The sequence below is a fragment of the Uloborus diversus genome, chromosome 7 (assembly GCF_026930045.1).
Source record: "Uloborus diversus isolate 005 chromosome 7, Udiv.v.3.1, whole genome shotgun sequence".
Classification (NCBI taxonomy): Eukaryota; Metazoa; Arthropoda; class Arachnida; order Araneae; family Uloboridae; genus Uloborus; species Uloborus diversus.
In genome coordinates this window covers 108879381-109023559 of record NC_072737.1, presented here as the reverse complement: position 1 = coordinate 109023559, position 144179 = coordinate 108879381, and the positions used below count along the sequence as shown (strand labels likewise).

The 144179-nt window shown below is 32.9% G+C and overlaps 1 protein-coding gene across 1 annotated transcript; it reads right to left on the bottom strand.

Annotated features, from left to right (window-relative positions):
- Nucleotides 1-26940: 26940 nt before the first annotated feature.
- LOC129225646 (E3 ubiquitin-protein ligase ubr3-like) lies at nucleotides 26941-142979 on the bottom strand. The gene is made up of 36 exons (XM_054860114.1): nucleotides 142659-142979; nucleotides 141386-141599; nucleotides 141102-141238; nucleotides 140870-141016; nucleotides 128201-128340; nucleotides 124847-125066; nucleotides 119270-119473; nucleotides 117906-118039; nucleotides 115320-115412; nucleotides 115021-115176; nucleotides 112241-112422; nucleotides 108909-109042; nucleotides 106855-107000; nucleotides 105278-105444; nucleotides 102827-102974; nucleotides 101972-102064; nucleotides 100565-100862; nucleotides 97985-98092; nucleotides 94371-94584; nucleotides 91034-91330; nucleotides 89245-89333; nucleotides 85908-86045; nucleotides 84970-85106; nucleotides 80311-80421; nucleotides 77070-77276; nucleotides 64185-64318; nucleotides 63067-63143; nucleotides 62862-62967; nucleotides 55642-55739; nucleotides 55382-55551; nucleotides 49680-49784; nucleotides 48814-48942; nucleotides 39036-39209; nucleotides 38665-38874; nucleotides 30620-30759; nucleotides 26941-28486 (listed from the first exon to the last, which is right to left on the bottom strand). The coding sequence occupies exons 1-36, from the start codon at nucleotides 142876-142878 to the stop codon at nucleotides 28369-28371; spliced, it is 5595 nt and encodes a 1864-aa protein (XP_054716089.1). The 5' UTR covers nucleotides 142879-142979; the 3' UTR covers nucleotides 26941-28368.
- Nucleotides 142980-144179: the final 1200 nt, after the last annotated feature.

The following is a 144179-nucleotide window of genomic DNA, read 5'->3' as shown; positions in this document are numbered from 1 at the left end:
CCATTTCATTTCATTCCCTCTCCCCCAAAATTTTAAACTTTTTTAATTCGATCCTATATTTACAGGTTTATTCATTTAAAAAACGTATTACTAGCTTTATATACTTGAAATAAAAATCAACAAAACTAAAGGACTAGCATTTGGCACTGGGGTGCTAAAACCAGATGTTCCGGTGAGCCGAACGCGGAGCCCCCTAGTGTTTAGATTCCAAGCACGCTTGGTACTCGTTTTATCGACCTACTGAAGAAATGAAAGGTTGAGTTACCGTGCCCAACTGTGGCATAGCGAAACGAACAGGGGACTCCTATTCAAGTCATCCTAGTTTATTCTATAAAATAATACAAAAAAAAAAAAAAAAAAAACTGAAACTTTGTCCAAAGCAGTCATCTAAAGGAGTTAGGATGCCTGAGCACAAATGCACTAAACTTCAGTAATGTATATTTTTCGTTTTAAACCATACCTCTGTTTCAACTTATTCCTCATCGGAAATAATTTGGATTTTGTATAACAATATTGAACCCCCCCCCCCCCCCCTGCTCTTCCATGTTCATTGTTTTTTTTTTTTTTTTTTTTTGTCAGCCGTTTTATTTCACGGACTCTTAAAATCTATTGTTCCCCATAAACTTAGCTATTAAATTATCCTATTTATTTATTAAATTTTATTTAATAGCTAAAATAAAAATATAATGGTTGAGTAACTTGATAATCTCATTTTGACAATCGCCACCCACTATTTTAAACTTTAATAATAATATTAACAAGAAATAACCAATGTTTTTTAGTACAAATAAACAGATTTTTACCGGATGTCTTTACAGCCAAAAGTTTACAACTTTGAATTGAAAAGGGGTTCCCGGAAACCCCGAAACACGTGTATTCAACTATCTATTTATTTGTGCTAATAAACGTTAGATATTTCCTGTTATTTCTAGACTCAAAGGAAATAAAATATTTCTTAACAAAAAAATTCGTACATTTTTCATTCTTTTTTCGTTTTCCGTTTTATTTTACAGAGAAACTTAAAACCTATTTTTCCCCACAAAATGTTTCCCTTAAAGAGCTAAAATAAAACATATTTTGGTAAATAACTTGAAAAACTAATCTTGATACCTCCTCCCCCCTCCCATTTTTCGAATAAAATAATCATATCTTTAAGAACGCCAAATTTATATCTTAAAAACAAATAATGTTTTAATTAAATATGAAGTAAAACCGTTAATGCTTTAAAAAATAAACTCCCTTTGTGTCTTGTAACAATAACAAAAAGGAAATAAAGATAAAAAGAGAAATAAATAAATAAAAAAATAAGATCGAAAAGCGAAAAGAAAAAAATATTATCAAGCGCGAAAATCAACTAGCAAAAGAAACGATGTGACGTCAGAAGGTTACGTAGCTCCACCCATTCTTGTGACGTCAGAGGTAGACCGTTGCAGATTTATCCGAACGTAAATTTATTCGGAAACTTATCTCTTGTTTTCTGAAACATTTCATAATTTATTTTAGTGTAAAGTTGATCCAGCAACATCTAGTTTGTCATTAATAACACTTGTTCAGATTTTTTTAGCAAATGAAATCCATTACAGTACCCGAGAGAGAGATTTTAATTAAATTTAAAATATTCGCTGTTCTGAACGAAAATGCATATCGGTGACAATTAATTTCATTCTTAAACTTCGTTGGGGAAAATACTTTTAAGAGCTCTCTTGAGACACTTGTCTTACGTAACTATAGAAACATGCGCTAGGAAACGGTATTTTACTATTTTGAAAAATTTTGTAGTCGAAATCTTAAAATAACTATTTAATTACAGTGCATAACTATATGTGATTTTGATGTTAGAAACAAAAGTGTTAAATATTTAGTAAATTATTTTTTTACACTTCAAGGATGTAAAGAGGCGTACAGTTTTACGAATATAATAATTAATTCATTTCGTAAGAGCCATATTAAAAGTTCTAAACGATTGAATCACCAAACAGTATTTTCAGAAATGCTCGTTTTTGTGTTCATTTGTGTCGAATGGGGTTGTTTCCTTCAGTCAAAAGTACTACTTTTAGTCACTGAAATTGATAAAATAAGCAAAAAAAAAAAACATAGACTGAGGAAAAAAACTTTCATTTTCCCAACGCTTAAGTTTTAATTAATTTTTCAAAATGTCCGATATTGAAAACTAGGCATAATCTTTATAACGTCACAAATGAAGTACTTTGGCGCATCTGTCTACCGCATTTCCACGTTATGATAATCAAGAAGCGAATTAAACATTGCATTCTACACTGTTATCAACCATATCGTTGCCAGTACATGTGAGTAAGGAAGCGAATTAAATATTGTGCTCTGTAAATAGCATCAGTAAATTTGTGATGTCATCGGCAGGAGCGTAAACAATGAAAGAGCACCGATTAAAATATTTTTTAAACATTAAACTTTGTCAAATTATTTTTAAAATGGCCGGATCCTATGTTTTTAAGCGTGCTCTTTGAGAAAAAAAATACTTTTAAAATTTCGGAAACGACCCCATTATGTAGTATTCTTAGCACTGAAAATTCTGAAATACTGGGTAGAACATAGGATGAACTTGAGTACCCTTTAGACATTGTTTGAGGAACAAAAGGTGCACTTCCTTTCTATTTAATAAAATGATCAAACGCCTCACACTATTGTAAAAAAAAGCAGTCGAAAACATCTCTCTTTCTTGGATGTTTCCATCACTCGTTCAAACAATAGTTTTATCACTACTGTTTTCCGTAAACCCTTTGCAGTCACTCTTCCCCCACATAAATTATCTGTTCATCCCCCCTCGACAAAAATTAGCGGCATTCAGAACTTTTGTTTTCCGGGCTTTAACGACTCGTTCGAATTCCAATTTACTCGCTGTTGAATTATTTAAAAAGTGTTGCATTGGATCGGTTGTTTACAATGGACATCATTGACACCATACACAGGAAACTTATCAATTCAACTAATAAAAATCTAGCACTGGCTAAGATGAATTATTCTAATTTGGTTGTTTTACCCTTTTTTTCCAAGAATCAGTCTTCAAATCGCAAGAATTTTTAAAAAGTTTAATTTTTCGGTTGCATTTTCCCCTGTCAACAAACTTAAATTTTCGCAACTTAAAACACCCGGTTCCGGAACTTGACCGATGGGGAATTTATAGTATTTCTTATCAGTGTCAAATGACATACATAGGACAGACCCGACGTTCTCTTAAATTCCGTATTAAGGAGCATGAAAATTATGTCAAGAAGCAAGATTCAAAACGTTCCTCGATTGCACAACACTGTTGGTCTTTCAATCATATTTTTGATTTTTCTTCTGCCAAGGTTATTTATGGGTGTTCTTCGATTTATGATTTAGATTTTTGGGAATCCTATTACATTTGGAAAAATTCTGCTTCAATAGTTAATGATTTGTCGAGTTCTCCCCCTTTCCCTGGTGTTTGGAAATCTTATCTTTAAAAACTTTTTTCAGTTTGTGACGTTTTTCTGCACTATAGGTGTCGTTACTGTTCTGTGACGCATGTGTTTCCGGTTTCCATGTCTATTTGCTTTGCTACCTTCCATTTTTGTTCATTTGTCGTTCGGTCTACATTGTGTGGACTCTTCGTTCTTCTTTTATGCACTGATGAGGAAGCTTGCATTTGACAGCCCCGAAACAGCTGTTTGCTGTGTTTTTAACTATATTTTATTACTTTATTTGTACTTTATGCACGTTGTTGTCGTTTTACTCACCTCACACTACGTTTGTTTTTCCTACTGTGATGATACAGCGCCACCATTAAACATTTTTTTCTTAATGGGACAAGGATTTTTCGGACAACCTGTATTGTATTTTTAATAACTGAAAGGAAGCAAAACAACAACGGGCGCATGCATTTTAAAACTACAGTAGTATTTCATTTAAGGGACATTTTTCTGGTACCAGTCCGTTTGAATAAGAATCTCCATGCATTTGCCCATGACTAAAGGACAGTCACAGAAAAAAATTTACCCAAAATAATGTATCGAAAATGAAGAAAAAAAAAGTAGTACTGAATTCGCTGGAAGACAAGATTTATTTCCAGTCTGTGTAACCAGCTCTTATTCTAACAGCATTATGAAGCACACAGTAATTCAAGGGCAGAGCCGGCGATTGGGACTCATAAGTGTGGGAGGGGGGGAGGGCAAAAAAAAAAGAAAAGAAAAGGACCTAAAGCGGCGGCAAAAATGAAAAAAAGAGAAAACAATCACGAGTGTGTGTGTGTGTACGTAGGCGTGTGTGTTTGTGTGTGGGGGGTTGGTATGTTTCTTTGTTTGTGGGGAGTATGCGTATGTGTAAGTGCAGGCATGTGTGTTTGTGTGTGTGTGTGTGTGGGTAGTTGTCTATATGCGTAGGGTGTGTGTATGTGTTTGTGCGTGAATGTGTTTGTGTGTGTCATGCGTGTGTGTATGTGTGTGTAGGTGTATATGTAAGTGTAGGCATGTGTGTGTTTGTGTGTATGTGTGTGTGGGGTAGTTGTGTGTATGTGTATGTGTGTGTATGTGTTTGTGTGTATGTGTTTGTGTGCATGTGTAGGTGTCTGTATGTATGCGTGTGTGTGTAGGTGTATGTGTAAGTGTAGGCAAGTAAGTAACGCAACCTGGAGACGGTTTTCGCTAGAGGAGCAGCATCGTGAGGCAGCCGGCCGACGGTGGTGGTCCATTCTGAAAAAGGAACCGGACATCAAGGACGGTCAAATGAAAGCAATAAGCAATCGTGATTGCTCAAAAAAAAAGTACAAAATTTTGTAAGTGTTGGTTTTGAGAGCAGATAAGTGGAAATTGATGTAAATCTAACAACTTAACTCACGTTTTTCTTAAGATTTTGATGAATCATGTTCTCAATAACTTCCCTCTTAGACATGAATTAGACTTACATTATTTACTCCGAAGTAATTTGAGATGGCTCAAACACTTGGATATAACTTCGTTAAACAAGTATGGCTTGTTTAAATAAAACAATGGGGTTGTTTCCTTCAGTCAAAAGTAGTACTTTTAGTCACTGAAATTGATAGAATAAGCAAAAAAAAAATAACATGGACCCAGAAAATTCTTTCATTTTCCCAACAGTTATTTTTAAATTAATTTTTTTAAATGTTCGATTTTTCAAACAAGGCGTGGTCTAAATGACGTCATAAATGATGCTTTTTAGCGCATCTTTGTACCGCGTTTCCAAGGTTACGATAAGCAAGAAGCGAATTAAAATTGCGCTCTACGCTTGCTATCAACCCTATCGTTGCCAATACAGGTGAATAAAGATGCGAATTAAATATTTTGCTCTGTAAATGGCAACACAGAATGCATTTCATCATTTGTGATGTCATCGGCAAGAAATGTAAACAATGAAAGATCACCGATTTAAGTAATTTTTTAAAAATATTAAACTTCAACAAATTATTTAAAAAAAGGGTTAGATCCTATGTTTTTAAGCATGTTCTTTCAGAAAAAAATACTTTTAAAATATTGGAAACGACCCCATTGATTTACTTATATCTAAATAATGAATACAACAAACTAAAAAGTTACTGCTTATGCTAAATAATGTTTCATCAACAGATGTACAAAGTAAAACTAATAATCATGTTCTGAAATTTTTTGACATTTCCGGTTTTTTTTCTTTTTTTTTTTTTTTTTTTTTTTGGTTACTTAATTGGAAAATAAATTAAATTTCCCATAAAAAGTGGGCAAGGAGGTGGTTGTCCCTCCCCCAGAATCGCCGCCACCGTTACAATGGATAAATATATTTTTTAAGCACAATATTTCATTTAAATTTAAAGCAAATACGTTTTCTACATTAAAAGTAGTTCACAAGCAGTAATCTCATATGATAATTATTCTGTTTTCTTTTCACTTCACTTTTTGTCATACTTGGTTTCATACTTCAGTTTATCGAATACAAATTTTTTACGTCCCTGTCTACTAAAGACGAACAGCCTCTAACATTTTCCCAGCAAAATTGCCTTTTTTCCCCCTCCAAGTATTATTAATAAACATCGTAGAAACTAGCAACGTATCACGAAATAATTAATTATGGATATTTGGAAGCTCCGGAAATTAATCGCTGGTATGATTTTTTTGTTTCAACGTGGAGCATCTTTAGCCGAGAAGAATATTGCTACAAAAACGAAATTTAAAGAGCCAAATAATTAATTACAAAAGCAACTCAGTTAAGGTAATCTTGTGATAGATTTTAAACGCTTTTTATGAAAAAATATTTTGGAAGCAAGAAGTAAGAAATGATTAACTTGCTGTCTTAATAAATTAGATTAAGGTTTAACTAATTTTGTAGCGAAAAAATTAAAAGCTGTGTGAGTTTTGTAATATATTCCGAAAAGTAATTAATTTTGATTTTTACATGTTGGTGACACTTTTAGCAGAACTTAAAAACGAATTTCGATGCTGCTTACTGTAATAATATCTGTAGTTACTTTTAAGGATCTGGACAGTATTTAAAAAAAATTAATGTACAGGGTTAGCATAAAAAGAATATCTCGGTTTTAAAAATTTATATTTCATAAACTGTACACACTTACCTCTATAAATGATATATAAAAATAAAGATAAATTGTTAAAGTTTTTTTTCACTCACAAATGTTCGATGCGTGCGCCATTCGTAACGCGATACTTACATTTTGCAGTGTTTCACTGTCAGTTTTTCGTAATGCTACACATATGCGATCTTTTGAGTTCTTGCAATGTTGGTTGGTGTGATTAGGTTTTTTGCCGCAAAGTTAGGTTTTTGGCTTGCAATGTTGTATGCAATGGTGCTGTAAAAAGTCTTTGAAGAAATGTCGTAAAAAAAATCACATGTTGTTAGGTTTGGGGATCTGGCTGGCCATCGCATAAAAGGTAAATCATCATCACCTGCACGGACAATCCAGCGTTGCGAAACGTCAGTGCGCAGTGAAGTGTTGAAGGGGGACGTAGTGGCGTAGCCAGTGGCGTAGCTAGTAACCGGGGAGCTAAACGACAAAAATCAATGGAAAACTGCAAATTATGATAAGAAGATGCCACTTAGTAGGAATGTTTTTTATGACTATAAAATGAAATTAAGACCCAGAGGCACTTTCAAAAACCGTTTAAAACCAAGATGGCGGGCGTTTTTCAAAATGGATACCCATATTAGAGTTTTTTTAATATATGTCGTACAAAAGAGGTTTTTACATTGAATTATAGGTTTTTTCAGGTCACAGATTTCATTTTGTATGTTGAAAATAAGCTAAATGTTCATTTTGGTGCTTTTTTTTTAATATAATTTTATTACTTACAAAAGAGATTACGTGCTTTTCAAAGTACCAATATAAAAATAGGAAAAATATTAAATGCAAATATATACAAAAGTATTAGTACTACGTCGTTAGTCAAACAGTGCTTCATTCATCTCATTAATTTTTGCATAATAGTGCGCAGGACAGACCAACACTTCCGCAGCTACACTTGTTCTTGCAGATTTTGCAGGTGCACTTTTTGAACTCAGTGCATGAATCAGAAATATCCGGTAACTCAGACCATTTCAGCTGCCATCACTTAGAGATGGTGCACATATGATACGTTTGAGCTTGTCCCCGAATGTGTCCAGCCTTGAAAGCACTACGCAATACTTGTTGCTGGCAAACTTCCAAGTGGAATGTTTTTTTTTTTTTTTTTTTTGTCATAAACAATTTTTTCCTTACATCATTTACAGTGTCGCTATTACTAGTGGAAAAGTACAGTAGTACTACAATTTACCTTTCAAAAATGTCAAAAATTTCGCTCGGTATAGAACTTTGAGGTTGTGAAATAAATAAAAAAATGCCACAGTTTTCTTCTTTAAATATCACCCTTGCCTCCCAAGTGGATTTTATGAACTTCCCAGTGAATCTAGGAATGCTGTCACAAAACCTATGAAGGCATGAAATCCTGGTAAAGCCTTTCTTTTCCTTTTCTTTTCCAATAGCTTCTTTTTTTTTTTCAAGCACTGCAATGGATTTGCTGTTGATTCCAGTTCCAAAAGCAATCCTAAGTTTGTCTAGACTTAATGTTGACAAGGAAAAAAAGTAAGATATTGCTAAGACTAAGACATCTGTATCAACAATGCACATGACAATCTTCCTGTAACCGTTTTCTACTATGTATTGAAGATGCAGTATCATTCTTGAGCCTGTTTCCTCTGGGCCAGGGCAAGTAACATCAATGAGGGAAGTTTTTGCAGTACTATTTCCTGTAATGTCGTCACCTATAGTCGTTAGAACCTGCACATTTTTTATGGTACTTACAGCTAAACGTACCTAACAGAGCAAAGAACCCTTCTTTGTTATTTGAATTTCTTAAAAATCCTGGCCAAATTTTTAGGTAAAGTACCGAGTTAAAGCACTTGTCTTCTTATTCCTGCTCCCCACTTCTCTCTAGTTTGACACTTTAATCGTCGTCGGTGTTCCATATATGCCCCAAATAAAATCAATTCTCTGGCATTGGAAAGTCTCAATATTTTTACAAACGTAAAGTTTAAATATGTTTTCATAGTAATCAACAAATGTTTTAGAAGTTTGTGGCTTTAAATTACGCACGTCCGTTTTCAATCCATCTTAAAAGATCTTTATGATGCAGAGATTAAACTACCAGAGCTACATCGATCATTTATTTCGGGACAGTTTAAGATAAGAAAATCTAATAGATTATTCTCAGCAATCAGTATTGACCAAGCACACCAACAAAATAATGCAATAGTAAAAGGAGATGGCGGTGCAATAGGATTGACACAGGATCCATCAGCACTTAGGCGTTGGGTGGTTCCTAGACCACAAATAAGCCGATTAATAATAGAAGAGTTTAAGTGTGATATTAAGCTAAAACATGAAGAAAATAGTCGACTCCATCTTGAGCAGAACCACTCATTTCAAGTTAAATACTTTACTGAGGTTCGAGCTCTTTATAGCACGTTGAAAGAACTTGGAAATCCATTTTTGGAAAATGACCAGAACCTTATCGTAATTGATAGCAGGATTATTGTGCACAGTGATGTCAATTCCTTTTTATGTACATTTTTTTTCATCTTTTGCTGCCGCTGAAAATCCCACGGCTTTTAGGGTTTTTTTTTTTTTTGCCCCCCCCCCCCCCCCCCCCACTCCACTTATAAGCCTCAACCGAAACCACTGCTGTTAGGTACGTTAGCTGTAAGTACCATAACAAATGTGCAGGTTCTAACGACTTTCGATGAAGAGATTAAAGGAAATAGTACTGCAAAAACACCCCCCGCCCCCCCCCCCTTTGATGTTACTTGCCCTGGCCCAGAAGAAACAAGATCAAGAATGATAGTGCATCTTCAAGACATGGTAGGAAACCGTTTCAGGAATATTGTCGTGTGCATTGCTGATGCAGATGAGTTAGTTTTTGCAATATCTTACTTGTTTTCCTTGTCAACATTAAGTCTGGATAAACTTTGGATTGCTTTTGTAACAGGAAACAACAGCAAATGCATTACAGTTCATGCCATATATGAAGCTATTGGAAAAGAAAAGGAAAAGAAAAGCTTTACCCGGATTTCATACCTTCATAGGTTTTATGACAGCATTCCTAGCTTTACTGGGAAGTTCAAAAAATCAACTTGGAAGGCATGGATGATATTCAAAGAAGCAACTGTGGCGGTTTTATTTATTTCGCAACCTGAAAGGTACGTAGTAGTACTACTGTACTGTTCTACTAGTAATAGCGTAATTGTAAATGAAGCAAGGAAAGAGTTGAATGTGACAAAAAATCGGCCACTTGAAAGTTTGCCACCAACAAAGTATTGCGTAGTGCATTCCAGGCTGAACACATTTTGGGACAAGCTCACAAACGTATTATACGTGCACCATCTCCAAGTGAATAGGGTTGGATGGCAGCTGAAATGGTCAGAGTTACTGGAAATTTCTGATTCGTGCACTGAGTTCATTAAGTGCACCTGCAAAATCTGCAAAAACAAGTGTAGCTGCAGAAGTGCTGGTCTGCCCTGCACACTGCTATGCAAAAAATAATGCGAAGAATGAAGCAGTGTTTGACTAACGACACAGTACTAATATTTTTGTACATATTTGCATTTAATATTTTTCCTATTTTTAAATTGGCACTTTGAAAAGTACGTAATCTCTTTCGTAAGTAATAAAATTATACTTAAAAAAAAGAACCAAAATGAAGATTTAGCTTATTTTCAACATAAAAAATGAAATCTGTGACCTGAAAAACCTATAATTCGATACAAAAACCTCTTTTGTACGATATATATTAAAAAAACTCTAATATGGGTAGCCATTTTGAAAAACGCCGTCATCTTGAATTTAAACGGTTTTTGAAAATGCCTCTGGGTCTTAATTTAATTTTATAGTCATAAACAACATTCCTACCAAGTGGTATCTTCTTATCATAATTTGCAGTTTTCTATCGGTTAGCTCCCCAGCTACGGGGAAGGGTGGATAGGTGGTCCGCCCTTGGCGGCTCTATTTGGGGGCGGCAATTTAACACATTTGATGTGAAAAAAAATCCAAACAAGGTAATCATACTTTAAATCTATGAAAAGAGGCAAGAAAAAAAAACCTTCGAAATGTAAGGTTTTGATATGATTACGAGATGAAGAGTACTACGACACAAAATATGTGTTGTTCTTATAAACATAAGAGAGCATAATTCCTTATTTTTCTCTTCCCTTACCTAAAGCGACAGATTGAAGGGGCGGCAATGAGAACTGAGGGGACTAAGCTATTTTTAATGAGGAGGTTACCATAGATATCCGAATTGGGTTGTCCATCAGTGCCAGATCTAGAGAGGGTGTCAAAACGGGCCCCGGTCTCGGGTAGAAACTTCTACACGCGTCAAATTTAAGTGTGGATTCAAAGTGGAGATCCAAAAGAGGACTGTCACCAAAGAGAGCAAAATGTTGTGTTTTTTGGCTTTTAATTTCGGAAAACGTCTGGGAGAGAGCCCCCGATCCCCTCACTCTTTCTTGATGTCACCAAAGATAACTAAAAGTTGCAGTTTTAGGACTTCAATTTTTTTTAATTTTAGGGACAGAGAGCTGTTTAACTGGTTCGTATCCTTATCTTGATCAACACGACCTAAAAGGGTAGGTTTTGGGGAGGATAGTTCATATTCAAACGATTTCCCGCTGAGAAGTCCCGTTTCTTTAACCGAAGAAAATATCTAAATGTTTTTAGACGGGAGATCTCTCGAATCTCTCACTTCTATCCCTGTTATCAACGAAGATAGCTTTAAAATTCCTTTTAGATGGCAAAAAAATTCCAGGTGGAGCCCCAAATCTACCTTGTCTTAGCTCCTCCAAACATAGTCTAATTGCAAATTTTTAACCTTCAGTTACCGAAAATTACCGAGAAATAGCAAAACAGTCACATCCTCTTTAAGCGTCTCACTATGTAACTTAAATTGTGCTTTTAAAGCTTTAACATCAAAAGAGTTTTGAGGAGAGTACTCGGACACTAAACCCCATCTCTTCCCTTAAAACATGATCAAAGATAGCCTAAAATGTTTTTAGAACTTCAATTTCGAACATTATCATTTTCGGACAAGATTCTAAAAACACTAACTCATCTAAGCTGTTCAAAGATAGCTGAAATTTTTGCGTTTAAAACTTTAATTATGAAAATTTTCCTTAAAAGATATCCAAAACCTTCATCTCATCTAACGTCTCCAAAGGAAACCTATTATTACGTTTTTAAAACTTCAATTTAAAAACATTTCCGCCAAATAACCCTCCCCCCAAACCCCTATCCCACTCTCAAACGTCACCACAGATAGCTTAAGATGTAGTTTTCAGACCTTTCCACCGAAGTGTCTGGAACCTTCCTTCTGAAATATAGCAAATAGAAATATAACGCATTTCAATTTCAGGAGAGATCCTCCTCCAACCCTTCTTTCTCATAACTTTACCAAACAAATCCTCAAATCGTCTTTCGAGGACGTGACTTTGAAAAGTTCAAGACCTGACTTCACAACGTTTTTGGGGAATTAAATCACCCCACCCCACCTCCTAGTTCCACGAGATGTCCTACAATTACGTTTTTGAGGCCCCTCTCTCCTTCGGCGCTAAAACATATTCAAAGAGAGGCCCGAAGCTTTTCCATTACTTTAACGTAGCCAAGAAAGCCTAAAATTGATTTCAATTTAAAAAATATTTCAAACTAGCCGCCTGCGGCGACCAGCCGGTCCGCTTTCTTACGCCATTCGCCTTTTTATGCAAGCAGCCACCTACGGCGGCTGTTTGGCTAACTTGTCATTTAAATTTTTACTTCAAGTTTGCCGCCTTCGGCGGCTGTTTAAATAAATTTGGTAGCAATATTAATCAATATATCTCTATCTTTTGTTGTGCCATTCACATTTTTACGCCAAAATTGCCGCCTTCGGCGGCTATCTACCTTTACGATCTAACTCTAAATTTTCTTATCCATCTCTATTTATTTTAACCTCCCCGCCCATTTCCTAATAAAAACAAAGATCACTCAAAAAAAAAAAAAACTTTTTTTTTTTTAAATAGAGCAAAAAAAGTTATCTTCAAAATTCCCCATAGTGTGCAAAAAGTAGCGTGTTTGACAAAGAAAAAAAAATCTTGCTGGTTTTTATTGAATTAAATGTGCACAACCAGTGTTGCCAGATTGGGGGAAATTTCCCCATTTTGGGGAAATCGTGTGCTCTCTGGGAAAATTTTGGGGGAAATGGGTTTTGAGGGGAATGCTTTGGGAAAAAAAAATTTCTTGGGGAAAACCTGGGGAAAAAAAAATCTTTAGGAAAAAAACATTTTTTTCGTATTTAAATTTGGTGTATTTCATGTATTAAATTCGCTTATTTACATTTGGTAGTGAAATTGTGGTTGCGTTCGATGAGCGACTGGTAGCTCACCGGTTAAAATAATGACGTCACCTCCAATGCTTTAGCATTAGCTGCCGTCACTAGTTGTCTCGTGACGATCAACCGGTTGCTACCGGTTGAGCTCGTCGAGCGTAAGCTGTTTGTATCAAACAGCGTTGGTTTAGCTTTTCTCAATTTTGTGGAATTCGCATTTCACATTATGTGGAATATTATATAAATATTTGTGTGGTGCGATTGGTTGGGGTTTGTGAGATACCAAGTACTAAAAAGTGCAAAAAAACACATAAAACATTAAATAACTTTTTTTCTTATTAAAATATCAAAAATCGAAGCCCGAGGTGCACATCTTCAGCAAAAACTGCACCTGTGTACCAAATTTCATCTTTCTAGGCTTTACCGTTTTCCCGGGATGCGCGCCACACACACACATACAAACATCTTATTTTATTATATGTATAGATGGGAACCCCGAGCCCTCCTTCCTCCCCTAACACTACCAAAGAGCCTACAACTGTGCTTCCCAGAGTTCAAATGTCGAAATACTTTCGTATCGAGCACCTGAAACTTCCTCATTCCCTTAGTGTCCGCTACTAAAATTGTTATCTTAGAAACTTTAATATTGGAAAATATTCTGGAGAAGCCCTCGACCTCCAACCGTCACCAAAGGCTAAAATTGACATCCGTTTTGAAGAAGATTCGGTCCCAACCCCCCTTTAAGGGGGGGGGGTGTGATTTTTGACATACATTTAGAACATTTCTCCGAAAAAGGGTCCTCCTGTTTTTGTAGGATTTTTTTTTTTTTTTGAGCAATCACATTGCTTATTGTTTTACTTGACTGTTTTGAATTCCTATGATTTTATTCCCCCCCCCCCCCCGCCTTCCTCTGCAGCACCATCGTCGACCGGCCCCTTCCGATGCTGCTCCTCAAGCGAAAACAGTCTCCAGGTTGCGACCATATCCTACACACACACATGGATACATACACGCACCTACACACACACACATACACACTCACACATACACATTCACACACATATACGCCTATACACATACACATACCCACACACAAACACACGCTTACATATATACACACAAACACACACGCCTACACACGCATACACATACCCACACACAAACACACACGCTTACATACAGACACATAAACACACACAAACACACACGTTTACATACACACACACACTCGTGATTGCGAAAAACATAATTTGAATTCAAGATGTCAAAATTCAAATTATTATTATGATTTTTTTTTTTTTTTTTTTTTTTGATAATATTTATTTTGTTCACAGATACGTCAGACTTTTAACCCCCTTCCTTTGGGTGTCGGGGCTTAAAAAGGGATTTTTAACATTTTAAAAAAAAACATATAAAATATTACGTACATATTTATCAGCAGGCAGTGGGAACTTACATTCTATCTAACGAAGTTTCCTGAAAAAGCGTTCTGCAACTTAATAAACTTAAACTTCGAATAAATTACCTAGCAGGTTTGACACATTGCAGCTAATTAATGAGCTACCGACATTTCTTTACCTTAAAATGCATCTTATAAAAACCCGCAAAACATTCTCGAAATGAAAAGAGCAGCAATTAATTAACTAAAATTCGCTGATAAATTGAGGTTTCACTAAGCCTTGTGAAACAATTTGAGCAATAAATGAACAAAATAATACTTTTAAATTTTTAATTCTTGTAAAAAAAGAACACAAATTTTCGCAGTATCTTTTAATATTATTACACTGGTGTGCAAAAATTAAGGACGAGACGGTTTTTTCAATATAACTTTGTACAAAAGCTTTCCAAATCAACACATTTAATACCGTAAGATCCCCAAAACGTAAGGACATGTGTAATGTAAGCAACACTTACTAAAAGTGAAATCAGAGGGATAAAAAGAAGCTTTATTGAAAAAGTAGCATGGAGCGCAATGCGACTGAAGGCCGAAACATCCCTGTGATGGGTGTCCAGCAAGAAACATCCGGTCTTTAGTAGGGGATATGATCTCCCCCGACTGCTAGGCAGGTTTCACAGCGGCTGCCCATGCTGAGAATGAGGGTGTCAATGAGTTGTTGAGGCATTGCTGCCCATTCGTGTTGCAGCGCCAATCGAAACTCCTGAATCGTTACTGGTGGTAAGATATGAGCTGCCAAGCGTCGGCCTAGAAAATCCCATACACGCTCGATGGGATTGAGATCCGGAGATCGGGCCGGCCAATCCATACGTTGAATATCCTCACTCTCTAAGAGCTGTTCGGCAGCTACTGTGCGATGACATGGTGCATTGTCGTCCATGAAAAGGAACTGCGAACCCATAGCGCCTCTAAAAAGACGCAAATATGGAAGAAGAATCTCGTTACAATAACGGGTCCCGTTGACTGAACCTGCGTCAAAGATGTGAAGGTCTGTACGACTACCAAGCATGATGCCTCTACAAACGAGAACACCACGACCTCCATATCTGTCCCTTTCAATGATGTTCGAGGGATGATTGCGGCTTCCCCGCTCTCTCCAGATGAGTATGCGATGAGAATCGCTACTCAGACTGAATCTGCTCTCATCTGTAAAGAGTACTCGTCCCCATTCATTGTCTCTCCAATTCCGGTGTTCCCGGGACCACAGAAAACGCCTTCTCCGATGGGCAGGCGTTTAGAGGTACACACCGTATAGGGCGTCGTGCAAACAGACCACCAACACGCAGTCTTCTGGCCACGGTAAAACGCGATATCGGTCGTCCAGTCGCCTGTGTCGTGTGTCTAGCGATTTCTCCCGCTGTCTGCCGCCTGTTTCTTCTGGCCTGTAAGACAATATACCGGTCATCTGCGGGTGTGGTTCCTCGTGGACGACCACTACTGAACCCCCGGATAGCTATTCCTGTAGTTTGAAATTGTCTCCAAAGTCGTGAAAGGATGTTGTGAGCAATTCCGAACTCTGCAGTCACACTTGTCACACTGCGGCCTTCCTCCAACTTTCCAATGATTCGACCTCGGGTAAAAGCATCCAGATGCCGTCTAACAGATTGATTATTCGCCATTTCTCGCTGAGGCAGCAACTCGGTGTGATTTTAACTGCTATACGGCGTGCAATCTCTTTGCCAGAAATACTGATCTTACACCGACAACATGCTTTATACTACTCAGACACTCTCCAATACGTCTGCCTGCATATCTGCGCATGTGCTACCGTACATCACCTTACTTAATCTCCTGATTGGTCTTTCTGTCCGCTCTGCCTCTTCGTTCAGCTGATATGCTAATTTTTCGACATCGTCCTTAATTTTTGCACACCAGTGTGTTATTAGTTTCCCTGGTTATACAATGAGAGTATAAAAAAAGGAACTTAAAGTGAAAATTTTTCTTAAATGTTTTGGAATTTCATATTGCCTTAAAATATTATGAAAAAAAACGGACAAAAATTCCACAAACAGGTTAATAAACAAAGAACTATTTATCGTTTTTTCTTTTTTTTTTGAATAATAGCCTATGTCACTCAGTAAGAAAGTATCTTTCATATCGTAAAGGAATTTTTCAAATAGGTGCAGTGGTTCCGGAGACCCGCACGGCTTTGCCCGTAATAGAAAATTAAAAGGTCTTTTGGTTCGCCTGTATATTTACAAATAATGTATAGTGAATTCTCACCAATTGGCTTGTGCCCATGTTACGGTTCCACGTTATGATAATTTCGTAATTTACTCGTCCATCTTATGATATTTTTGTTCTTAAAATTGGAATTGAAAAAGAACCACATCGAATTTTCGAAAAATCGCTTCAAGGTGCACACTCCCATCTACAAACTAACTTTGTGCCAAATTTCATGAAAATCGGCCGAACGGTCTAGGTGCTATGCGCGTCACAGAGATCCTGACAGACAGAGGGACTTTCAGCTTTATTGTTAGTAAAGAGTATGGATAATTTTTCAGTTTTGGAACGTTGCCAGACCAAAGTTTTCCGAAACCTCAACCCAAAATTTTCAGAAATGTCAGAAATTTCGGATCACAAACACCCTTGGGTTTCTTACTTTATATTGCAGAGAATTTCATGAGACCATAAAAACATATGGTTGTAGAGGGTCAACAACAGGCTTTGGAAACCTCAATTACCGTGCTTTCAATAAACCATACAGAAACAGAACTAAAAGTTGCTTGACAAATGCAACATCTATACCTTTCAATTACTTACCAGTCAAATTAAATTTATTTGCACAAATTACAATCATTCACAGTGGTGTTCCCATAGGGTAGGCCCAAACTTTTTTGCCTTGCTAACCTTTTCCAAAACCTGTACAAGTTTAGCGAACCCTTTGTGCACTAAGTATTGAGTGACAAGCACCCCCCCCCCCCCTCCCTCCCCCCACACACAATATTTTTTTTTTTAATTTGTTTGAAAAACAAAAATAATAATTGCAAAATATACAAGTACAAACATTGCTACAAGCTAAAATTATAGCTAAAACGCTATTACAAAACAAATACAAAGAAACAAAAAGAATGAATTTATCATTCTTTTTGTTAGTAATAAATTCTTTGAGGTTCAGCTCACTTTGAAAAAATCCTTAATGGAATGATTGTGGAACAAAGAATTTCAAAGTTTGGCTCAAATCTCTTGTCTGACAGTTTCAGTCTTACATTAGGTTCAGCATTTAATTTCCTTCTGCATTTATCTCTACATGGTGAAATTCATTTTTCCCACTCAAACTTTGTCCAAAAGGGATAATAAAATTTAAAATGTCTTTTGCTATCAAAACAGTACATTTATTTGTAACGCTAAATCAGTCCATCAAAAAAATGATATGAAAAATATCTTTTAGAGAAAGTGTCTCAGATTAACAAAATGATCGCTTTTCCTTTTTTCCAGTAAAGTCGAGTTGTTTGATAAGGATACAATGCATACGTTAATCGTTTTAGTGGTGTGAAGAATTTTCTTTTCCTTATGCTAAAATGCATGGTCATTTTTTATTTTGTATAATTTTTGAAAAGTAGTAGAAATGTCTGTAATTATCTCTAATTATTAAATAAACGGCCAATTTTACCAACAAAAATATTTTTATGCTCACTTACTACAAGAGAGATTTTCTGCGCAAACTTCATGAGTTCTTTTTTTCCATTGAGAGATAATTTCCATATATTTTAATTATATAATTTTTTTAAGACGCGACGTACCTCACTGTAGCAACTGACAGTGCACTTTTTGTGTCACTCGCATTTCAGGCAAAACACAAGAGAAGCTCGGTAGCTCTTCGTCGCACTCAAATGGTAAAGAAACTAAACATAGAAAATTAAGTAAAAATAGTTCAAACGCTCGCATATGCTCCATTTAGTGTTTCCATCAAGTTCGATCGAACTCTCCAATCAAACAGAGAAAACTAAAGCATTCGCATCTAAATACATTACGTTCAAAAGTTCGACATTTTCGATCATGCTCAACGAAAACAGTAAAAACCCGTTCCTTGAAATGACAGACTTAATTCTTTAAATTTACGAAATAGAATGTCAGCAAGTGTTCTAACATTTGTATCCAAAAAGTATCGAATGTGCAAGAGACAAATGAACAAATGACGAACAAAAAATGCTTGAACCTTGAGACTTTCATTTCAAACAAATATGTTAATTACCGCCATTACAATATTATTTTCGCGAACCCCCTTCGTACTTCTTGCCAACCCCCATAGGGGTTCGCAAACCACCGGTTGGGAAATGATACCATAGGGCCTCTATATATGCCAATATGCCGTATACTCTCAAACATTTTTTAGGCATACAGCGTATACCCTCAAGCTTAAAATTTTTTCGTAAAATGACATATTAGGGGCCATTCATTAATTACCTAAGGATGATTTTGGCAATTTTTGACCCCCCCCCCCCCTCCCCCTATGTAAGGATACGTAAGATTTTACAGAACCCTTTACCCTCTTCTTAGGTAAGATTTCATTTCGTTTTTCAAAATAACAAAAATAACGAATCTGTCACCACTGGAATCGAAGTTAAATTCACAATTAGTAAATTAAACCTTTTTGTGCAAAGAAATATTCACCAAAAAGTTGGAATCCAGAGTGAGTGTTTTGTATATGATGAGATACTAATTAAAAATAAAACATGCAATACATGGTGCACTTCTTTTATTATATTTTACACTATTCATTCTTTGTAAAGCAAATAAAAAACCAACTCATCCTATGTGTTTTTTACCTTTCAGACGCAAATGAAACAATCCCTGTTATAAACCACTTGACCGCGTGATTTCAAATGTAAAATATAGATTTGGAAAATATTACGTAAGAATGGGTTTGAACTCCCCCCCCCCCTCCAAGTAAGGGTATGTAGAAAATTTTTCCAACCCCCCTCCCCTTTAGGACCCTTACATAGTTAATGAATGGTCCCTTACGTATATGATCGCATACACATATCGTCGTGATGGATTACTGGGAGTATACCCTCAGAAAAATAGATGGGAACATCACTGATCATTGAGCACTAATGTGCACACCATCACTTATCCATTCCAGAAAAAGCAGGAAAATTTGACTGAAATCGTAAGGATCATGTAAAAAGCAACTCAACTACAGTGGACTTGCGCTACAACGTGATTTAACTTACGCAAAATGGCTGTAATGCGAATTTTTCACAAGTAACAAGTTTCAGAGCTGACGCAAATTCCTTACACGCTGCAACACGAACATTTTCGGAAGAGAATCATGGGACGCAAATATCGGCTACTAAACATTAGTTTCGCGAATGCATTACTCATCGGAAGTACTCCCCCTCCCTCCTCACACCTCGGCGGAGAAGTTTTCTCTAATGTGAATTTAGAGGATATCAACGAACTCATGGACTGTCATGTTCAATTGTCGTCAGACACCGACGCTGCAGAATTAGTTGAATCTGCTAATGGGGAAGAAGACAAGGATGAAAAGGAGCTGTCTGTCCTGAATTTTGGAGTTGGAGTCCTTAGCAAAATGAGCATGTAAACAAGAGGAATGCTAAAGGGGTCGGAGACACATCAACAGAACATGATGCATTCCATTGCCTTCACTAATCATATCCCGTCTATGGCGGCTCCTTACATCACTTTGCTTGCCTTATAGAAGGAAAACCTAAGGCAACCAAAAATAAGATCCTTTCTGATAAGGATGCCTGATCCACCCAAATCATCCTACGATGCTCCAAGAGAAAGGGAAGATCAACTCATTACTTGTTCTTCTTCTAACGATTTATTTGATGTGCATGCGCTATCTAGAGAAGTCTGATAATGATCTGATCAGGCAGCATGAATCATCATCTTAATTTTTTAAGTTTTCAATATTATTACTGTATACCACTATCATAGTGCTGCATTTTATTATTACTACATTCTGTAAAAATACTGCACTTTTTTTCTGTCTCTCTCCCCATTTATCGTTGATATTATTCATCATAACAGTATTTTAAGTTGAGTAATACAGCTTTTTGAAAAATACGGTAAAAATTCAGTTCTTCATGCAAAAAACTATAGTAAATAGTTAGGATATGTGTTGAAATAGCTTGAGAGGCATTTACAAATGTCTAAAATAATTGGGTAAGTTTATGACAAAATCACATACATACCCTTTTATATAACGTGAAATTTCGACTTACGCGAGGGGTGCTTGGCGTGTATGTGGAGACTCGACTACATATTTATAAAACAATATGAGTATTGCTCGTAAAGCCATTTGTTATGAAAACATTAAACTGCATCTTATTTCTTAATATTTTGATAATAAATCATAAAGTTGAACTCGCCTATGATAAAACAGAATTCGGGTTTAGCGAGGAAATAGAAGATACTTTAGTTGGTACAATATTAAATTTATGGGAACACGACTTGCCTTTAACGAGCAAATCCCGCTTAAAGCGAGCAATATTCCTGTGATTCAGAAAATTTTTGTTGACTTACAACTAAGTTTATTCTTTTTTGGGAAAATTTTCTTTAACATTTTGAAGTCAACCGAAAGTTAGTAATAAATTATAAATCCTGAGAACAAGCGATGACAGAACTTTTTTTAATCTGTGGAGTAAAGAAGAAAGCATTTAAAAATATATATATGTGTGCGTATATTTATTCTTCAAAAACAATAACACAAGCAGACATTCAGACAAATCAAAGCAAATTAACCAACTTCTTTGGAACTGCACAAAGATTTAAAAAACAAATAAGAAAAGCGACTATGATGAATTTTTATGATTTTTTACGCCAACTCGTTTTTTACGAGCACTCGGTTTTAAGGAGCGAGCATCGTGAACCCTTTGCGCTCGATATAAGCAGTGGGACGAGGGAGCGGCGATCTGCCTCGGGTGCCACCCGTCTGGGGGGTGACACCCTAAGTGAACTTGCAAGTTTTTGAAAAATATGAAGCTAAAATGCATTTTTAAGATTACAAATTTGAAAATTTTCTGGAAGGGAAAACCCCAGACCTCCTCACTTTTGTTTCTTCTCTGTACTTAAGCCCACTTAAAATTTTGACGTGACACAAATGTAGTTTTTGAAAATTGCATGAATTTCATGCAGTCATGTTAACATAAAAAAATTTCTTTTGCGTCTTTAGGGTGGGGGGGGGGGGGGTCGCTCATGCTAGGTACGCCACTGTTATAACAGGGGTCGAAGTGGCGATTTCAAAAATTTTAGGACACAATTTTGATAAAATTTTAGGACAACAAAAATCCAATTTTTTTTAAAACTTAAATGTAATTTTAGGCTTGATTTCCGTATTGGATGATAAAACCCTTCAAATTCAATCTTGAAAACTACAACAAAATGCATTCAATCCTTTGTTCTTCAACACAGTGATACATTATGAACTAGAAGTTTTTTTCCACATACCAGTATGATAAATGTTTGTCCAATTGCTTCTTTACCTACTTTGTTGTTGTTTTATCAATTTTTGTTTGAATTACAAAGAATGATGAAAAAATATCCTTAATAAGGAGGGATTTAAAGTAAGGTGCAAGTCCAAAATTTATTATGTACTTAACTATAATCAAATACAGTCGACGCTCATTATAACGACCACACATTATAAAGACCGTCCCATTATAACGACCAGTGGTAAAAGTCCCAACTTTGTTCCTATGAACACTACGTTAATTTGCCTTCGTTATTACGACCGTTCTGTATCGTCTAATCCAATACAACGACCGAATTCAGCGGACGCTATTTCTAGTGTTCTTTCCAATAAAACAAATTTGTAGCTTGAAATGACCTTTTTTATTGTTTACGGACATCTGCCTGAAGTTTTCAATGTCAAATCCAACTTTGAGAGGGGAGGGGGGGGGGGGAATTACCATTCACCACAACTAGCACAGAAAAAATAATGGTAGGAAAAATCGAGAAATTTCCAGATTCCTAAATGTTTCTTTGAAAAGCAAAAAAAAAAATACAATTCATCACATATATCTGAAACGGAAAGTAATGTTTTGCAAAAATCACGTCTGCTAAAAAGGCAAACGTCTGTTTCTGGTTTTATCTTCAGAAAGTGTAGTGGTAGCAGATTTGTAAGTGTGTAACATTTCCCTTTCTATATTTTCTACTTTAGAAGTTCTTTAATATCCTGTCATAGTATTTTGCACACGATTTTTCTAAAAATTCCTATGATAAAAATAATTTGGGCATTTAACTGGAATGTTTGAAAAGTACCATTTTTTTTAGAGACGTACCGAGTACTCGGTAACTACTCGGTACTTGGCCTACTCGGCCAATTTGCCGAGTACTCGGTACTCGGCCAAATTCTGATCAGATACTCGGCCAATACCGAGTAATTGCAAAAAAATTGAATATTGTCCAAGGCAGATACTAAAATTTAAAGAAAAAAAAGCAAGCATTATATTCTGCAATCATTTACAATTAAAATTTATAAGTCAATTTTTAAATTTTGAGAATAATGAAGTTTGTTATGCTTCAATGGACTAAATCTTTATTTTAATGTCCCCAAAGTTGATAAAACTTATTTATGTAAAATTATGCAAAAAAAAAAGTATAGAAAATATGGAATTTTTATATTAAAAATAGATTTTTGTTACAAACAAAAATTAGTTATAAAAAATTATGAAAATACCTTTGCTTAAAAAATAAAAGGAAATAAAACAACGTTAAAAGCACAGTGCAGGAACACTGCAGACGCGTGTTTTGGCATTACAAGGAATTCCTTTTTCAATGCACAACATGGGAGCTCGTGGCTCGTGGATTTAAAGGCATCCGACAAAAGTCAGATTTTTTTTGTCGAATGTCTTTACATTCTTGAGCTCACATGTTATGCGCTGAAAAAGACGTTCCTTGTAACGGGGGGGGGGGGGGGGGGGTCAGAAACACATGTCTGCAGTGTTCCTGCACATTTGTTGTATTAAAATTATTTATGTTTGGCGGACTAAAACTATAATTGATTGGTATAAATTTGTTTTAATTCCAACTTGATTAATCATATGTTTTATTTATTTATTTATTTTTAATTTAAAAAATAATTTTTTTGTAAAATTTTTGACACACAAAATTGTTTATATAATGCGTAAATTGAATTTCAGCAGGAATTTAGTTTTAAAAACTATTATATGGACAAGGAGGTCTATACTGCTATTCCAATAAGTTCAAAATTCATCACATGTGTGTCGGTGGTTCTTCATAAAACATAATTGGTACTTGGTAACTCGGCCGAGTAGTGAAAGACCGAGTACTCGGTAACTCGGTACTCGGCCGAGTACTCGGTACTCGGCTACTCGGCCAAAGTGCTACTCAGTACGTCTCTAATTTTTTTTATGGAACAACGGGGCATGCATGATGACTGTATATTTTTTAAAATTATACTTCTTATAACGACCACTCGTTATAAAGACCTTTTTCTCTGGGACGGAGATGGTCGTTATATCGAGCGTCGACTGTAATTTGATACTTTTTACTATCTCAGAATCATCAAAGATATTTCTGTAAATTACAGATAAATCATTTAAAGATGCAAATGAATAATTTTTTTATGGCAACTAAAACTAAGAAAAGCTCTGCTTTTGAAATTTTATCTTGGAGTGAAATTGGAACAAAAGCTTTGGATTGCTTCTTTATAATAAACTAGCTGCGTTGCCCGGCTTTGCCCGGTCTACCTTGAAAATAAAAATTGTGTCAAGTGACGTATATTCAACAATCAGGCATAAAAAATAAACTAAAAAAAAACATCATGATTTCCTTTCTAAACAATGACGACAGATATTAAAATACTTTTAAGAAATTATATCCAGAAAGATGGATTTAAAATGCGTAACCATGGAAACACAAAATAAAATAAGTTTAAGTAAGTAGATACGAAAGAAAATGATTCACAATTTGAATGGAATCGAGATTTCTGAAACTTGATTTAAAAAGGCTTGTAACTTTTTTTCCTTTCGAGATAAAAGCTAATTTTTTCGACCATAGGTCGAGTTAGATCTGGAGTAAAAAAGGTCGCTTTTTTCAATGGCATCAAAAAGAAAGCTGTGGGATAATTCCTTCACTTTTTAATGATTTATTTAATGAAGAAAGTAGTACCTAAATTTCAGCTAAGCCTAAAAAAATTCGAGCTAAAAACACAAATAAATCCCGCCGTAATTAAGTTGGAGCATTGAAACAAATTGCGTAAAACGCGAAAAATTCTACCCTTTCTAACGATGTGTAATATTAATACAGTCGAACCTCGTTATCACGACACCTTTGGGACTATCAACAAAGTGTCGTCATAGCCGGAGCGACGTCATAACTGGAATAGTTCAAAAATTCATAATTAAACATTAGTTAACATTAAATTAGATTTAATAAAGAAATTAATAGTATCTATATACATTTTAAATTAGATTTAACTAATGTAAATTTGAATTATTGGTGGATATAACAAACATTATTTTTAAAAAAATCTTCACTTTTTATTATGATTTTTTTGTGTAACTAAAAATTTTCTAACTAAACTTACTTTTCAATAGCATTTTTAACGCTCCACCATTCCACGAAAGTATCAGCAAGAAAGAAACCAATTCAAGACTCTTCACTTTTGTCCTCAATTTGATTAGGTTTTGACGTCTAAGCCCCACAATTCGAATGTGAAAAAACACTTTCTAATTCTTTTATCCACTTTAGAGTTGTGTATCCCTTTTCAATCTAATGAGGAGCTCTTATTCCTGCTTTGAATTATTTTCTATTGTCCCTCTTTTCAAAGTCTGAAACCTGTACCTTTCAGAACTTAACTACTTATCCCTCACAATTCTTGAGGTGTCATGCCTGGTCAAATCTCTTGTCAGACTCCGAAGTTCCTACAACTAACATTTTCAGATGTTTTCATTATTTTAATAAAAATTTAACAATTGCAAAGAAATATTTGATCCAGTCGGCGCAGCTTGAAGTGTCGTCGTAACCGAAAGTGCACCTAAAAGACTGTCGTAAAATCTGGAGCTACTTAACATTAAAATTATATGGCATAAGTTCGGGACTTTGAAAAAGTGACGTGACATCCGGAGTGTCGTGAAATCCGGGTGTCGCGATATCGAGGTTTGACTGTATGTGCAAGTAATTTTTCACCCTCATATGTGAGAATTTATGTGAAAATTGGACGTAAATTGGAATAAAAAAAGAACTATTCATCGAATTTTATTCGAACTGGTCTGCAAACCTTCTCAGGACTTAAAGGAACAAACTGTGAAAATTTCAGCACAACCTTCTCAGGACTTAAAGGAACAAACTGAAAATTTCAGCGCAATCGGTCAGGTAGTTCTTGAGTTTTGCGAGTTCAAACACACAGACGTTTTTTGGGGACTTCATTTTATATGTAGAGATTCGTTTTCAGTAGAAGACAAGGAACAAGGAATTAAAAATGCACCTTGATTTTTCAAGCTGCTTGTCAACCTCTCATGTCTCGCCACATGAGCATGAGACAATACTTGTGTAAATCTTCGATTATCAAGATTGGAAAATAGTGTACAAACAGAACAAAATGCTTTAAATTCATCCTGTTCTGCACGGCACCATGTGCTGATCTTGTATCCATTTCTGTCTACTTTTTCCAATCACAAGGAAGAGAATTTCGTTTTTCGTTGCACTTTATAAAACAAATTACTATTTACTTTCACCTCCCCCCCCCCCTCTGCCACGGAACTGCAATTTGAAAGAAGGAGGCAAGTCCAGATCTATAAATTTTGGGCCCCCAGCAACAAAATCTGTAGGGTCCCTCCCCAAAGGCCAGTAGTGTATATTTGCAACGTAAATGAGTCTTAGTGCTAGATTTTTTCAAAATTAAAAAAAAAATTTTGGGCCACTGGGCCCTTTAAGAACGTGGGCTGCTCCGCATAGCAGGGTCTGCAGATACACAGATCTGGGCCTGGAAGGAGGGAATACTCCCCCCCCCCCACACACACTAGTTCATATATTTTTCATTTATTTTCAAAGGGGAAAAAAATCAAAAACATCAGAATATATTTCTTTACCCCAAAACTCTTTTTCTGCAAAATTTATTGCACAGCTGTTTTTAATTTCTTTATTATTTTATTTTTTAAAATCTTTTGGAATGATTGCAAGAGTTAAAGTATAGATAAAACAAACAGCTTTATATTGAGCATGTGTTTTAATTAACTACAACTTCCCTCCCCTTCTCCAAAAAAAAGAGAGCAGCAGCATAGGTTATTTCTTTTTTCTTTAGAGAGAAAATTTCTTATAGGGTCCACAAAGTTTATTGTATCCTAAAATATAGGCATACCATCATGAAAAGTTTCATTTTTAGGTTAAATTTTATTTTTCTGTGGGAGTAGAGAATAAATAATGAAAATTTTAGGAATTTTAGGGCAAATCTTGAAATTTTAGGACAAAATTTGAAATTTTAGAATTTTTAGGACAAATTTTGAAATTTTAGGACAAAATTTGAAGTTTTAGGATTTTTAGGCCAACTCCTACCCCTGTAAATTATAAGCGAGTTTGGCTGTATAACATAATGATAATGCACCTTCTCGGGGACAAAAATAAAACCTCTTCTAGATGACTGTTTGCTTCTATCCAGTGTATATGTGACGATATTAAAGAATTTGAACTTTCTTGAAACAATACAAAGAAAAAAGAAAGAGTCCAATAGAAGTAAAATTTATTCATTCCTAAAATTTTACTACACATTTTTTCATGCATAGCGATTCATATTTTGGAAGAATCAGTGGCATCATTTTATTCTCCAATCTTCAAAAGCAAAATGGTAGTTTTTTTTTATGAAAGTTGTAAAAACATTAAATTAATAAGTTCATTTCAGGAAAAAATGAAAAATTTAATTATTTTGAGAAAATAATTGCAATAAAATATTAAAAAATTTAACTATTATTACTAGACTATAAAATATGTGAATGAATTAAGCCTTTGCTATTAGAATTTTTAGCTGCATTAGTGATATAAATTACAATTGATATTTTCCATCTACAAAAGATAAATAATATATTTACTACATACGAATATGACAACCTGAACGATTCAACTTAAAACAATGCACGAAGTATCACTTAAAGTAGAATCAATAAATAAAATACACATGTATGTGAACAGCATCCCCATTTTTAATTTACATTTACAACAGTTCAAATCAGTATTTAAAACATTGGTTGTGCAAACAAATATTATGTGGTCTTTATAAAACAATTTCAACAAAATAGTAATGGTTTTTTACACATACAGACACTTACAAATTACATAAATAGTAATGTATGTTATAAAACTAGGCTTTCAATGCAATTTTATTTGTCAGTTAAAAACTCATTCAGCATACATAAGGAATATGATTTCATACTAACCACTAACAAGTTATTGAAATAAAGAGAGATTAACACGGGTGATAGTGAGAATAATTTTATCATTCCCAAGATCTACTTTAAGCCATTGTGTTAATGAAATATTGGATTTATCACATTCTAGATTTTAAAATCACATTCACAGCCTTTTTTATGTAAGAAGAATTCTTGGGTCAGTAATTTTAAATTTACTGACTGTTATAGGATTGGAACAAGGCAAAAAGTATAGTAATTCATGGTTTAATAAGTAAAAAATACAATTCAAAAGTTATAACTGGTAATTTAACACTTATAAACTCTTCCTCACAACAATGTTTGAAATTAGATTCTATCAATAATTTCACAAAATTTGAAATTAATTACACAAATTGTACATCTTGAAAAATGTTTAAGGAAAATGTTACAGGGAGAAGAATCCACACACATACAAATTGGCACTACACTCGACTCATGTATTTCCAGCTTAGTGAGTTGTTGAAATTATATCACATATATCATCTTCATATCTATGTATAATGATGAACTAAAAATATATCTCTTCACAAATTTTGTAGAATAAATTCATGACTTCGCTTAAGAACCCAGAAGAAAACTCCTCTTTGTGCTACCACTGATTAAAAAACTCCCTTCCTGTTACACCAAAGAAGAGACAGTTTTCTTTACAAAGTTCTATTTCAAGAGCCATTAATCTTTGGGCGGTAATTTACATAAATATGTACATTAACTGTTATAAATTGTCTTTATGCCAAACCCATCTCTTGTTGGTGTGGTCGAAACTGTGGTTGATCCACTGCTGCTGCAGGAGATTGTAACGAGCCTCGCTCAAAAACAATGGTTTTCCACGCCTGTAGAAACACATAAATACAAATAAAATGCTTAGTACGATAGGTCAAACCTAACTTAAATATTTACTCAAAGAATATAAAATACAAAAATTCAGTTTTTTATTCATTTATTTTTCTTCCCATTTGCTAGTTCAAAAGAGGGATTTTTCAGGGTAATAACCCAAAAAGCAGGCAGCCATTGCTATAAAGTTACTTATTTATTTATTTTTTTACATTGTTTCAAATAAAGCTCAAGTAGAATCTGAAAAAAAAAAGTATGTTACTATCTATTAAGGTAAAGCACAACTGTTTTTCGTTTTCAACAGTATGGTAACATAAAATTTTCTAAGTAGGACCTTTGCCGAATAAAGTTTATCCCACAAGATTTAAAAAATTTTACATACAACCTAACCCACAAATCATATGTATTTGAGTTTTCTGAAATATTTCAACACACAGTGAAGCACCGTTCTTATGTTTTTGAAGGAACTGTATGAAAAAGCGTACAAACGAAAAAACGTATAATAGGTATAGGTTAATGTGTATTAGACTTTGCAGGGACCAATTTTAAAAACGTATCATTGATAAAAACGTATAAAAGAGAAACATATAAACGGTGCTTCACTGTAGTTTTTCTTTTTGGAAACAAATAATTCCTACATTAGAGAAATGTGTTTTGCATTAACTGGTAAATTTACAGAATGAAACATATAAATGTGACAACCAGCAACAGGCACTGGGCCCAGCTAGGCTGGTCCTAGTCAGTTTATTAGATCCAAATGAAGATCAATAGGCCTCTTAGAGCTATCTGGCCCCTCGTTCATTACATTACCGCCTCTTCCGGTGAGCTGCTCCAAGTGCCCACAACACTACTAAAGTAGTAGTTTTTCCTTATTTTCAGGTTAGCCTGAGATTTGAATAGCTTAAAACAATGACCCCTCGTCCTGCTTTCTGTGCAAAAATTTCACCCATCAGCACCTTTCATTTTGATAAATTTAAACATCTGAATCATGTCCAATCTGACTCTCCTTTGCTCCAAGCTATACATTTTAAGCCTTTTAAGTGAAACGCAAATGTATATCATCAAAAACCAAGGTTTAAAAATATCATGATTTTTCGAAAATATCGAAAATATCCGATATTTTGATATAGATCAGATATTTTGATATACATTCGATATTTTAAATTAGCACAAACTAAAGTCTTCCAAATAGTAAATGCATCCTCCAATCACTCTTTATTTTCTTATTATTATAATTACAATATGTATACTTAAAATTAAGGCTTCTTTCATTATTATTATCTAATATATCATTTTAAATTTCTATTAATTTTAATGAAGTTATTTAGCATTAGATGTTTTATTCATTTTTCTTCTGTTAGCTACTTTTACAGTTATATGATTCAGAAATAAAATATATACATTACTCTGTGCACAGTCCTAAGACATTTTCTTTTTTTCTGAGCAATGTTTAACATTTAACTAGGCACTTTTAATATGAATTAAAATTATTACATTACATATTAATTTTATGAACATAAAAAACAAGTAAAATAGGAGTATTATATTTCTTTATTATATTAATGATGTATTAATACATCATAAAAATTAGTTCATAACTTTTTGGTTATAAATGAACAATTTTACTACGATTAATATACTTTTTATTTTGAAAATACCGCAGTTGAAAAAATAATTATCAATAATATCAAAATATCATGATATTTTTCAAAATAAATATCGGATATATATCATGATATATATCGGTGAACCCTGTCAAAAACAAAATGAAAAACTTGAAGACCCTCTTTTCCATGGGCATGTGTTAAACATTGTTCAGTATAAATACAATAAGCTAAGGAAAGAAGCTGAAAAAAATAATAAAAGAGGAAAAACTGAATTAGTGTCACTCAACAGAAAATTAACATGAAAATAAAATATAAGCTAAACAGCACAAAATTCTTGTAAAAAAATAGAAATTTCTCAAAAAGGAACAATTGATAAAAGCAATCTGAATCAATGAACCTTAGAAGGAAGTAATTACTCGAAACGACAAAAATTCATAACAGTCCCAGATTACTCCAGGGTTTCAAGTTACTTTTCTCCTGTTTATTTGCTGCCCTGTAGCAAAAATGTGTTAGAGAACAACTTACTTCAGATCACGATCTTCTTCGCCATAACTATCCAAATAAACAGAACCCCACAGGCAAGCTCGTTTTCCGCGAATCACAATAACTGTAGATGAATTGACAGCTATATACATTGCTGTTCCTGCACCGCAAGCTACAGAATGCTGTGAAAGAAAAAAAACTATTAACAAAATTGCAAAAATTGAAGGTTAACTCTAATTTTTCCCATAAAAAAATCTAGCATTCATTTGAATTTTGCTGTATTGTATTCAAATTATTTTTTTTTTGCAATCGCGAATTGCGATGAGACCCTACTTATTGGGTTTGATGATGAAAATTTTGCTCTCTAAATAAATATTAAACACAACCGTTGTCATGGTAATCTGAAAAATCAGAGCAATCAGCTTTTTGCTCGGAAGAGCGGAGCTGCTATCAGTCATTTAAGATGACGGTCGCTCTTCAGACGTCCACAGTTTATGAGCAGCGAAATGTTATTCGTTTTCTATGGTGCAAGGGACAAACGCAAATAGCAATTCGCAGGGAAATGCTCCCCACGCACAGGGAAAACTGTTTTTCTTGGAGACTCACTTGAAGAGACACAAGGAGCGTTTGTCTCTTTTGCTCCGTAGAAAATGAATACTACTTAAATCAATATTTTTATTCCTAAAATTGTTGTACCATGTTCTTTAATAATGTAATGTAAAATAACAGCAAAAAAAGTTGAAGTGTTTAAAGGATTTATTGTATTCATTATCCACCTAAGGTGAAAACCTACAATTTTATGACCACTTTACCCCACCAGATCCTACCCTTTTACAGTTACATTCCTGGGTATGATGTATATAAAATTGAATAAAAATCACTTGCAGTGTCACCCTTGCGTTAAATTTTTAGCCTTAAACAAATCAGTTTTGTTTGATGTGGTGGAAGAAACGACAAAAAATATCTGCTTGACATTAACAGAGGGCAGAGTTGGGCAAATTTTAATTGCATTGACAAATAAAGATTAACAATTGATTAATTGGTAAACGTAACCACAACAACTAACAATTGATCAATTGTAATTGTGGAAAATTACAATTAATTGTTAATTGTAGTTTACTACAGTTAACAATTAATTGTTAGTTGTAGTTTACCACAGTTAACAATTAATTGTTAATTGCAAATTTACTACAATTAACAATTGTTAATTGTAGTTTACTACATTTAACAATTGTTGATTGTTCTGTGAATTTTAATTAAAACTAATTCATAAAAAAAATACTGGTTTTGTACAATATACTCTACAGAGGACAGGTCTACATGGAACGTGGACGCTAAACGGGTACCATATTACTATCTAACTATTTAAATACACATGTTAGCAACAAATAAAATATCAAAAAATATCAGTAACTTTCAGTAAATTACCACCCAATAGCCAGGACTGAAACAGAAATATATGAAATACTCGAGTTGAACTGAACCATTGCTTCGGTCACTGGTCTGGTCTGCGCTAATTCTATATTAGCTACCTAGTTTGTTTGGCACTCTTGGCTTCCTTAAGAGGTTTTACATCTCCAGCTTAGGCACTTTCCTATGCCTTGCTGAGGCGTGCTAATCAGCACGAACCTGCAGTCCTCGGCTGCAAATGACTGAGCTGGCGGTGTATACTCGACGTTAAATCCCGGTTATCGCAAATGTGCCATTTCAACTGCGCTTGAGCACGGACTTAGCTGATTTCAAAAATCTTGCTAAAATTAATTACAAACATTTTAAATTTGGTAATAAATATGAGATAGCAACAGATAAAAATTAGAACTCACAAAGTTTTCTATGATTTAGTTTTTAGGCCTCGGTTTGCATCTTAATTATAAATGGATTCGGTGTCTGATTTGTCTGTCCTTTTTCAGGACCAAATTTTTAACCTCAGAAGAGCGTACTAGAATTGCAGCATCACTTCTAATACAAAGCCGAACCCTCAACCTAAATAAAAATATGTAATACTAAGTTGTTTACGCCTAACGTAAAATATCCGCAAAAGACGGATATCAGTACTAATATTCCAATCATTTTTAAAGTACACAACGTGTTTTATATTTATGTTAAATAAATATTTCCAAACTAATAAATGTTGAAATGTCATTTCTCTCTTAAGATTATCAGTTATTCATACCTGTAGTTTCACATAATATATCACGAAATCGTTGTGAAAATATTCGAATCGCATTCATTAATTTGGTGGGACTCTCGCTCAGCCTAAATATAAAGAAGCAACACGAAATCTTAAAACAGAAAGCCCAAAACGCTATGTCCACACGCAAGCGCGGTTGAAATGGCAAATTTGTGATAACCGGGATTTAACGTCTAGTGCGGTGTATTTCATGTATCAGTAACTTTATTACGAGCAATAAATTATTTACTGCAACATATGACTTTTCTCAAAAAAAATTAAGGCTCCAGCAAAATATCCTCAAAAAAAGGTATATTTCAATTAAAAATTTAAAAAAAAATTTCCGTACTAGTAAAAGTCCGAACATGTGAGGGAAATTACAGAAATGCATCTCAATTACACGATTCAAAAAAAAAGATAATTAAACAGAGCGGTCTCTGAGATCTTACGTCCCCTGTTATGTCCTTCTTTCTGATTTCCCCTGTTACAAGTTAAACTATAAAACAATGATTTGCACAATTTTAAAACACTTAATTAAAACACAAGCATTTACGTGTGGAAAAACTTGCCAAGACGAGAATAGTATATGCGGCGAGCGAGCAATCAACACTGAACAAAAATATGAATTTGAATAATACTTTGAACTCTGTATGCTGCGCTGTACCTATTGTTATATTAAGTTAATTGTTAGTTTTAATTGTTTCATAAAACAATTTAAAAAATTAATTGAAATTATTTTAATTGTGAAAACAAATTAACGTACATTAATCTAATTAAATTCATTGCAAAGTGCAACTAATAGTTTAATTGCAATTAATTTAATTGCAATTATTTTTTTAATCAATTAACAAGGCAATTGAAAAAATAATTGATTAATGCCCAACACTGACAGAGGGCGATTAACCTATCCCAATCCAGAAATTGATGATAGGCATATTTTTGCAATTTTTCATAAAATGTTTTAGTTTATTTTGAGAGACCAAGAAGAATAATTGTTTTTGCCAAATGTGAAAGGTATTTTAAAAACTGCAGTTAAACAAAAGTTTCCAGAATTTGACAAAAAAAATGAACAATGAAAGCTGCAATTGACTCATGATAGAACTTGTTTTAAAAGGCATTTCTGCCTTTATAAATATACTTTTGAACATTTACCCAAATGTAAACGGAGGAACAAAACATAAGTGCACGATTGTAAAGTCTAGTGCTGCAGAATAAGTTTTTGATGTTAACTTATGAACAGTGGCAGCTCGTGCCTTGAAAAAGTGAGGGGGCCTGATCATGGGTGTACTCGCCCCTTCCTCCCTCAGGTTTTTTTTTAAAGTTTTTCTTCTTTTTTAATATATTTTTTTTAATTTAAGCTTTCCTAAAATAATTATGTATGTTTAATAAACAAACTTAAAGTTTATTTTAAACACAGGACAACCACAAAATATTTAAACTACTAAGTAAATCACGAAATATATTATCATGTTTATGCCCATAATTGCCCCCAGGGTGGCGCACTTTCACCCCTGACATTAAAAAATAAAATTTAATTAATCAGATAGGGAAAAGCTACAAAATACACAATGGAAATTATTAATCTCATGTTTATATCCAGCACGCTTTGGAGGGCACTTTACACACCGATTTTCAAAATAAATAAATTTTTAAAAGCAATATTAATTGAAGATTTTTATTAGAAACATTATTGTTAATCCTTTAATAACTAATTATTTTGAATGTGTAAAAATAATTTTATTTTAAGCAAACCCAAATTACAAAAGGGCAAAAGTATTGTGGTCAGAGAAATATGTAAAAATTAAATTAATTAACTTTCACAAAGATTTGTGAAAATATATCTGAGTATTCGCTTTAAAAAATAATAATAAAATAAAAATAATAATAATTTAAACTAAATTTTAAAAAAAATAATTAAAAATAAATGAATTAAAAATCAAGTTTAAAAAATTCTTAGCAATTTACATGCGGGTGTAGCCTTTTGCATACGAATCTGCCGACAACCATGGGCCAGATTCAGAATTTTTATTCAGACAAAGAAAAATATATCAAACTTTTTATTTTCTTCAAGTTATTGATAACTTGTCACATTTATACAAGAGCTGTAATTTAAAACAAGTATTAATTTCTGTGTAACAATGGGAAGACATTTTTTGAATAAAAAAATAATCTTATAACGATAAATGCACACATGTGCATACAACACAGCACACAACAGTGGCTCAACAAGAAAATAACTTTTAAGGGGAGGGGGCAGCACAATAGGAAAAAAATCTCATCAATTTGATTGACTTGATTTGCTCATCAAAACTCTCAATTTCGAAACTTATAGTTTTAAAAACGCAATTTTAGATGATGTTAGGAAAAGAACAGTACAGGGGACTTCACGAAATTTTTTAGAAATTGAAGCCTTAAAACGTGGCCCTAGGCCATATTTATTGACGTTAGGGTAAGGGATGGAGCTCCGGGACTCTCCTCGATCTTTTTTTTCCTTCTTTTCTTTTTTTGAAAAGTAAATAAAAATCAATTTCTCCTCCCCCTCCAATTTTTAAGAAATTGCAGTTCCAAAAAACCCAATTGTAGACAAACTTTAAAGATTTTTAAGGGAAGGGGGTTTCTGGAGCTCTCTCCTTGAATTTTTTCCAAAATTGAAGTCCTAAAATTAGCCTGATGAAAAGAAAAAATTCTTCGTATAATCCGCGAATAATATGAAAAAAAATGAAGTTTTGATTTAACATACAATTTTAGCAACTAAATTAAAAATATGAAGAAGTACATAACTTTTAAGGTATAACATTCAAAACTAATATAAAAAATAATGATTTCTTCTCTAAACTGACATTATAGTATGCTAATTACTTGAAGACAAAGAACAAATGGTATTAGCTAGTGCAAATGAAGGCTTCTCCTTTTACTGTATGCTGTTTATTTTACATAACCTTAATCTTGTAAAAAGAACGTTCAAGCTATGTAAAATAAACAACGCACAAGCAGGGTAATGGTCTCGGCAAATCCTGCTGCAAATATTGAGGTTCAATGCGCTGGTGTTGAGGAAAAAATAAATAAACAACACACACAGGTAATCCGCACCTCATTAATTTTACTTTTTCAACAGATACCGTACAATCCATCTCTTAAAATTTCAAGCACATATGCAAAAAAGAAAGATAAAAGGGAAAATAAATAAAATGTAAAAAATTATTGTCTGAAAAAAGTGAGGGGGCCTACTCCCCCCCCCCCCCGTTTCCGGGTCCTCCCACTAGCCGACACTGCTTATGAAGTAAGAAAAAAAATCTAATTACATTAATGAGGGATGAAAATCATTTTTATGCCTAATAAAGTCTCATCGGAATTCATTGAGGGGGGGGGGAGTAAAGACTAAGCATGCCTTCTGGTGGAGCCTCTCAGGAACGCTATTTTTTTTCCAGAAGACAAACACGACTCTGGCAAAAGAAAAAAAAACATAAATAAAAAAAACGCATTGAGAAATGTTAAAGTGGACTAAAAAATGCAGCTTTTCTACTAAAAATAACAGGGCTAAAGTTTTTATCTAATTCTAAGAACATAAAGCTTACAAGAACAACAATTGCTAGTTATTTAACTGAAAAATTTATTCATAGATCAACGAAACGTACAGTTCCATCGCCTAAGGAATCGCCCGTTTTGTGAGGACCAGGTCCACAAGATTTTTTCCAATTCTCTCAAAGATTCGCGGCAGTCCCACTCTTGCAAGTATTAACATAATTTTAAAAACGCTATTCAAAAGGTTAAAGTGGAATAAAAAATGCAGGTTTTCTGTTCAGAATTACAGTCGAACCTGTCTATCTCGAATTTCACGGGATGGAAAAAAAATTCGAGATAAAGAGGTTTCGAGATATGGAGGTTTTGAGAAACTTATTGAAATTTGGAATCTGATGATGAAAATTTTTGAATTTTATAATAATAATTTATCTAAACATAGACGAAATATTAAAGTTCTTCCGTAATAGTTTTGTTAGGTATTTATTCTACTATTTTATACTAAGCACTTTATTGCAAGTTTAAGGAATCATTTTGACAGTAATAAAATTTTAAGCATATCTTTTGCAAGCAAAATATGTAGCCTTTTATTGTTTTTCGGTGCCTGATTTTTTTTAGATTCAAATATCCTCTCTTGAGGTTGGCAATGGCTGAAAACGCATCTTGCCCCATGTACATACTACTTAACTTGGCCGCAATTTCATTTTTCTTCATTAATGGATTGCCGCTCAAAAATTCTAGAAATTTGACTTTTTCATCATTTGAAAAAATCTTTAGCTTTCTTTTCACACCTATCATCTCAGTTTTCTACGCAATCAAAACTTCAAGCAAGAGATCACTCACAGATCAATACCTAAACCAGATAACAGATAATGAAACGGGTTTTAATTTGAGTGACCTTAAACTGCGAACTTGAAAAAGTCACCCCACATGTCAAATCTGTCAAGCCCAGCTCTCTCCTCATTGTCCCATTCTCTGCTCTCTGCTCTGCTTCCGAGAAAGTGCTCAAAATGACTGTCCTTTCGTTAGACTTCCTGGAAAAAATAATACCTAGGTGCATTTCTCCTTTTTTCCCCCCGCCCTTGAGAATAGTGCTACCGTTTCTATGTTTAAAGAAAGTTGTTTGCTGTTTTGAAGATTGCTGGGCTTTGAATTCGAAAATGTCAGCATTGCTGGAATTCGAGATATAGAGGTATTCGGGATTTTTTTTTCGAGATAAACATGAAAAATACATTAAATTTTGGCTGAAAATGCAGGGAAATTAAAAAATTTCGAGATAGACAGGCTTTTGAGATAAGCAGGTTCGAGATAGACAGGTTCGACTGTACATGGTAAAGTTTTGATTTAATTCTAAGAACACAAAGTTTACAATAACAATCATTGCTAAATATTTAACTTCAGAAATTATTAATAAAACAGCAAACTTCATTGAAATGCCGTATAATGAAACGTTCAGTTCCATCGCTTAGTGAATTGCCTGTTTTGTGCGGACCAGGCCCACAACATTTTTCCCCCTTCTCTCTCAGATTTGCAGAGGTCCTAGTTTAATGCTCGGACATTTACACTTGACCGGTGGGAATGGTCTGTCAGCAGAAGCATTGGAGTCTTAAAATCAAGATCTAAGACCCAAATGGGGAGAGTGCAAAAAAGGCTTGCATTTCAAAAAATATTTTTACAAAACACTTTTTCTTTCCATAATGAATTCATTTGTAAAATCAAGCACAAGAAACAAAAAAGTATACAACAGTCTCTTAATCAAATAAAAATTCACGATTAAATGAGAAAGAAATCTTCAGAGAAACTATGTTTATCATTACTAATAATAAAGCTGCAAGTCTGGATCTCTGTCTCTCTGTCTGGATGACAGTTAGTGCATAGCGCCTAGACTGTTCGGCCAATCTTCATGAAGTTGGCACACAGTGAGTTCGTAGCATAGGGGTGAGCAACTAGAAACGATGTTTCGAAAATTCGATTTAGTTCTTTTTCTATTCCAATTTTAAGATCATTTTACCCAGGAAATTATCATAACATGGACAAGTAAATTACCAAATTATCATAATGTGAAACCGTAACATGGGCGAGCAAATTAACATAGCAAACTGGTGAGAAACCTGTCATCCATTATTTGTAAATATACAGGCGAACCAAATGACTTTTTAATTTTCAACTATGGGCAAAACCGTGCGGGTACCACTAGTACAAAAATAAACTGCATGAAGGGTATGATCTTCACGATGATTATTTTACAAAAAATCTCGTCTTGAATTTTGGACTTTTAAAAAGGTTTTAGACAAAGCATTGAGAATGTTAGGAAAGGTTGGATTTTCTACATATGTTAGTCCTTAATCTAATGCTATATATAATGCATTTTCAAAATAAATAAATAAATTATACTGACCATCACAGCTTCAAATAACGACTGCTGACGACAACAGCTTTCTCTCAAACAAACCATAGTTCCACAAACTAAACATAACGACGGATCTTTTGGTTCTTCATTGCAAACCGAACAAGGTTTCTTGTGATAATATTTGAATATATCATCATAGTTATGAGGTAATCTGAGCAACTGTGGAAGATGAAACTTTATTGTCCTCTGTATAAGAGCCTATAAAAAAAGGATCTTTATATAGTAAAAAAGCATTTCAATCTGTTCTCACATCTTATTTTTAAAAAAATATACCGCCAATATTCATTTTTATGAAATATTATTATAGAACTTAGGATTTTCAATAAAATATCAAACTTTTAATAACACAAAAAAGTTACCCTTGAGGCCATTATTGATTTATTGGAAAAATTAACAAAGTCCTGACACCAAGTTTTGATGAGAATTCTGGGATCATGCACAGTCCACTTTAAACAAGAAGTGGCAGTTGGGTCTTTTGATTCTGGAGGTAGCAAGCCAAGATATTGACAAAGGCACTCAAATTCCTCATCATCCTGTAATAGATATAAGATAACATCATTTAGCTGCCAAAAATCTTGAAAGTGTAGATAAACTACAATGACACAAATTAAAAGTTCTTGTTGAATGAAATCTGCATAGATTAATGCTGAATAACTATATGTTTTCAATGCAATTAAATGCCTTTTCAAATTTATGCTAACAAGTTCATTCTTACGACATATATACCTTAATTTATGCATGCTATTTTTTGAAACTGCAATAACACTTTTAGGAGCCATTAACTCCTCTTTTACTCTTTCAACTCCATAAAGGCCAAATCAAATGGCAGTATGAAAATACAGTCGGACCCAATTTAATGAAAATCCATTTGACAAATTTTGCGATTTAGCGAATTTTCCGTTTTTTCCAACTAAAATAAAGGCAAAAACCCCTATTTACGAATAATGAACCTCGAAGTAATGAATTATTTCAACAGTCAAAAAATTTTTTTTTATTAATTTGAGTTAGGAAATATTGAATTGTTTTCCAAATGTTGCATTCATATTGTCCAAAGCAGAATAACTTTTCTTGGAATCAGCAGTTTTGGACGGGCGAGGCGGCAACCTACGAATAGTGATTCTGATGCAGAAAGCAATAGTGAAACTCCGATTAAAGCTTACTTTTTCAAATGCTTTACATGGCCTGAAAACTGTAAAAACATATCTCATGCAGCAGCCTGGAAAAGAAACAGTATTTCCTTCTCTCCGAAAAGTCGAAAGAGAATTATTTCAAGTCAAATACCAAGGAAATTGTCAAGCAAATATTACTCAGTAGTTTAAAATTTCAAATTAGCGTGTAATAAGTGATGGAATGCTGAATAAAAAGTGTACATTTTCTAATTGTGGATATTTTTGCACAGTTGCTTATTAGGTGTCTTAGGATAGGTAAGTGAATTTTTATTTAAAAAAATTTTACACCCCGATATTAAGAATAACCCTGATTTAACGTATAAAAGTTTCAGTCTAGTGAATTCGTTAAATCGGGGTCTGACAGTACTTTCAATTTTGAGAGACATTTATGAGAGAAATATCTAAGAGGTATTTTTAAGAATTTACTTGTTGACAGACACACTATCATTGGCCTTAAGAGGGGTTAGTGAAGTTCAGAAAAATGTCAACTTGAAACAGAAAAGTTTTTCTGACAACTGAAAATATAAGGTGTCTTGTTAATTAAAAGAGTTATATTAATCATATTTATTGTTTATAGCTTACATTGTTGACTGAACTAGTATCTAATCAATTATGATTTGATGAAGTGGTACCATAATTCATTAAATACTATGATTAAGTTCAAATTTCAAAAATATACTTCAAAGGCAAAATTAAACTAAGATCTTTACTTCAGCAAAAAACAGAAACATGATCTCTGAAATCAGTTCACATCTATGATGGTTGGGTAAAAATCACAAGAATTAGAGTTTTAAAAAGACTTCCAAGACAAAAAAAAAAAACACACACACACACACACACACAGGGTCGTCGGTAAGGGGGGGGGTGGGGGGGGTGACACCCCTCCACTTTTTTTGGAGAAAGGGGCCGCCGATTCTTTGTTATTATTAATTTGAAGTGTAAGGAATAAAACCGCAAGTAGGAAAAAATGCGGAGGGTTCTTGAATGCAACTTAGAAGAAAAACAAAATAATTAAAACATAACTAGCAACATCAGTAAACCTAAAATCTAAAACATCCGGTACTTTTCAGCTATCGCAGCCCCTTAAAAAAAAAAAAAAAAAAAAAAAAACACACACACACACACACACACACACAATAAATGGGGCCGCGAAAAACAGCTAAAAATCGTTGAGAAAAATACGGATATTAATCGCCAAGTGGGGCCGCATGAACGATTACATATCGGTCATCCCTTATTAGAAAAAAAAAAGTACAGTGTAAACATGTGCGAAAACCTTAAAAGCTACGCCAACATTTTCAGTAAAATCTGTTAAGTGGAGAAGGCATGAATCAATTCTATATGTAGAAGTTTTACATTAATCTGTTTCAAACTGCTGCAGGGTTATTTGAAATTTAAAAGAAAAATAAAATAACTGAAGCATATATAACTAGCAATATCAGTAAACCTAAAATCTAAAGCATCCGGTACGATTTAGATACAGGGTTCATACTCTATTTGGATGAAAAAATTCCATGACTTTTCCAAGACTTTTTCATGACTTCAATAAAAATTTTCATGACCTTGTTATAGCACCATTTAATATCTAACTTGCCAACTTTTAGAAATGAGCATTAGCAAAAACTTCTACATGACTGCCACTACTTTATTGAAGCACTTACTACTAATGGGAAAAAAATATCAGTGTACACTTAAAAAACTAAACTATTTTTATTTGGCTTCATCATATAAGTTTAAGTAAAGTAAAATTGCAGTAAATGGAATATAATGATGTGTAATTGTCTAATTTTTTTTTATAAACAGCCAGAATGATAACCAATGGGACAAAGGTTAATGAGTCATCACTAAGTTTCAATAAATTTGCTTCAGAAGTTGTTTTTTAGTGTCAACAATGGCCTTTAATCATCCACATAACCTCACAGTATTTTCGTTTTTTAAAGTAAAGCCACATAGTTTAGTTTTTTTTTTTTTTTTTTTTTTTGTGTGTTTCTAAACCAGGTAATTATATTAAAAAAACCCATTCAGTAGTGAATAAATCTTCTGATTCAAAAGTACTTGTTTTGCTTACTTATTTGTACATTTTCAAATGCATATAAATTAACAAGTTCAGAAATTTCAACACATAATGTGTGATTCCCTTCATCGTACGTAGCATTTGGCTGCATTGATTAGTTTCTTGTACCGTTTGTTTGGCACTACTGTTTTAATGTATTTGAATTCCCCCTTTTTCTTTATTTTATCACCTGACTAAAGATCTTTATTTTCTAAAACCTTCAACTAATTAATATAAACTCGAATAAATTTTTCGCTTATGTTTTTACGTGTGAAGGAAACTAACTCGGATGCAATTGAATTGCGTCTTGAGAATGGGCGTGGCCAAACCAAGAACTTGCAAGTTTGCTACTACAGAATATAAACGTAAAAATTGTTGAAAATAATAGTTAATTCAAAATGAGTGATGCCCAAGCAGTAAAATCACATCACTAAAAAAGACGAGTGGTTACGACAGGAGTGGATGCAATGAAATTTCAAAATTCAGACCCGATTTTTGGATTTTTCAATTTTTGACTTTTAATAACTTTTATGTGCTATACTATTAAGGGGTCTAAGGACCCTTAACCTTCAAAATTTTCAATTTTCTGGAAAAAATATATATTATGCATAGTTTAATTCTGAACAATTTGATACCTTATTTATTACCATATGCCAAAAACTTTTCAAATAATTGCAAAAATGCGTAAACTTTCCCCATAGAGATTTATGTTAACAGCAGCTATTGAAGCCTCTTTTTCTCAGGTGCCGGTTTCTTTGGTTTTCTCGTTTTGCGCGCATGATATCTCAAAAAGTTTCTTATATATTTCCGTGAAACTTTTCATGCAATAGTATATATTTATGATCTGAACCTAAATTTCAAATAAGAATGAAAGTTAATATTTAAAAAATATTTTTTTTTTCCGAAAATTTTGGAAATTTTCGATATTAACTTATTAAATTTCAAAAAAAAAAATAATAAATAAATAAATGATCTTAAAAAAATAAATACATTTAGGTTCAGCTCATAAATATAAACCAGATAAACATACATTAAAAGATTTACGGAAATATATAAGAAACTTTCACAGATATCATGCGCGCAAAACCGGCACCTGAGAAAAAGAGGCTTAAACAGCTGCTGTTAACATATATCTCTATGGGGAAAGTTTACGCATTTTTACGATAACTTGAAAAGTTTTTGGCGTATGGTAATAAATAAGGTATCAAATTGTTCAGAATTAAACTATGCATAACATATATTTTTTTCAGAAAATCGAAAATTTTGAAGGTTAAGGGTCCTTAGACCCCTTAAATCACTTAAGATTTCTAACACTCTTTTAGTTACTGTTACTTTCTCTTTGTCAAAGATATTTTTCCATGACTTGAGATAAATTTTAATGACTTTGAATGAAAATTTCAATTTTCCATGACTTTTCCAGGTCTGAAATTTGCTTATTTTTTTCCATGACTTTCCAGGATTTCCATGACCCGTACGAACCCTGTAGATATCAAAAAACTATAAACGGGGCCGCGAAAAACAGCTAAGATTCTTTTCGTGCGGTATTCGATGCGGAAAATACGAATATTAATCGCTAAGTGGGGACGCGTGAACGGGATATTACAAATCGGTCATTCCGTGCTTGAAAAAAGAAGTACTGCATAAATAAGTGAAACATTTTCAGATTTTCAGTGCACTGCCACAGTGGTGCTTCAAGAAACTTTCCTCGGGAGAGAAGGGAAGGGGGGGGGGGTCATATAAAATGTTTCAAAATTAAAGGTCGGATAGTGCAATTTTAGGCACTTGCAGTGTGTTCATACAAATCATTCTGTTGCTATATGCGGGGAGGGGGGATGAACTCCCGATTCTACCCCTTGGCTGCACCACTGCACTCCCGCACGGAATACAAGTCACCAATGAAGAAGACTTTTCCCTATTTTTTTTTTTTTTGATGGAAAACAGAAACAAGTGATACAACTGGATACAACTGTCTGTGTACTTTGTGTCGAAAATCGAAGGGACTAATTGCTTTATAGCCCACGGATCTGTAGTCCTCGCCACGTCCGGTTGTCATTTGATAGTACATCGGACGGCTCAAGCAGTGTTTGTAGCCTTGTGTCCCTGTTTGGTACGGGCACTTTGTTCTCATCACGTGTTTTAGTAGAATTCTGTCTGATGTGTCCAGTCTGCAAGAGGGGTTTTTGTCGAGTGTGACCTTGAGAGCCCGAGGATATACATTTCCGAGAAAACCTCTGATTCTATTTTCTTATTATTACTCCTCCGCTGTCAGTTGAGTGTTGACGGATATTTTTTCCTATTATTAATTAGAGCTCATGCTCAAAGCCAAAGACTACTGGAGGAGCTGCATAGAAAAGCTGCTTTATTCAGCAACATTAAGTAAGTAGTTATAAGTTTTTTGAACGAACTGATTTAGTCCATAATGCAGTTGAAAGCAGCGCTCCGCTTTTTCCATTTCATGTTTTTAACATTTATTATTTACTAGTGGTACCCGTACGGCTTTGCCCGTAGCAGAAAATGAAAAGATCATTTGGTTAGCCTGTATATTAACAAATAATGGATGATGAATTTCTCGCCAATTGGTTATATTCATTGGCTTGCCCATGCTGTTTTTCCACGTTATGATGATTTCGTAATGTATTCATCCACGTTGTGATAATTTCCTCGGGAAAATGTTCTTAAAATTGGAATATAAAAAGAACATAATCGAATTTTCGAAAAATCGCTTCGAGGTGCACATTTCCATGCTATAAACTAATTCTGTGCCAAATTTCATGAAAATCGGCCGAACGGTCTACACGCTATGCGCGTCACAGAGATCCTGATAGACTGGGATCCTGACAGACAGAAATACTTTCAGCTTTATTATTAGTAAAGATATTTGCTCCTCATAAAAGCACTCTTATACTCCCTCGCACCTGTCCAACCTTTTCGTGTAACTGCACTTTTTACATCCTTTTTCTTTTATTCTTTCAATTAGGAAAAAAAAACAAAAAAACAACTTCTACAACTATAATCTATAATTGCCTTAACTAATTTTGCAACCACTAAATGAAAATCTTGTGTATGAGGTCATTGCAATGCTTTTATAGGTAAGATTTGTTTTACATAGTGACTGGTGCTTACCTAGGGGTTATCGTGGCGCACACTGCGCCATTAAGTTTTTAGAGGGGTGTTTTAAGGGGTATGTTTCTCTTTTTAAGGGCCACCCGAGTTGGGGGGTGTTTTAAGGGGTATGTTTCTCTTTTTAAGGGCCACCCGAGTTGGGGGGTTCTTTGTGATATTGGGGGAGGAGCAGATGTGCTCTTGCTCTTGGGGGGGGGGATGGGCACCCCTGTTTTACAAGGGAAAAGTCATTCCATTGAAGATATTTCAATTTAATTTTAAATTACTACTGGCTACAACTCCTGCTCGCTGATGCTCAACAACCTCCAAAGATTCTTGCGCAATTTTATTTGGATCGCGAAGATTTATGTCTTTTTAGGAAGAATCAGATTAAAATAATTGCTACAATTAGAAAAAAAATTAAAATTTTGTTCCCCCCCTCCCCTAAAAAAATCGAATTTAAGTAACGAGCTTAAATTATTTCGAGCAATTTTAAAATCCCGCTCCCTCATAAAGAAAAAAAAAAATCTTGATGAAAATATATTTAGCAAAACTATTAATAAACTATTTAAAAACCCTTTAAAACCCAAATACTTAATGTATCGTCTTTACTAATAATAAAGCTGAAAGTTTCTCTGTCCGGAGGATGTCTGGATGTCTGTAGGATGTCCGTGACGCGCATAGCGCCTAGACCGTTCGGCCGATTTTCATGAAATTTGGCACAAAATTAGTATGTAGCATGGGGGTGTGCACCTCGAAGCGATTTTTTCGAAAATTCGATGTAGTTCTTTTTCTATTCCAATTTTAAGAAAAAAAATATCGCAAGATGGACGAGTAAATTATGAAATTATCATAACGTGGAAATGTAACATGGCACAAGCCAATTGGCGAGATACGAAATTATCATAACGTGGAACCATAAGATGGGTACAAGCCAACTGGCGAGAAAATTCACCATACATTATTTGGAAATATACAGGCGAACCAAAAGACCTTATGATTTTTCTATTACGGGCAAAGCCGTGCGGGTATCACTAGTATCATATAAATTGTTTGAGGTGCTTGATATCAGATGTTTTGGATTTCTCATTGTAATCTTAGACGTTATCATTTTTTCCGAATCCTTACAAAAATGTAAATGGAGAGCACCCTATGCTTTTTTACATTAAAGTTAATTGTTTGGTCAATTATTTTATTCTCTTTGTTTTAAGCTAATTTATATTTAGCTGTGGCACTGTGGGACATGATATCCTCTCCCTGTTGAATGTACTTTACATTAAAAGATTATTTTTTAATCTTTAGTTCATTCCTGTACAAGAGCATGTTTATTAGTTTTTTAAACTATTGTTTTATTAATATTTTGCTTAGCGGTTTGTAAGAATCATTGCTTTAAATGTGGTTAAAAATATAGATATTTAAGCATGGCCGACGAGAAGCCATGCCAGCCTAATTGAAAACTAAAGAGCCGGCCCTTGGAGGGGGGGGGGGAGGGTCGGAGTCACAGTAGTATAAATCCTAAGGGTTTTAAACGGAGGGAGAGCTGGCAAGGGGCCGTTGGCTCTCGGTGGTCCTGTATTTAAGGCTGGAAGATCTGACTTTTTAACCTATGTCCCTCTTGCAGGCAAGCCCGCGTCACCTCTCCAGATATTTCCTAGCGCAGTTTCTGTACTGTTTAAAAACTAAAAAAACGTTGTGCAACAGAATATCCGGGGAGGGGGGGAGGGCATAATGAAGCGCTTAGCTCTTTTTTTTTTTAACTTTTCTGGTGGAAAATTTAACTTTTACGATTTAAATTTTCAATTTAAAAAAATCATGTGTAGAGACAATTTCACGAGTTAGTACTTTTTCTCCAACAACTCCCGACTGTACCTACCTTTCAGGACGAATTCTTAGAATTGTCATATATCACAAGAGAAGTAGTAAACTATTGCCATGATCCATGCCCAAGTTCGAGCTCAAATCGTCTCGGTGAAAAACAGCTGCCTAGTCCATTAGAATTCGATCACTTGTGACACAATGACTGTCCCTGGTAGACATTTTGGCTGTTAACTAGTGACTGTTCTGGCAGAAGTTTGTTGTGCATTAAAATATGTTGTATTCAGTTGGTAATTAATGGATACGTTTGAATTGAGGGATGATCAAAAATTAACTCTACCAATGGCCGATGTGAGCAAGTGACGATACGTTGTCCATTCTCGTCTCTCTCGATCAGTGTTGACGATTTGCCGAACCAAAAAAAAATTTTTTTTGCATTTTCTTAATTTGCAAAAAAGTGTGAAACTTGTAAAAAGTTTTGGTTTGCCTATTTTTACTTTCTTTTACAAAAAAAGGAAGTATTGTATTCGCGAAAAAATTTCCACTCAAAAATCGGTCTTAATTTTAATTTAACTCACCCCCGAATAAATGTTGAGTTTTTTTTTTTTTTTCGACTCGATTACACGTGGATAAATGTCTAAGAACGTATAGACACGCGAAATATCCATTTTGACAATTGCCGAGTTAATTACAACAAGTTTTCTCGTTACATCTGTATGTGCGGATGTAATAGTTACACAACTCAAGAACGATATGTCCTAGAAAGTTGAAATTTGGTACCTAGATTCCTAGTGGGGTCTAGTTGTGCACCTCTCCTTTTGGTTGCATTCGGGTGTTTCTAAAGGGGTCTTTTGTCCCTTTGGGGGGGGGGGGGAATCATTGTTAATTTCGATGTAAACTCAAGTGGTGTTATAATTTGGCGGACACTTGGCGATAGATCGCCAGTATTTTAGTCGCCAAGTTTTGTTGCCAACTTGGCCACAAATTTAGCGATTTTTTTTTTTTAAATCTGATTTTAATTTGGCCACTGTTGGTGATATTTAGAGAGTAAACTATTGAATTACATTAAAAATGCCAATAATTGGGAAATGACATTAAATTGGAGTAAAAGGAAGTCATGTGATGCACATATCAGCTCATTTACCGAAATTTTTCTCGTTCGAATAATGCTGGATCTTACATCTATTCTTCCAAATTTTTTGGGCTCCCGGACCCCCTCAAAATGAGTATTTTATACCCCATTTATGGTCATCCTTCAAACCCTCTCCTGATACTTCCCTCCCTCCAAATCCAATCGTAAAAAAGTATGTATGTATGTCCGGGACTTTGTATCGAAAAAAATGCTGTGATAATCTTAATTAGGTATAATTAGAGTTAAATTATTATTAATACAGATTTGTTCTATTTATAAATTAACAGGGGGGGGGGCAATAATAATAAGATCTATGTTTCCAAAACATTTTCAACGATTGCACTCTTATTTGCATTTCCTCTAAAGGCTTTCACTCCTTTATGGTATGTACACCAAAGGGTAAGACTTTAACAAACTAATTTTTGAACTTCTTGCATTTATATGATATTCGTACCAACGGTTCTTGTTCTTCATTTCACTTGAAATGTTTTAGCATATACTTGAAAACAGTAGAGCTGTTTGTTGCCGCCCAGCCCATCAGTTTAAATTTTTCTAGGAGTTGGGGACAAAAGGTGTATACTCAATGCAAATTTTATCAGAAAACAACGAAAACGACACCCACTTATATGTAAAAACATTAATTTTTCAATACCCGGGGGAAGGGGGGAGGCAATAGACCCTTTTAAATGATCGACGGGGGCCACCAATTGTCAACACACACCCCAGATATTTTAGCTAGCGACGGCCCTGCACACACACACACATGCACAACAATGATTCAAAAAGATATAAACAAATGAAAACTGAACTTTTGACAGCGCAAGAAAATAAAATTTTAAATATAACTATATTTTTGTACAACTTACTTTGCAGTAAAATGGTAAGGAACTTTCTTCATATAAATGGCTTTGGAGCAATGCTGCTATCCGCAAAAAATGTAAACAGTATCCAGAAATATTACTTTCTAATTCCTTCTCATTCCATACTGTTGATCTCTAAAATTCAAATTAAAAATAAATTAATCATTGTAGTACAAGGTACAAAAATAAAGCATTCTTGAAAACTAAGAATTGTCAAAAACTTTCTCAAGGAATAATTCCATTTTGTGCCAAGTTTTATTCCGATCAGTCAAAACAAGCTCTTTTAAATATTTCTACTAAAAAAAATTAAAAAAGGCAATGTCTATGTTTCTGTTTGATGTTTAGATGAATCTCTAACACTTGTAAACTTGAACTTTGTTACACAGACAGTTTGGAATGTAGGCTAATGCACCTCAAAATGTTTTTTTTTTAGCTATTAGTATTATTATTAAACATAATATGGTCTAGAAATTTTTAAAGGAGTTTTTAAATTCATTGTTATCTCGAATTTCTATTCAATTCTTGAGCTGTCCATCTCGTGAAGCAAACATACACAGAAGGCTTGAAACACAAGTTCTAACTTGAGAACAGAAAAGCAGCATGACCTATTCAGCACAGATAACCAAGGTCGTCGTCAACTTTCAAAAGCCTAACAACTTTCGAAAAATGAAGCAGGGTGAGTGGTTTTTGGTTATGTGTCCACATTTTTGTTTTGCAAATAAAAAGAATTGCTAAAATTAATTCAGGACATTTTAGTTTGCAGAAATCCACAAGTGCTGTCTGACCCAAAAATATACTTCTAGTTCTTTTCATGAATGTATATGTGCGTGTCTACATTTGCTTTGAAAGAATTCAATGTGAAAAATTATTACCTGCTCAGGATCCATTTCATCATCTTCAATGTAAAGATAGCCATGCTCAAGATTTTCAATAACAGAACCCAGAATTACAGCTAAGTCATTCATTCTAGGATCCTCCTAACAACACAGTAATTTTCATTAAAACATTTTTTAAATAAATGCAACAGAAAAGATTTTTTACAGAGGAGGTATTTCTTGAGAAAAGTAAATTTTATTAGAAATACAGCCACAAACAAAAACCTTCTTAACCAGAATATCTGAAAAAGTTAATTTTTATGAAGTTGCTTAAATAGCCATTAGAGAACGTCATCAAAGAAGCAAAGGACTTTCCGTTGTCAAGCTTTGCAGGAAAGCAAAGACAGTTAAGGGAGAAACATAGATACAAAACACAAAATAATAAATTAATGGTTGCACTCTATGTTACCCAACTTTAATCCGCTCCGCACAAATGTATTTATTTATTTATTTTTTTAAGCTGTCTTAGATTGATTGGATTATTACGGGACGCGGAAGCATCCCGGTCGCCAAAAAAACCAAATGCCTACTACCAAGAAAACCAAATGTCAGCCACGAACAAAGCCAAATATCCACTGCCAAGAGAGACGAAAGAAATTAAACACGTGACTAAGGACAACAGAACAAGTTAGAGTTTTAACCCCTCTGTATCTCAGCCCCATGAAGACCCCCAGAGTTGATTTTTGGTATACTCTATCTCTAGTGGCCCCTGGCGACATATACCAAAATACAATCCCCAGGACCATCAGGGGAGGAGGAAGTTAAGTTAGAAAACCGCTATTTAAAAACCTTTTCGTGTTCTTTGACAGGGCTACAGCTCAGACAAAAAGGAGGATCGAGCTGAAATTTCGCCTACACATTCCTTGTGCTCTACTGATGTGTCTTTTGTGCCATTTGATCCCCCCCCCCCTCTCCCAAATCATACCTTCCCAGGGGTCTGTAACAGCCCCTCGGGGATCTTTGTTAATGATTTTTGTATAAATATTTTTGAGGGGTCATAGAGGCCATGTACAAAAATTCAGTCCCCGGGAACATCATGGGCCAAAGTAATTAAAGTTTGAAAATCACTAATTTCCCCTAAATTCTTTTTACTTATAGCTCATAGGGTTTGTTAATCTCTGACTGAAATTGCAAGGCTGAAATATATCTAACATTTATTCAAAAGTTGTCTTAGATAAAGGAAATTCAATCAAGACTCAAACAGATCCAACAGTTGCATAGATCTTCTGACGCATCCAAGTTTAATATATTTTTTGGCGATACCATACGTTATTTTGTTTTTTTAAATGAACTTTTAAACAAAACAAGGTATTGAACAAGACAAAAAGTTCTATTAAAATGAAAAATAATTCGCCAAATAATTAATATGAGCAGTTTAAATTTAAAATAATCGACCATGTAAGAAAAGAAGCCATTAAGTGAAGTGAAAAGCTCGATTAAAGTAACCCCCGCCAGCATGAAGACTGCTTTGTACTTTTCCGCTACAGGTTCGTGGTTTGGTTTATTTTTAACCTTTTAGTTATTATATTTATATTTTATTTATTGCTGCCATTAATTGTTTAGCGATAACATATGTTATTTTGTCTGGAACTAAGGATTTAAAAAAAAAAACATGTTAAACAAGACTGAGAGCTACATTAAAAAGAAAGCTCAATCACCAAACAATTGAAATTAGCCCATAAAATGTAAAATAATCCGTCATTTAAGAAAAGAAGTCATTAAATAAAGTAAAACAGCTAGATTAAAATAGCCCGCAAGCTGTAAAACATAAAAAAAAACCTTCATGAAAATAACCCGTCAAATCAAGAAACTGTAAAAGAATTTATTGCCAAGTTGTAAAACAATAGAAAACAAAATTATTTAAAACATTGTATTTTATTATCCAAGCAGTTTTCTTTGCTACAGAGAGGATACAAAGATTGCAATAAAATTTAAATGGCACAATTCTTGCCAAACAAACATAGAATCTTACTGGTCCAAAGATATCATGACATAAAATTAAGCTTGCCGTTATTGTTCCTTAAAAACACAAAATACGTTGTTTCAATTGAAAATTTATGACTTAAAACTCTCAATTCTTAAAACACAGACAAAGTAACAATATCTATGCAAAAAGATGTATCTCTTAAAAAACAACCGTGTTGTAAAAATTTCCTCGCCCAGAAAACCTGTAACTCTTCTCTACAAAAAAAGGCCTTCACATCCTAAACACAAAAACCCTAAGCCTTAAAAAGGTTTGATATCTAGTTTTCCCCGCCAAGTATCTGCCAAACTACCATCCTGCCTGTTTTCCTCTTTCATCACAACTATTTTCGCTATAACCTGCCCCCATCACGAACTCCTTACCAGTGAAGATAGATCCTTCAAATTGTTTTCAAAGCTGTTCGGCAGGAAGCTTTGTTAACTCAGGTAGTTTCCTTTGAGAGCAATAGGCTACCCATTAAACAGGATTGAAAACAATTTGAAGGATCTACCCTCACAGGCAAGGAGTTCCTGGTGGGGGCAGGTTATAGCGAAAATAGTTGTGACGAAAGAAGAAAACAGGCAAGATGGTAGATTGGCAGATACTTGGCGGGAAAACTAGATATCATGACTTTTTAAGGCTGAGGGTTTTGGGGTTTAGGATAAAGGCCTTTTTTTTTTTGTAGGGAAAAGTTACAGGTTTTCTTGGCGGGGAAATTTTTACAACAAGGTTGTTTTTAATGAAATTTATATGTTCCGACTTACTACTTTTTTTCATCACTATTTCATTCAAATTCCTAAGTAAAATTCAAAATGAAAGCACCAACATAGTCTGAAATTCATAAATCACTAACAAAAATATGCACTTTAAACACTAACAAAGCAACAAAAATAGAACAAAATAATCATAAATAATTAGTTCTATCCCTTCTAGAGTGAACAATTCTGGTATGCAATTGGTTCAAAGTGTCGTCCACATGCTAACAAGTGAAAAAAAGCATATCTTCCATACAAAATATGAGAAAACTTTATTGCCCTTACAACGGTATGATTACAGTGAAAGTCTGTGTAGTGTCGTTATATGTTTATAGTGAAAAAACGACACTACACAGAGCTTACAGAGCCATCATTACACACATAGTACAAACTACATATGCATCATAAGTAGCTGTAGTCCAGTGATACATAAATATGAAGTGAATGAAGCTAGGCAGTCACTGGTACTAAAGATAGGTTTAAAATTATGAAGACTAATTGAGAACGGCCGTAACTAGAAAATAATTTCGGGCAGGGTTTAAAAACTTTCATGCGGAGCTTTGAGCTATTTGTGCTAAATTTCAAGTCATCGGGTTATCTATACTAATATTATAAAGAGAGAGCGGGTTTTTGAGTATTTATATGTTCGAGGTGATCTCCGGAACCACTTAAACTATTTGAAAAATTCTTTCAGTATATGAAAGGTGCATTTGTACTGAGTGACATAGGCTATAACTTACGCGTATAAGTATTCACACTATTTTTTTAAACAAATAGTTTGTCTTCGCTACCAGTTTCTTTTTTGTACTGTTTTGTTCTTATATGCATAAAAATGAACCCCAAATGCCATGCATCCGCAATAACAGAATAGTTAACTGTTCTCTTTGAACTGAAAGATGACGGAAAAAAACATGACGATGACAGCAAAAGAACCACTAAAAGATTTAAATGCATTTGAGGCTGCAGAAGATAGGGTGTATAGCATTACACTAGCGTAGGACATTGAGAACCTTTTAGTGTCACAGAATGTTAACGCCTAAAAATTTAATTAAATGTAATATAACTGAGATTCACTTCGGGAAAATTTAGCTTTTGAATTCAAGTAGCGTAGATAGACAATAATAATTCGTGTTTCTAAAAGTTGTAATTTTGCATGCATTTCAAATCTTTTAAAGTTTTTGTTTCACACTAAAATCAAAATCTGATAATGAATTCAATTAAGTACATTTAGTTAAAAAAATTCTCGAATGAAAGAGTAATTGCACACAATCACCGTACTGTCAAAGTCAAGAGTTAAAACAACAACAAACAAAAAACATTGGATAGGAAAGAATCAAAAAAATAAATAAAACTTATTTGCAGAACTATTCTTCATGATGACCATATTTTAGCATTTAAAAACGGTATAATAAACTTCTATAGTTCACAAATATCCTACCAGAAAGAAATTGCTGGAAAAAAAAGAAGGCATGAGAAAAAAGCAAGTTTCCTGAAGAAAAGGAGTACAAGAGGTTGAAAGGCATCGTGGGATTGATAAAGACAATATATATATTAGAGTGTACGATATTCATCCAAATAGCTAATCTGAATATTGTCACATAAGAATTCACTTGGAACATTTTCGCGGTCCCACATATTTCCAAAAATGTTTAACAGTTAAAGTTTCTGCCAACCTATCAAGCAGCACATAAAGAACTCGGCCTAAAAGACGACGACAAACCTTGAAAACTTATCTTAGTTGATGCATGTAGCTTACTGACTCCGCTCCTAAACTCAGAGAATTGTTTACAGCTATTTGAACTTTTATGTCAACTTTTAGAACCTATAGCTTTATGACAAACATTCAAAAAAGATCTCCGTTACAACAAGCAAGGGAGAGCGTTGCAAGGAGAGCGTCAGCAGAAATACTATGATTGTCGTCCAATGTCAAGCGATATAAAAATTAAAGGCAACATTTGTGATTGAAGCGGACAATCAATAGGGGATTCTTGTTTGCCACTGCTGCAGAGAATCAACGAAAAAAAAATCTATTAAAACATGATTGGTACATGAAAGCCAAGAACGGAAATTAATGTTGATTGGGCATACCTGGTGGAATTGGGGAAAAAAATATATTAATTTAACACTTTCCAAAAATCAATCAACAGGCTTTTGCGATATTTTTTTATGGAACAGCCGGGACTTTACTTAGAGGTATAAAAACTTACCATTCCAAATTTGAACTACTTTGAATATCTCCTCCAGAAAGACTCCGTTTGTTTAACAAGAAAAATAGGGCAATTGGGAAAATCTCTTCAATAGTGTACTCATCAGGACTTCTCTTCATACTTTTAAAATTAAGACAGTATCCCAATAATTTTATTGCACAGCTTCAATTTGTCTGATATTTTCAATGAAATTCAATCCCAAATAAGTTCACTATGGATTATATGATTTCGAGTACTGTTCTTACAGCACCAGCAGCATATCAGTTAGTTCATAATCCTTGCAACCCCATAGTCTCTGTATGTTTCCTCTTTCCAATTTGAGAGCAATGTTACATACAGGAAGATTGTATTGTTCTGGTGGGAATTATATGATGATCTCTCTTGATTAGGAAATGAGGTAAATCAATTTATTTCAAATCTCATAAAAACGAAACACAAAAATGTTGCTTACTATTAATTTTCAAGTAAAAGTACCTTTGTAATATTTATTTAAGATAGATAGTTTTTAAAATCGAACTAGGTTGGGATGGGCCTCTAGTCTATTATGAAAGCGTTTTATGCAATTAATATACATATAAAAGACATTTGAGTTTTTTAACAATATTTTTTGGAAACTTTTAAATATAAATGGACATTTAAATGCCAAACCGAACTTTTCGGGGGACGGGGTTGAACCCTAAGAACCCCCCCCCCCTCTTGTATACGGCCCTGAATTGAGTATAATTTATAGCAGGTTTAGAGAAATTTATAAAAGAACAATTTTTAGAATCTTACATTATTTTGCAACTCTTCTGAATCATTAGCTTGATCAACAGGGCCTACTTTTTCTATAGCTGTTTTCTTCCATGAAGCTCTTTGAGATTGGTTCAACATGGTGCTGACTTGAACAAGTGCTTGCACGTATAAAAAGTTGTATAAAATTTGTATAATACTACTATAATATGCTGAAAATAAAAAAAAAAAATGATGGTGAATAGTGAAAAGTGCTTAAAAAATCTCAAAAATCTACTATAATACTTAAATCAAAAATTTACCTTTGCCGATATTCAAGGGTAGTGTTAAAATAATTTCAAAGAATAAAGCTAAAACATCTCGCAACAACAGAGGAACTTCAACATCATACACTGAAAGACTGGAAAATATATATACAGTTGATTAATAAAAATTCATAACATGATACATCATGTTATGTGAAACTAGTACATTCATCTAGAAACAACAAAATAATAATAATAATAATAACAATTAGTAAATTTAATTCATTAAAAAGAATCCCCTTCTGTGCACAAACTATTATTGTGCACAGAATGCAACAATTTAGTATTAACAAAAACAATGCTGTTTTGCTATTAGTCAAAGCTTTTGAACGAATTGATTTGCCATACAGCTTTATACTGACAAGCTGAAGGGAATTCCCTGTTTTGCAAATATTTGTCACAAAGTTTTTGAATTTGTCTTTTTGTCATACAGCTGTATTTTTACCAACAGAAGAAAATTCACCCAACTTATCTTCAAAATTTACTTACAGCAAAAATTCAGCATTACTTACAGCAAAAATTCAGCATTACTTACAGCAAAAATTCAACTGACTAGTTTTCAAGTACGGTTTCAGGAAAGGTAAATCTTGTGCAACTAATTTATTACATTTCTATGACAAAGTTACCGTGGCTTTGGACAATAAGAAGCCTGTAGATGTTGTTTACATTGATTTTCAAAAAACTTTCGATAAGGTACCGCATGTTGCTTTACTTAGCAAATTAGCTGATATAGGAATAGGAGGGAAAACTTTCATTTGGGTAAAAAACTGGCTGACTGGAAGGAAACAAAGGGTAGTTGTATGGGGAAATTATTCTAATTGGAGTGAGGTTTTAAGCGGGGTTCCTCAAGGATCAGTGTTAGGGCCTGTTTTGTTCATTGTTTTTATGAACAATATTCACAAAAATATTTCTGGGAACATGAATTGTTTTGCTGATGATGTCAAAGTTATGGTAACTGTAGAAAATGAAGAACAAGCAAAACAGCTGCAAGAGGATCTTGATCATATTACAGAGTGGGCTGATAAATGGGGTATCGCTGTTAATGTTGGGAAATGTCAAGTGCTACATTTAGGGCATGGAAATAAGTGTACAAGTTATTATTTGCAAGGTTCAGTCATTAGTCAGGCAGACAAAGTTACTGATCTGGGGGTCTTAATAAGTCAGGATTTAAAGTTTAGCCAACAGTGCAGCATTGCTAGTAACAAGGCCAATAAGATGCTTGGGTTTATCAATAGATCTATTTCAAACAAATCTAAAGAAGTTCTTCTGCCCTTATATAGAAGTTTGGTAAGACCTCATTTGGAGTATGCTGTTCAGTTTTGGTCTCCTTATCTTAAGAAAGACATTAATGTATTGGAAAGGGTTCAAAGGCGAGCTACAAGGCTAATAAATGGACTTTCTCACTTAGACTATCATTCCAGGCTTAGAAGGCTAAAAATGTACAGACTTGAGCAAAGAAGAGACCGAGGGGACATGATTCAGTTGTTTAAATTTATTAAAATGAAAGATGTTACGGGGCTGAAGTTTAGCACTGAAAACATGACAAGGGGTCATTGTTTTAAGCTATTTAAATCTCAGGCTAACATGGATGTTAGGAAAAATTATTATTTTAGCAGGGTAGTGGAACCTTGGAACAGTTTACCGGAAGAGGTGGTAATGAGCAAGGGAGTAGATAGTTTTAAGAGGGCCATTGATCTTCACTGGGGATTGTAAATTGACTAGGACCAGTCTAGCTGGGCCCAGAGCCTGTTGCTGATCGTCACTTTTGTATTTGTATTTGTATATCAATCATCAACAATACGACTGGAAAATAGCTAAACTCAAAAACTAATTTCAGTACAATACAAATATGAAAGATCAAGTACATAAGAGCACCAATAAATTAATTTATTAAAGTAAAAACAATTGTAAGGCAAATCATCAAAAATCAGCCTCAGTGCTTCAATACTATTTTAACAAGTAAGTGAATGATGAATTTGTAATTGCTTTGATTATGCATGCTTTGATTTTACAGATTGTGAACTTCTTCCAAGCTCTCAAGTCCTACTAGTAACCTGCAAAGCTTTTGCATATTATTTTTGATATAGTATACTTTTAATTTTTCCAAAATCAAACTAGATATTGTGGCCATCATGAAACTTTCTTCTATATCTTTCTTATAATTTTGATCCCTCCCCATGCTTGACGAGGAAGCAATATTCCCAACAAAAACCAAATTACACATGTAAAATCTTGACGACCATCACAATGTCTGAATTATCGCAAAATCAAAGCAAAGAGCGAAAATTGAAAGTTATTTTAAAAGACTTGCTTGAATTAATTACAAATATTTTATTTGTTAACAAACATAAAAAGACAACAGTTAAAATTTTTAAATCATTTTGAGATAATATTTCCGATCATTTCCATACAATTAAAATCACGAGAAATACACAGACGACAGTTTATTACGATTTATCTTTCTTATTGTTGCATTAATAAAGTTATTTTTACTCACAAAACAAAAAGAAAAAATTAGCACCTCTTGGAGCGATTGGTGCCAAACTTGAACCAACGCCTGTTTACATATGGATTCACATTTATTCCAAATTTCATCCAGAACGTTGCATTACTTCTTGAGATATGGCACTCACAATGGAAAAAAAGAATGTTCGATTGTGCCATCCCCTTTTTAGCTGTTGACACCAAAATAAAATCAGCTCTTATACCCTCTAAGGGCTACTTGTCGATTAATTTTTGTTTGATTCTGTTCGTTGTTTCTTGAGATACAGTAGTCACAATTGACAACAAAAAACGTTCTATAACTCAACCCCCGTTTGAGCTATTTGACACCAAAATTGAATCAGCACCTACTCCTGTTAGGAGCAACATGTGGACTAAATTTTGTTCGATTCTGCCAGTTACTTCTTGGGAAATAGCAGGCATGCATAACTCAAGAAACGTCCCATTGCTCCACCCCCCTTTGAGGAAATTCGTGACAAAAACCAATGGGCACAAGTTCATATAGGTACACATGTGTACTGAATTCCGTTTGATTTCATGTGGTAGTTTTTGCTGTAGAGCGGCCACAAAAATTTGGTCACACACATATGTGACACACACAGGCAGACATTTTCCAAAAATGGTCGAAATGGACTCAGTACACCTCAAAACGTTCGAATCCCTCAAAATTCAAAATTTGAAAATTTGCACAAATCTAATACTTTTTTCTATATATTAGATATAGCAGAAAGTAAAAAAACTCAAACCCCAAATAAAAAGTGACACAACTTTTCAAAAAGAAAATAGCTTTTATACAGCATAAAGCTTCTTTTGCATTAAGATAAAGAGCCTCAGATTTCAACCATCATTTTAAGCAGAATCCCAATTTCAATCACAAAGAAGGCAGTTTTCCAAAAACTGCTGGCACTTTTTAAGCAAAAACACACATATGGATGCCTCAATCGCCAAATCGACTAACTCCAGAAAACAAAAAGTAGAGAAAAGTGATGAAGAAGATGGTGTTGTTCATAGATGTTCAATAGGTCCTCGTGTTACATTTTCTGTCATCACATGATCAGAAATGTACTGAACCAAAACTTTATATAAATTCACATGCTACGCATTGATAAAGCACTATTAAAGCAGAAATGAGGATTTTTTTTAAAAAGTGGAGTTAATCGATTTGGCAGTTGAAGCATCCATATGTCTCACTTTGTTTATAACAAAATGCAAACCTACTTTATATGCTATACTTGCTAGAGTTCGACTGATGGCATTTTTTGGTCGATGGGATGATGCCGATTGTTCAAAGATGGTGGATGGCCGATTGTTTTTCTCAAGTTTTTGTTTTATTAAGAGGGTTTGAGGAACCTCTCTTATAATCAAGTGTTAACTTTTTCTTTATAACGAAATTTAGGAAAACCTCATTGTTTTCTTCCTCCTCGAGTTAACCTCTACAGTAGAAAAAACATTGGTTCCATGATTTTCCTCTGCCATCCCCTCAGAGAAAAACAAGGAGTTGTACTGATATGCTATCAAAAAAACTCTTGTTTGGTATCAAACTAATTTTATTCTGGTAGTAGTATGAAAGACTTACATTTTGAAGAAATTTTCTTTTTGCCTGCAAATATAGATTTAAAATATACTATCCTTTTGGGGAAAATATGTTTGTTTTCCCCACATATTGAGGGCAAATTTGGCGCCCCTAGCAAACTACTGCGGGGGTGAACCGCCCCCTCCGCCCCACCCTAGCTAAGCCACCGGTCTCATGTATCCCCTCTCCCTCCCCCCCTATCACTGTAACTATATTTGGTCAATACAAGTATGGAGCAAACGGAAAAGCAGACTTCGAAACTGAAGCAAGCTATTAAGTGAAAGTATAGTAAGTTTGTATGCAAAATGTATATTACTTTATAACAAACGCAAAAATGTATACATAAAATGTATAATAATTTTATTTTGAGCGTGTTATTATTAGAACCAGGGGTGATTGTGACTCCATGAAAAAATACCTGAACTTTTTTTTTTCCCCAAGAAGAAAAAGTGTTTTGATGGGCCTATATATACACATTACGTGTATGTACACATTATATTATGTATATAAATAATTTATAAACAATTATTTGTTGGGGCTAAAACTCGAAGTTTTAATTGGACATAATACGTCCATGTGCATGGTGGGAATTAAATTCTTTTAATTTTGCTCATTTCTTAAAATTTTTCAAAGAATGTTTTCCTCCTTTGTGTCTGAATCTTTAACCATTAATTATTCATTTACTAATACACTAAAGCCTAATACACCAGCATTTTTTTTAATGATTCCCGGTTTCTTTTATGAGTATTTATAGAAGAATGTTGCAATAATGCCTTCACACCATCATTAGCATATGTAAAGGGCTTGTTGCAAGAAACACAAAAACAAAATCCAGATCTATCAATTTTTTTACCCCATATTTCCATCTTTTCATTGTAGGAATCCACTCTGTTTAACCATTCCCAATTAAACTTGTTCTTCTTTCCTGCATCGATGGAGCCAATATCTTCAGATTTATCCAGATATCTCATTTTTTAAATGAGAACATGCAAAGTTCAAATGAATAAATGTATCAAACAAAAAAAAGTAGCGAAATGAAAAGTAAGAGTTAACAATTAAAATTTAATCAAACAAATTTATATTTCAAGGAGCATATTAATGAGGTAGGCATTAAAGTTCACTAGGCACTTTTCGATGGTTGCCACCATTTCCTTCAGAATGCCAAATGTATTGGCGATAACTTAATTGGGACTTTTGGCTGTTCATTAAACATCGCCCTAAATTTTACAGAAGTGGGTTTTTCTGAAAATATAGAAGTTCCGGTATTTTCAAAGATGAAGATACCGGAATGCAGGTGAAAATACCGGAAATCCGGTAAAATACCGGAACACAATCACCTCTGTAGAACTCATGAAATAAAAGAAGCAAAGAACTAATACACATTAATATGAGGAAATCTATGATTTAAGTGAGATTGGAATATAAGACCAGCTACATTGGTGGGAGGGTGCTATTGTTTGTGATTGATAAATTTCTGAATGTTAGGTTGTAATTAACGCAGTGCTTCAGATTATTTTCAATACCTTCTTCGATGCTTTGACTTTGTATGTGGTGCTCTAATGCTGAAAATTCAGAGTCTCTCATATGAGAATGAAAACTACACCAACAACCTGAAAATGGCGATAATGACGAAAATCTTCACATGTGACCACAAAATTGAGCAAATTATAGTTAGTTTTACTTTTTCATTTTATTTTTCTAAACATGTACGTCTCTTAGGACACTCTTCATTGCCCACTTGGGAGGTGTGCATCTCCCCTGCCTCAGTTTGAGAACCCCTGCCTTAGAATGAGCAGAAAACCCCTTTTAAAACTTGAACTCCAGTTTGTTTTTGATGTGCAGGAGCAGATTTAAACTATCACAAATATTGCAATTGCGCGAGAGGTCCCATGATCATAGGGGCCTGTAGGAGTTACAAAAATGCTTATGATAAATGTTTTAAAAGTTCCATGACAGAGAAAGAGGGCCCCAAAATGTATTTTGATAGGCTCCAAACTTGTAACTATGCAAAAGCAATGCAGAGATAAGACTGCATTACTGTAATTCATATAACAAATATCGAAAAATTAAAAATTACCATCGGTTCACGGGAATATAACAAAATGTCACAAAAAAACGGTTTCGCCATCTCGTATTTGTTTCCAAGTTAGTCTCTAATTCGGCAATATATCACCAAATGATTGTCAGTCTAAGTCGCTATATTTATTCTGCATTGAAATAAGTAGTTAATAGCCACAAAAAAATTCGTAAATAGGCCTTTTAGAGCATTCGATTGAAAACAAATAGGAAAGTGCACAACTGGAATGTACGCAGACCCACACACGCGAAATTTTAACCTTCTTCAGCTTACCATTTTAGAGTTATGACTTATGAGAGATACATACGTACATCCAGGGGCAAAAAAAAAAAACGCAATAACGAATTTGTTTGTACCTGAATGCAGTATTAAAAATTCCTTCAGGGGTGACTAAAATAGAAATTCAAACTGAAATTCAAATAAAAAATTTTATATGAAAACAATAACTCCCTTTACTTTGTATTAAAAAGTAAAAGAGCAAAAGTCCTGTTTTTTTCGAAAACATCAGCCAATTCCATTGGCTTTTCGATGTTTTTTAAGGTTGATGGGCCGACGTTTCCTCCAAGTTAGCATTGGTCGCTGATGGCTAAATTGTTGAACCATTGGCGTCAATGCATCGGTCGAGTCCTAATACTTGCTTTTAATATCTTGTATTTTGAAGTGTATATAATAATATTAGAAAGTCGCTCATCAAGGTATGACTGGTGAAAATTGCTTCTACTCTTCTGCATTTGAATGAAGCAATTGCCTGTTTGGTGATATTTTGATGGTTGAAATTTTAACACTAACTCCAGTGGATTAACCCTAAACTCCAGTAGATAGCATTCATAGTTCACCATTTTTTTGTTTCTTCATTCGCCTAAAATGACTGTCACAATAAAGCCTTTCCCTGCATGTTAAACATTACCAAAACATATTATCAAATTATCATGCCGTGGCCCGAGTTTCATTGTTGAAACACGTGGGTTACTCGATCATCGGGTATTATTTATATGAGGACAAACCAGAGGCAGAAAAAAAGCCAGTAATCAGAGACAAATAAACGTATGAAAATTATGCACATACCAATAGTGATCAGACGGCATTTGACCAGTCAACCGTGTGAGTACATTGTAGGGAACTGCCTGGGAAAGAAACCGGGAATTCATAGACAACACATGTAGCAGAGGAACTAAAACAAAAGATTGGGCATACTTTATCACTGAACTACTGATCAAGGCGTTTTTCGTAAATGAAAGTTTTACAACAATTATTTCAAACATATATTTACCAAGACAAGACTTTTTCTTCAATGGAGCACACACTGTAGTACCCCCTCTTTGAATAAGTTCAATTTCTAAATTTGTTCTAAAATAATAAGAATTCAAATTATTAGAGAATCATAAAGGAGAAAGTTATTCATATTTTAAAGAAAAAAATCTTTACAAAAAATAGATTTCAACCCTAGTTACAATTTAGATTATTAATAAGATAATAAACACAAAATTAAAAGGCAAAACTGTGCACTAGTTAAATTCTAAGCACATACCTGTGTAAGTTGACCACTTGCGGTGCACTACTTAAGTGGTCAACTGATAGAGGTTGAATTATATAAGATCTAATTCTGTGCCTGAAAATAGCGGTCAACTTAAACAAGTGGTCAACTTACAAGCGTGATCAACTTAACAGGTTTTACTGTACCACTTTTATTTCAATAGCAGTTGTTAAAATTTTCTAACATTCAGTTTAACATAGAGCTAAATACATGATTAAACAAAAGAGAAAAGTACACAAAAAACTGCCAGGTAGAACATCGTTTAATGAAGCAACTTCGCTGCCTGAAATGCCATTGTTACTTTTATTCACTGCAAACCAAGTTTGAGAAATTAAAAAAGTTGAACAGCATTATACAAAATACACAAAACTGAAAACTAGTAACAAAGTTCCAGAAGAAAAACATTCACCTACATTTTAAAATTAAAAAAAATATATATAAATAAAACTTACTAATTCAGTATTATAAATCTAACATTATGAGCACAGAACAGGGTTGGGTTTTGGACTGTCTGAAACTGGTTTAGAACAGGACAGGTGGTCTTTACCCTCCAAAACTGTCTGAAACTATCTTAAACTGTCCAAAATTATGCTAAAGCTAAAGGAATGCAGTCTAATCAATTCAATATTTACTGCAATATTCGTAATGCATAAATATAGATATTGATGAGGCTTAATTAATGAGTATTTTATAATATTTTTCTCCAAAATGTTTCCTTAAAAATATCTTTTAAAAAATTGCCAATGACTCTATTTATATAAAAACTTCCTTAGGTAACAGTAAGTTATACTTCAAGACGTTATTAGTTTGAATTTGCCATAAATAATTTTTATTAAGTGATATAAAATAGTTACCTAGCTATTGAGCATACGAATGAAAAGAGGCTACTGGAATTTGGAGCACCAACCGAGCGATACTGAGCGTATGTTGCATTCATGATGTCTTCCATTATTGCACCCATGTATTTCTTCAATAGATTTGATTCTCGCTGAAATAAAGTCACAATATAAAAACCATACAGTTTTAAAACAAACATTAAATAAACATAATTGCTATTTAAACTGCTTTTTTTCTGTTACTTTCAAATTTTTACGTTGAGAATAACCAATCAATCTACAAAATAGTTTAAGATGGAATGCAGCAGCATAAGAAATTCCTCAAAAATATTATTTGTTACAGGCCGTTTAAAGAATTTATATAAAATTTAGAAGCAAATTGAGACATAACTGGCAAAAAAGATAAACAATTTTTTATTCCTCCAAAACTGAAATCACAGCTTAATTTAAGATCAGAAAAACGGATTCTTCAATAGTAACTATTTTAAATTTACATGTTTTTTTAAATTATAGCAGCAAACAATTGATAAGTAAAATTATGCTTTCCAGGTTTAATGCACATATAGTTGCCTCAAAGCAACAGTAGGATAGCTTACTCTTATTCCTGGGAATAAATATCTTACTGTTCCACTGAGGTAACGATATTATTTCAACTTGGTTTTACTCAATGTCTAACTCAATTATAAAAAATTGTGAATGATAATTTTAACACTATACACATTTGAAAATGCTTTTGTAACTTTTCATCATATCATATGAGAAAACAAAAATTTGTAATTTAACTTGAATACACTTAATAAGAAACAAAGTGATATACTTGCCAAAACCTGTAAAAAATGCTTAAAAATACCAAGTTATACTAAAATTCAATCAACTGTACACAATTTAAAAGTCATGATTGATAAACCTATTTTCCAAATCTCAAGCCACCCTAAGCAAGTTACTAACTGAAAAATCAACTACAAATATAAAAAATGTATTTGATTGAAATTAATACTTAAAGATTTTTTTTTCTTTGTAAGGTGCTTTTTGCCTTGATGAATAACTAGTTAAGGTAGTAAGGTTACAAGCAATTTCAAAACCAGACAACAGGAAATATCTAATGTAAATAAACAGACATTTCATATACTTGCCCCCTCCAGTCACTTGTTTGTTCCTTCTTTCTATACATAATAGCTAGAACAGCCAGCATAGAATGGCCAGTGACGTGAAACTAATTGTAATCAATTTTGAGTTGCAACATCAAAAATGAGTAAAACAAAACAGCAGCCTTAATAAGTTTCAAAAATTAAAACTATCTCGAAAGGAAAACAGAAGTTATTCCGACTATTATTGCTTCAAGTAAAGACAGGAAGTTTAAATTATTATCTTAAAAAATGCAGAATAATTGTTTAATCTTGTATGCAAAATTTTCTAGGTTAAGTAATTTAATTATTTATTTTTTGCGATTTGGTAAATCACATTGGAGGATCAAAACAAGTTAAGAATTATTTTGAAACAACTGCTTTGTTCGTTCTTTCTTTTTCTTTTTTTTTTTTTACAAACTAATCTATTTACAAAGTAAAATCTACCATCTCACAACTCATAACCTGTTGTAAGTTTTCCTCATAGGATCAGAACTTTAAATGACTACAGTAGAATTTCAATTTCAGTACAACAGGGATGTGCCAGCTGAAACTCACTTTTGGAGCAGCTTGGCTCAGGAAAATAGTGAACTAGGAGCAGTTAGGCTCACCAAAAAGTTTGTTTTGTAGAAACTTGGAGCACGAAAATAGTGCAGGGATGTACCGACCAAAACTCGCTTTTGGAACAATCTTGGGAGCAGGAAAATGGTGAGTTTGGAGCAGCAAAACGTTGAATTTGATGCAGTCTGGAGCAGTTTAACTGCAAATTTGGAGCAGCCTTGAGCAGTTAAATTGCAAATTTGGAGCAGCTTGCAGTAGCAAAAATTTAAATGTTGCATCAATTTAGAGCAACTATGTATAATTCACACACAGAAACAAGTGTGACATGATAAAATAATAAAAAAAGGAGATTAAGGATGCAAAAACACCATAATGAGAACTACAAATTGTAGCTCTCCTTATTTTATTTTATTTTTTTTTTTTTAATATTTTTTACAAAAGACAAGTCCTGTCCTGCTCTACTTTTTTCTTGCACTTCTTTTTATTTAAATTTAGTGCACACATTTACTTTGCTTAATACATTACTGTTTTAGTGCACATTTAAGTTAGTGCTTTGATACCTATTTTTAAAATTTGTTTGCTTTTATGTAACATATTCAAAAATTCTTTTAAAAAAAGAAAAGAATGGTTGAATTTAAAAACTTTACCTCAACAAGTTACAAGTGAGTTTTAACGAGGGATTAGATTTTTTTTTCCTTTCTTTTTTTTATTTTTTATTTATTTATTTATTTATTATTTTTTGGTATGTTTAAGTTATTCACTTATATTTGACTTTATTATTATTATTATTTCTTGGCATATATGTTTACATACTGAACTACTTGATTAACAAATCTGAAGATCAAGCAAAGGCAAAATTAAAACCTTTTATTTTTAACTGTTTGATATTTAATCACAAAATTAATAATGAAATTACAATGAAAAAAAATAATTTTGAGAAATGATGTCACAGAAAAGGAATTTTTAAACACACGTGAAAAAATATGAAAAATGTGGAAAATGAAATAATAAATAAATAAATAAATAAACATTTTAAGACAGACATCAATAAGGGGAAAAAATGCCTGAGTCTGAGAAACTTAAAATGTCTGCATATTCATTAGCAGAGCATTACAATTCCCAGATTTTTGCTATCTTAAGTGTCTCCAACCAAAACTACAGATCAATTTTTTGTCCTAAAATCTTAAGAAACCCAAGATTAAAAACTGGTGAACAATATTAATTTTTTCAGATGGCATTCGCTTAAATCACTTTGGATGCAACTGGATTAACATTTTCGAGTGGGCTTTACTAATGTATAAAAGTTGTATCTAGATAATTACTAAGGGGAAAAAAGGGTAACTGCTCAGATACCACTTTGAAGGCTTGGTATTTGTCACTTACATTCAAATTGCTTTAGCAAAATATGCAGATACCACCTTTTTGCTATAGCTTTTTTTAATACTTTGCATTCACAAATCACTAAAAAACTCGAGATTGACTGAGGTAAACTAAATTACTAATGACCACCCAGTGACAATAACTCAATTTTGATAAAATGTGCAGATACCACATCTGTGCCACAGTCTATTGCTTTCACCTCACTTTGGAGTTTGCTCATTGAGCTTTGATTCACTTGTTATTATCCCATAGATGTTATTACTCTAGAATGCCATTAAAATACATTTTATACAATAAAACCAAGCACACTTAAATTTTCGTTTTAAAATTTAACTAAACAACAAGTATGTCTCTTAAAACTAAATTAATAATTGCTAGATTTTTAAAAAGAATAAATAAAAACTAAAATGTTCACTTTTATGCAAAAAAATCCAATAATATCAACTGAATTATAGCATAAAATTTAAAAATTAGATTGCACACAAATGTTTTGGGGTCACAATGAACTTTTTTTTTCATTGCAGAGAAAAATTTGAACTTACCCTAAGTATTCACCATGAAGTATAAAATTAATGGTATTCAAAAAAAACAAATCCTATCAAGAGATTTAAGGAAGATGGGAGGGGGGAGGGAGAGAGAGATATTTCATGAAATTTCACATTCAATGCAAATGTTGACTAGTTTAAAGAACGGAAAGGTGTCATTGGTATAATAGTACAGTAAAAATGGGGGTCGGACCCAAACATCCAAAAAAAAAATTTAACCAGTCGCAAGTTGTTTATTACCCTCCCAATAAGATCAGGTAAAAATTCCCACCTCATTGTGCGTCGGGTTTCAGAATGGGGGGATCTAAAATTTGCTATTTTGGATATTTTTTCAGAATTTTTAGAGTGCATTCCAAGTGGGAATATCATGTCATAGTAAATTTAAAACCATTAAAGTAAAGGTGTTTACACTCCAAGAGGGATGACACTTAACCCAACAATGCTACAGAGCCCCCCTCTCCCCATAAAACGAAGCAGTACACCTGAGCCCCCCTCCAAACACTTCAAGTAGAAATATTATTTCATGCAAAGTTAAAGTTAGAAAGAAATAATGTGTGTCCATCCTTCAAGAGCCATGGTGCCCCTCCTCCCAAAGCTACAGCCTCGCCCCCAAAAAAATAACACCCCAATCCTCCCCCCTCCTTTCCATTTCAAGTAGAAGTATTATTTTCATGCAAATTTAAAATGCATTAAACCAGGACTGTCCATCCCACAAGAATAATGGCTCACCTCCAAAACAAAATAATATACCTAAAGATTGCCCCCCCCCCCCCTCTCTCCTGTGACATTTGATTAAATAATCAGAAAAATTGCTCTGAACTGTTTTTTTAGCTTATACTATATTGCTTTTTTGCAGTATTTAAAATAAAATTTTTAGTTTATGTTACATAATACATGCATGTCTCAAATACGTCATCAGATTGAGATTAACTTTCTGTCAGAACTGGAGTTTTCTAATGATTTCTCCTAAGCCTGGAACAAAAAGTCTCCAAAATTTGTCACTGCGTTGAATCGTTGGGTAGCCTGATGTAACACCTTCATAAAATTCTTTTATCGCATTATGTACTCAAAAGTTTCGGACAGTGTTGCAAGTATATGTAGGTATGCATATTTAGCATAATTCACATAACTGGCTGCGCAAAAGAGAGGCAGCTTGGTGTTCACAAACGAGAACACCCACCGACTTAGAGGGTGCAGAATTGCAGCATCCCGTCTTTCTATTGGTGATTTCGGTTTATCTCTCTTTACGGTGATGGCAAAAATGTAGAAAAGTTGAAGTGAATTAATTAAGAAGGAGGGAAACTTCAGTCAATTTGGACTTTTTTGGGGGGCTGCACAGGGATTTAGTTTTAGATATCACTCCAGCGCTCTAAAACAGTTAAATAACCCTAGACACAACTAAATTCAGGGCTCTCAGCAGACTTTTTCAAAATTTTAGGGGAATGTTAGGAACTTTTCTGCAAAATGTTAGGAAAATTTTAGATTTTGTTCGAATACAAACAGGTAGCCTGACCATACTTAATTATATAACAACTGATAAACCAAAGTGAAAATCCGTTTTAATCCCTAATAGTATAAACTCAAGTAGTTTCACAAAGAAAGTCAAAACAAAAGAGAAATAATAGATTTTTAAACTAATATATATTAAGTAGCCAGAAAGCACTTGAATTTGTAGTCATCTTTTCAAAATTCATTCTTTTCACTTCCAAAGATACGCATTGTGCAATTTCAAGTTTTTGCAATTGACCAGCTCTTGCAGATATTAAATTCTCTTCAAAAGTCATTTCCGTTGTGTCTTGTCTAAAGCGGCTTTCTAGTTGTTTGTTTTTTTTTTTTTTGGTATCCTCCTTTAATTGATCTAGAGCAGCAGTTCCCAAACTTTTTAGGCCACAGAACACTTAGTAATTTGTTTTTACTTAAAGGAACTCCACTTTTGTTGATGACTAAAAAACAAAATATTAATGATCGATCTAGGAGTCAAATAATAAAGATGAAAAATGATCATCATTCGGTTACTTTCTTCTGCATTGAAGAAACTATTGATTATGCGAGATTTTTCATACTTCGACAGATTAACACGTTTTAAGACGCACTGAAACTTCCTTTACTATTTTTGGAAACCATCTGTCTGCCTGTTTGTGTTTAGCATGTATTTGACAGATCTAACTCGAAACGTAACACTTGAAATTGAAGCAAACTTGGTATACAGGGTGCAATTGAAAAGTAACCGAACTTTTTGCCGCCACGCGGTTTCCAGGTGTCAAAAAAGAATGAGTTTTTGAGAAAAATGCGCGTCTGATCTTGCTCTTTCAGGCCCAACATGAGTCAATGCGCTGCGTGCAGCGGTTGAGAAAATATCGCTCTACGTGCGAAGGTTGTTTCTGCAGTCGGTTACATTTTCCGAGTGCTGAAAATACAACGAATTCTTGAACATCGACAGTAGGGCAAGCATCCAGGAGAAGAGTGAAAGGTTTAATCTAACTTACTACAGCATTCAAAAAATTGTGACCAAAGAATTGAGCATGCGATGGTGTGCGCAAAACTGCTTATCAAGGTCTTGACCTCCGAGCAAAAGGAAACACGTGTGCAAAAGGGTCGTGAAGTGCTGGAATCCTAGACATGTCTCTTCCGGACTATTAATACAGTGGTGCAGAACCTACGGATTGCTAAGTTGACTTGTGTGTTCTGTTATGTTCAATGTTACGATTCTCTTATAAGCGAAAACAATTATCAGTTTCTATCTTTTTCTCTTCCATAGTTTCAAATGTTATTTAGAAAATATAAAAATTATACATATATTCAGACTACTGAGATTCTTTTTTATATTAACTGTAGGCCTAAGATTTAAAAAAAATTGGCCCTATTGAATTAATGTACTTTTGTGTGATTTATGAAAACCTTCACTGCTTTAGTTATCAACAATACCGTGACAAAGAGATGATGGCGCACCCCTCAAGTGTTACCGAACACTCATCCAGAATAAAAGCCCTCAAAAAGGAAAGAAATAATCCTTAAAAAAACTGCCTCAACAATTCCAATAATGCAATATGCGGAATGCCCCCCCCCCCCCTCCACCCATCCCCCGTGCACCCTGGTTAATTAGCATTTTTTCTATTAGATTTTATTATTTTACTATTATAAACTGTGGTTGCTACAATTTTTGAGCAATTTTTTAAGTTTTTTTTTTTTAAGATAAATTCCCCCCCCCCCCCCCCCCCCCGTTTCCCCTCAAACCCAATGCGCAAAATGCGGGACTGTTTACCCCCTTCTTGCTGGTAGAGTAAGAAGTAATTATCAACAGGGTTTTTTTTTTATGTTTGGGTTTGGCTATTTTTTGGCCTAATTTTACTTTACTATAATTGAAAAACAAGGCTGCATTTGAATATCAGAAAAACAACAGTGGGCACAGTGCCTTTCAGCTTTCAAAACTGCTAAAGGGAAATGCTACATATAACTGCTGAACTACTGTGACATATTTACAAGAAGGCACTGTTATCCTCTTTCTTAAGAGGCAAGATAATAATGCTGAGAGAAAAAAATTACTGTTGGCAGAAGTCTAAAAAATATGCTCTGTGATCAAAACATTTTTAAGTTTCAAAAGTCTCATCTGAAATTCAACTGAGATTAATAAGGTCTATTTGTTGTTGGGCCTATTTATTTCAAAGATCATTTTAAGCCAAAATCAAAACTAGATTTTCTAAAAGATTGAGATTTTCAAAAGATCCCCTTTGACATTTGTAAATTTATAGCTGCAAATTAATTTCTTTCATTTGGTTGTGAGGTTTTAATATATCTGTAAAACAGTTTCAGATAATCTTTAAAAATGTGATTATTAAACAACTTACTTAATTACATCACTGAGCTAATTAAACACTTAAAAAATGATTACCGTATGGCAGTCCATATTTCATTAAAAGTAAACAAATACACATTAGTAGACAATGAAACAATTCATATTAAAAAATAACGACAGATTATTTCATTGATAATTGAATTTGATTTGATATTTTTTCTGCTATAAAGAGAATTATTTGTGGAAAGTTTTTAGCAAAGCCAAACAATGCAATATTCAAATATTTTTAAGGTACCAAACAAATAACAATGAGCAAAAATAAGCAAAGTTCAAATCTTTTCCTTTTAACAACTTCAAAAAATTGAAAACATGATTCATAATTGCTCTTATCCTTCAAATATAGTCATAAAATTCTCAAATTTATTCAATGAAAATGCATTCATTTCATGACCCTACTAACCATGAGATTTCCAACTAATTGTCTCTCCTGAGATCTAATTACAGTTGTCATTCTTAAAAAAATCTGTTATATTTTTTTCACAAACATACAAAATTATCTTACCAAAAAAAAAAAAAAAATACTATTTATATTTTAGTAATGTGGAGCTAGTTAAAAAAGAAATATGGAATTAAATAGGTCTGGTTTCTTTGTTTGAAGCCTAAATTTCTTTGAAATACATTCTATGCTGTCATTGATGCAAATTGTATTAATAAAACTATATCATATTCTGGAACTTTTGATTGCATATTGTACTAGTGGCACTCGCACGGCTTTGCCCGTAGCAGAAAATTAAAAGGTCTTTTGTTTCGCCTGTATATTTACAAATAATGTATGATGATTTTCTCGCCAATTGGCTTGCCCATGTTACGGTTCCACATTATGATGACTTTGTAATTTACCTGTCCTTCGGAAAAATGTTCTTAAAATTGGAAAAGAAAAAGAACAAAATCGAATTTTCGAAAAATGCACACCCCCATGCTACAAACTAATTCTGTGCCAAATTTTATGAAAATCGGTCGAACGGTCTAGGCGCTATACGCGTCACGGAGATCCTGACAGACAGAGAGACTTTCAGTTTTATTTTTAGTAAAGATAAAGACAAATAGTGCAATAGAGAGCTGCTGAAAAAAAAAATTCTGACATTCTCATTCTCAAAACTTTTTTTTCTTGAAAAAAATCAGTTTTAAGTCAAATCCTGAAACAAATTTTTACATCTATACAGTAACCAATATTAAGTAATAGATTACATTGTTAAATGCATGTTCTGGCAATCATTTAAAAATAAAAATTAACACTACCTGTGACATTGTCGAACTTAACAAGAAAATCCTTACTTCTAGAAAGTAATTGCAAAAAACCCTTCATAATCTGATTTTGAAAACGATATTATGTTCATCCCTGAAGGTTTTACATCTTATTTACACAAAAAAATTCTTTTTTTAAACAATCTAAAATTACAGGAAACCTGACAAATCCATTAATATAAGTTTTTAAAACAGAGTTATCATTTTACATACTTTTGAAATATAGAATGCTGTAAAGGACTATAAAATTATCTAAAATATAAATATTACATTTGAAAGCTTGAAAAGAAAGTGCAGCTTAAAATTCCAGTTGAGTTTAACATTAAATGCGTGCACCACTTTATAATGATATAATCACATGTATTCTACTTAATAATAAGTGCAGGGTGAGACATCCTACACGATTTATATTTTATTGTATGAAAGCTATGATCTCTAGATGAAGGATTGTGACTGAAAATTTTTCAAAAGGGCAAGACAAGTTTTCTTTGTAAAAAACTAAAAGAGTAGCTAGCACCTTGTGTTTGTCTGATGTACCAGTCTATTTCCAGAACAGGATGTTTTTTCTGTTTCTATCATATTTAATGTAAAAAATAACTTTTTAAAAGAGCAAAACTATTTCTGACTAATAACAGTTGCAAAATCACTTATACACCGGATTCAATGGCAATCACCATTCTTTAATCAATTTAGACCGAGATTTTCTTGTAAACGACAAATAGTATTTCAAGCTCATGTTTTCATGCTTATCTGAAAGAACACCATCGGAAAGAAAATTTATTTTTATAGGAAAAAATGTGTTCTTTCTAATGGTATAAAGGAAAACAAGATGCAAGGTGACAAACTTGAGCTACAGCGCGTTGAAAATAGAATATTTTTCATGTAAGCCTATTTGATAGTCACTTTGGATGTCAAACTCTTTTAGAACATCAATATTTAGGCTCTGTAACTTCTTCCCACTTAAAACCATGTATATTGGCACTAGAATTACCAAGTATGAGCTTTTGAATTATTTTTGTTCTTAATTTATGACACTCTAAAATCCAGAAAAAAGTTTCTCCACTGCATTTTGTTAAGACTTTGCATACATGCCACACATGTTAATGAAATCAAACTCACAAAAATACTAGAACGTATTGACAACCAAAAATACTTTAAGTTCCTAAAATTTCAGACTTCCAGTGTACTAAAATTTTCAACAACCTGACCTTAAACGTGGCAAATCGTTACGACAGACAGAATTTCACAAGATCTTTTTTTTCCTTATTCAAAAGAACACCATTGAAGACAAAACTTATTTTGATACGAAAAAAATGTGTTCTTTGTAATGGTACAAACGAAAAGAAGATGCGAGGTGACGAACTTGAGCTACAGTGCTTTGAAAATGGGCTATTTTTCACTTGAACGGTTTTGATAGCCTCTTTGGATGACAATATCTTTTCAAAAATACATATTTAAGATCTGCACTTGTAACCCATTAAAAACAAGTGTTTTACAATATAATCAAGAAGTACGAGCCTTTGAATTACTTTTGTTCATATTTTATGACAACCTAAAATCCAGGAAAAAATTTCCCAGCTTTTTCACGAGTTTACACACGTGCTATAAAAAATATAATGAGCTCAAATTCACAAAAATAAATGAGTGTATTAACAGCCAATTGTACTTTATGCTCCAAAATTTTCAGGATTCCAGGGTGATAAATTTTTCTGCAAACATTGGCTAAAGATGGCAATTCATCACAAAAAGCTCATCCGCCATTTTGAGTCTTTTTTTTGGGGGAGATTCTAGATCCTCAAGATTTGGATCTCGGAAACTGAAAATTTGCATAGGATAATTTCAAAGGCATCTCTACACCTCTATAAATTTTCATTAAATTCTGAGACGGTCGAGTGGGGACAATTTGAAGAATTAGGTCAGTTGATGTGGAATGACTCAAGTACTAATTTTCACATATGTAGGTGCATCTTAATAGGGACTACTTTAAACAATTAGAATTTTAAACTGCACTTTTCTTCCCACATCAATATCAGTTTGAATTCTTACCTTTCCCTGAAAAACTGACTGAGGATAAAGATTATTAGTATCATTAACAAATATAGAAGAAAACTTGTTGTGCAGATTAGAACAAAGTTTTTCCAATTGGCATTTATACCTTTCCAATGTCCATTGCAACTTAGGGACAATGCCTGCAGCTTCGTTATGGGCCTCTCTTTCGAACAAATAACTGGGGCCACATTTTTTCTGTAATGATCAGCATTTAAGCAAGTGATCCCTGGCAAAAAAAAAACTAGGCAACTGGGACAAAACTACAGTCGAACTTACTTAATATGACAAAAGCCAAATAGACATTCATTCTTTAAAAAAATAATAAAATATGCTTGAACACAAATTTGGATTAAAATTAAAAACTGGAGAGAGAATAGGGATATTTCAACTAAAATGTGTGTTGGATCAAATAATATTTGATGCATTTTGAATGTGTATGTTTTTAATGATGGGGTAAAATTTGATGAAAGCTTTTTCCTGTGACAAACGAACACTAATAGAAAAACATTTGTTGAAAATTCAAAAAAGTGGTATTTTTAAAGTATAATTACATTTTTCCTTTCTGTAAACTGAAAATGTGATAGTATTTTTTATTATTATTATTTTTTTTTTATAAGCTTAATTTTTTTACAAACGGTTATTTCCAACTTCAGTTCATCCGACTAAACAAGTCCATTAGTCCATTATTCTCAATAGAGGAACTTATATTTTTATCATGAAGTAGACTAGACATTACATCTGCTAAACCAACAAAACACAAGAAGCACTAAACTATTTCAATGCCACACTCAAGCATTATGCTTTGCATATTTCTTGGTCATGAACATAGAATGCAATCCAAACCTAGTGTAGATTTTTACAGAAAAAGAAGGGGTGCCCACCTAGGAAGGGTTATGGCACAGTCTGCACCATTAAAATTTTTAGGAGGGCGTGTTCTGAGGTGTATTTTTCACTTTTGGGTGTCTTTGCCATATTATTTATTGCGTCCTTGCACTTAGAGGGCCGTGGGCTCCCCTGGAAAAGGGAAGTGGTAATTTCAATTTCTAACCGTGAATTTTTTTATGTACAGTAGAGCAAAAATTAGCTGAATTAATTTTGCATTGCAGCAATATCAATGTGAAAATGAAAAACTGAATTAATCAAAAAAAAAGGCTTTCTTTTAAAAATTTTCTCACCTTAAGAATGTAAAGAATTTTTACGAGTACTTATTTTTTCTTTTGATAGAACACATTGCCCTCATCTCCCCCAGTTATTTGGCATTTTTCTGGTGTTCTTCAAACTTTAACTGCAAACCTGTCTGTATTGTTTGTAGAAAAGGAATATAAATGATTTTATGGCACTCTAAAACTTAAACATTTATCAAGGTTTCGCTCTTTCATTTAAAAAAAAAAACTGGTCAAGAGTAAAATTATTTCATAATTACAAGCTTTTGCATGATTACATATGAGCAAGTTCGACTGCAAAAAGGAATTTCTAGTCACATGTAATCTCAAAAAGAGAATGAAAAAATAATTACATTCCACAGCAAAACAATCTACTAAAAACTTCTAGTATGATGCTCTAAAATTGATAAATTATAATGCATGCTTACAGTCGAGCATTCATTAAAACAGTCAGGGTAGAGGAATGTATATTTTTTAGCTAAGAAACGTTTTTTAAAGTTTTCAGCACAATTTTTTAAAAAATACAAAATATACAGCTAATACAAAAAATGAAAAATATCTAACCATTATAATTAATCATTTGTAAAACAATTAGATAAACAAAAAAAAAACTTTCTTTCAACAAATATAAAATAGGAATAGAATAAAATACTGTTTAAAGTAATTTAAGCATTCTTAAAATCAACTAAGAATCCAGATAAATTCTTAATTTCGTTTTAAACGAAACAACTCTGGTACTAAATTTTGTACCTAAAATAAGTTTCCTGTGTGCCTAAAATAATATTGATTCATTCAAACATAATTTAAATAACTTAACAAAAATTTCATAATTAATTAAAACAAATCCGTTTTTCTGATGAATAGCTAAATAGAAAACAAAACTGAGATAGAAAAAAAAGAGAGGAAGGGGGGAAAAAACGCATAACAAATACTAAAAATATATTTTACAGCAAAACACTATAAAAAAAATCAATCCAACTCACTTCTGATAAAGGTGAAGCTATAAGCTCGCTCAATTCTGAGGACATTTCTTTCAAGGATTTTTGATGACTATGTACAATAGCAGCACTATTTTCAATGCTAGAACACATTGGTATAACAGAATTTGCTAGTTGACGACATAAGGGACAAGAATATTCTCCACGATCAACAGCTAAATTCTGTAGTCGTGAAGACAATTGATTTTGATTCTGAAACAAAACACTTTATGAAATACATTGCATGTAATAATGAAAAAAAAAAAACACACATAAAACTTTATTTGTATTTTTAACTGACTTCAAAAAGGAGGCGGTTATCAGTTCATGCCGTATGTACGGTTTTTTTTTTTTTTTTTTTTTTTTTTTTTTTTTGTCCACTCACAGCGTCTCACCTAGTGAACTGGTTTTGATGATTCTTTTTTTAAAGGATAGGAGATGGTTCAACTTAGGTCCCATTACTTTGTTTGACCATATTTGTTCTTTAGAAAAAAAGTTATGGGCAAAAAACAGTAAATTTTATGCAATTTCCCTATTAAATGATTAAAATGATATGAAACCCATTGTTATAAAAGTTTGGTGCCATATAACAGTAACATTAATAGTAATTGTGATGATAAATTTGAACAAAGGCTTCTCTGAAGCAAGCATCAAGTTTCTTCAGTGTCATTGCTCCATAGTGGTGGTAAAGCTAATCTGGAAGCCAGGTGATGCAGTGATCAGGATCTGCTTAGCCTTCACAATACTACCAGGTTATGTTTTCCTCAACTATACAAGATTGCATCACAAGCAACTGGTATGCTGTGAAATGCAAATTAGTTAGGGATATTTAAATGGTTATAATTAAATCAACACATAAATGAATTCCAGAGAGGAACAAAGATAAATTTTTAGTGCCAATAGCTTAAAGTTTAAGGCGTGCTTATAGTTTTTTTTTTAGTATGGAGCATCTTTATGAAAACAAATAAGGTAAAGTTTCGAGATGGTAATTTCTTACCTTTACTGAAATATCAACATTTACACTAAAAAGAATGAAATAAAAAAACTTTGAAAAAAAAAGAACAGACTTCAAAATTGCTCTAAAAAGTGAAAAATAATTTTATTCTTTAAACACCATTGATAATACTTTTAAATATAATTTTTGAAGTTGGTGCAAAAACGATAGATAAGATCATTCACAGCCATAACTCGGCTACAACTATAAATTTAACCAGGCCCAGTTTCTTCACTACCACATGCACTGATAACAGCATATTTGAGTAACGATATAAATGTTTCGTCCCTAACTTTGGATGATTTTCTGAAAAAATATGAACGAAGCATGGTTACACTGGATTTTACTTTTTGTTTTTGCGGCAACTTCAAATATTATGTTTAAAAGTATTATCGATGGTGTTTAAAGAATAAAATTATTTTTCACTTTTTAGAGCAATTTTGAAGTCAGTTTTTTTTTTTTTTTTCAAAATTTTTTTATATTCATTTGTTTTGAATTCAATTTTCCTAAGAATCTTAAGCAAATCTTTGAGATTTCAGTACATTCCAGTGTTTCCTGTACCAAGCTACAGTGGAAAAAAATCAACTGCGAAAAGGAAAGTCGTGTTTCTCCTAGAATTATATAATTTACAAGGTAACCTTGAAGGGTTTTGACTAGTGAATAGATTCAGTAGGAAAAAATGCAAATTGAGCAGCAGACAGTAAAGACGACACCAAAATATTTTTGCCAGCAAAATTGTTAACAATAATAATTTAACTTCTCAAACCACTCCCTTTCCTTATTTTTCTTTCAAATGGATTTTTTTTTTTTTTTTAATGTAATCCAATTTTATGACAATTTTGGTTTTTACATAGCCAAAAGAGGATTCTAATACTGCAAGAAAAAAATTTTGCCATAAAAAAAATTGGCATAACATTTTAAAATCTGATGTGGATACCACAACTTCCTTGTGCGCTCACAAACATACATACTTTTTAACTAAATAAGAAAGCCAGCTCTGCTTTTTGTAATGAAACTTCCTACTGTGATATGTCAATTGAGAATAGATAAAACGTAGAGAGAGAGACTGAAGCCTTCATTTCTTGAAAGCAAGGATTTCAGGTCCCCTGATATATTTTAAAGTAAAGTACTGCAAGGTTCACGCAAAACGTGTGTTCTGTCGTCGTAGTTGAACCATGTAACCGAACCGGTGCTTTAGGTTTTCCTAACCAAATGAACAGAAAAAAACATACCTAGCAACATTTGTTTCTCGGTTCAAATCCATCTGAGTTTTGGCACCAATGCCAAGAATACTTTAAGGATTATCAAACTAATTAGTACATTATTAAAGGACAAGATGATGGAATTTTAAAGAAGAAACAAATTTTATTTTTATCCAGATAAATTACAACAGGGTAGCTCTGTGCACAAAAGATCAGTGCAGTGGAAGATCTTTATCTTTGGTGGAAAGAACAAATTAGGCAATATATGAAGTTTTAAAGTTTTTGTTCAAAAGATCGGACTGCAAATTGATCGGAGTTAGCTTCGCTTACTGATCGGCTGGATTACAGTAACGTCGTGGCTTGGCGACTTTGGCTATAAACAATAGAGTTGCATGATCATTTGTTTACATTTTAAAGCTATTGTTAATGTAATTAATTGTATTTTTTATTTATTTGGGGAAATATTTCAAACTGCAAAGAATTGTTTTTTGTTTTTAAAGAGTGTTTAGTCATTTTAGCTGAAGAATGTTTATTTTACATCGGGAGGGGGGAAGAGTGATTTTCGCTTATTCAGAGAACTGTTTTTACCTTTATCATTTTTTTAAATGATATCCTTTCCACTGTTTTATTCTTTTTCAAATGGGGGATGTCACAATGGGATTTTCCATTTGTTCTTGATGAGTCTAGTTTTTTTACACTTAATATCTGTGGACGCTTTTTATCCTTTGATATGGGATTATGGCTGATGGAACAAACCATCAAGTACGGGAGAAAAAATAGTTAATAAAACAACCGTTCAGTGGGCATTTGATCAAGTTGTAATAAATACACGCATTCTGACACCAAGCACAGCTTAAATCATTTTTTTTCTACTAATTTTTTTCAACAAAACGGTTCCAACACTTGATAGTTTATTGAAAATTTTTAACATTCCAATTTTCAAAGTTTGAACAAAACAACGTCTGTCGGGTCCTCTAGTACAGTATATTTTCTCCAAAATACTACAACAGTAACTTGGAACTAGAATGAACATTAATGAAAAAAGACTCACCTTTAGTGATTGCACATATGATTTATGGCAATCAATATGTAAGAAATGACCACAAGACTGTACATAAACTCCTCCTTCCCAACCTATACTTATTGCTAAAGGCCAGTGTTTCTAAAAGATAAAATATTGCACACTTTTAAAACCAACACTTCACAAAAACAATGCAGCAATTGTCTTCAGCTTAATGTATTATACAAGAAATTCATCAGCTTATTACAAAGACGAGTTAGAAACTTGATGTACACAAATGGTTAAAAAGATGATTAAGGAATAATTAAACATTAAAACCTTAACTTAACTGGAATATATCCTTTCCAAAACTTTAGCATCATAACAAAGCAAACTTATATACAAAAATAAATTAATACACATCTTAAATACGTTAAAACATATGACGGGATCATAATTGCTCAGTTTTCAGATTTTTCCACTAGAAAACAGCAATGACTAAAAATTCTTTTAAAAAATAATAATAATAAAACAAAAACCTCCAAGTTAAGCCTATTAACCAACAACAAATGAATGAGGATTAGGCAAAATCTAAATTTTTATTTCTCAACCACAGGAATATTACGGGGGAAAATCGTGTTTTTCCGTTTTACATTAAAGCTTCCTATTTCAAAGGTAAATTTTATTTCAATTAGAATAATACATTTCCATTTAAAACATGTATTTTTCTTTGCGGGAGTGCTTGAAAAAATATAGCATAACCCAATAGACTTAGTAATGTTCTGTTTATAGCACAAGAAATAATTAAAGGGGGAGGGGACAAAAGCAGACACAACAAAATTTCGTGCAATTATCCACAATGCACTAAAATTGCATAAGCCTACCTTCCACATACAGAAAAGAGAAAAAAAAGGGCAAAAATTTAGTTGAAATCCTTCAAAAAATTTGTACTTATGTGATGGTTGTGTTAACCAGTTTAGTGATATATTTCACTAATAAATTTGTATAATATTAAGCATCCATTTTGAATGCACTTGGATGGCATCCCTTTTTCTGTTCGATTTTCTGTAAGTTTAGAAGTATTGTATAGTGATATGCTTATCAGAAGCCAACATTGAAGAAAAGTGTTTTTAAAAAATTCTTTATTTTCATGAAGAAGTTCAATTTAAAATTTTGTTCATAATTTATTGACAGACATAATTCTTTTTTTCTATTTGCATAGTTGATGACCAATAAGAACTTTAAATCTATCAATATGGTGTGATTAGAGGTGTAAAATTTCCAGAAAAAAAAATGGTTTTTTACCAGGTTTTTTTGGGAAAATTTGGAAAAAATGGAAAAATTGATTTTTTTTATGAATAAAAATAGGGTTTCTCAATAGCTCTGTGTTTCTTAGAACATATAAAGGGTTAAGCATTAAAAAATATATGCAATCCACACATCTTTTTCTGCTTGACAAAACTACACATAAAAGTAAGTTTAATTAGAAAAAGAAACAAAAAAAACCTTTTTGTTTTATAACTGAGAGCTTTCTTGGTCAAACACCAGAAATAAGTCAAGTCGTCGTTCTACCAATAATATTGAGTAACATGTGTCTAATCATAACAATTAAATTTTCTATTTTAGATTGCCTTTGAAACTTGAAATAATAATTGTAATTTTTGACTTTCAGACATGATTCATATTGTTTGAAAGAAAAATAAGTATTATTTCTCTTCCTTATAATGTAACTTTACTGTCTGAAAATGAAAGCTATTGAGTTTTGATTTTTTTTCCAATCCAGTCTAAGTCCAAATCAAAACAAAATTGCTTTTTATTTTCTTTTTTAACAGAAGCCGCAAACCAAAACTGCATAATGATTTCTAACCCCTTGAGGACCAGCGCATGGAAAACGAAGCGCAGCTAAGGGACCGAACGTTCCGAAATGGAACGCCGCCATCGGCCCGAGCATTTACAGCAGTTAAGCCTAACTGAACAAAAATATTCATATAAAATCAGCATATCAAAATAATGACTTGAAATTTTAAATTTGCTGTAACAATGTACTACTGATTACTAATTATTAATATAAAGACTATTACATTATTAGAAGGGAGTGAAATAAGTAGAATACTAAAACTTCAACTATGTGCACAAAGTTAAATAATATGTGCACAAAAACAAAGTTAGAGTTAGACATCTTTAGTGTGCAATCAAAGAAAAAGAAATGTAGCAAAAAAATATGTAAATTTAATTAAAACAACTTAGGTCAACGAATTTAAAATAGTTCAATTCCCACGCAACAAATCTCAAAATTGCTTCATAATTCTCTCGAAAACATTCCCTTTCACTCACTTCGCTAACCATTTTTATTGCAATGTTCCAGTCTCCAAATGAAAAAGAATAAATAAAGAAGAAGAATATAAGAAAGGATTCAAAAATAACCATAAACTTCAGAGCCGCTTGAAATCATTCCTGTACTCTCATCGAACGGGGAATCCCAAAAGTCTGGAACACATACGCAAAAATATTTTAACCATCCTCCCCTCCCCCATAATTTATTCAGCTAGATGTATATCTCTTTCAATTACTCGTAACAAAAAAAGAGAAGCAAAGATATAAACAAGAGCAATTGAGACCTCATAAATCATTCCCGCAGAGCAGTGATTCACTGATGTTTACATTAAAAAAAATCTATCCCATTGAGAGGCCCAAATAAAAAACTAAAGCCTATACATGAAGGTCAAATACCATGTGACTCGAATAAGATCAAAGTTATAGCCATTTAGCGCCATCTATTATTGTTTAAATATTCATTTAATTCGTTCCATTTCGAGAAAGCGTATATGTGACGCTGGGACGTCAGCGTCGATCAGAGCACGTAGCGGTTACGTGCCGCTGGAATGATAAGAGAGGAATTGTTGCGTAGCGTCCGCGTGACGCTGGGTGCGAACGGGTTAAAGCTGAACAAGAACTTAAACTGGAGTTTCAGTTACGGTCGTGCTAAGCACAGTAGTAAAAGAAGTCATACCTATACTTAAGAACAAAACTGAGTTACTGTAACTAAGTTTTTCTCTGTTTTGTATTTTACTTAATAAATAAAATGTTTTTGTGTCATTGTTTGCATCAGGAACTATTTTTTAATAAATTCTGGAAAAAAAAAAGAAAAAAGAAAAGACATCTGAATCAACTATATGGCAGAGCCAAACTAAAACACAATCTCCCTGCTCGAGCTCAAATGTAGATTCCACTTTTGTGCTTAGCAGGGCAGTATACAGGGTGCAGCAAAAAAAAAACCTTGGACAAAGATCGCATCATTGAATGGAATTTATTTTAATGAGTGTCTTATTTATTTTTGTCTCTCACTTTATTAGAAAATAATTTACAATATTTGTCCTAGTTTATGTATTGTTTTTCGGTTTTCTTATAATTTTAAGCAAAAGATCTGCTATTTTAAAGTTGTTTAACCAAGTAGAACAACATTTCATTTGTTTGGGCAAAAAATATTTGATGTGGTATGCCGCTTCAAGTGGCTTAGAAATTATAGTGGATGTCTGGAAAGTTTTTGTTCAGGTACAAAAACGAACAGCAAATGTTTCAGGAAGACATCGCCAAAATCCAAAGTCAAGCTTTGTATGTGATGGAATCAGCCCAAGTGACAAAACATTCTGGTTTTTTGTGGATGAGGGCCATACAATGAATTAAAAAGTGTACCAAAAGGACATTTTAGAAGCTGTTGTACTTCTGCGGACCTAAGAGCACTTCAGTACAGCAATGTAGACCGGACGTTTCAATTTGACTCCACACCAGTTCATACGGCCAAAAAGACAAGAGTGGTGTAAAGGCGCATTGTTTTTGACTTGATATCATCTTTAGAGTGGACGCTCTACTCGCTATACCTCCATCACATTGGCTGTTTTAGAGTCAAAAATCTACCCTAAACTACACATAAGTTTGGCCTCTCTAAACCAATTACTTTATAGGGAATAAGATTAATTAAAGGACTTGCGGCCCTTGAATGAAAATTTTCAATCAGTTGCACTTTTGTTTTACTTCAAAAGGCGGCCAGTTAATTTATTCATTGCTAAAGGTCTTCTCATATTACATTTTGTGTTTTGTTAATTTATTTATTTTTAATAAAGTTATATGGAAAATTGCTTGCCCAGGTTTTTTTTTTTTTTTTTTTTGCTGCACTTTGTACATTTGATTCTCACAGTCAGCAGAAACAAAGTTCTGTGATTAAAGTTATGCTTGTTTGCTTTATGAAGAAGGAAAATAAATTCTTCACTAAGGATGCTGGTTTAATTTTTTTTTGCGAAAAGTATTAAATGTTTTTTGATCTATATGCAAATTATATTATCATACAACAACTTGCATTATCAAAGTCAAACAGTATTTTAATATACAAGGTGGGGGGGGGGGAATTGCATCAGAATTTAAGTATGAGAAATTTCTGATCACTTTTTGCTGAACAGTTCAATTACAACTTCCCAAAAGGTTGAAAAAATTCATTTTTTCAATTTTCCGAAGAGGAAATAAACCCCTAACGAAAAAAACCTTTTTTTTTCAGAAATTTTCTGTTTTTTCCGACTGTTTCCATCTCTAGTTGTGATATGCATCAGCTATTTAAATATCATGACATATAATCACTTTACTTCTCATAATATACGTCATGTGATATATATCTGCACGTGCTGATAAAATTATTGACAATTTTACAAAAATGCTTACATTATCAAAATATCTGGTCATAAGGTCAATTTTGCTTTCTTCTGCAGCAGCCCAAGTTTTGCCTCTTTGCAGTTGCAATTGTTCTTCTTCATTGCATGGAAGCTTTCGATTTTCTATTTGATGACGGTGTCCAACAACTATAATGAAAAGAAATAAATTTAATAATTTGTGCCCATTTATAATGATCAACATAAGCAGTATAACATCACAATTGCATTCATTGTATATACGTTTTGAAAAATAATCAAAGCTATAAACAGTAAACATTCATATCTATCCGGCATTCAACTAACTTGAAAGCTCAATCAACTAAAATTCCGTGAATGGTTTTAATTTCCCACTAACACCAAAAAAAAAAAAGAGTTTCTGGCTGATAAATGCACAACTCCAGTTTCATCTTTTCTTGTACATTTATCTCTAAAAACACAAATTAAGAGTTCAAACAAAAAGAAATAATAAAGAAACAAAACATCACACGAAGCGAACAATTAGCTAAGTTAATTACACATTGAATGTTATATGACTCTCAAGAATATTGTGCAACAAAGTATTTTATCTTAAACATTTCTGCAACCCATTTGGCAGCGAATAATAATCAAAATTGCAGGAAAAAGTACACACATATACTGAAAAAATCCTCAACTTTGAGTAATTTGCAACAATTCCTGGCTTTTAAAACATTTATAATAAAAATTAAATGATTTTCATATTCTATTGTCATCCTAAACGTTCTAATTAACTTGCCCAAAACTTTATAAATGTAAGATACATTGTTGAAACTAAACAATATTTTTACTAGTGGTATTGGCTAGAATCAACTTGGATGAAAATCAATTAAAATTTTTGAGTGGACGTGGCAAAAGGATGAGCGTTAAGTCTACAACTAAACAATAAATAATGAAAAGATACAAATAAAACATTTTTTTATATATACTTACCACTTGTCGCTTGTAACAAAACCACCATTCCTACTGGTCGTTCTTCAGCTGATGATGACATTTGACCACATATTACGCACTCATACTCTTTCTCCTTAGTAATCAATGTCTCATCAGAAATAGGATTGTCATCTTTTTCTGAAATACTAGTTGTTTAGCTATTTGTAATAAGAAAACAGTATGCACAAACAAAGCAAAAAAAAAATTCTTAAAAATACATTTTAAAGCAGACAAACATACTATGCACTCAATAATTTTTTAACCATGTTGCGACTAGGGATGCGGCGATTATTCGGCCTTAATTGGCTACTCTGCCAATTATTCATAATCGTCCGAATTTTGCCGATTAATCAGTGGAAAAAATGTATTTCAAAAAGTTATTTTACATAGTATACCTTTAACAAGAAACTATGATGAATTTATTTATTAGCAACTAGTGATGTGGATCGGGTAAATACCCAGCGGGTAGGTAAATATTATTCGGGTATTTACCCGGGTATTTACCCAAGGCCTGGGTAAATACCCAAACACTGGGTATTTTACAAAAAAATGTAAAAAGTGAATAGGAATTTTTTTTTTAATTTAAATATGAAATAATTGGTAAAACTGATACATAGATATGTATTACACAGTTTAGAATATTTTTTATTGAAAGACTTGATGAAATTATGAAAGAAACATATCGTGTGAACCAAAAAATCTTTCTTTTCAATGTCATAATTGGAGAAGATGTTTGTGTTTTTCTGTAACCACTTAAGCTTTTCACTTTTTGAAGAATGGCTTTTTATATCTGAAATTTGGCTATCAACATTGATTAGGCATATCCAACACATTTAATGTGAATATCATATTAGATTGCTAAGTTGTTTCACACAATATTCTTTAAATATGTGAACAAAATACAATTTTTGGGCAAAAATTTATTGTTTTGTATATGGTTGTTTATACAAGGTGTACTCTGAAAGTAATGCAATGGTTTTTTCCAGGCCGCTTTTATTGGTTGGAGTATATTCAAACTACTTGGTTTAGGTGAGGGGGACCCTAAGGTTTTCCTGGAAAATCAGTCTCAGGGTTCTCCGAGCTGTGGAAGTGGCTGGACGTTAGTTAATGTTAACCTCTGCGAATCAACCGTGTCAGGGGAAAAATGGTACGCGATTAAGTTTTGTTGCTAAACCAACAAAATCTGTTGAGGAGACAAACAAAATGATTCGTTAAGCTTACGGGGACTCTTCTCTGTCCTATTCACAAGTTTTGAGGTGGTTAAAGACCTCTAAAGAGGACCGGGAAGAGGTTCAAAGTGAACAACACTCTGGGCGGCCGTCAACCAGCAATACCAACAATGTGGCTCGTGTTCCTCAACTGTTAGACTTTGACCCTCGATTGACTATCAAGATGGTTGCAAATGAACTGAACATGTTGTCTACTGCCGTATTTCGCATTACTCAAGATTTAGCGATGAGAAAAGTGTGAGGCAAGTTCAGGGTTCGCCGAAATATATCAGTCGATATACATCATGACATATGTTACAATATATACCCAATATTTATTTCGAAAATATCATGATATTTTTTATATTTATTTTTTCAACTACGGTATTTTCAATTTAAAAAGTATATTAATCATAGAAATATTGTTCATTTATTATTAAAAATAACCAAAAAGTTATGTACTATATACTAACTGTGCACTACAGTGTACTATAATATTTTTATGATGTATCAATGCATGATTAATATGACAAAGTAATATAAAATTCCTTTTTTACTTGTATTTTATATTCATAAAATTATTAGTAATGTAACAATTTTAAATATTAAAAGTGCCTAATTAAATGTTAAACGTTCCTCAGAAAAAAGGAGAATGTCTTATGACTGTGCACCGACCAATGCATATTATTTATTTCTGAACCATATAACTGTAAAAGTTGCTAACAGAAGAAAAATGAGTAAAATAGCTATTGCTAAATTAACTCCATCATAATTGATAGAAATGTAAAATGAAATATTAGATATAAATAATGAAAGAAATCTTAATTTAAGTCTACATATTGTAATTATAATACAAGAAAAAAAAGTGGATGCATTTACTATTCTGAAGACTTTAGTTTGTGCTAATTGAAAATGTCGGATATCTATATCAAACTATCCAATATATATCAAAATATCGCATTTTTCGAAAATATCACATTTTCGAACCCTGGGCAAGTTTGTGCCCAAGCACCTTGCCATAACGCGCTGCGAATCTGAGAGTTGCTGGCTAAACACCAGGTGAAAACTCGGTCCCAGCATCCTATAGTCCTGACATGGCTACCGACAGACTTATTTTTGTTCTCTCGGATTAAGGCAGACCTGAAATGAACCCATTTTTCATCCCTAGAAGATATCCAATCAGCCGTGACGAAGATTTTAGTATAGGTCCCAAAAAACACCTTTCAGTGCACTTACCAGTCATGGCAGAAACAATGGAAGAAATGTGCAGAAGCCCAAGGACATTACTTTGAAAAATTTTAAGTGTTTGTGGAAATTTGTTCAATAAATTACTTTAAAAAAAATTGCATTACTTTTGGAATAGACCCTGTATATATACATAGTGAATACATACCGAAAAGTATTTTAGTTGAATATAAATTTTTAAAATAAATACCCGGGTAAATACCCATTTTGGGTATTTACCCGGGTATATACCCTGGGTATTTACCCCTAAAAATAAATACCCAGGTATTTTACATCACTATTAGCAACAAATAAATATAATTTTCTACAAACATTAACATGACATGTAGTATGAAAGTGTGCAGAGTAAAAACAAAACAAATAGTTTTGAAACTGCAAAACTGAATGCAATAATAAAAAATAACCCTCAAAAATGATATTCATATGACACTGATATGAATAATTAAAGCTCCAGGGTGTTTTAGTTGTAATGCAAAAACCATAAGCAAGAAAATCCTTTCCGCCATCCAACCACATATATCCATATGAAGTCAATATTCATCCCAGAGCAACCCCCCCCCCCCCCCACTCTTTTCACATCACCTGCTTTGCAGCTACTTTTTGTTTTTAATGTTATTAATATATATTTTTTGAAGGGTAGAAGCGTAACAGAAAAACATCCACTATACACATATATATTGTTTTCCCCAAAAGCTGTTTCTGGTCTGCGGGTCAAAGAAGGTTGAGAAATGATGCTCTAGATCACTCATTGTTGGCAGTTTCAATATGAATATTTTTAAAAAATACATAAACAGTAATCAAAGCTTCTTTACTAATTACTGCTTTTTTAGAGTAACATCAATCATTCCAAGAGCATTCATGCAAAAAATACTTTCATTGCATACCAGTTTCCATAGTTTTCTGCATAAAAGCTTTTTGTTTAGAAGCAAATTCAGCCATTAACTTCTGCTGCCTTTCTTTTGCTCTTCTTCTCCTAAAACACAAATCACAATAAAATCTGCAGATTAGAGACTTTCACAGTACAATGGATTAAAACATCACATTAATAACATGACTGCTGATTTTGAAAAGAATTATTTTTGTTTTGTTTCTGATTCAACAAAATCTTTGTGCAAGTGCAAGGATGCTACTCAATTCCAAAGGGGAAAATCCCTGTGTTTTCTCTGTACGAATAAGCAGCATTACAAACAAGCGAGTACTGATATTTGTATTAGAACATTACTATTCAGGTATTTTCATCCCAGGAGGGGGGGGGGGGAATTAATAAATCAATAAATAAAAGTAAGAGGGGGAAAAACTCATTAAAACTGAAATATTTGCATGGCGAATGAATATATTTAACTTTTTATTAAAAAACAAAAAAAAAAGGCTTCTCAACCATTTATTACTTAGAAATTAAACGGTAAAACAGACAAGCAGAAAAATGAATATTCATGTCTAATTTCATGCTCTTTAAATTAAATTAGCACAAAGTTCAAGATGCATGTCAAGTAAAAAAAAAAGTATTTTCTACTTTTATATAATAAACACCTTTTTTTTTTAATAACAAATAAAATTCCCTGTACTTTCCAAGTTTTTAAGGAAGTTTTCAAAATTCCCGGTTTTTTGTTGATTTTTTAACTTCCTGTGTTTTTCCTGTTTTATCCAGTTTCCCTGTGGTGTAGCAAGCCTGAAGTGTTAATGAAATTATAGGGTCAGTACATGAAACACACCGCCAACTCAGTCATTCCAGCCGAGGACTCCAGTTTCGTGCTTATTAGCACTCATCAGCCTGGCTTCGGAAGTGACTGAGCTGGAGGTGCAAAACCTCTTAAGGAACCCAAGAGTGCCAAACAAACTGATAGCTAATATAGGATTAGCACAGATCAGGCAAGTGAACGAAGCAATGGTTCAGTTCAACCCGAAGATTGAAGGCAAGACCAGGGCCAGATTACTAAATAGGCAATGTAGGCAGTTGTCTAGGGGCCCCAAGGTTCTAAGGGGCCCCGGAGAAATCTTAAAGTTGAAAATATGTAAGAAACAAGTTCATTTCGACGGAAAAAAAAAAGGAAAGAAAGGAAAAAGTAAAAAAAAATAGAGCTCCCTTTTAGTTACTGTATTGATTGTTAATAAACATTATTGGTAATACTTAAAATTGTAGTCAGAACCTAAAAGTATAAGTTTTAAAATGAGGGGTAAGCTATATGAAATTTGATGAAGGATTTGCATGGTGACAGAAATACAGACTAGAGAAATAATATATGAGATTATGTATAAAATACACGTGTGAGGGGGCCCCAACACTTCTAATGCCTATGGGTCCCGAAATCCTTAATCCGGCCCTGGGCAAGATGTGGTATTTTCAGTAAGTTACCGCCCTATAGCCAGGGCTAAAGCAGAAATACATGAAATACACCGCCAACTCAGTTATTCCAGCCAAGGACACCACGCCTTGCCTTCAATCTTGAAGTTGAACCGAACCATTGCTTTGGTTATTCCTCTGGTCTGTGCTAATCCTACATTAGCTGTATTTCTGCCTTAGCCCTGGCTATAGGGCGGTAACTTACTGAAAATATAAGGTCAGCAGTTTACAAACCCTTACTTTACTTAATTAAATTAGCATTTACAATCACCTAGTTCCCAGCAACATTCTTACAAAAATTTGGAATATGCAATTATAATTTTAAATCATACCTTTCTTCTTTGTCCATTTTCTCAGAAGCAGGAGAACCAGAACATTCAGCAACTTGAGGCCAAATCTTCTGTCTAAGGTTTTGAATCACTGCTATTTTATCTGCACCAGAAGAAGCTATCTTATCAATCACTCTTTCCACAAACACTGCTCCATCTCCAATTCTCTGATCTTGCATTGCTGTAGAAAGTTCAGCCTTAAGCTGGTAAGAATCTGATTTCTCAGACAGTTTTGAATGTAGTTTCAATAAAAGTGACAATATACTCTCACTCACAGTCTTCTGATCCTTAAGATTTAGGCTGAAAGATAAGATAGCGAAAAATAAATTAGAACTGTAACACAAATTTTATTCGACTGGAAAAAAATTTCATTTAAAGAATGTCAATAGTAATTAGAAAAAATATCTTGATTTGAAAGTATTTTAATCCGTGACAGAAAACTAAAATAATTAGAGCAATTCATATAAAGAAATATTGTTCCGTTTAACAAAAAACAGGTAATTTTTATACCTAAATTTCCTTAAAGCAAAATTTTTGCTTACGTTTTGGATGGAATATACAAAAATGAAGAAATAAAGTCAAAAGTGCAGTGAAATGCTTTCTAAATGTTTTTCAACAAAAGTGGCATAACTGTTGCAGAAAAAACCTTTACCTGGCAGTGAATACTATGGTTGCGTTCACATACCTCAACTGGTCGACCAGTGACTAACCGTAGCATTCTACGAGTTACCGGTTGACTGGTTGATGCTGATGTTGTTCTTTCAGCCTCACAGGTTGAGCTACCGGTCAACCACAATTTAAGCAAGTTGATTGGCTGATTGAACCACGTGACACTTTTGACCTATTATAAGTATTTTTCACCTGCGTGTTATTCGTCTGCGCTACATGTCTGCAAGTAGCCGTGATCAACTGAAAGTGTTTGATGAAGCATTGGTTGGTGAACAACCGGTTAGTAAATAGTAACGGCTGACATCATTAAGCTGTCATGTGATCAACGTACCGGGCCAGGTATGCAAACACAACCTATGATGCAGTTGGTGTTAAAGTTAATGGTTAAACGGTAATATTAGAAATGCTGGAAATAACAGAAGCTACAATTGTAGAATTGATAGAAGCAGGGCCTCATTACCACACAGGTAGACTAGGTTTGGGCCTAGGGTCCCATCTTCTTACGGAGTCCCAAAACTTTAAAAATTCCAAACTTTAAAAATTCCAAACTTTAAAAATTATACATAATAGCATTACAACTATACGAAAAATACATGTATATCTTTATAGTAAATAAAAGTAAGGTTTTAAAGAAATTCTGGAAGGAAGTCTGTGGCGGACCTGCATCCAGGAGGCCCCATAGCACCTACAGCTTTGAAATTTTGTACAAAATTCTTTGAGCCCTGGGGGTGTGCACCTGGGGTTTTATTTTTTGAAATTCGAATTAGTTTTTTTGTAATTATTTTTTTAAGCTCAAATTTCACGCAAATTGCCTATTAATGCCTATTAAAGGGGTGAAAGATTATTTGCACATATTAATATTATATATCGTTGGAAAGGGTAGAATTTTTTGTGTTCAATGCAATTTGTTTCAATGCTCTAACTTAAATACGGCGGGAGTTATTCGCGTTTTTAGCTCGAACTTTTTAAGGCTTAGCTTAAATTTAGGCACTACTTTCTTCATTAAATCTATAAGTAAAAAGCAAAGGAATTGTCCCACAGTTTGTTTGTTTGTTTTTTTTTTGACACTACTGAAAAGAGTTGCTTTTTTTTACTTCAGATCTAACTCGACCTGTATTCGAAAAACTTAGCTTCTATCTCCAAAGGAAAAAAGTTACAAGCCGTTAATTTTGAATAATTTTATCTCCATTAAAATTATGTTTTATTTGGCGTTGGCATAGTTCCGTCTTTTCGATTCGCATGTTTCTTCTTTCTTATTCAGAAACTTCAAAGGTTTTGAGTTTAACGAAAAATCTTAGGCTCAACTCAATTCAAGCCCTGAGGTCAAGAGCAAAATATATTACTAGAGACCACGAATATGAAAGCGTCTTTGCCAGCGTACAAAACTGCAGTTTTGCTATGCTCAGGAGCCCCTTAGCCCTTACGGCTCTGCAAGTTCGTACAAGTTATTTTGAAATCCGGGGAAGGGGTGCTTTCTGATCCAAAGGGAGCTTATAACGAGTTTTTAATCTGTTTCTTTTTAATTGACGATTCAAATTTTTGCGAATCAAATAAGATAGCGAAGCAATCTTCAAGGGTTGGTGAGGGTCAGCGAGCAGGGGGTAGAGTCCCCTAGTTTTTTAAATAATAATAAAAAACTAGCTGTGCCGTCCGGCTTTGCACAGTCTACCTCGAAAATAAAAGTTATATCAAGTGAAGCATGTTCAACCATCAGTCTTGAACAAAAAAAAAACAGTAACATTTTGCTGCAGACTGCGGAAAAATAAACAAAAAGTAAACATTTTAAATCCCCCCGATTACAGGAAAAACCTCATTTGTTCATATGAGAAAAAAAAATGGCAACAGATCTTTTTCTCAGTGATTTTCTTCACATTACAAATTTTAATAAAACATTGTTACGGAAAGTTGAGATGAAGCACTGAATAATAATCTGAATGGAGGAAAGCCTTCGAAAAATAGTGATTTTATGTCGAAATCTAAGCTTCATTATCAATATTTTTTAGTTGATATCTTCGCTAATTTTTATCAGAGGATTATGTTAAATAGCCAAACATGAAGACGGGAAAATTACAAATCCATCGATACCTGGTTCGATGGTCAGTTTACTGGTGTTCGGGAGAAGTAACTCGGACATAGATACATAAATACATACGCTCAGTTTTTAATTATAGAAGATAATGACTTGTTAATTGGAGAAAGACTTCCTTAAAGCGGAACTTTAATTCATTCTGCCAGGAGTGTTACTCATGTAATAGTGCTTATCATGTTACAATTATGAGGAGACCCGAAAAGGATTCAAAAATGCACATGACAAATGGTTACATAGTTCTGTGATGGACAAAGAGGCTCCCAAAAATGCATTTGACTGGCCCTAAATCGGTAAATGAACCACTGCATTCCACTATCGAGTCTTCACTCCTCAGGGACTTTCATGCTTAGGGCATCACTTTTAGTTAATCAGGTCCTGGATAGAAGATAGATTCCAGTCCTGTTTTATTATTTTAAAAAAAAAAGCTTCATTTTGATGAAATCCGCAATTTATTACTCTCATCTATTTAATGAAAAGCACTCAAAAATAGTAGTTTTACGTAATTTTTTGCACATCAGTACATTGCACTAATGCTTTAAAGAAAGTGGCGCAAAAAGCTGTTATTCTGTAAGCAAAAATTACCTTCGTTCCGAAACACGGTCCGTGAAGTATAATCCACGAGCTCCAGGAATTTGTTTAAGTCTCAAGGCTTTAGGAATCAGTTGTGCAAGATGAGATGGAGCAGGTATTATATCAACAGAGCCATAAAAATGACTATTACCAACTGATGTAGACACAGAACTAGTTGAAGCTATTGAAGCACTTGCAACTGCTGGAGTCACTGAGACTAGCTCACCTAGAAGAATTATATCTATATATTTTTCTATAACTATACACGTAGGCATGCCTTATATAACATAGTACTTGTAAAACAAGGTTTTAACATTACAAAGTGCAAAATTTGAGATAAATTTAAACACGGATTCGATATTACACGGTACAAAACTTGAATTTAGTATTTCGATATGATTTTTTCAAATTAGGATTCAATTTTTGTTCAATACACTGTTAAAAAAAATGTATGCTATTTAACTCGAAAAAGATTTTTTTTTTTTTTTTTTTTAAGAAATTGATACGAAAAACTAAGTCTAGCTCAAAAGTTTCGTTTTCCAGTATAGTAAAACCCCTCTAATGCGGACACTAACGGGATAAAAAAATTTGTCCGCAATCGAGGGGTGTCCGCAGGACAGGGGTTTATTAATGTTATTTGCCTTGGAATCGGGGAATTAAAAACTGTCTGCATAAGAGGGGTGTCCGCCTTTGAGGGGTGACCGTTAGGAGGGGTTTTACTGTAAATAACACTAACTCTTAACTTTTAAAAGCAAGTTTTCTAAAAACAAATGCATGGAACTAATTCATTCCTAATACATACCAGCAAGAAAATAACATTATCATCAAACATAAACAAATTTGACAAATGATAAATTTAAAAAAATGTAGCAATAGAATAATTCTATTTATTTTATTTTTTCCTTGGTGTTGATCAGACGAACTTTGAACTAAATATGTTTTTTGTCATATTTTTTATTTTTGTGTTTCAACATAATGCTGTGTTCATATTTTTGTTTGCGTTGAAGAACATGAAATTAATTTCAAAATTCAGCTATCATGATATTTTTACCTTAAGAATTGGTTTTGATATAACAGTACACATTGCTTTATTTCATATCATTTCAAAGATTTGTACAAAATGGTTTCAATAAAGCACAGTACATACTGTCCTGATTTCTAATAAGTACATTCATAATTAGCTTCCAAGAAAAGTAAAATAATAATTTGAATAAATTAATAAAAGGGTCTCGTATATCACGGTTTTGATAAAACATGGTATGAATTAATCTTGTTATACAAAGGACATGTGTACAGTGCCAGCAAAAAAAAATTCTTGATGTTTGGTTGACAATTAAAAACTTTACATGAAAACTTCTTGTCGTGATTTGGGAAAATCAGGAAAGTACATAAAAATAAATCATCTCTCAAAAACTATCAACATTTCTAAAATAGAAATTATAAAAGAAAGAAATGATGGAGTCATTGAAAATAAATCATTATAATCATTAATCCATTCTGCTGATTAACCGGTAATCATTCGATTTGCTTATCAAAGCGTCACTACTTAACACTCTTAGTTTCTTCCAATTTTCCTTAATTTTGAGAGGAAATTTCTATGAACCATCAATACTGGGGCAAAGCAAACCAGTCTACCATTTATGTTTTAAAGAAATTTTATAATTAACTGTAAATAAAATCATTGTTAAAAATAAAGACTATCATTTTTAAATAGGATTTTTGTTTATAATGCAGGATCCTCTGACAGTGAAACATTGTGTTTATATACGTTGCTTTAATAGTACTGCTTGACAGAGAACCAACACTAACAGCTTTACCTGTTGAAAATCTTTCGAAGAAAATTCATAAAAAATTATAGAAAATTAGAATTTTTCTAAGTAGCATTTCTGCACTCAGACTACATTTAAAGCACCTTGAAGCAAAAAGGTGTAAGTGCCAAAATATAAAAATTGGAGATACCAGTACAAATGGTAAGAGAAACTCATACCTGTTCAGGGATAGGAGTTAATAATTGCATGAAAGGTACTGTTCTACAGCATAATTTAGAAAAACATTTCAATAAAAGCCTACCTATGGCTTGAACATTTCACCTGTTTCGCTCAAAACTTTAAAAAGTCCACTTATATCCTTTTTGCTTCTCACTATCTCCTCTCATATGCCAACAAGAAAAAAACTCGGGAAATACTTAGGGGAGGGTGTCCCAAAGCGGGAAGGCTTTTGGATGCCACACATGGTGTGTAAGCAGCGATGCATCTATATGCCTGTCTCGTGTTTACCCGAACACCCCTCCCCCCCCCCCCCCCCCCCCCCCGCCCATTTTAATCAGTCCCAGCGAAACAGCATTGAAGCGGCATAGCACAACCAGGCTTAAAATTAAAATAAAGATACATTTCTTTAAAAAAATTAAGTTTTGTAACTTGTGATTAGTCGAACACATGCTTTTTTTTTTAATTGTCAATAATGGTACATTTTTCTGACACTATCCACCTATAAACTATGATAGTCATTTCGCTTATTTTTAATTATTAATTTAAAGTTATGATTATTGAAATAAAAAACATGCTTTTGGGCAAAGCTGGTATAGGATTTAATCATGTATTTATTTATAATTTCTTGACACATGTGCTGACATAGATTTCCTATTTCAATAGGATAAGTATAACTTTAAAAAGTTATTTTTTATGATGGCAATTAGTCTATTAATTTAATCAGTTATTTCTTTGTGTTTTATAAACAAATGTATTGACCTTAAATTGGATCAGTATAACGTTTTTATGTGTAGTTTTTATAATGGCAGGTAGCTAGTCAACTAAATTAATCATTTATAACTTCATATTTGATCGGCAAATGTACCAAATCAGTTAGTTAAGCTTATGCGTTTTGGGTCCCCTGGTAGAGCAAATGTTTGATAAAAAATAAATATTGGGTTTGAAATAATACTAAATCACTTTTCATTTTGAAGTTCAAGAGAACCCTGTTAGGAAATAAAACCGAAATTGTTGCAAAAAAAATTCAAAAACTACAACTTTCGAGCGTTTTTCGAAAATTTACTCGCTTTGGGCCACCCTTCCCTATATGAGACAGTGAGAAGCAAAGGGATGCAAGTAGCAAAATTAAAAATTTGGAGATAACTGGTACAAATGGTAGGTGATCCTCTCCTCTATAGAGAGTACTAGTAGCCCTGAGCAAAAGATAGTACTAGTAGCTGTGGGAGATGCTGTTACACAGCATGATTTAGAAAAACTTTTCAATGAAAACCTACCTGGACTTTATCTTTAAACATGTTTTACTCAAAATTTGAAAATGTTCACTAACATCCCTTTGTTTCTCACTACCTCATATGTGAAGTTTTTAGTATCAAAACCAACTCAACTTTTGAAGGCGAATTTTACTACAGTAATTTAAAAAAAAAAACATTCATGGACTGAGCAATTTCTCATAGAAAATTTTGGAAGGCAGTTTTTGCCCTGACCGAGTAAGTACGATATATTCCAACTCGCTTTGTAGCATGATTATTCATCACATCTACCAAGAAGAATCAAATTACAGGAAAATATAACTTTAAAAAATTCATGGATTGAGCTAGTTTGGATTCTAAATGCCTGATATAATAATAATTGCTTTACCACTTGTAACAGGAACAACTGCTGTGTTGTCATTAGAAGATGACACACTGGGTGGTAAAGCCAGCTGTGTATTTGTAGCAGGTAGTTCTGGCTGATGATTGGCAGCTTCTGCAAATTGAAAAAGGAAGTATAGTAATGACATGTGATGTAGTATCATCCTATCACCTCAGAAAAATATAATCCAATAAGAGCTACTTATCAAGTTTGTTTCTGAAATTTTCTACTTCCACATTGCGTTTTCAAAAGAGTTTTTTTTTCTTTTGGCAAAATATTAGTTTATTTAAAAGATAAAAACAAATTCACTCCGAAAAATAAAGATATAGGGCAATTCCACGAAACTGCCAGCTAAACACTCCTACATATCTTCTGTAACTCCAATAGAAATTATTAAGAGATATTTAAAAAATATCATATTGGTTTTTATTGTTTTTTGCAAAGAAATGGTGTCAAAAAGTCACACACGTAACGGTGGAATGGCTCTATAGAGCATTTAATTTATTTTTTTTAATTATTCTTGAATCTTGTGTCCACTAATTCTTGGAATGATCTCTAACATTTTGTTAAATAAGTTTTGTCTTTTTGCAAAAGGATGTACAGTAGTAAACATAATTTCAGAACATTTATAAAAGCTCACAAAGTACTTCTTGTAACATTTGCATAAAAACGGAGTTTCAGTTTCTATTGACAAGATAAATAAAACACTTGAAAATATTTATTCTCAAAATATGTTTGCACATTTAAGATAGAAAACTTCCTGTTATTCTTGGTGCAAATTATCTGCAGTCTTTCATATTTTATTTTTCCGCAATAATCTACTGTGTGTAGATAAATGTAATTATTTTAACTTGACAAGTGCTAATTCTATTTTTAGATACTCATGCTTCTTTCTTCCAACCTCTTTTATTGACATCAAACCTTCCAAGGTTATGAAAATCTAACTAATCGAAACCTAATTTTTTGAACTACATAACCTTCAGCTTAAGACCTACAGTCAAGGGCGCCCATATAGGGGGGCAAGGAGGGGCTCGAGCCCCCCCCCCTTAGAAATTAGAACTTCCTTGCTTTTAGTACTTTTTTCTTTGCAAAAATGTAAAAATATTTCTTCTCCAGCCATTAATGAATATGTTATTTAAAATTTCCAATTTTAATGACTCTAATCTGTTCTGAAATTGGTTTTCATGGGGAAAATATCATGCTAAACAATAGTTAAAATATCTGAGCCTCCCCCCCCCCTTACAATTTTGCATATGGGCGCCTTGCCTACAGTGCTTACTGATTTTTAAATCTATACTTTTATAGGGCACAAGCCTAATCTGACAGTCTTGTGAAGGCTAGCCAGCTCTTAATTGCAATATTATAATGCATCTGGGTTATGTTTGCTCCAACTATAATTGAAACGTGATCTATATCTAATTTTCATATCTATTTTTTTCTATTTACTTCTAGTACCTGGAGGACCGAGCCTCGCTCGGCTTTAAAAGAATTATTTTTTGTCAACTCGTGTTTTTTTTAAGGTTCAATACTTTTCCAAATATACTTGAAAAGTTTCACGTTAACGAAATATTAAGCACTACCTTCTTCTAACACTAAAGTACCAAGCAAAGAAGATTCTAAATGTAATTAAATCAACATTTTGCTTTAAAATATCTGATACATTTGTGTCCACTATACAATTTGCTTGTCAGTAATTAAAATATTTTGACCTTGGAGTCAGTTTTGCTATGGTGAAATTGGTTTTTAACCTAATACTTCCTTTCATACTATGATGCGTTTCACGATTTTATCCCAATCGAGATTTTCTTTTTGAATAAGTACTTTTCGTGTAGTTGGTCACTTTACGCCGGAAAATGCTACATACAGCATGATATCCATCAAAACTGATGATCCACAAACCATTCCAACAAACTATAACAACTGTCTCAACAAAACATAAACAGTCTCAAGACATACGTTTCTTCGAAAGAAAATTTAGATGCGTGATTTAAAAAACATGTTAAACTATTTGAAGTGTAAAAAGAAAATAAATAAATAAAATAAAATAGGACGGTCAAGCAATAGTTTCACTTAAAAAAGAAAAAAACCTTACATCGACTTACATAATGCTTTTGAATTTGTTTTCAGCCAAGTGTATTTGAAATTAGCCAAAATGGCCAATATCAGCCAAACCTGGCAACCCTAAGCAAGTTTGAAATTTTAAAGCAAGAAGAGACAAATTTTCATTGTTATGGTTGCAAATCGTCTGCCTGATGCGTCAATTCACAATTTACTTCAAGGCTTAACTCAATTAGACTTTGTTTTAAAAAACGTTTATTTTTTTGTAAAAAATCGCGTTTTTACAGAAAAAACACTGATGTGGATGAATTTAGAATGCTAAACTACAATTAAATCCAAAATTTCATCCAAATCGTTAGAGCCGTTTCCGAGATAAGAAATATATATATACCCACAAGAATTGCTCATTTAAAGATATAAGATTTGGGGTGCAGCAAAACGGCTTTTAGAGGTTAAACGTCCCAACCCTCAACAACCCTTGATTTTAAGCAGTGTTGCCAGCCTTAGTAAGTAAGAGCACATACTTACCATCTTCAACTATTGGACTTTGTACATCATATGCATCAACTCCTACTTCCATTTCTGCACTTTCAATAGTCTCACTGACCTCATCTACATCCATTTCTTCAACCATTTCAGTACCCAATACTAAATCAGTTGCCATTTGATCTACCATATGAGGAGAAAATACTACCGGGTGTGGCTCATAAAGAACAATTTTTTCTACAACTTGAGTCACGTTTTCCAAAATATCAGTACTATTAAACCAGTCTTTATAGATTACATCTTCCACTTCTGTCCATTCTTTCCGATTTACGGTTTCAACCTGCAAAAATAATAATAATAATAATAACAACAATAATAAATGCTAACAATTAATAAATACTGCATCATTATTAGAAAACTCAGTAGAATAAATATCAAGTACACAAAGTAAATTATTGTTAAAAGCTTTTACTGCAACATCATTTTATTACAGAATAAACTGCTGTTAAAATATCTTAAAGACAATATATATAGACTTTAACAAGAGTGGTGAGTGTTCAAAAATGTGAGCACAAAGGGCATTATTAACTGTCCATTAAATGTACAAATTTTACCAAATAAACTAAGATATAAAAAAACCATAGTTTCAATAAAACTTTTAAATAATCTGCAAAATATGTTTTTGAAAGTAGCTAAATTAGGTAAAAACTTTAGTTAAAAATTGACAAACAAGTAGCCAACTTTATTACATATCAGCAATCTAGCCAAGTGACTACAGTATCTTAACACAGCCATTTCCAAAACATATGTTTCCTATCCAACTCCAACTCAAAGAAAAAAAGAAAAAAAAAACTTTTAAACTGATTGAGTGGAGGAATTCCTTGAAAATCTGTCATTTAAAAGTTTCAAAAGCTTAAAATCCACAACTCCATGCTTATTGGTGTTAATCATTGCAATTGAATTTTTAACTTTATTGACAGTTAACATCATAAATAATATTATTTAGTTTTGTTTAATGCAAGAATTAAAAAGCAGACATTTGTTGCCCCTTCTGATTGTTGTTTAGTGGATCTAATTATAACCTCATTCATAAATGGCTATGGCTATCTATGCACTATCATTTTGTATTTATTATTTATAGAAACAGGAAATATTCAAATGCAAGAATAACTAAATTTCAATTTTTTTCAGCACTTTGATAGAATTATCTTCGACAGTTTGAAATTGTTTTGAATACTAAAAAATCTATGTGGATCAACATACTCCCAAGGACGATTCTCGAAAAAATGTCCCATGTGTAATGCTAAGTTTTTCATTTTATTCAAGTAATTTTTAATTAAATATGGGATTACCTGTTATGCTTTGATAGTATATTTACACATGTATTATTCCCTAACAACGATATTTTTTGAAGGCGTTGGTTAGCTGGAAAAAAATAAATGTATTTACCTTTTGGGATGTTGAAGGAAAACGAACTGCCATGTCTAGAAGATAAATGCATAAGCTCAGAACTTGCTCTGGAATGTCAGGATCATTTACAGCCTACAAATATGCAAAATAAGAAAATACTGTTAAATAATATTATTATGACGAGCAGTGAAAAATACGAATCAGATTCACAATACATTAAGTATATACGCAGAAATTATAAATAGAGATATGTTGAACTATTGCAGTTGATTAATGAAGTTTTGAATATATTCCCCATACAAATTGAGATAAAGCTGAGAAAACAATTTTTTAAATGGCATATAAGCTAAAACATTTCAAAAAATACCTCTATTTTTATGCACAGTAAATCAGGTTATACCCTGACTCCAAACAAGACAAAAATACATAAAAGAAGGAAACTAATGCAAGATGCAAAAAAATTAACTTTCTGTTTGTTTTATAAAACACCCATAACTGTGCAGTAAATTAGTTAAAATAAACAAAATTTTATGGTCCTAAACGAATTGTATATAGAATAGAATCTTATATAGAATAGAATTGCATAAAATCTTCTGATTAATCATCCAAAATATTTAACTGGCAATATCATTTTTAGTTCTAAAATTATATCAAGTTTTAACAGGTAGACAGAAGAAAAAAAAACTAGCAATGTTTTTTTCTGAAAGTTTTCCCAAACAAAAATGTTGAAGTTATAATGCAACACCACACTTGAAGATGAACAGTCTCCAGGAATATAGTTATGACTATATATATATATATATATATATATATATATATATATACACATACACAAATATGTCTATGTAAGTTAGGAAGAAAAACATATTTCCAAAAATACATTTAAAATCTTACTCTGTACAGTATTGTGAAAATAATTCCATGCATTGTTTTACAATGCAAGATTCGGCGAGGATCAATAAATTCTTTATGAACAGGTCCTGGAATTCTATATGGAGGCCAAGGAGGATGAGAGCTTGTATATTTGTTAGATTGTCTAAGGCTGTAAAAAAAATGAGCAGAGTTAAATAAATGCAAAACATTTTTTTAAAAAATTGCCCAACAGGATATACATCACATTACACAGTTTTTATAATTAAAATAGTATTGTGATCTCATCATGAAACTTTCCTCTATATCAATCTTATGAACTCTTGATCTAACTTATAATCGCTTATGTAATCGCCACTACAAAATTCAGTCGAGTCTCGAGAATCCAAGGTAATTGGGGCTCATGCCACCTCGGATTACTGAAAACTCAGATTATCTGGAAAATTCTTCCAGATTAATTTTTTACACTTTTCCAATGACATAAGAAGTAGCCCCTTTTACTTCCTTATACAAAAAAAAAAGCAGTATTGTTGTCATGAAAAATTATCACTGAAATTTCAACATAAATTTTGTTTTTAATTACCTCTAAACAAATTTGAACTTTTTTCCACAAAGTCTGTATGTACATATTTACCCGTGCAAATCTGTAGGCAATCAAATATATATTTTGATTGAATTGTTGCTCGAATCCATTTCAATCAGTTTTGTCATAACCTTTGTATTTGTGTGCTTGTGAGCATATGTATCTTGCATACCACAAAAAGTTAGTTGTAGAAGGTTTCTGTTTAGTCTTTTGTATACATTACTCGCGAGGCGTCAAGTTTGGAACCTTCCTTTTTGACTATCATCAGGTATTCCAATATTCCAAAAGACATCTTTACACGTTCTCTGCGGCAAATCAATGTTACTTTCACGCATCAACTTATCATCTTCAACGCATTTTGAAATTCACATTGTGCATGCAGTCTACGACTACATGTATATCATGCCACTTAAGGGTGTTGACAACAACCTTGCAATTCCTTTTTTATTAATTACTGTATCTAGTTAAATAAGTGTAATAGCAAGGAAAAAAATATTTTCACTTTTATGAAAAAAAATTTTTTGGAACTAAAAAATGTAAATGAAAATATAAAGTAAGAACCTCGAATTAAGCGTAACCTCGAACTTTCGAGACTCGGATTATCAAGACTCTACGGCTGTTCGCAAAAGCGGGATGATTTTGAAAATTGGAAAATTGGTGCTTCTAAATCACTGCCGTTAAATTTTTGGCCTCAGTACTTGCGCCAGGAATGTTTTTTCCTTTGGAAACCTAAGCAAAGAATACGGAAATATCTATTTGCAGAGTTACCATCAAACAACAAGGTAACCAAACTAAAATTACTCAAGCAAAAATTTCACGAGCGTGCCAATTTCTGTATTATTGAAATACACCTGCAAAGTCAGAATCAAAGAGGGAAAACTGAAAAATCGATTCAAAAGCCTTGCTTATTTTAGTTACAAACATTTTATTTGCTAACAAATAGAAGATGGCAACAGATAAAAATTTTTAAGCATTGTGATGTTTCCGATTATTTTCCAACAGTTATATGGTGTAAAAGGATTTCTCAAGCAGATGACATTTTAAAATCATTTATCTTTCACATTGCTGTATTAATTTAGCTATTTTATTCAAGGAAATGATGGAATTATCAGAGGTTCCCGAATCCTCTCACTATCACAGGTATTTTAGTATTTTAGAGAGTAGTTCCTCTCAATGATATGAATAAAGGGTTACTACTTATGAACCTAAACCAGGGGTTATAATAAATGACACAAACATATAAATTCAAGCATGTTACTTGTCACATGTAAATAATTTTGTAAGCTACTAACTCCTTATAAGAATATGCGAAAAATACTTCCCACAACTTTGTTAACTTTTAAATGTCCAGGGTAAGAAATTTTCCCACCAATGAGCAATGCTGCCATTTGCTGAATATTCGGGGGGGGGGGAGAAGAATAGCGTTCTTTACATAAATGTGGGACTGCTCATTTTCAAAACCCATGCCTATCATTTGTGAACAATTCTATCCTATTTAATTAATACGTATGAAATTAGATGACATTCTTAAAAATGGTGGCATCAAATCCTATATTTCCTAATTGATCTGGCAATTGTCAAATTATTTCCTTCATTTTCTGGAAAGTAACACTTTTTCGGTCATCTAGAATCAAATTTAATTTTTAACGGGACATGAAGTGAACTGGCTGATACACTGGGATTTTGTCTGAAAACTGGGACTGTCCTGGTAGAACCATGACATCAGGGAAGATAAGCAGAACATGATCCTTCCTCTTCCTCCCCTACACACAGAAACTTTGAGTTAATGTGGGTTTCTTTTTTTTTCTTTTTTTGTTATACTGAATAGTTTTTACTTTTTTCACAATTATTGAGACACACCCACACATAATAAGATGAAGTTGTATACTTACAACTGTGTGTATCTATCTAAAGATGATTGATATTCCCTTCGATGAACAGCTCGTAGAAGCACATGAATTGGATCATATTCTTGTTCCCAAACCTCAGGCTTCGGTACATACATGCCTTGCAACATTGCACCGCCAGCTTCAAATATTGGAGCCTTATAATCTGCCAACTACAAAAGGAAATCATAACAACTAAATTTGAGACTAAGTAATAAAAAAAGTGAAAGAAATTCAATGAAATCGATTTTTATAGCTTTAGAAAAATATAGTCAATTCTCGATAACTCGAAGTCTGATAACTGCAATATTACTATAACTTGAAGTTTTTATCAAGTCCCGACCACTTTGTCTTTAATGCCAGGCTAATTATTCTCAATATCTCAAAGTTAACTTCCTTTAAATTGAAGTTTTTTTAAAGATGACTCGAAATTTATTTTGAAACAATGAAAAAAAAAAAAAAAAAAACAAGTGACTATGAGAGAAAAATTAATTCACCTTCACTTGCAATTAATGCACAATAGACCTCTAAAGCAAGAAGAGCACCTGTTGAGCCAATGTGCAATAAAGGAGTTAGTATCTGTGTGGAAATAAGTTAGCTTGTTTTCTTTTATTGTTCTGTACTGTTTACCCTTTGACATGTTGCTGGATAACGAATTTGCTTTTAAGCTGTCATGTTGCCAACTGATTGTATTTTTATTCAAAGGATGACCTAAGTTAAGATGCGTTCCCCTTTATTCTTTAGTTCGATCATTTGCTGACAAGTTCCTGAGAGACAGATTGAGTTTTCTTTACTATTAAAGATATCTAAGCAAGTACTCTGTCACTGATATTAAAAGAAAAAGAGAAACTTCTAAAGTGGTAGAATCCATGAATACGAATTTGAAACAAATGAAGAAGAGCACTTTTCCTGATTTAGATAGAATCAGCTCCATTCAAGTGGTTCCAGCAGTATCGAAATTAAAACCATGCTTTTGATTTTTTTCTCTCAACATTTTTGAATTAACTCAGCATATTGTGCTTAAAAACTACCAAGTTCTGTAATTTTGTCTGTTATATGAACATATTAATTAAAATATTCAATGGTTTTTAATATTAAAATGTCGAAAACCAAAACTAGCGGTAAGTCGAACTTCAGATAAGTCGAAGTTTTTCTCCAGTCCCTTTAGATTCGAATTATTCCAAATTGACCGAATTCAATTTTATCAAAAGGGATTGATACTGAAGATAAAATATAGAAAAATATCAATTCAGACATGAGACACAAGACACATCCTCCCCTCCCCCCTTTCTCCTACTGATATTTCATTCTCAATCAAAGGGAGAGCGGGGTATTCATATGTAAACTACTATCATTACAAAAATCTAGTCTATTTGGTGAAAAAATACAATAAAAAATACTATTTTCATATAAAAAAATTAAAAATTTAAAGCTACTCGGTTTTTTTTTTTTTTTTTTTTTGAAAACCATGAATTGGTAAACATTTTTTTAATGAGCATTTTGTAACAGGCAGCAGCAGATGATCCATTTCACAAGAAAATTAATAATAGCTAATGCATGAATCAAAAAGCACTTGCTTTTACCTTATTAAGTATACTCTCAAAATCCTTATTTTGAGAAATAGCTCCACATTTATCAGGCAACAAATCCATTAATTGTGAATGTGTTCTATCACTCATGCAAAGAAGAGAAATCATTTCTTGTCTGGTAACTTCCTCTTCAGTCTGACCTATAAAAAATTATAATTATTTAGTTTTAAGAGGCCATAAAAAGAGACTTACTTAAACATAATAAAAATTCAAAGGAAATCAGTACATTTTATGTGAAGTTAGCAAATACATTATATGAATAGTGAAAAAAAAAATCCAAAGAAGCAATAACTGTCTCTATGAAGAAACATAAGTAACAATTTTAGGACATACATGAAATACATCGCCAGCTCAGTCAATTCCAGCCGAGGATTGCAGTTTCATGCTTATTAGCACTCATTAGCTCGGCATAGGAAGTGACTGAGCTGGAGGTGGAAAACCTCTTAAGGAAGCCAAGAGTTTCAAACAATCTGGTAGCTAATGCAGAATTAGAACTGACCAGACGTGTGACCAAAGCAATTGTTTGGTTCAACTCGAAGATTGAAAGCAAGGCTGGTATGCCGGGCTGATGAGTGCTAATAAGCACGAAACTGCAGTCCTCGGCAGGAATTGACTGAGCTGGTGGTGTATTTCATATTATTTCTGCCTTAGCCCTGGCTATAGGGTGGTAACTTACTGAATTTTAGGACATGTTCAATTAGTCTTAGTTTATCACAAGGATATTTTTAATTTTTTTACATGTCCATATGAAGGCTACTAAGATGACAAATAGACACATTAGAATAATACGATAGATTTAAAAGAATACGAATATGTGATGTATCAGGGATGAGTGTCCAAAACTTAAATTTTTGAGAGACAAGGACATTCTCAGCTGACCAAATACAACTCCAAATATTACCGAATGATAAAATATGAGCAAGCTCACATACCTACATCTGATGAGAAGAGACATTAGGCACACTTAGTAAAAAATTAGTAAAATATTGCAACACTGTCCCCACATTAGCTGGATTGTCAAACAAAACATGCCGATTAAAGAAATGTTTTGAGATGTCTCAATGACCACATATCAAGACTCCCCCGACTGAAATACAAGAGTTCAGAAAGAAATTATGCAATTATTTAAGTTGATTAGAATTGATAATATTAAAGATATTGATTCCAATGTTTAAAAAAAAAAACATAGGTAAATTTAAATAAATTTTACAAATTTCATAGAAAAATTGTAATTGAAAAGAAATAACTTCAATAAATTATAAATTAGTAGATATTTTACAAAATGAAAAAATGACTAAAAACACATTATGATTTTCATTGAGTGCTAAAATCAATATGCTCACTTAATATTTGATAACAGTAACAGAAGATATCCATGAATTTGTCAGCAATCAATAGACAATAAAATAAGAAAAATGATGGTGTAAATTAAATGTTAAAAAAGTCAAACTATAAAAGACTGCAACGTAACAAACACACATCTCAATTTGTACTGTATAACATTTTGCAAAAAATAAAAAATAAAAAAATTATATTTTTTATTCATGGTACGCTATATTTTCCCTAGCATATATTAATAATTTTATCCATACAATTTATCTTTGTAGAACAATAAAGTAATTTGTATATTTCTTTTGATTAAAACTTGACAATAGTTTTGCTCACATAACTAAGATTTTTTATCTTGATAAAACTATACTCCAAAAAAAAAATGCTACTTCCTTTTATTAAAGCTTTTCATTGCATAATTTTGAGCACAATATAGTAATAAGAGCAGCAAAATTAACTAGATAATAGTACTAAGCCACTATGCATTGTGATTAAAATTAAAGGTTTAAGAATTCAATCACACAAAATCCATCTCTAATAATAAAAAATATTACATTTTCAAGTATTAATATTCATTTCACATTAACTTTACTTATGTTGTCAACATAGACCTTTTCCTCGACATAGCTAATTGTTATTAAATCAACACGGCTTTGAAAGAAAACAAAAACATTAATAAATTTTAAAGATACTAATTTCAAGGAATACGTTTTTTATACCTATATTAGTGTGTATTGATAATAATGTGCAGAGAAATGAAAGAGCTCCTTCAAGCATTGGTAGAACTTTGTCAGATTCCAAGAAATTGTTACGTGTATCAGGATCAAATGAAAACCAAGACCATACATGAAACCTGAAAACAAATATAAAAACATTAAAACATATTTTAATAAATATTATGTTCCATTCAAATCAAAATGTGAGTTACAATTAAAAATAGGAATACGTGATATTATTGCAAATAGGCTAATTAAGCTAAATATTAATATTTATTTTTAAAATAGTTGAATGTGAGGCAAAGGGAAGTAGTTAAGAAAACTTACCTTTCTCAAAATGAATAAATTGGAAGTTTGTTTTGAAAATTACAGTAATGAAGATTGGCAAAGAGAAAAATTAAATATTTTAGGGGTTTTTTTTTTTTTTTTTTTTGAAAATAAAAAAAAAGTTTCATCAAAAGATTGAATGAATAATTAAAAGAATGAATGGATAAATTAATGAACAAGTGATTTATTGATTTAACAAAGAAATAAATTAGCAAATGTAATGAGCCCTTCCAAATTTTCTCCGTAGGCACTTGACAAATTGTATTAAACATTTTTAAATTAAAATAAGTGCATTAAAAACAAATACGAAGTGCACTGGACATCAATAGATAGGATTAAATATTTAAAACATTAATTTTATAATTTTATTTTTAAAAAATTAGTTTTGATAAACTACAAAACATTTCAATATGCATGTCAAATTTTGAAAATGACTACAGTTGGGGCAAACCAAACCTGGCAGTGTCGTAATAGTGTGGTTAGGATCTAAATAGCCTTCACAATGTCACCAGCTTAGGTTTGCCTCAACTATAGTATTATTATACATCTTGATCCTTCAAGCTATTTATTTTTGACTGAAATCAAATATATGTTTAAGAACATACTTGAAATATTGCTAGATAGGTTAGCAATAAACTGAAAATATTTTTCCAATTCACTTTGCTCCACTATTTCAGTTTACCGCACATTACCCTACTTAAGTTTTCCCCATAATAAAGTGGTTTTGTACGGATTCCTTGAAAATTGTTCGCTGTATAAGTCATACAGAAGCCAATAAAGTAAGTCAAAAAATAAAAAGAGAGAACATTGATGCCTTTACTACATATTTATTACAAAGCATATCCAAAAATTATAGAAAAGGGAGTCAAACATTTAAAAAAAACATGAAGTAACAAGTAAATCCCTTGTCAAGGTTTTTTGCCGACCTTAACATTTTTTAAAATTAGACAATTTGAACATTCAAAAACAAAAAATCTATTTATTAACTACTAGCAGTACCCACACAGGGATGCCCGTTCATTTTTTAAGTGAAAAAACGAACGGATCTGTTCCTTTTAAGGATTCGTTCTTTTTGACCCGTTCGTTTATGAATGACACATCCTTAATATCTTTCAAACATAGAAATAGTTCCGCACAAAGGCGCCCATATAGGGGGGCAAGGGAGGGCTCCTGCCCCCCTTTGAGATTAGAACTTCCTTGGTTTTAGTACTTTTCTTTGAAAAAATATAAAAACATTTCTTTTCCAGCCATTAATGACTAAGTTATTAAAAATGTTAAATTTTAATAACTCTAATTTGTGCTGAAATCGGTTTCCAAGGGGAAAATATCCTGCTAAACCATGGGGAAAATATCTGAGAACCCCCTTAAAATTTTGCATATGGGCACCCATGGTTCCGCAACTCTATCGTTTATCGCCAACTTGCCTAGTAACCACGCTATCATAATCCATCCTCAAACAAAAAAAAACATCCAGTGGAACTTTTAAAAATCGCCAGAAAAAAATAAGAAAATGTCGTACATTTCATTTGGATAAAAACAAATCGCCAAAACAATGAATTACATTTACGGTTGCTTTAAAACAATAAACCCAGGCTAAACTGCTCAGCGCGCCTAACGTGCCAAGCGACCACGCTACCGAAACCCAGCCCTTTTGCGAATGACGCAGATGTTTTTTCTTTGGCAATAATAAATGCTTTGCCAAGCAAACAAAAAAGTATAAACTCCACACTAACAGTAGCTTTTAAATCTTTATGTATAAAAGGCTGCTTTGCCCGGTCTACCTTGAGAATAAAAATTGTGTCAAGTGGCATATATTCAATAATCAGGCTTAAATAAAAGAAAAAAAACACCATGCAAAATTACCCTTCCAAACAATGACGACAGATATTAAAATATTTATTAAGAAATTAAAATGCAAAAGATGTATTTTAAAAGAGTAACCATGGAAACACTAAATAAAATAAGTTTAAGAAATTAAATGCAAAATAAGGAAAGAAACAATGGATTCAAAAAGCGTAACCGTGGAAACACGAAAATAAAATGGTTGACAACCTGAATCAAAATGACCTTTTTCGGATTTGATTTAAAAACACTTGTAACATTTTCCTTTGAAGATAGAAGCTAAGTTTTTTGACCATAGGTCGAGAGAGATCTGGAGTAAAAAATGTTGCTTTTTTCAGTGGTGTCAAAAAGAAAACTGTAGGACAATTCCTTCACTTTTTATTGATAGATTTAAAGAAGAAAGTAGAGCCTAAATTTCATCTAAGCCTAAAAAAGTTTGAGCTAAAAATGCAAATTACTCCCGCCGTAATTAAATTAGAGCATTGAAACAAAGTGTTTAGAACGCGGAAAATTCTAACCTTCTCAACGATATATAATATTAATATGTGTAAGTAATTTTTTACTCCCATATTCAGGAATTTATATGAAATTTGGGCCTAAATTGGAATTAAAAAACAATATTTATCGGATTTTTTTGAATTATAGCCTATGTCACTCAGTAAGAAAGCACCTTTCATATAGTGAAGGAATTTTTCGAATAGGTGCAGTGGTTCCAGAGATTACCTCGAACATATACACACACAAAAATCCGCCCTCTTTCTTTATAACATTAGTATAGATATACAAAACAAAACAAACTTAAAGACTAAAAGCGCCGTACTGCAGTTGTCAGCAGATAAGCAAGAAAAATGGTATTCAATCCCCTTTTTTATAAACAATATATTCCCATTGCCACACACATTGCTGAATAACTTCTCAGAAAATAAAAAATGTATACAAATTTGACACTGGAAATACATGGGCATTTAATAGAAAGAAAACTGACACCGAGACAACAGCTTTAAATTATAGAATTATAATAAGTGGTCTCTTAATAGTGGTAGTATTTCTGAAAAGTTTCACCATGTGTGTGTATGCATGTGTGTCTTTCTTGGCATTACAAAAAATTTAAATATAGATGAAGATACATAGATATAATATTGCCAATTTATAATTGAAATTAATACCTTTCCATCACAGTTTTCAAGAACCAATCAGGATCAAGTTTCATGGCACATAGTTGTAAAAGAAAGAGGTCAGCATCAACAATTGAATTACAGAAATGACACTGAATGTAAGTCATGGCTTGGCCTTTTATCTGGAGACCACTACGAACCCACATGTTGCATAAAATCTCATGAAAAGCAACCTATGGAAAAGAAAACAAACTATAAGATATGTGTATTTATACATCCATATGCTAGCTGAATACTTTATCGCCTATATGGATGAAAATCTGGTGTAATGAAAATCAGACCCCGAAGTGGTTTTTTGGGGGGGAAAAGTAGGAAATAAGGAATCAAAAATTTAAAAAGTAGGAAAAGTAGGAAAAAAATCACATAAAAAAGTAGGAAAAAATAGGAAGAGATAGGCCTACACACACGTCGAGACGACTGACAATCATTAGTACGAAAAATAAACTGGTGGAAACAAAGATATTAATTACAAAAATATGAAAATAAAATCTAAACAAAGAAACACCTTTCACCAATACAGTAATAAAATTTTTAAGTGTGAAAGAATAAAATGCAATATAGCGATTGCAAAAAAAAAGCAATAATAATAATAATAAAACTCCTTTTTTGGTTCAATAAAACCATTTTTGTTAAAGATTTGTTTTGTCAAAAACGAAAACATTCCTTCGACAGCATCCATTTATCATTTAAAAATACTATCACTTTCAGCTCCTGTTATCATAAACTATGATACAAAAGCAAATATTAAGTTTTAGCTAAAATTAATCAGCAGCTGACATGCATTTTTGCATAAACAGAGGCAGATGTTTGAATTTGGAAAAAAAAAAAAAAAAAAAAGGAAGACGACCGAAAATGCAGAACTAAAATAAATTCAGTATCCATTCAGTATCCATCCTTCGCTAGCCACCTCCGGGGGGGGGGAGGGGGGGATCAAAGTGACGGGCCAATTCTAATTTTAATCAAGCAATAAAAACGAATACTGTTTTAATGGTTTGATGATTTTTACCTCCTTCTTGTTCCAAAATGTTTGTCACGAAAAAAAAAAGGAAACATCCATGCATGGAAAACATAACATTTTTATCAAAGACAAATATCACTTACTAATGTTTTTCTGTGAATAAAAGGGAAGGCATATAGTTTATCTTAATCCTCACCATACAACAAAAATATTCATTCGGAAATTATTCACGAAATTGAGTGAGGGGGAGCACCTGGCATCAAATGCCTGCATATATCTCTTTCTCCCCCTTCCCCTTTTATCAGGCCCACTAAGTACAATAACTTACAGTAGATACGCCGCATCGGTATAATTGCCGCACCCCGGAAAGAGTAAGAGTCTGTCGAAAAAATTTTAAATGCTCAGAAATGTCGCATTGCCATAAACACAGCACATAAAAATGATGAACAACTCCTCGATATTGATGTTATATCAGAGTAGAGAATACCCATTAAATAGAAAAAAATACATATTAGTTTGTGGCTCTATCCCCCAACTTTTAAAAATGGGAAGAAATAAAAGCAAAATATCGCATTTAAAATGATTTCCGATTTTTCTCCAAAAATCGGGAACGTTTTGCCCATCCAGGTTTTGCCGCTTTTTTTTTTTTTTTTTTTTTTTTTTTTTTTTTTTTTTTGCAAATACACTTTTTACAAAGAAAGAAAATAAAATTTTATAAATTTTGTAATCATGTTTACGATTTAGAATGAACAATAATCATATGTATGTACGAAAAAAGTTAGTTTCCGCAATTATTTTTGAAGTGGTCCGTTTTTGAGAATTTCTGTTATCTGTCACTTTTATGTTGTACCAACATCAATAAAATATGTACAGTGTACAAGTTTTCATTTTTTGCTTTCTTATGTTCCTTTTAAGGTTTTACATTGCCTTTCTGTTTAAATAGAACTCTATTTCCCTTGTAATCATATAATAAATTGGCGAATAGGAAATTCGGTTTTTCCCGCATTTTTTGAACCGCCGGCCATTTACTTTAATTAAAGCTTCTAATTAACGAGCAAATAATATATAATTGCATCAGAATGTGCCAGTATCTATTTTTTTTTAGTTTCGTTAAAACAGTGGGACTGAAGTCGGGGCGATAAAAAGAAAAGTCGATTATAAACGCCGCAACGGCAAAAAAGTCACTTACGAAAATTTAACTTTTAAACACGCAAACGCCGCTGCCGCGGCGTTCCTTCCAGAAATTAATGTAGTCAGTCAATGAAAAGCTCAGGATCTGCTTGCTTCTTTTGCTTTTTAAAATTGAAACATGAAGAAAATTATCAGAGCTTGATTGTAAAATTAAGAATCAATGAACAATTAGAAGTGCTATACTAAAGAAAGAAAAAGTAGGAAAAAAAAGGAAAAAGTAGGAAAATAAGGAGAGGGCTCTAAAAAGTAGGAAAAAGTAGGAAAAATAGGAACTCTTCGGGGTCTGTGAAAATACACAACCAGTTTTTACCTATAACTTAATTCAGACCAATGCAAGCAGAGTAAAAATACTCTATCAGTTTATTAAATGTTCTTAAAAAAAATACCAATTCGAGACTTTCCTGCAAAGCGCAAATCATTTTCCTTCCAGCACAAGAGAGAGAAAAATTAGTATTTTTTCTTGAAGATATAACTGTTATAAGATTTTCATTACGTTAATTTTAGTAGATTCATAAGCCTAATTTTTAAGCAATTTAGCACTTTCAATTAAAGAGTGCAAGGTTGGCAAATATATGCAAGTGCATGTTTTTATATAAAAATAATAATAGCAATCTAATTTTACCTGTGCTTGCAAAGGATGCATTATGAGCAACTTAAGCACATTTTCATCTGGTAATAAATCATCTAATGATCCTCCTTGATGGCGAACTGCTTGGCCCAAAAAAGATACAAAGCAACGATGAAGAGGCAAATGAAAGGATACTTGGAAAGGATTTATCTGTTAAAGATGAAATAAATTTTCAATACAATGAACCTGAAAATTTTTGACTAAAAGTTATAAACAATACATCAGTAAAAATACAGTCACTGTATAAAAAAAAAAAATATTGAGCCAGTTTTGGTGAATAAAAAAATACTTACACTGCTAGGCTTTGTGAAAGAAATTGAATCAAACCATTCCAGAATAGTTTCCAAGCAAACTTCTAACAGTAGCTTAGTTTTTTCTAAGGTATCCTGTAAAAATAAGTTTACTTTAAATTGCTCACATAAAAGTAAATCAATACGTCATTAAAAAGAAATTAATATAAAACAAAAAATACATAACACTCAGCTTTGTAAAACTATCAGATTTAATTTTGAGCAGCATATCCCAAATTGTGAGCCTCCTGATATCTCTAACAAACCATTCATTACATGATAAGATCTCAAATCAGCCAAACAGAAAAAGTAACAATAGCAAAATAACTTATGTGAGTTATCTGGTACATAAATGCAATTTACTCAAGGAAAGTAAATAAATATGTTACTTTTCCTACATAGTTTCAAAATCTTATTGTGCAAAAAAGATATGCTATTTTGACAATAAATACCTAAATGAGGTCTTATAAATTCAATTAACAACAAGTAACACATCTTGCATGTTGAATTTTCAAAGACTTTTCTTTAACAAGTTTTATTCACTATTTGTTTGTTATTAATACAGCTATTTTTTACAATTACAGAAAAACCATTGCCCGAAAAGACTTTTTAACAAAACATTTTTTTAACTACTATTACAGAGGAACCTTAGAAATCCAAAATAATTGGGACTGAGCCCTGTTCAGATTCCAGAAATATCGGATTTACCAAGTGGTCTATTTAAACTTTTGTAATTAGCTGCAAGATGAGTATGCAAGTTACCAGAAAAAATTTTAAATATAGAATGGGTTGAAAATAATTGTCAACACAAAGTTAGTTATGCCCAAGAGGTAAATCTGCATAGTCAACAAAAATGAGTGTGTGTTACAGGAGCAGATGTAATTGAATTTTGAAATGAGTAAAAACTCGGATCTGGAACATAAAAGCAAAATAATAATTAAAATAAAAGAAAATGTTACAACATTATATCACCCAAAAACCCCTTTTGTCGGACGTCTTTTCATTCTTAAAATCAATTCTTTTGCATTGAAAAAGGGGTTTCCTGAAACCCTGAATAACGTGCATGCAATTTTCTGCAAATTTGTGTGATTTAACATTGAAATTATTTATTTTACTTTTCTGCAAAAAAGATATTTCTGTACTTCTTAATAATAAAAATGCATAGAAGTTGCCAAGTAGGGGAGACCGGGGCAGATATTCTATAGGGGCACATATTCCAACGCGCCATAGTTTAAGTGTTTCTCGCTTGGTAGCGACGATTACCAGACAGTGTGAAACTGCAGCACTGCGCACGCCTTCCACGTGATCCTCAGTTCATCAGCTGGTTTTGTCTTGATGAGACGACAACTTTTGTGGCTTTTCTTCTGGTAAGTAACTTTGCAAGAATTTACTTTTCATTAAAAAAACATGTATGATACTGTTTTTGTTTTATTGTCAGGACATAACTTTAAACTATATTTCATTACGGTTCTGATGGTGTGAATGCTTTGGCATATATTTTTTATTTTCATAGGTTAATATTACAAAAAAAATCAAATATGGCGTTGGGGCACGTATTCCAATTCAATACGGGGCACATTTTCTAATTGGAAAATGTGCCCTGGGCTCTCCATGAATGTTTTTCATGTTTTTTTTTACCATTTAACTTTATAGTTTTAGCCAATACAGTTTATAATTACTGCATAAAACCACAATTATAATTATTGATAATTAAATTTTGGATAACTACTTAAATGATCTGATTTTTTTTTTTTTTTTAATAGTATCAAGTTATATCTGAAACTGAATTTCATTCTCCAATGTGTTATATCAGATGGACTGAAAATGGTGCGCAATTACCGTAAGAAGTCAGACCGAGGGTACTAACTACACGCATTCGCAAATAATGCAGCGCTTGCAGCAATAAGAAATGGATGCAGTGTTAGGAAAGCTTCTATAGACTTTAATATAAATACGATAACAATAAATAACTGCTGCCACAAGTTCATTAATGTTCAGTTGGCTCCAACTGAAGTACCTCAAGTCGAGGTGCCTCAGGCCAAAGTTCCACAAGCCGAAGTGCCTCAAACCGAATTACCACAAGCCAAAGTGCCTCAAGCTGATGGCCCTCAAGTCGGAATCCCACAGGCCGAAGTACATCAAGCCGAAGTTTCTACAACCCAAATGTCACAAGTTGATGTAATGTCAGCACGAGTTCCTGCAGTTGAAATGGTCTCAACTGAAGGCTGGTCCCCTACTGTTTGTTCACAGACAGATCGGCTCCAGACGAAGTAAACAATGTAGGCCCAACTACTAACACTTCATGTTAGAAAACGTGCCCCGGCTACGGGGTTGGTTTTCCAGCGTGACATGGTAGCAAATATATATTAATTTCTTTGAAATTTTATTATTTTTTTATGTTTTAGTAATGTTAATACTTAGCCTTAAGTACAAGAATTCAAAGAGTAATCAAAACTTAACAAAATGATTGAATAAAAAATTTCAAAAAAAATAAAACAAAAAAGTTGGAAAACCTGCCCCGGTCTCCCCTATATTCCTACAATTAAAAATATAAGAAATTAATGCAAATAAAAAGGCAATCAAACTTACAGGACTTTTAAGATGAGATATTAAAGCCCACATAGGAGTTGCAGATGCCTCCAATTCTGCAGAAAAGGCAGCATAATAGGTATTTGATTCAAATTCAACATGAGTTTTCAACTCTCTTTGATTTAAATTCATGCCTGAAATTAAAATATTAATATAATTCCTGCTCTTAAAACTTCAATTTTAAGATGCAACAAAGATATTATGGCTAATGTACGAGGGTAGATCAAATATAAACCGGAATTTTTAAAAAATAATTGTTTGCATCAACCAAAAAAAATTGACATAAGCCATCCTTTTTCTACATAGTATTATTCCTCTGATGCACTTTTTCTTTATCACATTGCTAAGTTTTTTGATGTCATCATGATAGAAAGAAGAGGGACATGTACAGCATCAGTGGCATACGATCCTCTCTACACTTGCATCACCATCAAATTGTTGTCCTCCTAGGTCTTTTTAGAGTAGTTCAAACAAATGGTAGTCACTAGGCACTAAATCTGGATTGTATGGAGAGGTCTCTAGAGATGTCTGATGAAATTTTTCTAAATTTTTTCCGCTTCAAACTGGCAGTGTGAGGCCTTACAATTTCATGAAGAATTACATTATGCATCCTTGCTGGGTTTTCTTTTGTGATATGCAGCTTGTGCTTCATCCAAAAGGCAACAGAAATACCCTGCATTAGTTATCCTTCTTGAAAAATGTCACAAACCACAACAATGTTGTCTAAAGTGATGCTTGTATATGGTCTATTTCATCAGGTTTTTAACAGCTTCTTTTCATGCCATATTTTTTTTTAGCCCATTCATACAGTCGAGGGTGTAAAGTATTTCTGAACTGAGCGTGAATCTGTCTCAAAATTTCAGAGTGTTTGGTGTAGTCTTTTGCAAGAAATTTTATGATGTTAAGTTGCCCAACAATCGTGTGCACCTCTTCCTCATTCATAACGTACTGAAGCAGCACTGATCTCTAATGTATGTGTAAACACAAAAACCCTTCTCCTGATACCCCACCAACACAATGGCAAGGCACCACCTAAGATAAATAACTAAGAGCAGTGTTAGAGTCAAATTCAGTTTATATTTGATTTACCCCTGTATATAATATGTGTGAGGCCAATAATAGGTGTGTATAAGCATACTTATACTTACATAAACATATGTATAAAAATAAGTTACATTTCAGTTTTCATTTAATAGATACTCATACAATTAATATTCAACTGTCTTTTTCTCTGTAATTTCAAACTTTTAGCCACACATTAATTTTCTTTAAATTTGATCAATGTAAAACTCAGAATAACAGTGCAAGGAATAAAAGTAAAAGCTGCAATTTCAAAATTAAGACATCAAAATAAAAATACTTACTTTGAAATTTTGTGAGAAAACAAAACCATCGTAGCAAAAGATCATGGTCACTAAGAAATTCAAATGCTACTGCTTCATGGGTAAGAACATTGTTAAGATCACTAACCAAAGGCCAGTAACAATGATCCTTCATGATGCGATGACTACAGTCCACTACTGAATGTCCTAGTCTATTATATTCACCAGGTTTAATATATTTATAATCTGAAAGAAAAAAAAAAAGGAACAATGAATGATTTCTAAAAATTCATGTAACAATGCACTAAACAAGCAATTTGACTTTCTATTATGTTTCTTTATATAAAAGGTTTTACCACAACTCTGCCAAAATTTTCAGTTTTAAGTACTATTTCCCATTGGTTTGTCTTCTGCTTTATCTAGAATCTAAATATCCAGTGTATCCAATAATTTTATTTTATCACTTTCTCATTTTTGATGCCTAGTTTTTTGTGAAAATATGAATTGAGGACTATAATTTTACACCCAATTAAATTTTAATTTTATTAATTCTTATTTTGTCATTTCAAATGACTGACTTTATATATTAAGCTTTTACATTCACTATTTTTATTACTAAACTCAAATGTTTGACATTGGCTTGGGACAATGGTCATCAGAATACGATCCACGGAGAGCTACTAAAACCTTTTTGGAAGACAACACAGAATTCAGTTTCCAAATTTGTGCTGTAATAACTTATTAAACTTCAAATTGTTGCATTGTGAATTTTTCTTTGTGTGTGGAATACTTTTTTAAATGATTATCCAGCATTTTATTTTGCTGAACACTAGTGAAAATAGCCATCTGTGCATATGCATACAATTAAACAACCTTATCAATGTCAAAAGTTTTTAGCAAAAACGTTTTTATAAGTTGTTCACTTGCTTATCCATAATTTTTTTAGCAAGGTTACAATGTTTTGAGATGTTTTTGACTCTAGAATTATGCTAGGGGTCATTCTGCAATCAAGGAAACTTTTTTTACCAACTGCTCCTCTGTATTTTTGTAACTAGCTTTATCCTTCCTTAACTTTTTTTCCTAAATCATTGTGCTGTGTAATGATACAAAGTTTTCAAGAAAATGGCTTTTTTTCCCCTAAACCCAAACTAATGGTCTATACCTGGAAGTGTAGGCAGCTGCCGTTTTGACCCCTTTGAGAAAAAAAAGAAATACAAATACAGTTACTGATGATGAAACAGAACATAAACTCAAAAATGCTTGTTAGAACATATTATTGCAAGAATGTGAAGCACTCATAATGTGTTTGTACATAAAAAGGCAGCATTAACCACTAGTTTCTGAAATGTAACTTAGACAGCGCTGGTAAGGGTACTTTAAAAATTTTTTGAATATTTCACTACATGTCCTCGGGGCCGTCGCAAGATCAAAAAACTGGGGGGGTGGGTAAGTATTTGGCCGCCCCTTAATTGTTTCAAACGCATGTTCCAATATGCAGAGGGAGAGAGAGAAAATTTAGCTGCTGATTTAGCAGTCATATTACTAGACCTTAGTACAAGCAATATAAACTTAATGGTAAGGATAATATTTAGTAAGAAATAGGGGTGTCGGAGGGCTTCCTTCTGGCATCTTTTCAAAATTGAAGGTGTAAAAACGCAGTTTTAGATGACATTTTAAGTTGGGGATAAAGAGGAGGAGGTCTGATAGCCCCCCCCCCCCAACCCAATTTAAGTTCCCAAAACCCAATGCACATTATATTTAATAATGTTCAGGAGAGGGGGTCTGGGGGTTTTCCCCATGGAAATTTTCAAGACTGTTAGTTGAAAAACACAGATTTAGAAGATTTAAGGTGATGTTAAAGAAGGAAGTGACTCGGGGCCATCCCCAGATAAATTTTCAAACTTCAAACTCCAAGAACGCAATTGTGAATTATCTCTGATTGTAAGAGGTAAAGGGGGTCTGGGAGCTCTCCACTGGGAAAATTTTGAAAATTGTAGTTTGAAAAATGCAGTTTTAGATGATCTATGGAGATTTTAAGGAAAAGAGAGATGTGGGTGCTATTCTCCTGAAATTTTTTGAAACTGAAGCCTTAAAAATGCAGTTGTAGACTTTTTTTGTTAAAATTGAGTGCACTGCACTTTCAGTTTCTTGAAATTAAAGTTCTGAAAAAGTAATTTAAACCAACCTTCACTGAAGGGGGAGGGAGGATGGAGTTTTGAACAGGCTTGAGCACAGAAATGTTTTGCAATAGAAGCACTAAAAACAAGATTGAAGACATTTTTCGATGATGTTGGCGAGAAAGAGCATTCTTTAGAAAAATTTCTGATCCGTAGAAAATGCAGTTTTGGAAGATTTTTGGTAATGTTAATGTGTGGAGAGATGCGGAATCCTTTCCTGGCAAATTTTCAAATTGAAATTCAATTAATACAATCGTAGGCCGTTTTCAATACTGTTAGAGGGGTAGGGGGTTTGGGAGGTCTACACCTAAAAATTTTCTGAAGCCTTAACAATGAAATTTTTGAGGATCTTCGGTAATGCAATGAAACCTGTGTATTACGATACTGTCTATAACGATAACCTGTCTATAACAATTTTTTTTTTTCGGCCCGAGCAAAATATCAGCATGAATAATCAAACAGTCTATAACGATACCCTGTTTATTACGATATTTTTTTAGGTCCCAATAGTATCGTTGTAGACAGGTTTTACTGTATTAGGAAGAGGACAAGTTAGGGAGACCTCATGGAGTTTTTTCTTAATTAAAGACCAAAAGACGATATTCTTTTTGACCGTGAACGATGATGAATGATTAATCAAGAGGGCGTTTCTCGGGGGGTTATGTTGGAAGCACTCTCATGGTTTTTGAAACTGCAGTCCTAAATACTCTGTGAGCCATCTTTAATAATGTTAGGGCAAGGGATGGGATTTGATAACGTTTTCCTGGAATTTTCTTCAAAACCTAAGTTTTAAAAACTCAATTCCAGACCAGCATCGGAGACGTAAAGAGAAGGAATTGAAGTTCTCTACTTTACCCTCAGTTTGGCTACGCCCCTATCTTCATTTTAAATTTTAATTATTGATAAAGATATTGTGGTAATACTTTCTTCCAATTTTCCTTTGCCAATACACACGATTATTTGCTTGGATTTTTCATAGTAAAATTCTAAACTTCCAGTCAAATATTTTTGTTTTCTTGAAATACAAACCGCTGCTGCTCCAGAAAAAGAACTTATAACATTTTGAACAGATGAGGTAGTTAACTGTGATACCTTAAGTCTTATTTACTCGTATTCCCCTTTATTTTATTTTAAATTGTCCCCCAGCATCTCTTTATTGAGCTTTGAATTACTTACGATTTTTACATTCAAACATTTAGAACTTCTGGTGTGAGTATGCATCACAATACTTAGAATCTCTCTTTGTATTAAACTGTTTATCTCTCTCTATTTCAAATATATTTCGGCGACATATGCATTTTTCGCCACTTAGCAACGATTTTCAGGACAATATTTTTCATCAAATAAATTACACATGGGAATGTTTCGGCGGCCCCTATAAAGCCATCCTATTTATTTATCTAATTTTTTTAAACTGCAGAACCACGAAGTATGGTTTTGTGCAATCAAAGTCGCCAAGAGACAAGGCGTGCACGTTTTATCGCTGGTCCTGCATCCCATTATGCTAATTTTACTCTATGCACAATACTTTAACTTGAGCCAGGCCCATAGTTTCCGACTAGGCAGACATACCAACTCCGTGGCCTAGATCTGAATAGTGCACTGAATACTTTTTTTTTTTGCGTTAAAAATTTCCGCGGTCCTTACTTAGACAATCTTAACAAAAGAAAATCATGGACGTTTCTAAGTTGTATTTCAAAGTTAGATTTTTCATTAAAATTTTACAGAAAAAAATACTTTTTGTCCGTTACAGTAGTAAATGTTATTATTTCAATTATTCATTTATATTTACTATTTAATTTTTTAAAACAATAAAGAGTTTCCCCTTTTCTTTGTTGCATTGCTTAAAGGAAATTGGCAGCCCCACTTCTAAAAAACTGGGCGGGGTTGCATCCTCTCCCCTGGTTTTTGCCCTGCATGTCCTTAAATTCTCTTCATCCTTTAAATAAACTGCATTTATTATAAATATGAGTTCTTTTAACTATTTTTTACAAATATATAATTCGGGATAGCAGGCCTCCTCATGGTGCACCCTGGATAATAAATCTGCTACAGCGTCTGCCGCTTTCCTTGTGATTTCACTTTAATGATTGTCTAAATGCCTACCATATATACTCACGTATAAGTCGAGAAATTTTGTCCAAAAAATGAGATCAAAGGAAGGGGGGTCGACTTATACGCGGGTCAAATTTTCCGGAAATTTTTTTTCCGATCAACGAGAGCTGGGAAGCTACGAGAAATGCCGATGTGCGGTTACAGGTAGTTGCTGATAAGTTGATCGTGTGAAAAAGTAAACTTATTCAAAAATAATAACTAAAAAAACCTAAATAATACACATAAATAAAGATAATTTTATTCCTCTTTATTAAGGATCAAATCAGCAATTAACAAATATCGTGAAACGTATGAAAATATTTATCGTCAACAGTCACGCCATTCAGACTGAGAGTGCGTTCGACGAGCACGACCGGGAGCGACCGGTTAGTTAATCACGGGACAGCTAATGATCACGTGCTCAAATCAACCAATCAACTGCTTAGGGTGGTAACCGCTGCGGTAACCGGTTGATCATAGAACGCCGCGGTTAGTAACTGGTTACTTACCGGTTGACCGGTGAGGTTCGTCGAAAGCATCCTCTGATATCATTGACGATTCTGCAGCCGCCGATGTATACGATGACGCGGTGATGACAGAAGCGGACTTTAATGAACTTTTTTTTTTGCTTCCGACTCGGAATCCGAGTTTGAAGGCTTTTAGAAATGTTTTCCTATTTAATTCCTATATTATTTGTAAATAAATGTGTTCATTATTTTGAAATTTCTTTGAAAATAATTCGCGATGTTTTTGGAAAGTATGGGGGTCGACTTATACGAGGGTTTTAGATTTTTTCTGGATTTTTTCTCTGAAAAAGGGGGGGTCGACTTATACGCGAGATCGACCTATACGCGAGTATATATGGTATTTGTACCGTTTTCACCTGAGTGATTCTTCGAACTGTACTTTATGTAACTTTGGACAAGTCATGGACACTGCGCATCTGGACGATTGCTCTGCACTAACTAATTTTATTAGTGTTGCTGAGAGATATTGGAGAGCTCGTGGTTTAATGACCTAATGGCCAATTGACCCGGCATTTGTGAAATAAAATAAAACAAATATATAATATGACATTGGGAATTTTACAGATTTCTTTTCTGAGGGGAAAACGACCAATGCCATAGTTCTAGATATACAAAGACCACTGTGATTATAGTGTTAAATAAATACTACATAATTATCCTAGGTATAGCAGTTGGCAGCTCTGCTTAAGCACTTTAACTTACTTAAAATTTAAGCCAAAAAAGAATATTTGGTGATTAAGTAAAAAAAAAGAATAGGTGCCAATAACAATTAACTTTTAAGGCTTAATTTCAAATACTGTTTTGCAACTTCATATGCTTACTTTGTGAGATAAGGACTTTCGACATCATGGAATTTAAGCAGTTAACCATGATTCTCAAAAGATCATTATTTTTTGTCATTTCATATGCAAGATCCTCATTGCTGAAAATCTGAACACTGACATGGACAACTCGATTGGATAAAGTATCAGTATCTATTGCTTCAGCCAACATTTTGCTGATTTCCCCATAGTGCTTAACAAATGTTCTGGTAAAAGCTTCCTGCAAGTAATAAAAGTAATTATACACACGCACACATATCTATAAATATACATGCATATACATAGAAAGATATACAGAGAGAGAAAGAAAAACTAACTTAAATATGTGCTAAAGCAGCAATATGAGTAGTAAAGTAAGTGAAGAAATATTTAATACAAGTTAGAAAGCTCAAGTATATCTCAATAAAAATTGAATAATGAAATACAGTAAAACCTATAAAGTTGACCACCCTTGTAAGTTGACTGCTTTTTTCAGGCACGGAATTAGCTCTTATCATATAGAATTAGTTCTTATCATATACAGTAGATCCTTGTTTTACGTGGGGGTTGTGTTCCTCAGAAATGCCGCATAAACCGAAACCGCGTAAATTGAGATCTAATAGTAGTGTTAAAATAGGGGTTAGGTCCGTAGATAAAAAAATACTTCATTCTAGTAATGATTAATTGTATAATAAGTTTAATGTGTACTTATATCGATTTCTATGCACAACATGTATAAAGAAAGCATAAACTAATTTCACGTCCTTTTATAAAGAAGAGCTGGCTATGATAATAATAAAGAATTTTTCTCTAATACTTTGCAGAGCATTAACACATCCATAATCACTTGTGTCAATTTCCATGATTGAATCTTCCTTCACTAACAAATCAGAAAGATCATTTCTATTGTCTAGGAATGGCACCAAATTTTGAATGTGAATGTTTTTGGCTGTGTGTCACCGATTTCGGTATCCTCGATGGTTTTGGCCTTCTTTGTCACTCCTAAAAGCTATTCTTCCTGTGAGCTCTGAACTGTGTGAGTTTAATAACTTTACTTCTGGAAAGAGCTCTGGAACAAATCTCATAAAATGCCTCCAGGGGCCCAAGTTCGGTTATTAGCACATCAAAATGCAGTTGATTACGCGTATCTTTAGGAGTTTGGATTTTGGAAAAGGGGAAATTTTTAACTGCTTGCATTGCCGCATCCGCGTAAAACCGAAACTCATCCGCGTAAAATAAAATAAAGGCGTCAAATCTTAAACCGCATATAGTCAAAACTGTGTAAAATAAACTCGCGTAAAACGAGGGTCTACTGTAAATAAACCTCTGTAAGTTGATCAGCTGTTTAAGTTGACCACTAAAGATGAGGCAATTCAGACCATTTCCCCAAATCTGCCAACATACTTAACTAAAATATTACCTAAGAAAAGGTCCATCAGGAAATATGCAGTTAAGAAAAATGTTTCCTGTTTGAAAAAAATAAAACTTGATCTTTCTGCAGATGAAACTGAAATAACCATGTATAAATCTATTGTAAATGAAAGCGTTCATATTAATTTGCTTAACGATTTATTGGGTCTGTATGAAATTTTAAAAATCTCCAAATGTTATAGTTTTTGTATATTGTGAAAATTATGTGGAAAATAATATTGACGATAAAAAGATCATTATTGAAGTAGGAGAAAATTTACAAATCAATGCTACTATTTTAGTCAATGGTGTTAAAGTAGATTATCTTCTCATTAAATCAGTAATGGATGTCAGAAAACTTTTTATTGACATTGAAGCTAGTATTGTGTGCAATGGGATGGGAACATCAGAAGAATTTAAATTTGTGTCTGTACTGAAACCAACTGAACATTTTGTTGATGGTTCATATTTAAGACACTGTAAATGTCAAGGTTTTGTATTGAGTGAAAAATTAAATAGCAGTTTTTGCAAAAAGAAACATAAATATTTGTTGTCACAACTGGTAATCGATTGCAGTTACAGTGAAACCTGTGTAAGTTGACCACTTGCGGTGCACTACTTTAGTGGTCAACTTAAACAGGTGGTCAACTTACAAAGGTTGATTTATATGAGAAAGGCTAATTCCGTGCCTAAAAAAAGCGGTCAATTTAAACAGGTGGTCAACTTCACAGGTTTTACTGTATTTGCAAATTAGTATGCAGTTATAGATGTGATTTAAGCAAGTGGTCCCTTTTTTTTCTAATGTAAGGAAAGTCCTTGAAAATTAAAGAAAAATAGGTCAGAGTCGGTATGTTTTCAAGCGACTCCGACTCTTCGACTCAGACTGCGAAGCCATGATATTTTAAAAAGCTTCAAGGATTTAGAAGCAGTTTTATTTTGAAAAAGGAGATGTGCAGTTATTAAAAGCTTATAGTCTACTAGTTTCATTGAAGATAAATTAGCATTAGGTAATTTTGTATGACTTCGAAAAATAAAATGTGTAACAAATGTGTAACACTCGTGTAACAAATAGAACTCAGTAGATAATTTGTCTTTTGCTCTGAAATAAGTTCAATCCGAGAAATGGGGCTTTTAAACGGCGAAATTAGCATGTAATCCCTGATTTAAAACGAGTCTGATTGAAGAGCATAGCGTGCTCCCTGCGCGCAGCGCCATCTGGATTTTCCTCACATTTCACCACACTTTTTATCCTTCGATCACCACACACTTTTTCTAGGCACTATAATGGTAGTTAGGGAGCGACTAAAAAGAAGTAGCAACTAAAATACTAATATAATTTCTGTCAGGTCCTTGCACCCCCCCCCCCCCACACACACACACACAATCTCACCGGTGTTATCAAAAATTTTAAGTTGACAGAAAAGATTCCCTTCAAAATTAAATAATTTCCTGCTCACATAATTTACACTCGATTCTACAATTTATGTTAATGCCACTCATTAGTCATATTATTAGTTACTTAAACAGATAATTTTCTGCTTTAGTAGCAGTTTAAAGCTAATTTGTTGCTTAGTTACTTTTTTATTTTACAAAAATATGCCTTGTACTAGGAAAAATAGGCTCAACCAATTATTTTGCTTCTAATGGCTATTAGCGACCAGAAAAATTTCTTAATCTTGATTTTTACCCACTCCTGCAAGCAAAAGAAATATTGAGCAATGCACTAAATATTTCCCATGCCAGCAAGAAAAAGGTTTCATCATTTTTCTTTTTTTTTCTCCCCGCCATGCCAGAGACAATAACAGCAAAAAAAATATCAATACACAAAAATTTGTTTGAATTGAAAAAAAAAAATGTCTAAACAAAATTTTATCAACCTATTGTATATTAATATTACAAAAAGAATGGATTTAGCTAAAATATTTCTGTTTTATTATGAGTTTCAAATACAAAAAAAAATCTTACCTTATATTTTACATTCGGCATCATATTTAAGAGTAAAAACACTAATTTTTGAGGAAATTCATACTGGATAGTCCAAAAAACCAATTCTTCTAACAAAGAACAGTTCTTTTTGTGTTCGTCATTAAAAAAATGATTTTCCACTAGAATAAAAAAGGAAATCAGAATTTTGGTAAACATGCTTTACTGATAAAAATAAAATCATTATTTTCCACTATATATGCAACACATTTAAAAACATTATGTTTAAATTTAACTTACAATTCAAACCATAAACAAAATTTATCACTGCTTTATTTCATAAATTTTTAGTTGAAAATATTTTCACAAAATTCAAAAAAGTCTGATTGCTAGGCAAACTATTGGAGGAAAAAAAAACATCACATTTTTCCAGAGAAGAAATATCATTAACAGCATAGAAAACAGGTAATGATGCAAAACCTGGATTAAGTTAACGCTATTCATAATTTAGATACTACACATATGTTAGCAATTAGTTTTCCAATAAAAATATTTCATAAAAAAGTTCTATATTTGCTCATACCTTTTTAAGAACATTGGCAAAATCTTTTATGAGATTAATTTTTTATTGGGTGGGTGAGGCAGGTTTTGAAATTTGCTTTTCTTTTATTTTCGAAGTTTTCCTACTGCATAGCAACCCTAAGTTATTGTTAAACTATTTTATTAATGAAAGGAGTGGGGAAAAAAACACATTAACTGCTTATGTCAATAATTTATCACTTCATCACCGAACTTTGGGGACTGCCCAAAAAAGTTGTATGCAAATTAAGTAGCAAGTAAGAAGTAAAGTGAAGTATTTGTTTTCAGAAATAGGTATGGTATAAACACAATGCAGAACAAAAAATAACATACAAATAATGCCACTGAGTATATTAACAAATGCCAGGAAGAAATTTTGAAAACTATAAACAATACATTTAAAATTTAAAAGAGTTAATACCTAAATGAAATAAAGATTAAAAGATTTCCAATGAGTTTGAATTTTAAACCTAGTTCTTGAACTTTCTAATAGCAAGTTAGTTAATTAACAGACAGCTTACTTTGCAAACACATTATGAACCGAAAAGATAGTTCCCTCCCCTCCCCCTCAATTTGTCCAAAATAAATGTAAAATTGGAACGATTATCATATTATAGTCACATCAAAGAATATAACCAAATAAAGAACTAATTTTGACAATTATGCTGCTGCGGGAAGGTAAAGGGATGACCAAATAAGCGACCTTATGCAATAAAGCTGAAATACAACAGATGGTTTTAAAAAAAATTAAAAATTTGCTAATGCAGTGAAAAGCAATAGAAAATATATATGTTTCAGGCAGTAAGCAATAACTTTTTTTTAGGGGGGGATGGAGGGGGTTGAAAAATTATAATGAAAAGAAAACACAAATAAGGGGGTTTTCAGAAATTTTTTCAATGTATTTCATTAAATAAATGATTATAAACTAGGGATATCTAAAATGCAACAAGACACTACACCATTTCAAATATTCAAAATCACCTCTACTACAATTTATATTAATTGGCAGCCTGTTACATAAAACTCAATTCTTCAATTAATTTTTAGTGACTGGTTTAAATAAACTCAACTACCTTTCCAATGACCAGGAAAAACCGGCAAAAGATGTTTAATGACAAATTTTATACAACTATCAATTAAAGGGCCATTATATGTAATTGCCCTTATGTCAGGACTAAGGCAAACTACATGCAATATACAAAGCATGTAGCATTGCCTTGGCCCTGGCTAAAGGCAATAATTTACTGCTTAAACAGGGTTCACACTAAGGAAAGGTAAGGTAGGATCTCCCACTCTGCTCAAAATTTTAAGTGGGATTTTTAAAAGTGAGTGGAGTAGTCTTTTTTTTTTTTTTTTTTTTTTATTGCTTGAATATTTTAGACAAATACTTATTTAAACAAAGTATTTCCATATCATGTAGCACAAAACTTATTTAATGATCATAACCAGGGGTCTGGCCAGAAGATATTTGGGTCCGTTAACGGACCCTTCACAAAAATCCGATTAACCAAAACGGACCTTTCACAAAATCCCGATCAAACAAAACGGACCCTTCACAAAATTCTGATAAACAAGATCGGATCAGTCACAAATTGTTTATTGAAAGAGCAAATCTGAAAGCAAAATATAGCATATTTCTGTGTATAAACCGATAATTTTTGGAACCTTTTTTTAAGTCAAATTAGAGGGATCAGCTTTTACAAAATCGGCTAATTTTGAAAAGAAAAAAAAAAACCCGGCACTTTTGGGATGCTCCTGCAAGCGATAAATAATTGCTACTGCCAAATAAATATAATGGTTGTTTGTTTTATCACAGCCAATTAGCAGCGGTGTTGTTGTAAACTTTTCTGAAAAGGCATTGGTAAGCACTTTTCTCCCCTCATGATTTAATAAACAATAATAATATATATCTGCGAAATGAACTTAGAACTGCAAAGGGATAGTAAGGATGAGGAAAAAATATGATCGCTTTAGATAGGGTTACCAACTTCAAAATTATCACCACTTAGCGTCTGGCGTTAAACCTTTATAATGACTTGATTAGAAAATATTCTCATCATTTTGCCAGCTTGTCAATATTTGCGTTTTTACGATGCGGTGCGATGTTTAATTGTTTTTTGGGGAGAAAATTATATGGGTTTTCATTTTTCGATGCTAACAATTGTGATTAACTTTAAATAAACTCTTTTAATTACCGTTTTTTTTTCTTTAGATGTCTACATTTTGAAAAATGCAATCTTTTAACATCGGATATGAGAATCATATTTTGTTCTTTTTTCAAGCTAACTTCGCTTTATTAGGATTCAAATAAATGAAAAGTCTCTTAATTTCTGCTAGAACTCTCATTTCAAGTTTCTAAAGCAAAATTCCATTTTCTGTTATGAGTCAAAAATTAAAATGCTGAATAGATGGTTTATTTTATTTTATTTTTTGGGTCAACTGTGTCCACAGATATTAATGATATGTTTATCATAGGACTCTAAAATGCAATTTGAAAATAATTTTATCAAAAATATTTCTTTTACAAGCTCTTTTTATACTTTTGGTGCCTTCACTTTGAGAATTGCGATCTCTTTGCATCCGCTATGGGAATCCGATTTTTCAATTTTTTGATGATTATTACGCTTTGTTAAGAGGTAAACAATTGAAATATCTTTTTATTTTTGTTAAAATAAAAAGTTTTAAACGAAATTCTGTGCTTTTTTAGAGTGTCTTGGGTCAAAAAGTTGAATGCTGAACCCTCTTCTGAATTTTATTTTACTACAATTACAATTTTTATTTTAAGTACTGTACAGAAATATATCTAGTATAATTTAACATAATGCAAAATGGTAGATAAATATTGATACTTGAAAGAGCGATGCCCCCCCCCCCCGCCAAATATCAGAAAAAAAATCCAGAATGATTTTCTCGACGTAGAAGAGGAAAACACTCAACTTTAAGTTTAATTGATGCAGTTTGTGCCATCTCTAAATTCTAAAAATTCGTTTTAACAAAAAAAAAAAAAAAAAAATTTTTTTTTTTTTTTTTTGTTAAAACGATTTTTTTTTTTTTTTTTTTTGCGAAATTTTTTGATTTTTCACAAAATTAATTCATTTTTCACAAAAAACGGACCCTGTAAAAAATCCTGGACAGACCCCTGATAACATCAAAAGAGAATGTTCTATTTGTTTGCTAGAATAAATGTGCATCTTACTATTTTAGAGATATTGACTAATTTTTTAAAAGAAAAATTAACAATTCAATCCTTTAATTTCTGCTACATAGAAAAAATACTTTAAAAAAAAATTACTTACTAAAGGTGGGCCAATAAAGTACTGTCTATTGTTGGAAAAAAAATATATCAAGGACTCTAAAATAAAGAAAGAAGTTCGAAAACTGATTTTGCTGATCAACGCATTTTGGTGCAGCTTGGATGCAAAATGGGTTAAAAGATAAGTTTTGCTTGGGTGCAACTAGGAGCTGAAGATAAACTCAAAGTTCCAGTAAACTTAAACAGTAAAAACATTCTAAATCTTTTATTCCAGTTTCTTTGTGGCTAAAATTCTAGATTCTTAAGTTCATTGATAATAAGCTGGAAGTTGAAAATAATTGTAAGCCATTTAATTATATTGGCTACTTTCATAAAATAAATTTGAAAAACAAAAATATCTGAGATGAGAAATTTTTCGATCTTTTTAGCGTACGTCTGTGAATGGTCATCAGCATCAGGTAATATATTTTTATTTAGTGTAGCATTATTTCATATTTCTTTGGAAACAAAATGAATTTTAAACCTAAAAATAAAAGTCTGTAATTTATTTTTAGTTACTTATTTCTTAGAAATATAATGACTTTTTTTAATTATGTCTGCATATAAATTGTATGTAAATATATTATGTTGTTAGAACACTTACACTTTGGTAACTAAAATAGTGTGCATGCGTGAATAGCAATAAAACTCTGCTTTTTTAACTTCAAACAATACTTCTAAAGAGCCTGTTCGGAGGTTACATTTAATGTATGATATAAATATTTTTAAACTTAGGAAAAACAATCTACTTTTTAACTTGCTTTCCCTCACTATTTGAAGAGCTTTTCAGCCCATAGAGTTTTTGCTCTACTTGTTTTTCAACGCTAGATACAAATCTGAACTAAAAGCAATATGTAGTACTACTTCCTAATAATCAGATTTGAATGTAACTTACATTGAGTATGCCAAAAATCATCACTTGATGCTAGGGAATTAGCTTTAGCTCTAATATATTTAGCCAGGCTATCACTTTTGAATTTCAAATTTCCAGGAGTTGAGGGATTTTTGGTATCTGTAAAAGGGAAACGTTATTTTCTAGAACTTAGCTAGCAAAGCAGAGGATTCCTATGACAGTGAATTCCATGACAGTAATGAATTACCAATTTCAATGTTTAAATATTTAGTTTCAGGATCAAATAACAAAAAAAAAAAAAAATTTAGCAAATGAATCTGCACAACAGTGAACGTATTCCTACACACGTGCATGTATATTATCTTGCTATGATACTAGCTACCCCTACTTAACAATTTTTCATAGATATAATTCACATTCCTCATTTTACCATATTTCTCTAAAATTTAGACAAAGAAAAATCTAACAAAATGAATAAAACTGCTTGCAAATGGGATTAATCTTTTTAGATAAATTTAAATAAATAATAATACAGCTAGAGCCTTAGCAAATGTGGGGCCCGATCGGAGAATTCTGGTGGGGCCCTTTACAGAAGGATTGTACAAATTTGAACAGTGCCTTATCATTGATTTTCCCGGGGCGGACAAAGATTTGAAATTGCTGCTGATGTATGCACAATTTACTGCTTTAACTGAGGAATATGCATCTAAATTCACAAATTCTAAAAAACAATTTTAGACTGTCTTTGGGGACATCAGAAGTAGAAGGGAGTCGCAAGGAAGGGAAGAAGGGGGGGGGGGGGTAAAATTTAGAAATCTCATTAGGAAATGTTTTGAAATTGAAAGCTTAATGATGCAATTTCACTCAATCTTTGGTGGTACACTTGAGGCAATGGTTCAAGTAGCCTCCTCCTGAAATTTTTTGAAATTGAAATCTTAAAAACGCATTTTAGCTTATCTTCGGCTACATTGGGGAAAATGTCAGGGGTTGGTGGCTGCCCCTAGAAATTTTTGGACGATTGAAGTTTTAAAAACCAACTTCCAGATATGTAGATGTTAGGAGAGGAATGGGTACAACAGAAAATTAAGTTCTTTAGAACTGTTGAGGAGATGTATTACGCGCATCAACTACATTGTATTTGAGGTTAATTACTGTTTATTTTCTGCCAGAAGTGCACCTCGGTAGTGTTAATTGTACATCAGAGAAAATTTCATTATTGTTGAGTTTTAGTATTTTTTAGTAAAACAAATCAAGAAATAAAAAATAATAATAAAAGTAAATATATGAATCAAAAAATATAGATAGCTTCGGAAGCCCCTAAAATATCAGAGCAATTTTTCTAACATTTGAACTTTTTCTTTTCTTATTCACTAAGGGGGAAAAAAGATTATTTTAAAGGGCGATTGAGCCCTTTTTGTTTAATCAGCCTGAGGCCAGTTCTGATAAATTGTACAATACCTATCCTAATTTGGAGCTCTGGAGGAAACTGCATGAGCAGGAACTACTTTTTCTCCATCCCTCCCCTCCTTCCTTTCAAAAATTAAAATTTAACCACAAAGATGCAATACTTGAAAAAACTATTTTAAAAAAAATTGCTTTCAGAGAGCACTTAGATACCTGATACTATGCTATTAGAGTCAACCACCTAAAATTAATGAGGAATTTTCAAATTCGGATATGGCTTAAATTTCATGACATTGAAGATCTCTTCAAAAGATTATAAGGATTAATTTTTTTTTCCTTATAAAGGCAAAAAGGAAAAAGGATAGTCCTGGTATACCAGGAGTGATAGTGAACTCAAGTAAAATTTTCTGAAGACTTTGAAATTTTCGGAATCTATGACGAAACTTGAATGTATTTTCGCCACTACAGTTTTCTACCGGTTTTCCCATGGTTTTTTCTACCTTCAGAAAAAATATGCCAACCCTAATCAGTGTACTTAAAATTTAAGATTTTTATTACAACAAATTAAAATTGTATTCAGACACAAGATTGAAAGATATAATAGAAGAAATACAAGAGATCCCCTTGCGGTGCCTCAACATAAAAAGAGATAAAATGCACGAAGTAAGGCAGTGTTTTTTATGAGTATTTAATGCAATTTATAATAAAGTGTGAAAAAGGTCTCCTAAAAGTACCTTAATTCAATTTATAAGAATTTTCATTAATTCCAAAAGTAACTTTTGCAAATTTTAAAAAAGTATCATTTAAAATTGATGTTATATGACAAAATGCCTAGAAAAATCAAATTGTCTATCAAAATAAAAGGCAGAAATATAGGAATCAACAGAAGGAACAAGAGCTGTTAATAACCAACATGATATCTAGATGTATAAGCAAAAAAACTTCAGCCATTACTTCTTAAATGTCAAACCACATGATTGGAAGTTTTTTTTCCCCCTCCACTCTGTTATTCTTTCTACAGGGTTCATACTCTATTTGGATGAAAAAATTCCATGACTTTTCCAAGACTTTTTCATGACTTCAATGAAAATTTTCATGACCTTGTTACACGAAGAGAATAGCACTATTTAATCTCAAACTCGGTAATATTTGGAAATGAGCATTAGCAAAACGTCTATATGAATGCCACAGCCTCATTGAAGCACTTACTCGTAATGGAAAAAATATAAGTGCACACTTAAAAAACTAAAGTATTCCTATTTGTCTTCATCATATAAATTTAAGTACAGTAAAAATGCGGTGAAGCAAATATGATGCTGCTTAAATGTCTGTTTTTTTTTTTTTTAAACAAGCAGAATGATATAGAAATTGACAAAGGTTGAATGAATCATCACTAAGTTTCAATAAATTTGCTTCAAAAGTAATCTTTTAGTGTCAACAGTGCCTTTATTCATCCATGTAACTTGACAGTATTTTGGTTCTTTAAAGTAAAGCCACATTGTTTAGTTCTTCATGTTTTTCTAAACTAGATCTTTTTAGAAAAACCATTCAGTAATGAATCAAACTTCTGATTCAAAAGTATATTTGTTTTGTTTACAAATTTGCATATTTTTAAATGCATATAAATTAATAAGTTCAGAAATTCCAGAAAACGTTTAATTCCCGACATTCCCCAAAGCAGAATACTTGACAATGTTCCGCAATGTAAAACCATTTGACCAAAAATGTTCTGCAAGTACTTCAAGCATAGCATACACAAGCATTGAAAGTGACCTTTCCCACAAATGCCCTAAACCAAAATCGTTTCATACAGAAGGGTTTTTTTTTTTTTTTTTTTTTCAGTTTTAAATACTACTGTTGCTAGCTATGCATTTCTGTGGAACCTAAACCGATTGAGATTCCCTAAAATATTTTATACACTTACTTAAACGCTTAGAAAGAGCAAAGATACAAAATTTTATAAAAATCCGAACCTAGATGTTGAACATGTTTTTGGTTAATTTTACATGTCATGAAGGAGGAATAAAATAACGTTAATAAATAAATTACTAAAATAATTTATAAAATGAGTCGAGTTAGGGTGGCATATAATAAAACGCTTCAAAACGTTCAAAAAATTTGCAATATTTTTAGGATGCAAATGGATAGAAATCTCAAACACACGCAATGTTTGACGATGGATGTGTTTTAACGTTGGCATGTTTCTAAAACATATGTTTGTGAAGGAAATGGCAGTGGTGAAGATCGATTGGGGAAAAATAAGGAAAAGACGAAGCAAAAATGCTAGAAAAATTAGATTATTTTTTAAATTTAGAATATGAAATTTCTACAGAAATTGTCGATTTTATACAATTATCATCCAATTCAAGAGAGAATTTTGTACAAATTCTGAAGATTTCTTTAAGTTCAAAGTAAATCTAAAGTCCCTGCAGATGACTTATCGAATTCAACATTTTTTGTGAGCTTTCCGCCAAATTATCGTTATTTCCGAGAATTTCTCATTTTTTTCTAATTTATAAAGAAATCTGCAGAATTTGTGCAAATTCTACCTTGAGTTGGAAGATATTTGCAAAAAATCTGCAGTTTCTGCAGATTTCCTGCAGAAATTTCACAAAAATCAGTAGAATTTCTGCAGAAAATTTGTATGAGTTTTCCTGTCACAATTGAACAGAACTGTTCTGCAGCTCAGGCATCTGTTCTGCGACGTACGTCGCAAATTTAGTAGTATTCTGCTTTGGGGCCGACATTGAACGTAGCAGTGGGTCGAATGGATTAGTTTTGCATGCCGTATGTTGGGCACTATTGTTTTAGAGCATTAGAATTCCTCTTTTTCTGTATTCTATTGCGCGACTTAAGATCTATATTTTCTAAAACATTCAACAAATTAAGATAAACTCTGATAAATTTGATAATAAAGTCCTTACGAGTGATGGAATCGAACTCGCATGCAATTGAGTTGCTTTTTTTTTTGAGTGGGCGTGGCAAAACTAAGAACGTGAAATTTTGCTACTACAGAATATGAAATATAAAAAGTGTTGAAAATAACAGAAAATTCAAAATAAGTGATGTCCAGGCAGTAAAATCACATCACAAAAAATGGAAAGCGGCTGCGACAGAGGTGGATGCAATGAGATTTCAAAATTCAGATTTGATTTTTGGATTGTTCAATTTTTCACTTTTAATAGCTTTTATGTGCTATACAATACTGTTAAATCACTTAAGATTTTTAATGCTCCTTTAGCTAGTGTTACTTTCTCTTTGTCCAGGAAATTTTTCCATGACTTGAAATAAATTTCCATGACTTTCAATGAAAATTTCAATTGTCCATGACTTTTCCAGGTTTGAAATTCTGTTATTTTTTTCCCATGACTTTCCAGGATTTCCATGACCCGTATGAACCCTGTTTCTAGCATTGTATCTTTTGCCATCATCAAATCTTTCATTGTGCACTCTTTAATATGAGAACTGTTCATTATAAAGACTCCTTCCTTTAAGTTCAGCTAAAGCTTTTGCACTAATATTAACAAGACTGCTGATTTTTCCTATTTGCATCAATTCTATTGAAGTTTCAATGCTCGTTGCAAATTATAAATATTCAATAAATTTAAAGTTTTAACAGTTTATCAGCAGAAAAGTCACAAAAAAAAAAACTTCAGTCAAAGCAATACATCAAATAAATTGTGAAGGTCACTAAAATGGTTCCATAAAACAAGAAATCAACATCAGGATAATTTCAGACAAATTCGTGCTCCCAGAAGTAACTATTGAAAGAAATAATTTTAGCTATATGGCAGCCTACTCAAAAAGACAAATAATTACAACTCGGATATTTTTTTTTTTTTTGTGCAGTAAGGTCTTAGGTCTGTAACCATTTTATTAAAATTGCCATATCAAGCATAATATTGTAATTAAAGTAAAAAATGTTTCTACTAATAAGTAAGCAGCAAAAATATTTTTAACACCCCTAAAAGCGTATTTTACACATTGAAAAGTGAAAATACACCCAAAACTTAAGTCAAGTGTATTTTTCATGCTGGGTAACCAGAGTAAAAATTCACCATAGTGTAAAATGGGGAGGGGTAAACAATTTGAATTTTTTTAATTACATTTGAGTATTTTTTTTTTAAATTATATTCAATATGTCAGATACTCTAAAGGCAGAGATACTACTCTTATATTAAATCTTCCAGTAGTAATCTTAACAATTTTCAGTAGTTCCTAATACCTGTCAAATGCAGATGTGACAACAATTCAATATTCAAAGAAACAAGATTCGAAGAAAAAAATTAATTAAAAAATGAATTACGATTGGAAATATATAAACATTCCATAGCAATTAGAGCTCCCCCCCCCCCCCCAATAAAGAAAAAATAATTTCATTGAAAAATGCATTATAAAAGTTTGGTACTTTTCCGTTAGCCGGCTGCAAGCAAAAATTGCCAAATGATTGCGCCCAACACCAAGCAATGATTCGCAAAGTGAATATGCTCAACAAGGGTTGTTAGAAAATTGGCGAATTTTTACATCAATTTGGCGAATAATTGCTTGGTGTTGGGTGTAATCATTTGGCGATTTTCGCTTGCGCCCAGCAAACAGAAAAGTACCAAACTTTTAACAAACTATTTCTTGCCATGAAAGAAACAGGTGTAATTAAAATGTACAATTTGGTTGGAATAAATTGAAAGTTCAACCTCTTCCCCCTCCCCCCAGAATAAAATAGAATTGAATAACACAACATACCGTTTAAAACAAAACAGAAATCCAACAAGCACACTTCCTCATGAGGAAAAAGAATTTTAACCATGTATGAATTAAAACTGGAACAAAACAAAAGTCTTCCTTCCTTACAAGAAAAAAAAAATTTAATATTTATTTGGAACAAAATAAAATATCTCCACTTCCTCTGAGGGAAAAAGATTTTCATCACTATCAGCCCCCGTATCAGAATAATGTTGGATCAACCAAAATACTGCACATTTTTTTAAGGCAAAAATTGAATTTATTTTTAAACAAAGGGGGGGGGGACATAAATAAGTCAGCACAGGTCTGTTAAGTCGGCAGTCGACACAAACAAACTCAAGCATATAGGACGGAAGCGAATCCTTTTTGCTCTTTGATCAACGTTGAACTGCTTGAAATATCAGTCCAAGTGTGGAGAAGTTCGAGCGAGAACTGGATTTTTAAGGTTTCTACAACTGCCTTATCCTCCGATATTGCAGACTACCACGATTGTCAACAATTGCTCGCTTTGGTGCTCACCACAGATTTTCATATAATCTCCCAAGAAGTTTAAAGTTTTACTTTTTAAACATCATTCAATTGTACTGAGAATATTTTGTATCATCTTAATGATATTGCAAAATAATAATTTTTTATGAATTTCACTGTAACAGGATTTTTCTCACTGCTAGATTTCATTGTGATGAGAACTCAACATGAGTTACGAAAAACAACAACAAGAACAATTTTAGCGCCAAAAGCTTTATACTTTGCATTGCTCACTATCCCCATCAAGTTTTGTAAACATCAGTTAAAATTTTTGCTGATGAGATTTAACGTAATTCAACTCAGCCATATCATAAATTTCATTCATGTATTGCAGTCATTATTCTCAGTATTCAGTTATTAATTCTATTTTTAAGAAATCAAGTAAAAAACTATGATACATTTCAAGTTTTATATAAATTAAATCATTTAAAAATTCAATGATTTTATTGAAATGTTTGCAATTTTTCTAAACTCTTTCCCTACAATAAAATAAAAAGAAAATAATTTAATAACAGGGTTGCTATGCAAAATTGCTTGAAAACTTCCCCGAGTTGTTTTTATCATTCTAACATTTATAAATATGTCATCAAAAAAGCGCTATAATCATTTTTAGCAATAAGCAGAATTTTTGGTTCAATGAATATTAGCCAAGACATAACTTTTATACAGACTGTTATATAGAAGTAGGCATGGGCGTATTCAGAGGGAGGGCAGATACTCCCTTCCGAAGTGAAAAAAAAATTTGAAATAAAACCAAAAAAAAACCTTTTTTTACATCATATATTTGGCTTGAATTATTTTTCTTTTATTATTTTTTGTTGATTCTATTTAAGGGAATCTGAATTTTTAATCGGCTGGTGAGTTTCCCTCACAAGGTTTCACTATGAAATTTTCCTTGCAAATTTGTGATCCAAAACATTAATAGCCCTTTACTAAAACTGGTTTTTTAAGCTGTGGTAATAAAGATGATGTCTCAACAGTTAAATTGAACAAAGGATCTCAGATAACCCAAAAAATAACATCAGGCGCTCACAAAAGGGGGGGGGGGGGTACATGGCACAGATTACACCAATAAAAGTTTTAGGAGGGGAGGAATTTGTGAAAGCTTTTGATTGAGAGTGATCATGTTCTTGGAGGTGCTCTGTAGCATTTGAAAGATAGGGGGTAGCAATTGCACTCTTTAGGGGGGTAGGCAACACTGACATATGTTGATTTAAAAGAAAATGCAAGGTAAACAAGTTGTTTACATATATAATTCACATTTCATGAAAGCAATAAAATACATAATGTTATAATAATTAAATATACAACTTACCAACACCTATTTGAATGTAAAGTGCAGGATCTGTCAACACTTTTGTCATGATATCACGCATGGCAGCTCCCATTTCACTATGTTTATGTAGCATTGTCAAAAATCCATCAGCCATGAGAATAGCAGACTGATACCTATCAGTTGCACCTGTTAGGGAACAAAATGATGGAGTACTGATTTTTACAAAATGTAAATTAGAATCAACAAAGATCTACTCAGAGAATGAACTTACGAGGTTCACAGTTGTCACGCAAATGATGAATAAGGCGCAAAAACAGGTATGGAATAAATGCCTCTGCAACACATAGTAGATCAAAGGGAGCTTCAGGTTTATTTAACTGGTTTTGAGATCCATGCCTCTGACAAAATCTTTTTAAAAAAGAAACATTATAAGTAGTCAAAAAACAACTAAAAATATAAATGGTATAACATAAATTGCTTCTTTTAAACAGATAACGAACATTGACATTAACACTTGATTAATCAGCAAACAGAAAGCCACAAGAATGCTCTTACCCCGATTCTCTCATGACACTCTTGTCTCCACAGTCACAAGCACCGCCAGCTTGGCTTCGAAACATGTTGAAATCATGCCCTTCATGATTTCCTTTTTGGAAGCACTCTGAGCAAAGGGACATACAGGGGGAGATTCCACAAGTTCGACAGCGGTAAGCAACAAAATTAGCAGTCCATACTAATCCACAGGTGGTAGCATTATCGTATTTTCGAACTATTGGAGAAAAAATATCAGGCGAAATTAATATCATAAAAATTGTATAACCCGCAGACAGGGATGTAAAATATTCCAAACGCCTGAACTAGGCTTGGAAGAAATGTTTGCACTTAAGCGAAAATTTTTGGATTTCTTTTCTGCAAGAAATTTTTCACTAAATATTTTTATGTCATACAGGGACAAACAACTCACCCAGTTTTCAAGAAATTAGGAACTATAAATTGGTTTTTGATTTGCTTTTTTAACCGAAGTGTTTTAATTTTTACATTTTTTTTTTTTTGTAAGAATTATTTTTACTTATACTAAAGCTGAAAGTCTCTGTCTGGATAGGGGGAGGTGGGGTACATTGGACCTGTCTCAATTATTTTAATGCTATTAATTTTTTTTATTTTACATTTTATGACCCACAAATAACACCTATGGTCCTACCAGCCTAGCTGGGCCAAGAGTTTGTTGTTGGTCGTCACATTTGTATTTGTATATCCCTGTCCAAAACATTAAACTATGATGTCTACCTCAGATATTTTTTTCCTGGCAATAGCAGTCAAATTTTCTTTCTGACCTCTAGAAACTCATTGTATACGAAAAGTATATAAGAGCTGAACTCTGGTGTGCTCTCATGCAAATTAAGTACCGATCTGAAAGGAAATATATACAGTAAAAACACTGTATTCCTCATTGAGACTACGTGTCTGGGGATCTAATCTTAGAGTTGTAATAGTTATTTTAACGAACGTGGAGGTGAGAACCGAGTTTTCCCTTCTCACTACTCTAGGTCTCATTGTTCTCTTTGCGTCTGCAAGTTGCCTAATGGTATTTTTCCTGTTTGTTTTTTTTTCCTCATTCAATAAACAGCCCATGCTTAGATGTTTCTCAAAAAGAACTTTTCCTCAAGGGCTCAGTACCCAAAACATCACGAAATAATCTTTGCCTGTCGTAGTATTGATCCCTCAAGGTTCTTGTGCAAATTAAAACAAAACATAAGCACAAGATGATTTTTACAAACATTTCGATTTTCAAGAGCGTATGCTCAGTTTTATAACTGTAGTACATTACCTTGCTTTGCAAATTCTTCAGAAGTTAGTCCACCAGCAATGATCAATTTACACCAATCTAAAGTGTCCCAATCATCGATTGGCACAGTGGGATTTAGAATTGTGTTAAATACTTCAGTGGTTATGTCATTTATATTGCGCGACTTGCAAACGTCATGAATGTACGACACAGTCGATTTTTTACCCTTCTTAATTAAAACAGTAGCTGCTTCAGCAGCCATTGTGTATACTTATTGGAATGGGTTGATTTTTTTAATCAAATTTAAACTTCATTGCAGACAAACACAAATAGGAAAGGAACCATCTTTCCATTTCAATGGCTACGTTGCCATCACAGAGATACGTAATTTTAGGGAGATAAATGAACCACTGGAGTGATTTCCTACGAACCCATGTGTGCTGGAGCAGTATGTGATACTTTCAGCTGAAAAAGAAGAACAACAGCACTAGCAGCTGAAAAATGAAAACAAACGCAAACGCTAATGTTGGCTGCCGTAGATTGAATAAGTTTTACTTAGAAATATGTTGTCTTTATAAAAAAATATTTAAAAAATGAAGAAAATTAATTTGAATACTGATGTTATAAATTTAAATTATGTTTTTCGCAACCATGAGTTGCGACAGGATCCTACTCATTCGAGTTATTGTTTCTTGAAACTGTTCCTGTCCCCCCAAACCTGCCCCTTCTCCTGGGCTGTTCGAGACCCACGTGATAACAGGCCAGACAACTCCTCTCCCCCCCCCCCCGCTTCGTTACGCCACCAGGCGTCGATCTATGAACTTGGCGCGAAACTTTGAAAGCAGTGCAGTTTACAATGCAGTTACATAGTGCTGCTTGCTCTGGCTGAAATAGATGAAATAGGAAATATGTAACTTCGGATGCACATTCTTGTGAACACAATACTGTTGGATTTATCTCATCCTTTAAACGTACCGGAATGTAGAGGCAATTAAAAATATATATATATAATAAGTCTTGTAAGTGTCTGAGTGTCTGCTGAGTGAGTCAGCGATTTGCGCTACCGAACAACCTGAATGCGAAGAAAAAAATCGGGCGCCTCATGGAATAAATTTTAAAGTTCGGAGGTAAGTACTTTTCTCAGATAAATAAATTAACATTTTATCCATTAGAATTCATACAGTTAAGGTTACTTAACTTTTCCTCCATTACACAAACAATTGTCAGTTTCCTTTCTGATATCTTTGTCTGTAATTTGTAATTTCAGCATACTGCTTTAATATTTGAAACGGTTAACTTGCAACTTTTTATTTCTTTATTTTTTCAACCTTGTACACGCATTTATTCGAAATGGATTTTCCAAGCTGACAATATACATATGTCAAAATTTTCTGCGAATATACTTGTTGCTCTCAGAAGCAACGTAACTTGGTGTTGATATTCAGTTAATATGTAAACAAGTTTATTGAAACAGGCTTTTAACTGAACTAATCTTATATTTTCGGTTTCGATTAAATTGTTTCATACGCTAGCATGTGTTATTTTGATCAAAAAACATTCCTT

Bases quoted from the DNA above. Each gene is read 5' to 3' on its own strand.
- LOC129225646 (XM_054860114.1), bottom strand. From the start codon at position 142,878: ATGGCTGCTGAAGCAGCTACTGTTTTAATTAAGAAGGGTAAAAAATCG. The intron at 128,341-140,869 runs GTAAGTTGTATA...TTTTTATTCTAG, and splicing joins TTACATTCAAATAGGTGTTG to TGGAAAATCATTTTTTTAAT. The intron at 38,875-39,035 runs GTAACTTTTTTG...CTTTTTTTATAG, and splicing joins AATCAATAATGGCCTCAAGG to GCTCTTATACAGAGGACAAT.